This window comes from Opisthocomus hoazin, chromosome 2 (assembly GCF_030867145.1).
Source record: "Opisthocomus hoazin isolate bOpiHoa1 chromosome 2, bOpiHoa1.hap1, whole genome shotgun sequence".
In the NCBI taxonomy this organism is placed as follows: Eukaryota; Metazoa; Chordata; class Aves; order Opisthocomiformes; family Opisthocomidae; genus Opisthocomus; species Opisthocomus hoazin.
Window position 1 is genome coordinate 30,685,545 of NC_134415.1, and position 141,514 is coordinate 30,827,058.

At 45.7% G+C, this 141,514-nt stretch overlaps 5 protein-coding genes across 14 annotated transcripts; 4 read left to right on the plus strand and 1 right to left on the minus strand.

The window, feature by feature from the left end:
• Positions 1-4,338: 4,338 nt before the first annotated feature.
• Positions 4,339-64,167, plus strand: MARK1 (microtubule affinity regulating kinase 1). 7 transcript variants are annotated; one of them, XM_075413031.1, is made up of 18 exons: positions 4,339-4,478; positions 27,208-27,411; positions 28,094-28,147; positions 35,536-35,584; positions 36,721-36,786; positions 37,789-37,859; positions 38,854-38,910; positions 42,650-42,886; positions 42,975-43,094; positions 47,456-47,555; positions 48,143-48,255; positions 49,520-49,694; positions 50,841-51,034; positions 53,646-53,746; positions 55,930-56,091; positions 56,910-57,164; positions 59,926-59,970; positions 62,071-64,167. In XM_075413031.1, the coding sequence occupies exons 1-18, from the start codon at positions 4,428-4,430 to the stop codon at positions 62,423-62,425; spliced, it is 2,409 nt and encodes an 802-aa protein (XP_075269146.1). In that variant the 5' UTR covers positions 4,339-4,427; the 3' UTR covers positions 62,426-64,167. The 7 variants fall into 7 exon arrangements, with proteins under 7 accessions (XP_075269146.1, XP_075269147.1, XP_075269148.1 ...); XM_075413032.1 differs by having other exon boundaries at positions 56,913-57,164; XM_075413033.1 differs by having other exon boundaries at positions 49,520-49,673.
• Positions 64,168-67,340: 3,173 nt separating this feature from the next.
• Positions 67,341-70,195, plus strand: C2H1orf115 (chromosome 2 C1orf115 homolog). Its single transcript, XM_075413039.1, has 2 exons — positions 67,341-67,692; positions 70,076-70,195. The coding sequence occupies exons 1-2, from the start codon at positions 67,408-67,410 to the stop codon at positions 70,193-70,195; spliced, it is 405 nt and encodes a 134-aa protein (XP_075269154.1). The 5' UTR covers positions 67,341-67,407.
• Positions 70,196-71,612: 1,417 nt separating this feature from the next.
• Positions 71,613-81,891, minus strand: PFN3 (profilin 3). 4 transcript variants are annotated; one of them, XR_012763091.1, is made up of 3 exons: positions 81,734-81,891; positions 79,616-81,283; positions 71,613-73,260 (listed from the first exon to the last, which is right to left on the minus strand). XR_012763091.1 is itself a non-coding variant. In XM_075413038.1 (2 exons), exons 1-2 carry the CDS (start codon positions 81,744-81,746, stop codon positions 80,788-80,790), a joined length of 567 nt encoding a protein of 188 aa, XP_075269153.1. In that variant the 5' UTR covers positions 81,747-81,891; the 3' UTR covers positions 77,945-80,787. The 4 variants fall into 4 exon arrangements, 1 of the variants encoding a protein (XP_075269153.1); XR_012763089.1 differs by having other exon boundaries at positions 79,616-81,341; XR_012763090.1 differs by having other exon boundaries at positions 79,616-81,460.
• Positions 81,892-81,968: 77 nt separating this feature from the next.
• Positions 81,969-91,976, plus strand: LOC104327897 (mitochondrial amidoxime reducing component 2). The gene is made up of 7 exons (XM_075413040.1): positions 81,969-82,231; positions 82,392-82,565; positions 85,733-85,895; positions 87,557-87,697; positions 88,619-88,680; positions 88,766-88,837; positions 89,368-91,976. The coding sequence occupies exons 1-7, from the start codon at positions 81,969-81,971 to the stop codon at positions 89,492-89,494; spliced, it is 1,002 nt and encodes a 333-aa protein (XP_075269155.1). The 3' UTR covers positions 89,495-91,976.
• Positions 91,977-130,414: 38,438 nt separating this feature from the next.
• On the plus strand, positions 130,415-134,234 carry HLX (H2.0 like homeobox). Its single transcript, XM_075445910.1, is given in 5 exon segments — positions 130,415-131,049; positions 131,052-131,315; positions 131,873-132,052; positions 132,536-132,720; positions 133,478-134,234. Coding segments are annotated over 5 exon segments (1,275 nt in total). The 5' UTR covers positions 130,415-130,748; the 3' UTR covers positions 133,823-134,234.
• Positions 134,235-141,514: the final 7,280 nt, after the last annotated feature.

Below are 141,514 nucleotides of genomic sequence, written 5' to 3' on the forward strand. Positions count from 1 at the left end.
GAGGCATGCCTGGGGACAGAGAAAATGTCCTTACTAGCTTCTTCAGACCACTGGCAACTCACATCTTAGAGGTGGTCTTCCTTCTGTGAAACAGATTTGCTGATACTGTTTTAGAGGCCTTGGAGATGTGCAAGAAAGCTCTGTAACTACAAAATTGTACTATGATTTTATTATATTCCTCCCAGAGATCCAGGCTGATCAGTGACAAATGCTGCTTTTATTTATTGTTTTTGTATGAAGTTCTTACATAGACATTCTTCTGGCCGTTCTTCATAGTGGCATCGAAACTATAAAAATCTTCAGTTACCCAGAAAATGTGAAGACACAGGCTTAACCACATTTAGAGACAAATTTCAGTACAACTGACCTTGAGACAAATTCCGGCCTGTTAAATGTATTTAAACCTTTGTTTGCATATACATGCTAAGAGTATTCACAAGAGGTATGTGTTCCTATTAAAATGAAAAAAAAATGTTCATTTGTTTGGAGGCTTAAAGTATTTGGGGCAAATTATGTTATTTAACTTTTCACCAAGACTGTACTTCCTAATGATTCTTATTGCAAAAGCGGAATCTTGACTGTAATAATATATTTACAATGTCTACATATATTCAGAATACATATAACTTTGTCCTTTGTCCCTTGTGAAAGTAAATAATCCATGGAGCCCTGTGTCTGTAGTTTGTAATGACCTCAGAAGTCCTTAATGCTATTGCAGTCTTATTACATGCAGCTGGGGGTATATTACTCTTACATATTTGCCAGGTCTTTCATTTCATTTTCCGCAATACAGTGGATGTCCTGGTGCAGTGAAAGGCAATAAAGACCAAGATTTTGCTCTGTTTTATTCACATCTCAGTGGTCACCTGCTCCTGCGTTATTTCTGAACCTCTCACCCTTTCACTGTTGAGAATTGAATTTGAAAATTGTGGGAAAAGATTTCATTCAAGTTAGTGTCTGAAATCGCTGTTACAGTTGTGGATGGGATTTAGTTACTGTTAAGGTAGTGGAACGTCCACCCTTCCAGCGCTGAAGTTCACGCCAGTCACTAAATAAACCTCAGACCTCCCGAGGTGGGTCCGGAGGGAGCGCCAGGGCCAGGAAGCTGGCCTTGTGCCGGGCTGGAGGGACTGGGGTTTCTGTGCTCACCTGGCTGCGCTGCTCCCATCCAGCACATCCCTGCAGACAAAAAGAAAAGCGAGCCTAAGCACCAGCCAGCTGGCTTCGTGGAGGACGAGGCACATGGGCTTGGCTTCTGCAAGGCACAAAGCAACGAGTTCATTCTGCCTGTGTGCCGGTAAGCTGCAGCTGACTCACTGCTGGAGCTCCCCTTGGGAGGGACAAGTGCCTACAAAACTGACTGACACCTTAGTTTCCTCACTAAACAAAGTTGTCTAGTCATAAATAAACATGTCATTTCTGGCAAAAATGCAGAGAATGAGCGCATTTCGGAATAAGAATGGTGTAAGAGCTTAAGTCTTGCGCTCCGCGCCCTCTCTTTGCCTGAACAACCAGCTAGGAACCAAACAACCGGGTACTCGCCCAGGCTTGAGCAGGGGCCTGTGCAGGTTTCGCAGAGCTCTGGGTAGTAGATCTCAACCACTACCCAGAGCTTTCTGTTGACACGAGTCTGTCCTTTTCAATTCCGATGTGAGGAGCCAAGGCTTCCTCCAGCCCTTCAAAACATGGATCCCAAGCAAAACACTCCTGCTGGCTCCTGCTTCCCAAAACGACAGCCCTCCCCTCGCTGCCTGCTGTTTGCACCCCCCCACAGCCACAGAGCCTGCGCTGCTGCCACCATCCAAGCCCTGCTCGAGCTCTGTGACTCACGCTGGGCACCAAGCAGCGTTCAACGCCACTTGAAGCAGCAATAACTTTCTGCATATTTTAGTGCAGGTCTCAGACAGTTTGGAGCATCCTTCCTCCAGGACATTTTTGTGCTCAGCCCATTGCCCATCTTCTGTTTTGTCTCTTTGGAGAGCGGCTGGGGGATGATGGGAACATCTCTGTGGTCACCTTCTCCTCCATGCAGCTGCTCGGTCACTGTCCCTGCATTTGCTTACTCGGGGGAGATGAGAGGCCTGTGGTAACAGCCACATAAAATTAAACCAAGCTATTAAGAGAATGAGTGACCTTATTAATGTGAAAGAAGATAACAGTAACAACCATGGCCAAAACAACTGCAAAGCAGATCTTCAGATAACACGAGTTATTGCATTATTACACTTTTAATTTCTGAGGAAACAACATTTTCCTATGAATTACTGACCAAAACATATTCAAATTCTAAGGCAGGAAGTCCTTTTAAGCATTCCTTTAGTCAATGGTGCCACTAAACACATTTAGAAGGCATTTGAGTTTACGCTTCTTTCTTCCATGACCACAAGCGCATACACAAATCTGTACCACGATGGGCTTGCATCAGTGGGAGTTTTGACCAAGTAAGGGTTGCAGAGCCAGGCCCCACACAGAGCCCTAGACACAGCCTTGTTCTTAGCTGGGATAAAAGCGAACGCATTTTGATGAGCTAAGCAACCAAACTGGGTTAATATCCAGTTTGTCAACAAACTTGTTTTGGCATGCTGGCTAGACCATGGCTGTTTACACCGAGTAAACCCAATCTTGGATGATTTTGTTCCTGGAAAAATGAAGGACCCTGAAATTTCCCTTGCAGTTGGTAGTGCCAGCTATGTGAGGAGAGAGCTAGGAGCTCTCAGAGGCCTTTGCAAGGCTTGGGGAGGCGTTGGGCTTCGGACTAGCTGGGAACCTCTGTCATTCCAGACAGACAAATCATGCATGCTCAGAGCAACATGATGCTGAATGTGCAAAGAGCGAGTCCAGTCACACAATGCGGGGATGTTCTCCGCCTGTGCCTGCATCAGCTACAGGGGAAGGGCTGTTTTCCCAAACATCTGGAAAATTCCACGGTCGGCTGACGAGTGCTCTGCAGCTGGGGACATCTCTTGAATCATACCAGAACTTACACAGCCAGAACTATGTATACTCTATTTACTGTGTTTACCTGTAAATATCGGAACATATATATATTAGGTATAAATATAGGCAATAAATAACAATCCACGCCCTTTCACAAGCACCTAAGGGCTTCCTGGAGATAGACATACAACCCGTCAAGTGCCTTCCAACGTGTTTTTCGTAAGGAAGGTCTTTCAGAACAAGGACTGTGTTTACAGCATTTTTGAAGATGTTTACAGCCTCAACTACAAAAATCTGTCGAAATATTGCAATGGAAATTCAGGCACATTGTTTTTCTTCTGGTTTTGGTGCGGAGGAGGGGTATTTATGTTATTTTTATAGATTATTTTTAGAATTTGGTGAAGGGTTCGGCTGGTTTTACAGCAAAAGCCGCTGTCATGTAAACACTAGTAACTTCTCAAAGACAAAAATGCGTGTATGGTTCTAATTCTAAGTACATGAGGTCATCGGTTAAACGTTCGAGGACTGTGTGCCAGCCGGACACGAGCAGATAGATGCGTCGCAGAGTCTGGTTGATCCGATTTTGGCTTCAAGCGGGCAGCGGAGGCTGCCTGGCTCAGCCTTGGTCTGCACAGATGCTGACACGGGGTTTTATCGAGCCTCCAGCAAGCCCGTGACCCCTGGGTTCGGGGCTGTGCGGGAGGCAGGCAGGGCTGCCCCACCGCCCTGCCCAAGGCCGGCTCCCGCTAACGGCCGAGTCCCCCCGCGGCAACCCACTGCCGGGCCGCAGCGGGCCCCTGCACCCCCGTGGGCCCCGTCCCGCGTCCTTCACGCTGGGGGCTCCCCGGGCGACTGACCCCCCGAGCCCCGCGGGCTGCAGGTTGCGCCCGACCCCGGCCACGGGGCACCGGGACGGCCGCTCCCCTCGCCTCCCCTCACGAAGCAGCACACCTGTCCCCGCCACCACCCGTGACGGGGGCCGCGGCGGGAGGGGCGACGGCGCCGGCGGAGGCCACCCGCCCGCCCGGCCGTCGCTCGCGTTTGCCGCGCCCGCCCGCACCGCCCAGCGCTTCCTGCGGCGCGGGGCGGCGGGGCCAGGCGGGGGCGGGGAGGAGGGGAAGGAGGAGGAGGAGGGGAGGGCAGGGACGGGGAAGGGAGCGCGGGGCAGCGGCGGCGGGAGGAGGAGTCGGTGCCGCTGCCGGATGCTGTGAGGAGGCGTCGCGGCCCCCCTGCGCTGCCGGCCGCTCACCTGAGCGGGCAGGAGGGAGGAGGAGCCGGCGGCCGAGCTGCGCGGAGCCCGGCGGCGACGAGGCGGGCGAGGCCATGGCGCCGGGCGCCTAGCGGGGCCGGCAGCGCGGCAGGAGGCCCGCGTCCCGCCGTGTGCGCCCGGCTGCCGGCGGGGGCAGCCGGCGGCCTCCGCCGCGGCCTAGGAGAGCGGGCGGCCTTCCCCTCAGCGCGCCGGGCCCGGCGCCGCCGCCGCGGCCCACAAGATGTCCACTCGGACGCCGCTGCCCACCGTCAACGAGCGGGACGCGGAGAACGTGAGTGCCGCGCCGGGCCTTCCCCTTCCCTTCTCCCCCTGCCCGCCGCCCCCTCCCCAGCCGCCTCTCCCCGGCACCTGGCGGCGGCCCGGCCCGCCCTGCCGCCCAGGCCCGGTTGCCCGAGGGGTGGGCGGGCCGCGGCCGTCCCCTCGCTCCCCGGCGCCGGGCCGGCACCGCCGCCTGCCCGCGCCTCAGGCTCCTCCATGCGGCGGTGCCGGGGCGGGTCCGGCGCGCTGGGGCTGCACGTCGCCCCAGCCCGCCTGCGGCCCCGGGCCTCCCGCGGGGGTCGGCGAGCGGCTGCCGCCCGCACGGCGGCCCGGGCAGCCCCTTCCACGCGTGGTCGGGCCGGGTTGCCCTTATATGTACTTGGCCGGAGCCGGCGGCTGTAGGCCTTCGCAGGCAACTGGCTTCGGGCCCCCGCCGGGGAGAGGCCTCTGGCCCCCGCGGGCTGCGGGCCAGGCTGCCCTGCCTTCACGCGTCCCCCACGCCGGGCTCCCCTGCCCCGGGGTCGGGGCACCCACTCGTGGGTTTTCCAGTTGCCCGGCGCTCGGCCCCGTCTCGCCTGCTGGGGTTCAGCCGTACTTGCTCTTTGTTTGGTTTGCGCCTCGAAGATGGACCCCGGCATTGCTGTCGCTGTGCGGATTCCTCTGTTTTGCTTTGTGTTGCGTCTGAGAAGGGCTGTCGTCGTGTCCTTGGTGCCTCCCGAGCTGATTGTTTGTAGCCTCCTTTGTGCTCCCTGTGAACATCTTCGCACTCTTCCTCTGCTCCGCCCAGACTTGATGGAGTGGAAGCATCAGGTTGTTCTCTGTGGTCCTCCTGCAGAAAATGACTGGTCTCAGTTACGGTAGATGGGGTGTATGAGGAATCTTAAAATCCTGGACTGTGTCTGGTCCTGTCTGTTGATGGTGATTATTTAAATAGGCTGTAGTATGGGAGGTGTGAAATGTTCGTCTTGGGTGAGGGAACCAATATTAAAAGAGCTGTGTTTGGAAGGTGCGCTGTATATCGTTGGTTGCCTTTGGGAAAGTGGCAGAAGGCGCAGGAGGGGAAAAGGAGCCACAGGAAATTTAACGCATGCAATCGCACCCAACTTCTACTTGGGTGGAAAGTGATCAGTAAGAAACAAAAGAAGATGGCCTGGTGGGTTGAAAAGGGTTTAAGATGCTTATTTGTATTGCATCAATCTATAGAGTTTCTGGCCAACAGTTGGAGCTCGTAGTGTTTGTTACTGTACAAGTCAAGGCAGCGGTGTTGTCTGAATAGGTTACTGAATTATATGGGATGAAAAGTGGATATGAGAAGGTGGTTTGGAAGACAAAGGTAACAGAAATGAGATAATATAGTTAAAGGAGTGAAACCCTAGCTTGGTGTCTTACTATAATGAGCTTTTAGTATCAGTCGCTCAGTGGAAGCTGAATTGACATAGCAATATCAGCGTGGTTACCAGTTAAAGCAAGTAGACGCATTTCATCTGTCCTTACTCTTCATGGACCGGAGTCCTGTATTAGTGTCAGAACGAAACCACGTCCTTGAGATGAAAATGAAGGTTTAGATTTAATTAAATGACAGTGTCTAGGTTTGAGTGATACATGTTACGAGTCTCCATTTCAAATGTATATAGGAATGTAGATGAGAGATAGATGACAGGAAGGGATAAGAAATAGTTATGCGTATACCCGGTAATAAGAGTACATTAGACTTGCAAAGTACATTTGCACAAGACAAATAGACATATTCTCACACGTCATCAACTTCTATAGAATGAAAACTTCAGTTGAAGTGTTAGTAGTTCATTTTAGCAAATATTATGCTACTTTTGAATGCTGTATTTTGACACCTAGAGATAAGGAAGGATTATTTTATTATTATTATTATTTCAGAGAGTGCATTGGCTATCTAAAAAAAACAGGTTTGTCCAGGATATCGAAACACTCAAAATTGCACATTTGCTCCTAAAAATCTTGGTATAAGTCTGTAACCTAATACTAATGAATATAATCCTCCAGTCAGATAAACAATAAAAAGCCGTGCAGTACTAAGTTCCCAAATCTACACAAAGTAATTCTAGTGCTGCCATTACTATGGTGTCTGCTGGGTTTTGGAGCAGAGGTCTCGAGGAGGTTGTCACTTCTGCCCATGGGGGAGCCTGGGGAAGCCCCCTCCGCTACCCGTAGTTTCCCTTACGTAGCAGCTTTTGCTGAAGTGGCAAATGTGGGATGGAGGAAGAGGTGGTGGTCTGTTACTGACTTCCCAGACAGCAGTGTTCCTTGATTTAAAATGGACTCTGTCAGGGTGAGGTGAGACTCTTAATTTACTTGATGTGCTTCCTCCTGCTAATAAACACTAGTGGACTGGGGAAGCATTTGTGCTGATGGGTCTTGATGCACAAAGTTTAGCTGCTAAGTTCTGGGTAACTGAGGTGGTAAGAAGTTGCAACTAAAGGGAGAAGTTGTTGGAAAGAGTGAGGAGTTAAAGAGCAGCGTAAGTACAAGTGGGTTTGGCCTGGTAAGTAAACCCATCTTTGTAGTGCATATTTCCAATTTCCAAGTATGTGTTTTAGCAAAGCTCTCCCAGGTTCTGCAGCTGATGGTGTTCTTCAGGAAAGCGCTCTTTTCTTCTGTCTCATACGTGTGGCCATTTCGTCAATGTTGCTCCATTGTGTGACTCTCAAGGGACAGGCTGTATCTCTGTATCCCAGAGAGAGATGATTGATGGTTTTGAGTACAAACCTACGTACGCGTCCAGCTGTGCTCTGCACATGGTGTGAGGTTGTTGCATGAAATCATGGGGAACTACCCTACCACTGCCACCCCCTGTCTCTTGGCAGCTGCCTTCAGTGCTCTTTAAAATAGAAAATAAATAAAATTTCACTGTATGATTTTCTCAGTGAGTATGCAAGCATGTGTTCTGTCATTTAAAAAAAAATGTAATAATTGGATATAGCACTTGTCATAAGAATATGCGTTCCTTGAGGAATTACGGGAGTTGCCGGTGGGATGGGTGAAAACCATGCATGTTTCCGTAATTCTTTGTGCCTTTTATCCCACAGCACCCTTTGAACATAGTCTAGAAAGGATAAAATCGTGCAGCAGATGACTTGATAAGGTCTTATCAGAAAGCTGTAGTGAAAGGTACAGGGACTGCCGACAACGGAGAAACAACAGGTGGAGGGAAACGGTGGTTGTGAAACAGTCAGTACAAGTGTAACTGATAGGTCTGCGTTACAGAAGTTCACACCCTTGGGTATTTTTCTTTTCCTTTTTGCTATTCTTTACGCCTCCCAGTGTTATGTTTGACTTTTCTAGAATATGTCCATAAATATTTTTCATTGGAATTGTTAATTCTCTTTCACAAAAACTAAGTTTAAGGAAACAAAATAGAATATGATTGTCAAACACTTATTCCTACTGAATGGTTTATTGGGAGACAGGGAAATTAATGGGTGGAGGCAGTACAGAACAGAGATTATTTTCATGCCTATTACGGGATTTATTTTTTCAGTGAGGGGTAAGAGTAGTATTCAAAATAATAATTTTCCTGTGTTTTGATTTTTATACTTGTAACTGTGTACAGCTACCTCCTGATACATTTTTACATAAGCTGTGGTAAGTAATGTTTTCGTGGATTTAAACACTTGCAGTTGGGGTTAGTTTGGGTGAACTGAGCTTCCCATCTCTGCCGAGGCTGGAGGAGGAGAGGGGTAGGAATCGAAAGCTTTGAGCTAGAGTAGCTCTTTTGTTTTCATTGAGTTGCTATTAACTGAGGAAAGAGGGGCTTCTGTGTGTTTCCCTTCACATTGTGTTGTATCATGTCATTAAATTAAGGGATGATTTTCCTGAATTAAGGTAGAAGAAAAGAAATATGTTGCTAATGTATTCCTTTAAATATCTGGGGGGAGCTCTGTGTAAGAGAAGACTCAGAGATGCAACAGTAGGCTGTATACTACTTGCGTTAATAAAACTGAGAAGAATGAGAATGCTGTAGTTTGCTTTTTCTGACCTAAGAACCTCTTAGTCTGGCATAAGCCTTTTTTTTTTTTAAATTCTGTAGTACATGTAGATTAATCTTTTGAAGACATTACTATTATTTGTGAAGATATTACTATTTATTTGTGTTGTGGTGTCACCCACCTAGCTAAGTTTTAAGGTACTATTTAGCTTTGTACTTTTCAGACACATAAGAGTTGGTAAATTCTACTCCAGATATCTTGCATGTTTACGGCGGAGAAAGGAACAAACAAGGCAGGAGTGCTGGATGATAACACTGTCCAGAGTCGAGCAGGAATGTGGGAATTGTGGTTTGTTTTACCTAGCCAGTGCCATATGAGAATGATTAAGAAATGTCATGGCAGAGGGGAATTTTAAGGAAGTATAATACAGTGACTTATGATCATGTGATTTGCTTCATTATCATACAAATAATTATAATTTTGACATGTGCACACCCATTTGCAGGCTAGCGAGGGAAGGGTGATGTCTCGGATGCCAGCTAAAGTGGGTGGGGTTAAGGATGACTTTCTGATAGCGGACTCTCTAGGCAGCTGCATTTTAAAGGGAAAAAAGTGAAATGGCAAGAGATAAGAGGATGGAATACAGTGGTCATGTTGAGATAATAGTAATTATACCATGTTTAATTTCTTTCTGTTTTTCTCCTTCTGGATTTGCTTTTGCACAATAAGAACACATGGTTTTGATTTGGACAGAGGGGGCGTGGGAGAAAGTATCTTGACAAGAATTCTTTCTTTCAGTGCCTTGAGCAGAAGAATGGCCTAGTTTTCCAAGCCTTATGGGTTCAAGAGTACAGCCGTATCTGTCTTATCCACAAGAGATGGGCTTTAGCAAAGTGGAGAATGCCTGTGGTTTTTTTTTCCTTGTAAGATTGTTTTCCTTGATCACAAATACACCATTAGGCGGTATGTTTGTTTCAGTGATAAGAACGAGGTATATTCTCCTAATCTTATTTTGAAAGTTTGTGTTTTCTCTATGTGGATTTTTTTTATGTTGTTTTGTTTTGTTTCAGATCTTGAGTAAGATTCTGTGTTGTTAGGGAAAACACACGTTCAGCTACAGCATTATACATGGAGAGAGCAAGGTTCATTTTGTAATGAAGTTATCCATTTTGAAATTAACCTTCCCTATGAATCGTAGAGAGTCACAGGACAGGTGATACACATGTTTAGTTTCATTTTCCTTCTGTGAAGAGATATTTTTGAACAAGAGAATGAAAACATAGCTTCGTGCTTCAGTGTTCTGGTCTAAGCATTGTAGAAGAGTATGCAGTGTTAAAGCCCGGGAAGAGTTAATGCAGTTTGATTGTACTACTTGTTTCATTTCATACTTCATGGGGTTTTTGAGGTTCATAGGTAAACATGAAGTTAGATTGTTTGTGTTTGGCGTTCTGAAAACTGTACTTACATGGTCAGTGGAGTTAGACACTGAACTAGAACAAGGAGATTGTGTTCTGTGGAGCCTTGTTAGTGGTGGGGTGTCTACCACCATATTTTTGTGATCACTCAGACATACTGTTTATATTAATTTAACTTTTTTAAGTTTCTAACTCTGCACTTGAAAATGTTTTAATCATCAGTAAAGGCGGAGGTTTACCCCCACCCCCCCAAACCCACTTATATTTGAAAATTAATGTGTCTACTGTAAATGTGGTAATTTTCAACCATCACAATTGTTGTTTATTACCAGAGGGAACTCCTGCTAACTTCTAATTGATATCAATAGCTTAAACACAGAAAAAGTAGTAAATTAGTTTCTCTTCTAAGTGCAGATACAGGGTTTTCTGTAAAATTATGTTCTCAATCAGTGAGTTGTATTTGCACTTGCAGATTTTTTTTCTTGTTCTCAGAATTTAGTATAGACCTAGCTTAACATCTTGCTGATGTTTGAGAGAACTTTAAACACTGTTTTCCAGTAGTGCAGATTCATTGAGGAACTATCCTGTAAAAAGTTGAGACGATATTACTATTAATGTGGAGCTAGAAATCTACGGTGCAAATAAAGCCCTAAGATGGATTTCTTGCAAATTGGCCTACTAATAACTTAAGAGTTTGACCAAACCTTTCAAAAGTTGTGATATCAGAGAGAAAGCATTTTATCGCTTCTGTTTAGATACTGTCTTTTAGTAGCTTCAACTTTTTTTTTTTTTTCTCTAAAATATGCATTTATACTCTGTGCTGCCCTCCAGGTTAAATATGCTGCTTGTACGTTGCTGCAGACAGTGACCTGTTTCAAATTTCGCTTATTTGTGTTGTGGTCGTGACACAATCTATTTATTTTTGTTGTTGTTGGAAACGATGCTTGCTTTTTGTAGATTTCTTTTCTTTAATGTTTCTTGAATGTCAGAATCACCGAAAATTTTTTTTTTTATGACTTCACAATTTTTTCTGGGTCCTCATTCTCAAGTGTTTACTCCCCTCTAGGGTAAATTAAGAAGAAATGTTCTCCACAGTTCAATGTTTCTGAAAACAACTATGAAAGCAGGAAAGTTCCATTGAAACATTCACATCATTCAGTGTGATGAATATAGTGCAGCTGAATCTGAGTTTTAATAATAAACTCTTCCTCCACATCCACTAGCAAGCCTGTTTAATTGTTAATATTTTTCTTCTTTTTTTCAGTTTGTAAATTAACATTTTTGTGTGTTCGCTCTGCTCAGTGCTAAACTGTGAGTCTTGAATTAGGAAGGTTGTATTTAATCTAAGAACACCCCCCCCACCCCCCAATAACTTAATGAAATAGTAAAATCAAAGGATTACTGAGATCTCAAGGTCAGTTTAAGGCTTCATAGCTGTAAGTGGTGATGCAATTTAGACAGTTTTGGTGAGCATCCTAGCGAACCTAATGTTAAAAATTCCAAGAGGCTAACATGGTCCTTTTACTTAAGGCAGGTTTCCCTGTGCTTGTTTCACCTTATTTTTTTCTAAGTAGTGTCCAAACGTACTATAGCTATTGTGGTAAAATAGTTTAAGGGAAAAGCATTGGAAAGTTCTCTGTGTGCTTATCATAATCCTGCTCCTTTGTGAACTGAGATAGCAGTTGGAAAAAAAAACTTGTTGGTTGTTTTTTTGTGGTTTTTTTTTTTCCAGATTAGCATTTTATCAGGGTTTTCTTCATGTATGCTTTCACAGAAAACACCAACTTATGCTGAAAGAGATATGTTCACAGTCGTAGTAAGGTGTCTGCACAGTCAAGTTCAGCTGGGCTACGATTAACCTTTAAAGCAATGAACTGGATATGCTCATGGAGCAGTGCCACAGCTTAGGCTGTAATGATTGCTCAGTAAACTATTTACACAAAACCAAAAAGCACAAGTTTTCTGTGCATCTCTGTAGAATGGAAGATCGTTATGTTATTCTAAAATTCTCAGTCTTAACAGGGCAGCTGATTGACAGTCACTTTACATCACTAAAATCGTTGTGGAAAGCAAGGTCTCTGTTCTGCCAGAATGAATGCATTGTCTGTGTGTTTTCAAGTTCTTATATTCTGTTCGTTGTATGTGGATCCAGGAAAAAGTAATTTTCCTTCTTTTATCATGTCATTGCTATGCTTGTGGGACGCCTTAGGTGTAGGCTGCGGGTGTCACAGTGAGAAGTGGTCTGCACTCCACTTACTTGGTTAGCATTAATGTGGCTTATGATCAAGATGACTTTTGTAAAGACTCCTGCTGAGCTGTTGAAGTGCTCAGTACTCATGACTCCTGACCCTTTGTGTACAAACTGTTTCAAGTTCGCAACATTTTATAAAAATGTGAGACATGTTATAGAAACCTACGTTCATTATACAATAATACAATGTGTTTTGAAAAAAAGGATTGTTTTTCTTCACACTTGCATTCTTCAAAAGACTGATAATATATCAGGAGGAGGACTCTTGGTTACAGTGTGCTTTAGCCAGTTTCTTTGTTTTAATTTTTAAGCTATGTACAAAATCTAAAGAAGCAATTGCAAAAAAAAAAAAGCAGTAGAACATTTCTTAATTTTGAATGCCCAATAAGTATAATAAAGTGATACGTGTGTTCGTAGTCCTAATGATTTCTTAGGTAAGGACTGATCAGTAAAGTTACGCTGAGGAGAGAATGAAACACGTTCGTGACTTCCGATCAGTGTCTGCCTTGTTTGCCATGACCCTAATAGTGTGTTGGCAGCAAGTGGAATAATAATCCCGTTTTACGTTTAAACCTGTGGCCTGTAGAATACACGAAAGTAGCAAAATAAGAGATGTTAATTGAAACAGAGAATGATACCCAAACTTATACTTTAGATGATTCAACATGAGGAGCTTTGTCCAGTTGCATTGCAGAAGCATGTTTTAAACATACATAGTTGTGGTATGGATAGCCTGAACAATAAGTCAGAACTTTATTTCATCTCTGATGAAAGCACTTGTGTAGTATATCGATGTTCACATAGCTGACCGTACTGAGTTACTGGGTAGCCCATGGCAGTCTTTTGCAAGAGCAGATAATGATAATATTACTGGGGACAAAGTCTAATTGTTTTTTGTATTATGAAGTAATAGTAGTGCATGATAACTTTTAAAATCTCAAGCAGAGGCAAAATTAGGCAATGTTGTTAGGGAGAAGTGATATCTTTCATCAGACAGATGTGGCTGGAGAAAATGTATTGGATTTGGATAGATCAGGCTCTAGCAGGGCTTGCCATAAAGGCTTCTGCCCAAGGCTAACCTCGTGGTAAAACCTGTAGTGCCTCTGCTCTGCCGTGCTGCTGTAGGAGGACCCACGCCCTACTCATGATGCAGTAAAACACGCATCGCCTTGTAAGCGGAGGCAAAGCCTTAGTCACTGCGATAGAGCGCTATTTTCAGCTCTCTTGGAAGCTTTCCTCCCGGCTTCCTCCTTTCCCCACTGCTGGTTCTTATCTTTTCCATCTTAACCCAATACTTGAAAGTAAAAGAAAAAGTAAAACATCTTTTACTTGTCTTCAAGCAGCCCTCTTCTTCAGAGAGGGAAAAGGCCATTTATTTGTAATCTTGATGTGAAAGGTTATCACGTAGACCACTTTTCTTACTTGGTCCCTCAAATATTTGACCAATTTCATTTTAAACCTGGTGATAATCTATAACTTTCAATCACAGCAGCTTTATCCTAATATACTTCCCAATATCCATCTTTCTGAGACTCCATGTACCCATGTTTATGAAGTTGCTGGCCGTTTAATACCTGCAGTTTCCTATCTTAGCACATTCTTGCCCCACCACCTTGTTTTCCCGCACATTTTGCTTACTAATGTGCTTTTGTGCTTGAGCTTGCGTACTTGTTGCCAACTTCCTTATGCTTCTCACTCTTTCTGGGACCTTTTCCAGTTTTGCTCATTTAATGACATAAGCAAAACCAATACAAAGCTTTTAGTAAAGCTGTATAGTTGTAGCTCCTGTTTATCCTTCAGGTAATATCCTTTTGAATCCCAAGGAGCATTGTAGTATGGGAATAATCTGAATTGTAAAGCTAAAGGGAGTGAAGAAATGCTTTGCTGTGGATGGGTTGGGGGGACTTGTTTCTGTTTTGGGGGTTCTTCTTGAACTTAGCAAAAAGGATTGTTACAACTTTAAAAACTCATGGGTTAGACTGTTTTCCTTCCATCCCCCCTACTGTGCTTTTTTCTTCCAGGTAACAGCAGAGATAACCAAAGCTTTATAATGATTAGTTAGAAAGAACATACAATTTTATAATGTCATTTGTAGAGAGAGATTTTCTTTGTAAACTCAGCAGGTACATGAGGAATTTCATGTGTGAGAATTACAGAGTTAGGGAAACGAAGTGTAGGGCATACTGCTGTACGTGTAGTGGCAGTGTAAGTTACTTGTGCTGAAAGAGTAAATATCTGAAATTCCTTTTGAGAGTGCATGCTTAGCTTCGGTTGTATATAAGTATCTTCCTAATTCTTAGATGTTTCTGTCATTATTTAAAATAAGCAGAGGCATAGCTCAAAAATTTAGAGAATGTCGTGTGTTAAGACTCTGATTTTTTTGTGTGTAAATTACCTTAGCCTGTTAAATGCTATGTTGAGCTCTTATAGAGGATATGGTTGTTTTCCACAAATGGATTACATGTGTAATGTATTTACTCATATCTCTATTCCAGATAATATTATCGATTGAAGATAATAGAATTCTTTAAAGCATTTGGGTTTTTATTTTGCAGTTTTTTTCCAAAAGTAATTAGATTTCATTTCCCCTGCAATTATTACAGTAAGGACTGTCTACCAGTGGTTAAAAAAAAAATCAGGAAAATGTCATTACTTGGTGAAGAACTAAAATAGTATTTTCTCCTTCAGATCAGACTCCAAACTAATAACAATTGTAATCATTCAATACAATGAGATGTATACAGAAAATATTAATAATACTGTCTCTGAGTAGTCTTTACCAGGCATACCTATGTATAAGAGCTTTTCAAATTTGTTTTTCTTAATTTTACATTAAATGAATAAGGCAGCGTGCTTTTTAGGGTTTGTTCTTCTAGTGATGGACATAAGATGCACATGAACAAAGAAAATTTATGAAAGCACTTCACAGTGAAACTCTTGCTCCATCTGCTGCATAGTCCAGAGAAATCTTATCTACAGAAAGTTGGTATGAGCAATGAGGGTCGATTTAATATAGATGTTGGAATTAGTCAATGGAAGACATAATTATTAGTAGAGAATGAATGCCTACAGCAGCGTTCATAGACAGGCTAAGGGAAATCTAATCCCTCAACATATGCAAAGCAAAGTAGACTGATAAAGTAAAAACTGCATTTAAAGGTCCTTTTAAGAAAGCTGTTCTTGCTTATCCAGTAATTGCAGAAGTGTAGTGCTCATATTGAAATAAAATTTGATGTTTTCTAAATACTACAAGATAAAATGTGGATTATGATTATTGTTGCTGCTGTTGGGAGTTTTTTTGTATGTGACATTTTGTGAAACTTTTGTTTTTGGTATTGTGTACAAGCTTTTTCACCTTTACTTGTTAAATCCGTTTCCTGGGGTGTGTTAATGTTTTCTTCAAATAGAATTATTTTCAAAGTGAGTGATGTCAAGCCTTCTGGAGTAGCATAGAAGAGACAAACTGGACTCCTGTATCCATCCATTTGTTTTCATTCCCTTCATACAATAATTACTAACTTGAAGAAGCTGAATTAAATACAGCACTTGATTGTTAGACTAAAGTTATTAAGATAAAGTGAAATATTAATGATCCATGAGCCATTTTCCTAATACTGTCTTGATTTAAATGAAGATATTCCTAAGACTAGCTCAGTGGGTGACACACAGAAAAAAAGAAGAAAGCAATCTGTGAGACTGTCAAGTATATTGGCAGGTAGTACAGTTATCATATATTGAAGTTAAGTTTACCTCCAGATAATTTTTCAGAAAGGGTAGAAAGCTGTGCCTCATTTCAGGTCAGCTGTTGGGTGGTAGGAAGTTAGTAGAAAATTAATAGAATCTTTGTTAGCTGCTTGGTGAAATGAGAAAGAAATTTAACGCAATAGCTCTCATTCCCTGGGATTGGAAAGGTTCCAGTTAGTTTGGTAAATTAAGGGAAAAAACTACAGACGGAGTTCCGAGTGAGCCTGTGATAATTTAGGGATTGCAACATTGCATAAGGGCATATGTGAGCATCCCTCTACAGCGCTGTGGCTTTCCTCATCTCTTAAGAGGCAAGGAGCATCTTAGGACTGTGGGTGGGAGAAGGACACTGGGCAGCCTGGTGGTGGAAGAGAGAACATAGCATTGCTCTCTGACCCATCCTAAGATTTGGAATAATCCAGTGATGTCCATTTGAATCTCTATAGGGATGACTCTCCTTTAAGGTTTTGAGGATAGATTCCCAATTGCTGGTAGGATGATTGATAGTTCCTGACACCTGCTGACATTGTCGTCGCATTCCCAGGACTCATCTGCTTTCCTGACTTTCCCTTCCTCAAGACCGAATCATATTCATTCCTGTTTTAATATGAGACAACATCTAATGAGGTAAACCACCTCTGTTGGTGTAAGACGCGTTGCTCTAGGGTTATCCAAACTGTTTTTATGTCCAGCTCAGGACAGAACAAGAGTTGCCACTGCTAATGGTGAACTGGAGGCCACCATTGCTGCTACTGGTTATTTGCTGTACCTCACCATCTAGATGAAGTCGTGTGGAAATGCCTGACTTTGACACCTTGCAGGCTGGGATAGTGTCTAAAGACCATAGGTGGGGATCTGGGATTCCCCACCCAACTGACTGTCAAGGACTGGAGAGAGAAAGTTGTATATTTTTTTGGTACTTTTTTATTATTGTTGGATTGGCTGCATGTTTTAATGACTGTATTCCCTTTGAATACAAATTAGTTTGTGTTCAACACTTTAGTCATAGATTCTTTGGCTTATATATCTATAGATGGATAAAGCTTAAGAATACATGTACATTATTTCTTCCACATTTTCTTATCTTTTTATTTTAATGGGCTGGGTAAATCGAGCATCTATTGTTTTCAATATTTTCTTTGCATCCTGTGATGTTTTTTCTTTCATTTCCTTTGCTGACTTATGTAACATGGACTATTAATTTATGTTTACTCTGTTTCTTGTGCTTTGCTTTTAAAACATCTCAGCTATAGTCACACATGATTTCTGTTTATGGTTTGTATTCAGTGCATTGACAGGTATCTGTGGTATATGTGTGATTGTCAGTATTCATAATCTATTGTTTTATTGTATGTGCCTGTTTAAAGCATATAAAGAAATATTATTTTTTTTCTAGCTGTATGACATACTTTGCAAAATCTTTGAGGAATATTGCTGCAGTTTGCCTTTTTTTCCTTTTTTCAATTTAGCTTCCTAGTTGCCTATATTTCTAAAGTGGTAAATTGTGGTAGTTTGTGATCATAAATAATTGAAGCCCAATAATTGAAGGTTAAAATGGGTGGTTGTAGGTGTTTAGAGACAAGGGGCTCTGAGGAGACTGTAGAGTGAGTTCTGTGTAGAGCACACTCTTTGATCGTAAGATGTGAGCTGGTCTGAGGGGCATACAGTGTTTGGACAGCTTAAAGTTAAGCATAAATCTGTGCAAGATTTGGAATATCTTTGCTGAGTTGAAATGTGTTGTAGCATTAACCACATAAAGGTAAATAGATACTGCAGCCCAACTGAGGACATTTGATCTGTTAATTAACACTTGCATGAAAAACAGGGCAGAGAGCACTCAGCAGAAGACTGTATTCATTTTGCCTTTTTTTTTTTTTTTTTTTTTCCTTTGAGTTCACAATATCCCACTATACCTGCTGGCTTGGATACATTGTCATAATCTTGCTCTATATGTAAAACATGGTTTACACTTTCGGAAGATGAACGAAATTCAGTGGTGTCCTTATAACTTTATCTGCAGCTCCTACCATCAGATCAGACTCTGCCTGACTGCTCTTGGTAGACAAAACCGTTGTAACTGAATGCTGATTGAGTGCAGGGTCATTGGTAGAAGTGTCCTACGCTGTCTAAGGTGCTTCCTTCTCTTAGGAAGGTGGCTGGTTTTCCTGTGCCAAAATATGCATTACTTCTCAGAAAGTCATCATTTGTATAAATGCTTATGAAAAAAAAAAGTCTGCAGAATGCTGGGTCTGATTAAATCCTGGCTTAACTATTAAAACTGCATCTCCCTGGCAGATGGGGTCCTGTAAGCACTCTTCACTTCAGTCTGCTGAGGCAAGACTGCTTAATGGCATCAGAAGGCCTTGCTGCAGCGAGATGGACCAGAAAGTATTACCAAGCCTTGAAGCTGAAGAAACTAAGCTAGTATGGCCCAGTGCAGGAGGCCATGAAAGTGCTGTCTGGGTCAGGAAGAATTCCCTGCCCCTCCCCTGAAGGCTGCAGCTCTTGTGGAAGAGTGTGAGATGGACCTACAGCAGATTAACAGGGCCCATGCAATTTTTTCCTCCTCTGATTCTCAGAATTAACTGGTTGCCCAACTACTTACAGATAGATTTGTGTTGTATGTACTGAATCATATGAAAGGAAACATTGAGATGAGTCTCTGTACCCTTTAGATTAGACTTCCAGGACCCCTAAAAGGTATATGTCAAAAGATTGTTGGAAAAATCCTTCTGAATATTGGGTAACTTCATTTGAAACATAGCTTGACATGATCCTCAAGTGTCGCGGAGTCCCATACTGGCCTACAGTTTCTTTCATAGGACATGTGTGCATCAATTAGTATGTGTTGCTATCAGGTTGAATATTCTAATTGGTCATCTCATCATCACTTTTCAGAAGCAGGCTTTACTTCACAGAGTTAATAAGACCTTGAGGTAAAATAGTCTTCAAAATAAGATTGTGATCTGTCTTGATGGCTTCATTATTGAATCCATTGGAGAAGTCCAGGAATGGGAATGTAAAGACTTTAGAAATGCTGTCCAGCTTTCTAAAGGAGTAGCTTAATTTTCTCTTTTATGTAGCAGAAATATTAAGGGTGTTTTGCCCGTGCATGTCACTCCTGAAGGGTAGCTTCTTAAGCTCTCATTGTGTGCTCTTCTGTCTCACACACCTAGTGCAGGTAAACAACACAATAAGCAAGTCTCCTTATTTGTTTGTGGGTTTTCTTTTGGTTTGGTTTTTTTTTTTTTTTTTTTCTCCCCAGTTTTTCTGTTTTTTTTACCTTGTGGAATGGGAATAAGTATCTCCTAGCTAAAGTTTCACTCCTGGTGTCGATTTGCCTCTGGAAGACAAGTGATGTGATCAGTTTTCTTTTCCATGTTGTTCCTGTCCTGACAGTGTGTTTCCACGAGAGCTTGACAGGGACCTGATGTGGCCCTGTCTTCCCGCTGCTGGCTGTTCCTGTTCTTCCTTGGGCCTGTGCTGATGCTTGGGAAACTCTGCAGGGGTGCACATGCTCAGGGAGCTGGAAGTCACCCTGGCAGAAGAGCTGCTGGGTTTTGTCTGGCTTGGCTCCCTCTGTCAGCTCTCCATCCTGCTGCGCCAGTGGTAATGCCTTTGTAAGTGGGTACAGGCGTGTGAGCAGTGTTGGGGTGGCTTCAGCAGCCATGATGCCGCATGTGGACTGTTCCAGAGTGGTTTTGGGTGTGCAGTGGGCAACGAAAGATTCCCATATCATAAACTTTAAGAGAAAGAATGAGTTGGGTTTCACAGCCTGGTCCCAATTAGCTGCATATATGTTTTCCTTCTCTAGAAAAAACCTCATCTGGCCCGGAAGACTGGTGGTTTGATCCTGAGTATCAGAGACATTTAGCTCTATAATCTGGTTGCTCTTCTGTGAGTAAACCTTGCCTATTGCTGCTGTTCTTGTCTGGAGGCAAGCCTCAGGTTTCCAGATTGTAGTCTGCAGACTGTAGAAACAGCCCTTTGCCCTCAATTTTGAAGTTTGATATTAAAGCATTTTCCACTTCTTGTGCTCCTGAAAACACTTGAGAAGCTCCATGTGCTTGACATGATCCTGAACTGTAAGGTGTTTCATGTCTCTCTTCTCCAGGCTTTCATGAGGCCGGTTGAAAAATGACCTGGCTACATCATTTATAAGTGCAATAAAAACTCCTGCCAGTTTCCTTTGCCAGAAGTTTCACTTTCTGGGTGTGTTCCTGTTCTTGTTTGGTTGATTCAATTAATTATCAACATTAGCATTTCATTTTCTTTTTGTTTTACTGAGGGTTTTTGAGCAAACTGTGAGTGCCGTGGCATTCAGCAGTGGTGCTCTGTGGCTGCCTGTGTTTCCAGTTGCTGGCGGGATGTCCTGGGTGAGCTGGGAACGCTCACCGGGAGCTCTGTGCTAGCAGGTTGCAAGATCTCATGAAGTAAGTCAAAAAAGACTGGCGAGATTAAACTGATCACATCCTAAGGAAAGACCAACGGCTGGCAAGAAATGTTGAAAGAACTCTCGCTGTGTGAAGGGCAGTGTTTTAAATGTGTCCAGGGGGGCTGCAGCAGGAATAGCCTTTCTCCTTCCTTCCCCTTCCTGTAAGTGCTTTTCTTCAAAAACACAAGTTTATGTTAGGTTTCATGGGTGAGGGACGTTAACCATTTTATTTTGAAAAGATAGGATGTGTTTTACTCTTTTCCTTGGTAGGGCCGACTGTAGCTTCTAGTACTATACCAAATGACAAATAAAAATAAGTAAACATAAGAGGATTTTAGGAAGAATTCTTTTTTCCCCTCCCTTGATTCCACCTGTGGTTTACTGAAGCAGCTTTTAGCTGGCTTGTCTCAGTTTTCAGTGGGGCTACAGGGAGGGATCAGTTTTGTCGTAGCAATTAATGGAGATGATATGGGCTGACTGTCCTGAATTAGCCCTGGAAAATCTTGTTTGTGTGTTTGGGATGAGTCAGGAAGGAAAATGCCAGGTTGAAATAACTGTGCCAACTGTTCCATTTCTGAGTGAAATGGAACAAAGGCAGGAAGGTCCTGTTCTTCTGCACCTGCACGCCTGGCCGGGCTAGGGGCTTCGGGCCCAGGGAGAGGAGGAAGCGTGTTAGCTGAGTTCGGTTTATGAGACATGATTTAATGCTATGAAGGTATTTGTTTTTCTGAAATGTTTTAACTGACTTCTCAGGGGAGGACCAGTGCTTTTTTTTTTTTTTTTTTTTTTTTTTAATCCTTTAAATGAAAAATACCTCTGATTCCATGACATAATGAACCCTCCCCTTCCATATGACATTACTGCTATGTTTAAAAAAAAAAAGGTAGGAGCAAGTTTACTATAACATGGATTTATGACAGGTTGGTGTCACCATAAGAAAATTAAAAGTATTCTGAAGAGCCTTGTGTGTGAACTTTTGAAACTCATGTTAGCTGTGTATGGCGCTGCACTGGAAGATCACAGGCTCTGTTTTGTATTGAGTCCAGGGCTGTAAATATGGCATCGTGTGTAGTTTGTGATTAGAAGAACAATTCTGTCTTGAAGTTGGAAAACTTATTTCTGATATGTCTCACAAAGCTATGTTGAGCACTTAAACAAACAGAAAGCCCCAAACAAAATAAAAAACCCCACCAAAACTTCTAGGAGGCTTAGACACTGTAGAAACAAGCACAGGATAAGATTTACTCAGTGCTCAGCAGAAGTTTACATATCGCCAGCATATATGTATGCTTTTAGAAAGGAATCTTCACTGTGTATTGACGTTAAGGGATTGTACTTCATCTTGCAATAGAAATGTTTTACTATTAGCTTTGAGGTTGTTTTTTTGAAATACAGAATATTACAATTGGGGAGAAAAGGAAAGAGATACAAAAAAGAATAAGGGGAAGTTACTTGGTTTAGTGTCTTGCTTGATACTATATATTGAGCTCCATGCTTATAGTTTGGATTTTTTAAAAAAAGTTTGATATAAAATGCTTTTCAGAGTTACAGCATCAGTTAATGAAATGTTCCGATATGCTTGACTGAGGCCAGCTTTATTCAAAATCATTGTTTCTTATTGCTGATAGCTTCAAGCACTTTTGAAAGTTCGTGCCTGGAATTCCTACATTTTATGTAAATCTGATATAAACAGAAAAATGCACATGTATGTGTTTGATTATTTTCTTTGTGTGCTTCTGGAAAGCCTGTGTGAGCAGGCTCAGGCTATGGGTACAAGTTACAAGACAAACTTTCCACTAGTTTGTGTGATTCTTTTCTGTCTCTGCCATGCATTGGTCTCTGTATCAAATTTCAAATCTGTGTATACATTTTCCATTTCCCTCACTGTGTTTTTTCTTTGGTTGTTTTTGGGTTTGTTTTTTTTTTTTATGGCTGAGTCCTACATACTATCCTGTTTTAGTGTAGTAGGTTGGTCACCTCAAATATTTCTTTTTTTATAACAAAGTTTCTATCATGCATTCATAATCTAGTATGCATTTAATTGCTGGTAAGAAATTATTAAAAGAATTGTATGTGCATCCACACATTCAGTCTTTTTAATTGCCCTCTCCAAAGCATTTTCTTACATGTGTGAGAGGTATGAAAAATCAGAGTAGATAGTGCTCTGTTAGTGTTTTGATTGAGATCAGAGGTTCTTTAGTAATTGTAGTGTAATGTGACGGGTGAATGTGGCAACAGTAAGTGATTTTGTGCCGATGGGAGATTTACTTGGAAGAAGAGTGAATCCTCTTCTGGCACTAGCTGATGGATCGTATACTGTCATCTCATGCAGTTCAGAGTTGTACCACGCGTCATGCCTCTAAACCTGGACCTCTGGGTGCTCTTGATCTATGATGCAGAACGAGCTGATCTGAACATCTTTGTTGGTTTCTACACTGAGGTTTACCACGGTCTTTCAAAAAATTGGACACTTCTGCTTTTGATTGTTACTTCAGCAAAAGAAAAGTACTTGCTTGAGGTGGTTTGCTAGAAGCTCCTAGGAATAGTTACAGACAACAAGCAGTTAAAACATAAAAACAGCTGGACATCCAGGACATTACTTCTCATCTTTCTCCCCTTTCCTTCCCCTGTGTTGTGAATCGGAGCTGTTGCAGATCAGAGCCATTTAGAAAATGGTCTTCTAAACCCTTCAGATGCCCTCTGTCTGGGCCAGCTGTTTTGATTACCTGGCAAAATATGACAGCTATTACAAATGCTCATGTGTATGGCACATGCTTGAAAATGTTTGGAGTTACGAATATAAAAATTGGTTGCGAGAAACTGAAGTTCAGAACAGGAGATAATATTAAAAGCAGAAATGTGATGATGTGCCTTTTCTAGCACCGCATGTGCATACTTTCGTTCCATGGGCTGACTGTACCAAGGAATTTGCCTTGCAGTAATTCAAGGAGGGGAAAATTCAGGACAAAGATGTTTGCTTAATCAAATGAGTATTTGTAGTTACCCTGTTACTCAGAAGGGCTCTACGGACCTTCAGTGTTGTTTGATTGAGAAAGGCTGTGTGGTTTGGTGGCCAGAATGGTTTTGGGGACTTTTTAAGACTAAGCTGTAAGAACAGTTAATATATGTGATGATGTAAGTTTAATTACAGTGTATAATCCGTGAGAATACTACTCCAGTGGCTAGCTAAGTGGCTAAAGGATGCTGAATAAGTAAAGTAGCGGAGCAGACACTTTGTATCTGCTTGGTGGGGTTAGTTCTTCTGCACTTCCGCAAAGATAATATGTCTGGACATTGTGTCATCTTGCTTTTGCAAAGCTGCCTTGGGTAAACAAGGAAAACGATAGCTTTGAGTCTTGGGGAAGCAATGGGTCAGGTTAGCTCTCTTGGGATTTTAGTGCCATTGACTTTCTGTAATAATTTTAATGGAACGTGTCAGAAGCAAACCTAGTTAGGAGTAATATGTGTTAATTGACCTCTCTTCAGTCACAATCTAAAATTGAATGCTAGAATTAGTTTTTTGAGATTGCTGAAAAGGTGGTGGGTTTTATTTTGTATGGATTTTTCCTTGTTTTCTTTTTTCGGGGGAGGTTTTGTTAAGACTTGACTAATATGCAAAACACCTGAGTGGCTGCTCTAATAGACTGTTTCAGCTCTAAACTTTTGTTAACTGCTGCACCTTTTTATTTAAAATTGCCTTTTATTTTAAGACACATCTAATTTTATGTGTTGATTTCTAAACATTTTATTTAACACTGACATAAACTGAACATATGGGGAGTCATGTTTATGATGTACTAATAAGGCAGTGTTTCCCACTACATTATATATATAAAGACATATTGCTGAGATATCTAGCGAAATATCAGAATCCCAAATTAAAATCCTGTATAGGAAATACAGGTTGTTAGCTGGAATTGTTTTTAGATGGCAGTGAACTTCAAGGTCAGTGTTGGTTTTTACAGCTGCCTTGTTTACAACACCCTGAAAAAATTCTCAGAATTTAGAGCTTGTTCTTCTGAAATGCCATTTTTAAATAGCCACATAGTAGCTGATCCATAATGAATGAACGCATTGTAATGGACCAGAAAGATCTTAAAACTACATAGCCTGTCTTTCTAGACAGTGTAGATATTGCATGCTTCTGTGGAATTCAGCCTTAGGATTGTTTGGAAATAATCTCTGAGATGCAGGGATGTAATGTAACTTGATTTTTTTTTTTTTAACATCTTAACCCTGCTATGTTTCAGTTTTGTTGAATGCTGATTTCTAGAAGCTGATGAGTTTCTAGTTTAAATTCCTCTGTGCTTTCCAACAATAGCAAGCTGTTTATCTGCAAAACAGAGGGCTATTGCAAGACTTAAAAAGAATAATTTGAATTTCATTCAGTGCTGTTTGAATTCAGAAATTATATATATATATATATGTGGCTCACAAACTAAGAAACTTGACCTTCTTCATGCATGTTTTCTGTCATCCTTGGGCATAGCTGGGGAAAATGCTTACCTCTGAAGATAATCTGTCTAAGAGGGAATAATTAAGAAACTATCTGGAGGGACTTAGTTCTTCTGTAACAAAAATGCCAAATTCCAGAATCATCATGATGATGAACCTTGTTACCTCCCCCCCACTTCAGATTGGTTCTGCATTAAATTGTCATTATGATTAAATAACTGTTTTCTCTCTTACATCTGCATTAAAATGATCTGTGCTGTGAAGCCATCTTTTGCTTTGCCTGTGGCGTTGGTTTTGCTTGCCTATCTGACTGCTTATCTAAAAGATCTCGTCAAGTATCTACTGGAAGTAGGTTAATACTATGAATTGTATTAAATTGGCAATTGATGTGAGGGTTGCTAATGCCTCTGTTAGGCATTAGATTTCAAGTAGTGAAGATCTAACTGTGTGCATAAATAGGCTCAAAGACTTTTAAAACTTGCTTGTATAGCATAGCGCTGTAGCTCTGGATGGGGTTCCAGATACAGCTATAATATTTATTATGAGCACCATACAAATACTGATCTCATGGGGTATTTTCTTAGGCGAGGCTTCTGTTTGGGCTCGGGTTTGTCAGATGTAGAACTAGTGTCTGATGCTGAAGGAATGTTTCAAGGCCTCTTTGCCTGGAGCTGTCCTGATCCTCTCTTCAAGTCCACAGAAAGTATTTTAATTATGTGCTTCTAAAGGATGAATACTATCGCTAGCATGTTATTTCATGGTTGAATAAGTTTGTCTGATACGCAGAATGTAAACATGCCTGGCTTGCTTGGTTCTGCAGTAATTTGGAAAATGGTTTAGCAGTAGGGGTAAAGTAGTGTTTTGCAGAGAGACTCAGGTAATGAAATGACAAACAGAAAATTATATTTAGGACCCTTCTCCTGGCCATAGTGAATAATTAATGCTGGAGGTGATGTAAGCAGAGTTGTGCTACATTTGGGAAGAACATTCTGGTTGTGGCATACTCGTCGTTTTTTCCGGTTGCATTGCAGCTAGTTTTCCCAATTCTACCAGTGCTTACGTCCTGAAATAACTCCACTCGTCTCAGTGAGACTGTCTGTAAACCTGGGTCTTTACAGGAGGGAATTGACTTCAGCCTAAAACAGATGCACACTGAAGTTGGAAGCACTGTTTTAAATTGCATTTTGTATAAGAAAGTAATTACTTGCATAAGGAGTGACAGGTGAGATCAGCATAGACCAAGGTTAGGTTGGGTATTGGGAGAAATAGTGAAACCTGTGGCCTTCTGACTCTGCTTTCAGCTTGAGGTCAAAGATCTAGAAACCTTTGGTCTGTAAAGAAACAGGCTATGTTAGTGCTTTGTACAAAGATACTGAGATAGCCACTTTTAGATTGAAGCAGTGAAGGATGGGAAAATATTAAGGTATCTTGAGTTTTGTTAGTTTCTGCTAAGCATAAAGCACTGAGTGAGCTGGGAGTAAGCATGCCTTTGTTACAAAATCTAAAAGCTAGTCTGAGAAGACACTGTTTCTACCTACAGTATTTGCCTGTCTTAAAATCTGTAACTTAAAAGACCAGAGGCTACATTTTACCTGTTAAACATTTGTACCCATCTGCCACTAATGTTGGAAAGCATTTGAAATACTGAAACTCTTAACGCTCCTATGACATCTTCTGTTATTTTGGTTTCTCCTTGGAACATTTCCAAGCCCCATCTATATCTTGCCTGTTATATACTTGGATGTTGAAGAGTGCAGAAGCACTGCAGATTTCAGTGACTAACATTTAATGTGGGATGATGTGTTGGCATGCATTAAAAATACCCTTTTAGTTCTTCAGACTTCTTGAGATTTGAAATATATTTATGAGATATTGTAGAGTTTTCTTTTTAAGAATAGATTATTATTTTTAAACAAAGATGTAGATTGATTGTTACTTGAATGAGAACTTCTGTGACTTACAAAGAAGATGCAAACAGGTTTGGGGAACAAAGCTTACTTGAAAATATATTTTTCTCATAACGTTATCTGAGATGAAGAAAGTTAAGAAAAAAATAGAGTGAAACCTTGTTTCCAAATATGCCAAAATACAAACATTTTTTGTACTGTGTATTTAAGAGACTAAATTTGATTATGATTAGACAAGTTTATTTGCAACATAGTGATGCAGTGTGTAGTTTGACATAGTTTCATATTAAAAAAAAGGTCTGTAATGGTTTGTTGATTACTGCCTAAGTGTCTCTAGTTTTGCTTTTGGAGCTGGACAAATCTTTCTACAGATTTTTTTTTTTCTTGAGACATGCATCAAACTCTGCCCAAAGACAGCATGTTCTACTTAAGTTACCATCCAAAGTTATCAGTTATACTTGTAAAAGTTAATAAATGACTCCCCTCTACAGCTTTTTATGCTTTTAGTCTATTCTGCTGCAACTGTCTTAAACCCAAATAGCTAAATTCCCACCTGTTTTATCTGCCTTCCAGCATACCTCTGTGGATGGATATACTGAACCGCACGTCCAGCCTATCAAGTCAAGCAGCAGACAAAACATCCCCCGATGCAGAAACTCCATTACGTCTACCAATGAAGAGCATCCTCACATTGGAAATTATCGCTTACTGAAAACAATAGGAAAAGGAAATTTTGCCAAAGTGAAACTGGCAAGGCATGTGCTTACTGGAAGAGAGGTAAGCCTTTAAGAAAGAAAAAAAAGGCTGACTGTGTTTTATATTCTCTTTGGCTATCTTTCTAATAAGTATTTTTGCTATTCTTTTACCTGTCTCTTCTAAATAGAAAAAGCCCACATTTTTTTGTCATCATAAAGAAAGATGCAAAGGCTGTTTCAGGATATAAGAAAAGTTAACTGAGGTGCCCAAGTTTTCTCCCTCTAACCACTCACCCCCTTTTTTAAAATGTGATGTCTTCATGAAGAGATCAAAAAGTTTGTTGCACGTCAAGCGGTATTTTGGGGCTGAGAGGGGGTCGATTCATCCCCAAGCATTTCCAAAACCAATGAGAAGTCTATTGATGTATAGATGGCATTGATATTGATAATCCATTCGTTGATCGATCGATCCTTGGTATTGAAACCTGTTGATAGATACATCTTGGGTTTGGAGGGCCTGATTTTGCAGTGGACAGGATAATGTTCTGTCCAAACACGGACAGAATTATAAAACTGATTCCTTGGTGGTACCATCTGGTTCTAAGCTCCTGCTGGTAGATTCTAATAGGCGAGAAATTTTGCTTGATGAAATGCATAAAAGCAGACATATATGCACATCTATGCTTTCGCTCAGAGGTGTGATATATTTTTGTTCAAACATTTTTCTGAGTTTAATAATCCATGGTTGGTTGTTTTTTCCCAAGGTTGCTGTGAAAATAATAGATAAAACCCAGCTAAATCCTACTAGTCTGCAAAAGGTAAGAATACACCAATAACATCTGAAATTCTATAAACGGTTGTACTGTAATCTCTGATTTACTTGGCAAAAATACTTGGTTCCTTTTTCTTGATAAACAAACATCTTTGTGTGTGTATGATCTTGGGAGACAGTGGTATCCTACTGTAATTAGGTACACAAGTAGTGTATATTCTAAACAGTAGTAATCTATATACTAAATCAAGATGTAATGCTGTAAAGGATAGTATTTTTCTTGGATTTTTCTTCAATGTAGTAATTGTTTTTTGTGGACTGAGTGCTATTATGGCTTTGATGTTGTTTTTTACCTTTGTTTTTGTATTCTTTCAACTTTAAAATATTTGTTAAGGGACCTTTGGCAATTACTTTTTTGTGTATAGAATTGACAGAATGACTGAACATAATTAGAACATTCTTATTTGTTTGTGCCTGTAGATAGAAATTCAGAAGACCCTCATAACCATTGTGATAAGTGTTTTAACAAAACCCTGGGTGCTTTTGTTTGGTTTGGGTTTTTTTACTATTGAACTGTGCGTATGTTTGATTTTGACTGAAGCACAGAAATGTTGTATTGTCCTACTGGACGTTGCCCTGTATAAAAATTTGAGACATTTTTTGTTTACAAATACTAGACCGCCACTATCTGCAGCAGTAGAATGAGAGAAAGAGGCTAGGGTCTATTGCTGTTCTTCTATCTCTGGCTGCCATTACATTTGTTTTATTGTGTAACTTTGGTTATGGGGAGTTATAAACAACTTTGCTCTAACTTACTTTTTCTTTCATATCTTTTAATTCTTTGTTTTATTTGCTTTAATTTCTCTTCTGTAGTATTTTTGTTTCAGTGTGGGTTCTTTGGAATTTTTTTTTTAAATTCAACCTGTTGTGCAGAGTCCATGCAAATGCTGTGCTATCCTTAAGTCCTATATGCTGTATTAAGCAAATCTCTTTGCTAATATTTGAGCTAGTGAAGAGGGACCCACAGAGGCAGTGTGTGATGGAGCATATTGGGGAAATCCTGTGCTGCTCACGTAGCTTGCTTCCTACTTAGCTTGGTATTTACACTTGGAGAGCTAAGTGAGTTTGTCTCATTGTTAAGCAATGAGAGGGTAAAAAGCATTAAAATTTTCTGGAAAACTAAGCATGAAGAACTTATGAGATAACTGCTTTAATGATAAATAAGTAGTATTTCACATAAAATTATTCAATAGTTGTTTAAAAAATCATTCCAAATGTAAAAGAAATTTTTCTAACCTACACAAGATGCTGTCACACTGCACAAGTTAGTACACAAAATATTCATATACTAGGACATTGCTGCTGTTACTTGTTTTCTGAGTGGGAAGCTGATAACAAGAGAAACATTTTTAGCTACAGTTAGAAGCAGTTTATAGCAGACATAAAGACTGAAGTTAGTGATTTAACCACAATTCCATTCTTCTTCAGTAACTTCTAGAAATATTTATCCCATGCATCTTCTGTTTGTACTGGGAAGTGTGATAATTTGTTGGTATAAAGTTTTTCTTCTGACATCTTGATTGTAATTTGGGGGTTTGGGGGGGAATGTTTCTTTTGAAGCTCTAAAAGTTTTCAGCTTCTTACAATTTTCTGACAATTTTGAGTGAAACTAAATATTGATTCCCTGAAAGCTTTTAGGTAAGCTTAAGCAGTTTTTGCACAGTCACTCTAGCACCTGTAGTTTTTTAAAGCAAATAGGGGTGGGAGAGTAGTTCATCAGCATGCTTAGAATTATTTGTTAGTATTTTGATAAGCCATTTCTGTATTGTAAATTTGAAATTTTAAAAAAAATTTGTTCCATGAAATCTCCATGTTTGTCATCTTTATTTTTCTTTCTGCACTGAACTCCTATAAAGTTTGTGATACTTTACATACTATATAGTGTAACTGTAACATGAATTTTTATAATTTTATCATCAGGATTGTACTGTAGCACTACTAAGTAGTCAATTTTTCTTCAAGAGGTAATGTTGGGAAAGGGAAACGGTGATGGTAGTACTGTTTTAATAGGAACAGACACTTTTCTAATGAATTTTTGTAGACAAATACTGTAGTAAGCTTCTGCAACAAAAATAACCACTCCTGAGTTTGAATCCATCTAAATTAGCATAGCCAAGAGGACAGTCTCTAGAACTTCAAAGCTGGGAGACTATGTAGTTTAGCAAAACCTTTAGAGCTTCAGTCATTTTTGACACACATTAGTAATCAAAGAAGACAAATATGTAGTGATCTTTGGTCTTGTGAATGACCCTGTGACTTTCCTTTTTCACTCTGTATAGAGGATGTCAAGTGCAAGTAGCTTATGCTTTAGTATTTGCTACTGACCTAATTGAGTAAATTGAGTTGAGGCATCATAGCTTCTCATGCACTGTTCTGTTTTGTAAACAGAAATACTTGAGCACGTACTTCAGTTGCTGGAAGTGTTGTACAAGCTGGATCTGTAATTAGTAATCGGTATGAAAGCAGAGAAAGTGTTAAATTTGTTCTTTGCTACTCTCCAATGTTACTTATGCCATATAGTACGAACAGGATACTTTGCAGGCATAGTTATTTTAACTTTTAACATAGTTATTTTAAGTTAAAATAAGTAAGCTGAGCTTGTGAATTTTTAATTTTGCATCCTTATGCAGGCAATGCAATAGTTCTTAAGTTGTAATAGACTTTTTGCTTCAGGACCTCTAGCTCTTTAAATAGATAAACAGTATTGAATTAAGGGCACTGCCTTTTATTTTGTTTTTGTTTTGTTCAGAATGTGGTTCTTATCTTACTCAGTGAGCACGTGTTTAGAAGACAGAGTTGGCTTTTCTGTGAACTTGCTGTCTTGATAGTAACATATTGTACTGACTGAATTTTTTCCACTGTCATGATTGTAATTGGTTCCCAAATGTATGTATTTGGGTTTCATCATAAATAGAATTTATATCAAAATAGCTGTTCTATTTTCTGCATGTCTGCTACATTGGAAGTGTCTGCTTGTACTGACTTCACTAGGGATGTTTTTGAAATAGCATTCTGTTCTTTTGCAAACTGCTAGTGGAGCAGAAGGTGCTTTTTTTTTCTTAATAGGTTTTATTAGCAAGTACAATTTCAGATTTTCCCTTTCTAGGGATCAACGGGCTGCTTCTTATTCTTTAAGCAAATCCAAAGCCTCAAACTTAGGTTCTTTCTGTTAAGAAATGCAGAACAGAAGTGAAGAAGTAGTAGTAGAAGACTTGGAAAGATTTCAATATTGTACCTATTGAAAGCTGCACTTTTTTGCAACATCGCTTCTCAGTAATGATTCAGAAACTGGAGAAGCATTCAAGCACATCTTTCAAAGCAAGAAAAAACCCTGATTAACTGAAGAGTTTTAGTTTGATTGTACTGACTTAAAATAGTAAATCTTAAATGTAGGTGTTAACCTGACAGCAAGTAGAAGTGTTAGCAATGGTGTGACAGAAGATCTTTGCACTTTCTGCAGTCTGTACCCTGAAAAATGAAACTGGAAAAGCAGGAATCAAATTTTCAAGTCTTATGTCTTTTCCATAGGTACGAGTTCTATGAATTGAGTATGGTACTGGCCATCCTCTACTGCAAGGGAAGCTATTGAGGCTACAACCCATTTGCAACAAGGAGATACTTGTTCAAGAGCTTTTTTGAATGTTAGCACTTTCTTAAGAATGAAGAGCGGTCCTATAAATGTGTGATGGGGTGGGGGGAGAGAAGTCAGGGAGCACTTACACCTTCTGAGAGAGAGTACAAGAAAACAGAGGTGTGCGTGAGTTCTGGAAGCACTATTTTTATCAGTAAAGTAGATCGTTATATAATCCTGCAGGCTCGTCTTGATGTGAAAGGAGAACTAATCTCACAGTTCTGTCCAGGTTTCTGTAAAATTAATGAACTTGGCTTTGTAGGAAATAACTATGGTCTTGTTGCTGTAATACCTCTATATGCAAAGAAAGAGATGTATCCTGGGTGTTATTGAGGGCTCTAGTGGCTATTGTTTAAAAATACGCTATTTGTAAATACATAGTTATTGATGTAACTAGTGCCAATAACAAGCATGCTTCTGCAAGAGGAAAGTGGAGGGGGAAGATTTATCTCAAAGTAGTGCTCTACAAAATGCAGAGTTGCAGTGTGAAATATGTACTCTAATACTTGAATACTGTTAACATTTTTATTCATGTTATCCATCGTTCAGAGATTTTCTAGGTTGTTTCTCTCTTGTGAGAGAAACATGGAGGAGTGAACATTGGCATTTTCTTAATTTGTATAAACGTGCATTTATACGGGACCTAAGGTTCACTGCCCTTTCTCCCCACTCCACAGCTGAGAGACCCTTATGCATCACCTTGGCCCATATGGGCCAGGAACTACACGAGGTGTAATGTGGCTGTGTTTGTGGTATCCACGCAGTGCTGTTTTGTTATTTCAGTTCTTTCAGCCTTTCAAACAATTTCTTTCCTCTGGGGTTGGGAGATATCTGCCACTCCAGCAGCTTTAGAAAAGCTGCTTGACTTAGTTACGTAGTAGTATTATGAAATACGTAAGTTACATCTGCCTAATTTGCAAGATGCCTGTACCTGAGTTACTTCAGAAAAAAGGTCTGAAAATGTTGGTTTCCAAGTAAACAATTGCTGGAAAATGATCAGAAGCCAATAACAACTGTAAAACATGAACTCTGAGGAATATGGGTCTTTCCATAAGAAGGCAGTCTTGTACGCTGTAGTTTCAGTAGTGGGCTGGCAGTTGAGAGAGGAGTTTTGTAGGGAGTACAACCACTTAGGGTTCTTTAACCTTTTCTCAGAGCAAGGCATTTAGTCAGTAGGTACCTGCAAGTAGATTCCAAGATTTCAACTATTCTGTCAGTTCTTACTGTGCTGATTTCTCTCTTTCCCTGCTCTCATACATTTGTAGGGAGGCTGACACCATCCTGTCTGTCAAATAAAATACACAGTTTCCATTCAACTTGTGCTTGACGTGATTTGTGCAGATGAGCATCACCTAAGATAACTTCGGCTGCTTCAGCCTTGTCCAGTTCTTGCTCTAATAATGCAAACGCTTTTCCACCAACATTAGAAGTGCCTTAGAGTCAAAATTCCCAAGCAAACAAGACCACCACCTCAGAGCCACTAACCAGCAAGAAATACCCAGATTCACTTTGTGATTTTGAGTTCAGTTAGAATTTGCCTTAGAATAGCTGCTTTCTTTCAAAAGGTTGAGACTACCCACTTCCTCTTGAAATAATCACGGTGACTATCAGGACTGTGTACCTGCTTTTGTGTGAGAACATATGCTTCAATTTTCTGAAAAAGGTCTATTCAACAGGATATATAATACAACATGTTGTAAAAAAATTTCAGCAGCATTTGTATGGAATAAACCTAAGCCAGTACTTTGATTCAAAAATGGAGCAAGTAAATATTTCTTTCATATACCAAAGTATCTGCATCAGGCTAGAGGTCAGTAATGTTCTGTGTTGAGGAAGATAGAGTTTTATGTCCGTTTCCTAATAGGCTTTTTCCTTTATGGAGGAAAAAATTACATACTATGTGGAACAGAATTTCATGCCACTGTGAAATCAATTTGAATCTTAAACCAATTAGTAAACGTCTAAATCCTGTGAGAATATTGAATAGAATCATGGACTTTCTTTTTTTCAGTTACTGTGTGCTTCACATTACATGTAAGATTCTGTTTCTTAATGATCTTTTTTCTATATTTGAAATTATTTTATTTATAGAAGACTAATGTTTTGATCCTGCTTATGAAGGCATACGTTCATTGCTGTAACTTTTATGCCAGCATTAACACTGTTAAGTTATGAAATATCTTTCCAGTCTTTTGGCAGGAATTGCAGTTTTTCCACATACCTGCTTAGCAGCTTTTCTGAAGTGGTACAATTATTGCTTTAGATTTGCTAGCTTCTGACTGATTGATATCGATATAGCTGAGAAACATTTTCTTGTGCAACAAATTCCAATCCTTATGAAAACAAAAAATGCACAAAAAACAGCCTGGTATGGTATTTTCATCATCAGAATAACTGGCTTTATGAGGAAACAAGAATATTTGCTAAAGTTAATTCTAGTGCATAGTATTACATATCCATGTGTTACATTTTGAACACAAGAAAACTGCAATCATACTGTTCATGTTTTCTCAGAGAAATGTTTTTATAGTCTTTACTTCCTTCTGAAATTGTTTTAATAGCAATTATAAGGCAAGTGGATAGTAACTAGCTTGAAATACTTAAATAATGTAAATATAGAACTGCAATAGTAGTACTTTATCAAAAGCTGAATTTCAAAAAGATGTGTAGTCTTAACTTGTAGAGCAAATGCGGAATTTTAGAAATGTTTTGACTAAGTTGGACAAATGGAGTAAAAAACCATCAGTGGTCTAGGCAAAAGAATTTTAATTTCTCTTAACTTGTAGCCTCAGCCATCATAAAATAGAAACTAAAGTGCTGCTCTTTGAGGAGGTGTTCGATCTCTGGCTTGCGTTATTGTGCCCTTTTGCAGAGGTAACATCTGAACAAATGGGACTAACTTTGAAAATGGAGGGACAGATGTCTGCTGAGACATCAGACAAGCAAAACAGCAACAACGTACTGCTGTGTTGAGCCAGGTTCCTCAATAAGGAGGACTGTAGTGCTAAGATGTTTCCAAAATGTCTAAGTGCTACGCTGAAGCCAGTGAGCTTTTCTTCCTTCATTTCATCATCTTGATTCAGCCCAACACAGGGCTAAAGAGCACGCAGCACAGTAAATAGATTTGATGATGGAGATATGTTGTTCACTTGAAGTAAAACAGTGCAAGCTTATAGAGTAACAGAATTATGTAGTCATTTTGGATTCCTTTCGTTTGTAAAATTTGGTAGTTGTGAGACAAGTGAACTCACCTGCTTCACCTCTGTGAAGCGTCAGGACTCGGGGACATCAGGGTTCCCGGTATCTAATCCCATTTTAAGATTTGTGTGTTTGGCTTTTCTGTGGTACCACACCTTGTATTTGCACCCGCAGTTACATTTGTGTATTCAGGGTAGTTGTCCATCGCCAAAGAAATTGGAGCAGAGAGATAAAAACTTGTGTGAATAATCTGTTGCTTTGAGTCAATGCGAAACTTTAGAAAGGGCTATAAAACTTATCTGTGTCTGTTTGTATGAAGCTTAATAATTAGTCCGTTTTTGAGATGTAGTTAGTAGTGCTTATTGTTATAAAATGTATAAGATGTAGATTATGTTTTCTGGAGCTCATTGCACTATATCTGTATTTTATGCTAATACTATTTTGTGTGGCTTATGCTGCTCCTTTTTGCCATCTACAATTGCATATCTTGTGTAACTCTTCCCTAATAAATACACTCTAAGAAAATTGTCTTGCTTCCTTGACAGTTGTTTCGAGAAGTACGAATAATGAAGATACTGAATCATCCCAATATTGGTAGGAGCCCTGCATTTCTGCTAACCTTTTTTTATTACACTGTTTACATTTTACTCTCTTTGGCTTTATTTGAATGTACTTTACTGCTATGCTTTTGTTCATTAAACTTTTTTGAGATAATAGGGCAGTGAGCATTCGGTAAATGCTTCATTGTCTCACCTCCCTTATTGACTCTGCTTGAAACACAAATTTTGCTCTGAGGAGATAAATTGCTCAATCCAGGAAAGCATTAACACAAAGTAGGAGATGCTGAGTGCTCCTGTCTGTTGAGGGCCCCAACTCCCCTCTGTCCATTGAAATGACTTTGAGGCCAAAAGCATGAGTTTCTGAGGTGAAAGTAGCAAAACTCCATTTGTTCAGTCTAGGAAAGATTCCCGCTGACTGATATTTCCAGGAAATTAGAATTACAAAGTATGTAATTTTCCCTTTCTGCTTTAGTTCTTTCACCTACCCCACAGCTTCAGGGCCCTACTTTGTGATGACAATTCTTCTGGCTGGGGAGGGCTGGACAATCTTGTTCCAGAGACAGTTAATGGTCCTGAATCGGCCAGAGGGCTTGTTGCATACAAGGTATGGACGAGGCGTACAAGTTATTACATGCTAGGCACTCCCTTCTCATCCCTTGAATTGTTTGTTGCTTTTCCAGCATTCTTAGCTTCTGCTGTCTTTTGTTTTCTTGGGGGTGGCGGTGGGGGTGTTTGTTTTAAATGAGTGGTTACCATTACAATCTGAGGAAGGTCTTTCGGACTTGACGTTTCTGGTATCCACTCGATTTTTAGTTGGTCAGAATCTCAGATTTCTAACTGGGAGCGGTTTCCTAGCAAAACAGGGAAGGTTTGTATGATCTTAAAGATGTCTGTGTCAAATTAAACACTAATTTCAGCATGAACTCGTTTGTACAGTGTGCATAAACTTCTGAGAAAACTGTGAATTAATATGCTTTATTATCAACTTTGATTTAGAAATTAATTTTTGCCTTTTTCCCCTCTCAAAAGAGTGCTAACCTGAAGGATATAAAGTTTTTGTATGGTTTAGTGTTATCACTGGCCATAAACTATACTCACTTCATGAGTATAATTTTTTTGTGCTGTGCTTTTGCTCCCTGCTGCAATCTTTCTCATTCATTTTTCTTGCAGTAAAATTATTTGAAGTTATTGAAACTGAAAAGACATTGTATTTGGTAATGGAATATGCCAGTGGGGGTAAGTGGATTCTTAATTCTGCTTGAAGGATAAACTGAAATATGGAAAGCCATGCCAGTTGCGTGTCTAGGAAAGATTTAAGTATTTTATGGTTAATGGGTTATTCCAATTTGACCCTTAAAACAGTCCTAACAGACTACCCAGGGCAGACTTTCTTGATTCCATCACATTCTATGAAGTAACCTGTTAGGTTTGTGCTTAAGGGTAGTTGCAGTTCTGAGGTTTCTGCTGGAATATCAGGAAATAATCTGGGGCTGGTTATGGCAAAAACGTGACTCGGTGTTTATCTGCTATATTTAGGCAAGCACTGGTGCCTCATTTTATCTTGAAAACGTGCTCCAAAGCACTTGGAGAGGCAGGTCCGGGGGATGGGAATAAGGAACACGGGAAAGGAGGACCAGCAGGATCAAGAGTGAGAGGGATAGTGGGTGCCTGCTTGAGAAGCTGCTTAGCATCTGAATAGGAAATGTTTGAATGTGGGAAAGGAATCCAGCACGGGGCTAGGGACAGCTAGGAAAAGCTGCTCCTCAAACAGTGCAAAGATGAGGATCTGAAAGGTGTTTGAACAGCTTTGTTAGAGAATAAGAAGGAAAAACCAGAAGTAATACAGATACTGTTAAGTGAAGCCGCTAGAGATATGCGAAACATCTGGTACGTAAGAAGTTGCCTGTTTCCCAGCGTGCCTCATATGCAACACAAATGTTTTTCATTACTAAAGTCAATTTTTTTTTGTTTCACAGTATTTTTAAAGCAAATTTATTTTTTAAATTGAAGAAGCCTTAGTATGAAGGGTTCAATTTTTATGTTTCTTGACTATTACATGTCTGAAAAATGAAATCCAATGCATACGGTAAAAACGAATTTTTCCTGGCTGATTCTATTTTCTTTCCCTCCCAGAAGAGGGGAGGGGAGGGGGTGTTTTCAAGCATGATTTGCTTGTGTATGACAGTCAAAAATAAAACCTGGACAATAGGGTTGATGTTTTGTCCTTGTCATGGTCAGGAGAAGTGTTTGACTACCTAGTTGCACATGGAAGAATGAAAGAGAAAGAGGCTCGTGCAAAATTCAGGCAGGTATGAAATTACCATTCACTCTTTCTTGTGTTTCTATTTATGGTGTTTTCAGATAGACATGAGTGTAAGCATACTTCTTTTACTTTAAAAAAAATATTCATTGTTGTGATAATGTTTGTTAAAGCTGGAGTGGAAAAAAATCCCTGAAGAGAAAAATATCTGCTTCCTACGTACTATCTAAAAATAGTAAGACTGTTTTACATTCTTTTTTAGTGGGTGTCCCTAAGAGCCATGTTTTTTATTGTGACTCACTTGAAGTTTTAATCCTTTTCTGATTATTTTAGAGTTGAACAAGTATTCTATATAGAGATGTTGACATGATGACATGTATTGCTATGTCATGTCACGGTTTTGTATGAAGGGTATTCTGTAACGGGTTTTTATAGTCTTAATACAAACTTTCTCATCTTAATCTTTTTCTTACCCTTTTTTTAGTGATTTTTTTGTAAAAAGCTTTGATTATATAAATAAAAGTTGGTATTTTTCAGAATTAAGGTATATAATTAACATGTAAAGAAACTGCTTTTAGCTTCCTGTTTGCGACTCATTTTTTGTTTTACATATATGAAAGATGTATATGAAAATGTTGAATGAACTATTCTGTTAGGGATGAATTGCAGAAATATGCTGCCAATATTTCAGAAGGTAAAATCTGCAGTGGTACATCCAGCTGTTGGGGTGGTGGTGGTGGGGTAATTTCCTTTTATAGTTATTGCTATTGGGTGATCTTCATTTAAAATAGATGTTTCTCTGATTACCTTGGAGAGTATTCATTTAACTTTTTAAATAAGAAAATGGACTGCTTTTAGGGACACTGAGTTTTTGTATTTAAGCTTTAATGAAACTTACATGAATATTTTCTAAAATGAAAGCTTTATTTATTAATTTCTTATGTTCTACTGAATCATATCAGGAGCTAAAATGACTGAATTATGTATGAAAACTTACACTGAGATTGAAATAAAATATTTCACTCATCATCTTGGTATTTCAGATTGTATCTGCTGTGCAGTACTGTCACCAGAAATGCATAGTTCATCGTGATCTTAAGGTAGGCTGTTACTTATTTTTTGTTTTGCTGGTAGACAGTGTGGACTTAATTTTATTCTATATATTTATCCTTGCCACTGTCTCTGAATGCCTCAAACATGTGAATGAGGGAACTGTCACTTGTATTTTATTCTCAGTTTTCTGAAGCACCAAAATAATGTAGCCTCCCTGTTGGAACAGGGGAGAGACAAGAACAGAACATGTTACTTTCATTCCAGTTTTGGATTTAATAAAAAGACAGGCACTCCAAAGAACTATACCTGCTGGCATGCAGATATCTACCGCTGAAGCTGCAGAAGTTCAATGATACCAGTTAGCACTACTTAATTAAAATATTTTCAGTTCAAATATATTGCAAAATATATAAAATGGTCTATTCTTACTGTTTCATAAGAAATATGTTAGGTTTTTAATCCATTTGAGCTTCTGGTTTATAAGCTAGTGTTGAATTCAGGTGGAAAAATAAATTGAAGCTAAACAGAAATTAATCAGAATTCCTTTTTTTGATGCTTTCTAGTAATCTATCTGTATAAACATACCAGACCATGTTATAGAGTTCAGCAATTGCAGATACAACCTAAGCCTTCAGTCTGAAGTTGTCTTCGTGCCGAGTTTAGGTATCATGGGACTTGGACACAAGATCTTCACCCACTTAAAAGTTGGCTTGTGCTATTGCTTTGGTATCATTGTATGTTTATGAAGAAAACACTGATGCAAGTTCTTTTTTACTCATGTATCTAAATACTTGTGAAAAGCTGAGGTTGAAAAATTCCTAAGGGTCGGGGTTTTTTTTCACTGGTATGTTTTGTCTTAACTTTCTTTTAATACACTGCAGCATGCTCTCAATCTTGCTTACAAATCTGTTCACTAATACTCTAGCTCTTGCGTGTGCATATGGTGCTGGATAATGCATCTTTTTCTGCTGAGTCCTCCCTGCCCTAGGACCATTGTCATCTGATGATGGAGGTGCCTTGCCAGCACTCTGAAGTCAGAATGCAAGGAAGGAAAGGGCTGGATCTCATAGAAATCTTGGTTTGTAAGAAAGTCCCCATCTTGCGTGGCAGTTTGGAGCCTGTGAATGTTTCCCTGGAGCTTACTGCAGCCGCTGTTGTTGAGCTTTCCCGAAGGCTGCACCCAGGGACCTATTGGCTTGGTTGGACAAGCCACTTTCACTGGTTGTCTCGGCCCTGTACTTGGCTGGGAGTAGGGAGCCAGCCATCTCCTTGTGCTTATCTGACACAGGCTTGCTCAGCCCAGTGATATTATTGAGTCTTACCGCATTAACCGCTGCAGTTATTTAACATCCTCCATCTTGGTGTTTCTCCCAGATCCCATCACAGCTTCCACCCCTCGTTCATTTCTTAGTTCCATTGCACGCATACAGCTCGCTGCATTGCTCGCAGGACTATCCAAAACTGCTTCGCAGCATTTGTGCAGGTTCCCTTTTACCATCTGTCACAGGTACTCTGCTGCTGACCTCCTCCTTGCACGACAGGTAGGCGGGGTCCGAAATCATGTCTTTGTTTGCTTTTCTCTCTCCATCTTCTCTTGGATGGACTTATGCTGGACTCATTTGGAAAGTTCAGCGTTAGATGTGATTGAGAGCCAGTCAAACTAGCGTATGGCTTTGAGGTGGTGGTCTCACTTCATCTCTCTTTTCCAAATGTTATGTGTCATCTCTGTCTCACTTAAACTCTTCTCATGGAGCTGCAGAGAAGGAAGAAAAAACTTTAAAGTTGTGTCTGCGTTCACATCTGCTTCTGTTGACTTTCCCCATGGTATCAGCATGCTGACCATTTGACATTTTTAGCATCACAAGGCAGAGGTCTGGCACCACTTTGGAGATTTTTCATAAGCGTCTTTGGCTTTAATAACAGAAAGGGTAAACTCCAGCAAATGTGAGTTTCTTCAGACTAAACTGGGAAGACATGTATGAAAACGTGCAAGTTAGTCCAGGCTATTCTGGCAGAAGTGGAGGGAGTGCAAGGCCTGTGGGTAACTAAACTGTCTCCTTTTAATTTTCTGTGGTTATAAACAGCTTGCATAGAAAGGGCTGTAACCAATTCCAACTTTGCTCATCCAGTGATGCACAAAACTTGTCTGACCTTTTCAGTGACTGTTAATACTTTTTGCTTTGAACATGTAACCAACGAGAGCATAGTCTTTCTGTCTGGCATATTAGAAAGGGGTTTTTTTTGTGTTTTTGTTTGAAGTAAGGAACGTAAAAGCATGGGGTACTTGGGTAGCAGAGTACTGTTGAACTAGGAGGACTATTGTAATTGCAGAGCAGCTGCACTTACAGCAATGTTTTCACCACGAGGAAAATGAAGTCTTTGTGCAGTAATGTAGAAAGCTGTCAAATGTGGAAGATATCTCTGTGAGTCTGTCTGCAGGCACATCAGCTGGAACCAGCTGAGATTACAGGTCATAAATTGGGAAAATAAGAGATTTTCCAGGATAGTTAGTTTGTAAAAATGGGCTTTTTTTTACTCCTGATAAAGGCTAAATTCTGGTGTGCGGCTATTGGCTTGATATACTGGTAGTTAATTGTCTCCTGTTCTGTTCATTGAGTGCAAGTGAAATTACTAAAAATAAAAACAACAAACCAACCCAAACAAAATCATGTTTACCCTTATAATCAAAGCAACTAACAAATTGATTGCTGCTTATCTGATCCTGAACTGAGACTTCTTTTATTTTCTGGGACCAATTCTGAGCATAGCATCCAATGAGAGATGTCTGTGTTTGCTGTAAAACTGATGTTTAGTAATTAGGTGAATGCTTTGCTCTGGCTAATGTTTGTCCTCCTGCTGAAGAAGGATTCCTGCACTGCTCAGTGCTGCTCCTGTGTTGCTGATACGCAGATCAGGAGCCGGGACCCAGTTAGATGAGTAAACATGGCACAGTTCTGCTGCACTCCTTGCACAGTGTCCTTGCATTTTGAGAAAGGCATTTTATGTTTTTCCAATAATTTATTAGTATTTCTCTAACTTTGCTGTTTTAATCTTCCAACGTACCTGTGGTACTAAATATAAGATACTATTCATTGACTCTTCAGATTCCTGAATGCTTGCATCTATGTTTGTGTGATACATTGCATTTACATGATGATTGCTGCACAGGCATTAATATTCTTAGATGTATAATACATGCATTTTTCATACAGAGTGTAATACTTGAGTTTTAAACACCTTGGTGTTATTGTTGCTAAAGCAAATGCTAATAATAAAGGGGAGATAATTTTATGGTGCAGAATGCTAAGATACAGCACATAGCTTGAAGTGTTTCATCCTGTAAGCAGAAAAGAGCTTTTAAAGTCTTAAATCCCTTCTAACTTCTACCCCACCAAAATGGCAGGTAGTGTCTGGGATTAGATTTGTGCTCCTTGGCATCGGAAGTTGGCTGAAACTGCTGTTCTCAGATGTCTAGATACTTCAGTCTAAAGCTGAACTAAGTTATTTCTTCCAGAAAAGAAGATCTTCATAGTTGATTCAGTAGCTGACTTTCAAGCCTATTTAACTGCTGTTAACAGTTATATTCTCCTGAGTCAACACAGTTGATTTTTAATCTTTGTGATGTATTCGGGGGGTTAGTTTCTTTGGTTCTGAAAGAAAGATACAGATGGTGAACCATTTTAGAAAAAGAAATATTTTTGCATTTATTGATAAATGATATGCTGTAATATATTGGCCTTATTCTGATACATAAATTGTCCTTTTCCTCTTTTATTTTTCTCTTAGGCAGAAAACCTTCTACTTGATGCAGACATGAACATTAAAATTGCAGACTTTGGTTTTAGTAACGAATTTACAGTCGGTAATAAACTGGACACCTTTTGTGGAAGCCCACCTTACGCCGCTCCTGAACTCTTCCAAGGAAAGAAATACGATGGTCCTGAAGTGGATGTGTGGAGCCTTGGGGTGATTTTGTACACGCTAGTAAGCGGATCATTGCCATTCGATGGTCAGAATCTAAAGGTACAGTCACAATGTGAAAGCTTGGCTTTTACTCTCTTCAAATCTTCTACGTCATTAGTAGGCTCAACTTTAAAACTTTATTTTAAAGGAACTGAGGGAGCGAGTGCTGAGGGGGAAGTACCGCATTCCATTCTATATGTCCACAGACTGTGAAAATCTACTTAAGAAGCTACTAGTACTGAATCCAATAAAGCGAGGCAGCTTGGAAGTAAGTAATTTCATCTTCGGGGAAAAAGGGTTTTCAGATTAAGAAAGTAAAATACAATAATTGCTTAAGACTGCTTTATTTTTCACGATAGGTACTTTCTTCCTGTTTGAAGGGTCCTGAAGTCCTGTTTTTAAAAAAAAAAAAGAGGAAATGTCTCAGAAACAGTGCAGCTTGAAAACAGAAAGTGTTAATGTATGAAAGTCTAACCGTAATTGCAGCTGACTAAAGACTATCATTTAAAAGCATTTCAAAGTGCAAACTGCTCCCAGTTGTTTCATTCAGGTAATGGAGCTAGTTCAAAATGTGTGGAAAGCAGGACAAGATTGTAAATATCTTCTGCTTGGAGTTTTTCAGAAAAACAAAAACAGCAGCAGGCAGTACCACAAGCATTTTTGACTTAACTTACCATTTCCAGCATGACTACTTAAAAAGGATAGATACAAAAAGAGTAACTGTGATAGAAAACTACGTGTGTTCTTTGTTTTAGTGCTATGATACAGATAAACACTAAGAACTCTTTGAATGATAAGCTAATAATTGCTAGTTATTTCTGTTCAGTCCTTTCTTTTCCCCTTTCTCGTAACTTTGTTTCTGAATAGCTGGAAAATTAGCATATATAATAACTGCTGTGTCCCTCAGCTAAAATCCGTTTTGAGGATTTCAAATGAGTTGTGATTTTTTAATTATTTTTTATTTTTTTTTCTTGTTAGTAAATTTGGTTTTCTCTTCATGGGATGCAGAGAGTATCTGTGCATAATTTGTAAGGTGTCTAAAAGGTTCAGTGTTTCTAAGGGGTGGTTTTGTTCAATTTCGCTGTATTGGCATGCACTTGCTGGGTAACTCTGGAGCTGATACTTAACATATTTTGTGTGGATTTCACTCTAAATGTTTCACTGTTCTATTTCGTGAATCCTGTAGTAAAGGGAGACTTTTTAAAACAACATCTACTGCTATAGAGGTGAAAGTAGAGCAGAAGATAAATAGAATGGTTTTAAAATAGTCTTTGCATGAGTTAATCACCAGTGACCTTTGTTTCATCTTTCTGTGCGTACTTGTGCAGCAGTGGATGGTGTTCCAGAGAATAAATCCCATTTAAGCAGCTTTTTATTTGTAGTGGCATGACTTATGATTCCTGGCGTGGATGCTCCCTATGCAAGGAAGCATGCATTTACTGAGCTCTGTCTGCATGCAACATGCTTCAAACTGATGCTGGTTTGTGACTTGTTTATTTTAGTTCTAACTTGAATAAAATCTGTGCTGAAGAGAATAGTGAATGGTGGCTTCTACTTTACCGATATTCATTAATTATGTTGTATCCCTGACTATCTAGAGGACATAGTGATGAGAGCATAGTCACTCAAAGATGGTGAAAGATCACTTTTTTCCCTGTGCTGTGTTTAAATTTTAAGAAAATAAATTTCCCTTTTCTTGAACTTTCCTCTGGATTTTCAGGAGTTTCTCTTCAGATCTTATTTCACTTTCATTCTAGATACTGTAGTGTTATCCAGTCCTTCTAAAATTCCTTCCTGTCCCTGGAGAGAGGTGTTGGATAGCAGCCTTGCTGGAACAGCATAGTTGTTGGATTGTATGGGAGAGAGCAAGTAAATGTTATGTGTGACGGGGGGTCATGAGCCAGTACCAAAATACTGATGATAACTGCCATTGAACAGTATGCTAATGTGAGGGAGAGAGACATCACAAACTTTTTTAAAATGAATGTTCCTGAAATCCAGTTTGTTGAATTAGAAAGCTGTGGTATGTGATTTGGACAGAAATGACTATTTCTTCTATCTGAGCACTTCTAAAAATACATATTTAGAATGAAAGTATATATTTATTAGAAGTTTCAGTGTCCTCTTAGATAGGGAGGATTTTGTTTGTGCTTTGTCTTTTAATTATTTGCTCAGTCCCAGCCATACACCCGCTCAGTTCCCATGCATGTTTTTCCCAGACCATCTGACAGGATGGTCAGTGACATTAGCATCAAAGCTGAGACTGACACAGGATCAGCACCATATCGGTTAGACTTAGCCCTTTTCCTCTGGTAAAGACCAGGTATATTTTTTATTAAAATAGTTAGTCTAGACTTTTTTGGGTTTGAAGCAGAGAGAAAGCATTTTAGAAGCAAGAGAACGTTGTTGTACAATAGTATATCTTTGCGGGAAGAAATGGGAAAAATGCATTATCAGAAAATAGGTGGATCTCTCTTAACTATCAGGATTTCAGCAAATTCCTCCTCCCTGCCCAGTCTTCAATTCTTTGTAAAGCAACACTATGTGAAATGTGAAATCTGCATAAATGCAGATTTATGTTTACAAAAAGTAAGAAAACAAGTAATTTTGAGACAGGACAGGTCTTGAGCCAGGCCAGATTTTTGTTAGATAGTTTTCCTGAAAATTGATGGAAGGCTCATCAATAGTATCTAGTTGGTTGAAATTCAGTTTGGGTTTATCTTTAAGAAATACAGTTTGGGTCAGATCTTTAATTACCCTGACCAAAGCTGCTGCTCTTTAATCAGCTGACTGGAAGCCCAGCTGAACTTACACAGATCTAGTGTTGATCCTGGAATTGGATCGTTTGTGTCACTTCAAAATGCTTGACTGTAAGATCCTGTTTTAAGTTGTACGATAACTCAGTAGGCCTATGAGATCATGTATTTAAAAGACAGAAGTTAGCAAGAGTTTAGATAGTTAACAGATGGAAACCTAGAGCAGACTACATTGAACTATAGATACACTTACTGAAGAGACATGAAAAACTGTGAAGTTGGAACTGCTGAGTTTGCCTATTAATTCAAGAAAGGGAGGTAGAATTTGAGCGGTGTGATTCCTATCATCCAAACACCTCATCATGGTTAAACCTTACATTTAATTAAATCTAAACAGTATCTTTAAATATTTGTAATTGCATATACTGCATAGTACTCTTTGGGGAGTCTGTCCTGTTTTTGCACGACTACAAATGCATAACCAAAGTCTATTGTCAAATAGACTCATGCTCTGTGTGCCAGAAATGCAATGTAGCAGTATGTGTTTGCAATCCCTTCTCCTTTATTCCCCTCAAAAGCAAAAAAAACATTTCTGTGGCAGAACTTTGAACAAATCTTTAAGTCTTATTGTCAGCAAAACGTTAACGGGCCCAAGTACAAAGTTCTGTATTGTTCTTGTAAGGATACAGCTATTTGGGTCTGTAATTTGGCAGCAGCACTACACAGAAAGAATTTGGTTATATTAATGGAAAATCAAGTCTTTTACTCTTTGTGAGAAATAACTTAATTTGGTGTTTGTGAGGCATATTTGGAGCCTGTGGGTTTCTTGACTTGCTGGCACTTGTTTCACTCTGTGTCAATCTAGTAAGCAATATTAGCATCTGTCCCTAAAGAGGCGTGTGTGCCTGTTGCTGTAGGAGTGAAAATGTTTTTAGCTGTTTTAAGAGATGAATATGTCCTTAAGGAGAAATTGTGGTGGTTAGGGATTCCAGCTGATCAGTCTTGCAGGCATATAAAAGATCCAGGCCACAGCAGAAGGGAATTTTCCAAAGAATGCAGGAGAAATTTAGAAGTAAATATCTGCATGGCATAGAGAGAATTAAGAGGCATTTCTCCCTCCTGCCAAACTGTGAACAGATTTAGGTCAAGTGCAGTGAGAAGATCCATAGGAAGAAATGACCAGTTGGCACCACGGTGTTGAAACAAATGACTGTGGGAAGCATCAGCACGCAGCTGAAATATTCCTTAGTTTCTAAACATTTCCTTTGTTATTATTTGAAGGAGTGACTTACTGTGATAAAGTTGGTATGTTGGTATTCTAGTAACATGTAGGGATCTTAACCAAGATTAGGGCATGAGTGTCAGGCACTCAGCAAGATGAGATTACAGAATCACAGAATGGTAGGGGTTGGAAGGGACCTCTGTGGGTCATCTAGTCCAACCCCCCTGCCAAAGCAGGGTCAGCTACAGCAGGCTGCAGAGGACCTTGTCCAGGCGGGTCTTGAATATCTCCGGAGAAGGAGACTCCACAACCTCTCTGGGCAGATTAAGAGACAGTGGAAGTGAATGGTACAAAATGAAAGATTTTTTTTGTGTGTTGGAAGTGCAGGTTTTTTCTTCCAGTGGTTTTTCTGGTGTTTGGGTGAGGAGTTGTATTGTAAAGGGTAAATAGTAGGGGAGAACTAACTACTGGAAACAAAAGGATATGAAACATGAAAGAACAAACTGTAAGATGTGAGGGGAAAAGGTGGGAGGAAAAGAGCAGCATTCAGATGATTATGAATTTTAAGTTGGTTTTTTCCAGACCAGCTGGCACAGATTTAATTGGGTATGGTAAAGAGCATATTGACCTAAAGCTGATTTCTTTTCTTAGCAAATTATGAAGGATCGGTGGATGAATGTTGGCCATGAAGAAGAAGAACTAAAGCCATATACTGAGCCTGAACCAGATTTTAATGACACCAAGAGAATAGGTAAGACTTCTGTAAAGATGTCGCATCTGATGTTCGTAGGCAATTTTATCTGGTAAGTCAAGCTAAGCTCTTTTATTGAATTTGAGATACAATCTCATTGTAAAAATAAAATGTTTTATTTAAATGAGGAATTTCATTACAGTGCCCTCCTTATAGCTACTGTTGTGACTTCACTGAGTTGACATGAATCTACAAGCACAGCAAAAGACAAATACGATTACAGGATTCAAAGGCAGAACGAAACAGCTTTTGTTATGAGGGCAAGAATTTTTATCTGCTGTCGTCAGAGAAAGATACTATGTTGGCCTTGTAGTAGTTCATAGTTTGCTGGTGTTTTATTTGTTTGTTAAATAACATTTAATGTTGAACTATGTTGAATAACATAGTTGAGAGTTTTCAAGAAGGAAATAACAATGAAAGAGAGGAGTCGTAGCCTTTTTGATTTTGCACACTGCAGAGGACGCTGGTTGAGTTGAATCCTAGTTACCTGTTAAATTATAAGAGTTTTTTCTATTTTCATTGTTCTTAAGTTGTCAGTAAACCCAAGCACTCAATCTGCTAACGTGTCTAGCTCTTTTTACTTTTAGACATTATGGTCACAATGGGCTTTTCAAGAGAAGAAATCCATGAATCTTTAGTAAACCAAAAATACGATGAAGTCATGGCTACTTACCTGCTTCTAGGTAGAAAACCACCTGAAGTAAGTGCTACCTGATTTACATCTTGTATTTCGGCATTTATATCTGGCTGGGTTGAATATGGTAGTTGTCGATGTTTTCATGAACTACTTTGTAACATCTTTTTTAAAAAAAAATTGTAATAACTTAGTAATGGCTTCTCCTTTTCATATGTTCTTGGATATCTTGCTAGTTCCCATATGAATAAATAGAATTAACATAGTACCTTCTGCATTTGCTTGTAAATATATTGAATTGCATTTTTAAAAAGCTAGCTGTTAATCTGAAGTGGCATAACTTTTAAGTGCTGAGTTGTCCTCCTGTCATGTGTGTTTACAGTTAAAATCTGAAATAGTTAATTTGACTAGAGCAATTATTCTTCTATTAAGATATGACATCCTTTGTTTCTCAGAAATGTACTCATCCTTTTTCACTCGTCTACTATATTATATTTTATTATTTAATAAATAATTGCATTGTAGTCATTAATATATTTGTGGTAGAAAAATCTTTTGACTGTTTTGGAACTAGAGGGATCTGTAGATCTTTTGGGACCACAGGGAGTTTTCAGAAATCAAGCTCAGATCAAGACTTTCTTTCTGAAGCAATTCTTTTCCTGGTGCTTCATTGGCCTTCCTTCATGTCCAAGATAGTGTAGATCTGATATGTGTATCCTTGAGTGCATTTTCCCACAGCATCTCTGAACCAGAATTCCCCTGTGATGGCAGAGCATGGAGGGAACCTGACTTTGATTTTGAGTCAAACTGCTTGGAAGAGGATATTTGTCTTTTCCACTGCTGTTATTTATGTTACAACTTATGCTGCTTAGATACCAGCAAATCTGTGGCTGACTTACAGACCTTACAAAGATGTGTTGAAGGCCATAAAAAAAAAACTTGAATAAGTAGTATTTGCTTTTTTAGCCCTTCTGACTCAATCCAATCCATTTTGAAATTGTTGTGACACTATAAATGCTCTTTAAGCCTTAAAAAAAAAAAAAAAAAAAAAAAGGCAGGGGGAGCCATTCTTCAGCTTGGGTTTTAAAATAGCACCATTTTTTAATTTCATTTTGAGCATTCATTGCCGCCTTAGCTTTAGCTGTGTGTTTTTTAAACCACACTAAACACAGCTGAAGTGAGAAAATTAACCTTGAAGAAAACAAAACTCTGGATACAATTTTAAATTTTAAAAAAATGCCCTTGATTGGAACTCTTCGCTTTATTATGTGGTAAGAGTATCAGTAATGTTGCATTTTGTTTATGCTTTGAAAAACTGTTTTTCTTGTAGTTCGAAGGAGGCGAGTCCTTGTCCAGCAGCAACTTGGGTCAAAGGTCTCGTCCTAGCAGCGACCTCAACAACAGTTCTGTGCAGTCTCCTGCTCACCTGAAGGTCCAGCGGAGTATATCAACTAATCAGAAACAGCGGCGGTTCAGTGATCATGGTGGGGATGACATTCCAACAAGTAAAGTAACATACACAATTTAAGTCTGAATGTGCAGTGTTTTGTGAACCTGGCAGGTCCACCGCTCTGTGCATTTGTTGTGTATCTCATCGTGCTCCACTGTGATGCTTTTATTTGTATGAACGCTTCTATGGTAAATACAGCTCAATGTAATTTATAGATTTAATTTTTTGCACTTGTTACTTGGTTGATTCACTAAATAAGAGCTTGAGGATGTTTCCTGTTTAGGAAGTAATGGCAAAATATTGGTCTGGATAAACTCAAAGGCTGCAAACCATTGTCAGTACATTTGGAGATGGGGCCAAATTGTTTCACAGAGACAACAATTTTGGCAAGTATTCAGGAAACATTTTCAGGTGAAAGTGGTTACACCAAAACAGAGTGCGTATCTGAAACATTAAATGAAAGGTGATTTCCGCCCCCCTCCCCCTCCCCCCCCCCGTAAAGAGAACTATCAAATTACTAAAAATATTTCTAAAACGTTTGGCCCTTTTCTCTGCCTAATTTACGCTGTTCTTTCTAATTTTTTCCCTAATGCTGTTCTCCCTCTGTGTTAGTGTTGTGTTGTTTTTTCCAAAAAAGTAACCAATATTGTGAAGATAAGCAGCTGGTGTGACTTTCTTTCAAGAGAATGTAAAATTCTACTGATGGAGGATTTGCCCCAAAGCACTTTAAAGAATGATGAGGGAGAAAGAACTTTAATTTTTCCAAGTATAAACATGCTTTTAAACAGAGTAGTTTTAGGGTTTTCGAGGGAAAAATATCTTTCACAGAGTCTAGAGGAAAAGATACGTAGCAAAAAGTACTAAAATAAAAAAAATGAAAAGTATCTTCTAATTCCCTTTTTCGTAATATTGCATAAGTTGCATGGGTTTAAAATGAGAATTAAAATGCTCTGCGAGGTTTTACATATTGATACAAAATGGGAACTAATTCTGAACTGCAAATTGGTAATGAAGAGAGAGTGGGTAAAAAGAATGTAGACTTTCAAAGCTCAATTTAATAGGTTGGTGTATGTGCTGAGTTTGCAGTCATATTTGTTTAAATGCATTTCTTGGACTCAGAGAATTATATTTAGACTATTTTGGCCAAGAAAAATGCAGTGATTATTTTTAGGTATTTATTACTACTGGTTTTATTTGGCAGTTGGTCCTTCAATTCCTCCTGCTGTGTCATACACGAAAAGGGCTCAGGCAAATAGCGTGGAAAGTGAACAGAAAGAAGACTGGGACAAAGATGTCTCACGCAAACTTAGCAGCACTACTGTGGGATCCAAAGGAGAGATGGCTGTGAGTCCACTTGTGGGTCCAGAAAGAAAGAAATCAACTACAGTTCCTAGTGTAAGTGCATGCACTTTTCGCTTGTTATATTTATTTTTCCCTATTTAAACAAAATCTGCAGCATAAGGTTACTATAGACATAATGGTTACTGAATAAGCCACTAAATCTATTTCTGGTAACTTTTACTGGCAGACAGAAATATGCTACAGTGGATGTCTTTTTAAATAAACCTTTCCCTTCCCCCCACAACTTCACTTTTTCTGAGACTAACATAACAGTAAGCACGAGAATGTCTGCACTTGGGCAAACTGAAGATCTGTCAAGACAAATAGTGGATATTTAGGGAAAGAATGCAAGAACAGAGCCAATATGGAGTGTTCTTTTTCTGGTTTCTAATGCTTGTGTACATACAAGGAAGTCAAGGGACTTCCTGAATTGGAGATTTCATGTGAATAAGCCTACATAGTGTCCTTCATAAACTTTTTCTCTCTAAGTGTATCTGTTTAGCTTTCTGAAACCACTTAATTTTGGACTTCAGAGAGGGGTGAGGTGATGGAGAACAACCCACTTATTCCCTGCTGTGTGTGCCTGTTGACGTTATCAGTTACAGCCTGGTCCTTGTATTAAGAAATGATCAATTTGCTAGTTCTTCTGTTATGATATCATTCGTAGCTTTTTAAACTGCTATCATATTACTGCCTCAGACGTCTTTATTCCAGATAGGAGAGTCTGTGTCTCCTAATGTGAAAGCATACACTTTGCCTTGTGGAAGTTCATATGCAGTAGTATCAGTGTTTAACTCACACAATGAAAAAATATTGCGTAGTGTTTAAACAGCTACCTAGGAGCAAGAGTTCATGTGGAAAAAAGAAAGAAAGAAAAAAACCCACATGAATCATAATTTGAGATTCAAGTATACTTTTTGCTATTTAGGAGACACACTGTATTAAATACAAAAATTCTGGCCATCTTTTAGTGTATTAGACAGGCAACAGGAATTCTCATTGTCCTTTGGGATTCTGTGTGCTGGCTCCCATCTTGGGTATTCTGGGAAGATGATATGCATTTCTGCTAGAATTCTCTTTAAACAAAATAAATGCTAAAGTTGATTGAACTCTTAATGTTCTGAAGGCTGTGTCTGCAATGCATCCACAGATACTTTAAATGTGGTGGGTTTTTTAATTTCAAATAGTTTCCCCCACCCCCAAAGTCTTTGAAATTATGTGGATTGCATGCAGGAACTTTGAGTCTTTTAAGATTAGATTTCGTATCTAAGCTTTCTCAAACTATATTGCCCCAAAGCTGATTACAGTCCTGTATGGTACAAGCTGATATGTCAAAAGCATTTCTCTGCTTTGTGAGAACTAATTAAATGGAGCATTTTGCTATGAAGAATGAGAAATTGATTTACTTGCTAATGGCAGCTTCAGTATTTGTGTATTTTTAGCTCTGTTACTATTTTCGGGGAGTTTGAAAGGCTTTGTGATGGGCACATTAAGGAGCAGTGGTGTCTGATATTGCAACAGTAGTTAAGGTTGAGCAGATTACACAGAAAAAAGTGAATTTGTTTTTTTAAACTCAAACATTTAAAATGAACATAGCTAATTTAATGTGGATAATTTTTAAAATACTTCTGTGTAACTTTGAGGGTAACATGGTGTTAGGGCAGGCAGGATTTCTTGAAAAACATTTTTATCACCTTCAGTCATATTAGTCTTTCTTATGAGAGTTTAATTTCAAAAACAGTTACTGCAGTTGTTAATCTTCCTTACGAATTGGCTTTGAAACAGTTTATTCAGTAGTCTCTGCGGGGTGATACTAATGCTGAAAAGCTGTCGATAAGGGAGACCTAAACACACAGTAAATCTTGCAGAGTTCATGATGTCCTACAGTACCGAGTTTAGCGTATGTGAAATATTTTGCCAGCATGCATCAGTATGTAATGTTAGCACCTTGCAAACCTCTCCCACCCCAAATTCAATAAGTTGTCCTGTATTAAAAACTAGGATTGTATGTCATGTACTGAAAGCTAATCTGTGCGTAGCAGGAGGAGGAGAATGTGGGTATTTTATGAAGTGTGTGCAAACTGAAATTAGTAACAGAAACTAAGTCCCATCGTTATTTGTTGCTGCAAGACCTGTTTGCCATGTTATCTGCATCACAATGTCTGGGTTGACTGACACAGATCGATAACCTTCTCATTTTTCTTCTGAAAAGTCTTTTGGCAGGGGACAGCAAACTGTAAGGCTGGAGCTCTAGTTGGCAATTTAATCTGCACAGGGAAAGCCGTTCACGCAGCCAGATAGATGTGTTCTCCGGGGTTCTGGTTAGTTCCTTTGATGCCAGAGACAAATAATTCTGTAACACAGTGTGTGGGAATTGGCTAATAATGCTTAGTAAAGGAAGTGTCAGCAAAATGAAATTTCTTTGCGCTTTCTTTTAGCATACACTCAATGGTACACTAATGAGATGGTGAATGAGCTATTGGAAAAAATAGCGGATGCTATAAATGATTTGTGTCAACAGATTAACCTAGTACATTTGAAGGCGTTAAGAATGTACATAAACAGCTGAAACTTATGTTTTTATTTGCTTCCAATGCTTATGTTTTTGCACAACATAATATACAGTACAATAAAGTATTTAATTTTAGTCTTGATTTTCTTCTAGAATAACGTATTTTCTGGTACTGGAATGACAAGGAGGAACACTTACGTTTGTGAACGTTCTTCAGATCGGTATTCTGCAATACAGAATGGGAAGGACAACAGGTATTCTTCAGCTTTTCTTGCTTATTAATTTGGGTACAAGAACTGAGGCATAGAAGAAACAGGTTATGCGATTAATCAATACCATTATGAAGTATGGGTTGAAATACAGAAAGTTCGACTGTATGTTTCCATCTTGTCTTCCACCGCAGTTTCTATGTTTGTGATGAAATTTATAACTAAATGTGTGCATCTGCCTCTTTTTATGAAATCACATTTATTACCAAGGGTTATCTTCCAACACAGAGTAAAGTAACTGTGCTCACAGCTAAGTAGGCAGTCCTGCTGGGGAGAACTTCAGATGGATCGCCCTAACAGTGTAGCCTGATCCTTTTTCATTTCTCCTAGTAATCACTCGGAGTTGAAATTGTTAAGACCTGTCAGTCCTTTTTGATATAATTTTTTGGCCTAAATAATATTTTAGTGGTGATGGTAACCAAATTATATCTGTATGTGGGATGATAATTACACTCAGTTTAGTGTGTTTTGTTGAATACTATTGTATTTAACACTGCCACAATTACTTTTTTAAAACCTGTTCTTTGTTCATCCTTGGTGTTAGTTAACCCCTCTACCTGACTGAAAAATGTTTGCTTTAATAGAGAGTAAGAAAAGCTGGATTTTTTTTTTCTTTCATTTGAAGCAATAGATCCTACTCTGTTTTTTTGTTGTTTTTTTTTTGGGGGGGGGAGGCGGGGTTTAAGCTATTTAAACAAAACAGTTAGGGTAAAATGAACAAAAAAAATCCCTAGTGTGAAATAGCATAATCTAGTAAACTCATTTGGTTTTGTCTTCTGTCTTAGGGCTCGAAATTTTTAATGATGCATTTAATTTTGGAAATAGGAAGAGTATAGGGCTGTTGATCTATATTAAACTGATGAGCTATGGACCATGTAAAGTATAGCTATTTAAATTGCTTTAAGGAGGTATGTTAAAAAGCAGAAAACTACTTTTCAGTGTTAAAATAATTTCAAATTACTATATGGATGTTTTCAGAAGTGTCTTTCCAATTTTTTGTGTATGGTTTAAAATATTTGAACATATCTCTTTTCGATTTAGGGTTGAAATATGTACTAAAGTAACATTTCTGATCTCGTAAAGATTGATAAAGTTTTTCTTTCAATAGGTTTAATACAAAAAACACTATAATGAGAAGGGATTTTATTTCAAAGTTTTTCATTTTACAGTTTATATTTAATTTTTTTCTCTAGTATTAAAAAGACAGACGACTCTTAATCCCTTTTGCTTTCATCAGTACAACGAATATGCTCAGCTCTTTGAGCATATTCTGAAAAATGAAGGAGAAAAATTTTCTTTTGAGTTGCCTTTCCTACAATACATTGTGTTGCAGCTGGATTTGGATTTGGTGTAGCTGAACGTCTTGTGTCATTGGATTATTCGTCCAAAATCTTTACCTCTTTGCTACAGATATTTTTTAGCTTTGGGTCTGTTATTGCTAATATGTATTATTAATGCAATTTCATTTATGCTTGTAGAGGCAAAGCTGTAATTTGGCTTAAGTCATTTGTCTTTGGTTTTAAAAATTAATAACACAATAGTTTTGGCACTACTTTCACCCCTTCCTTGCCACTTAGGCTAAGCAGAAATAAAAGTACTGGTAGAAGGAGCTGTGTTTTGAAAGGGTTGGGACAGCCTAGCAGTGGCTGGGACAGTCCAGAGAAGTACCACCAAAAACCAGTTCCTTTCAGGTGATAATGTGACAGCAGTTCCAAATGTTTCAAGTTTTAGGTGTTTAACTGACAATAAGGGTATTCATTTCCCAAATAGAGAGTCTATTTAATCAGTCTATTTAAGTCTTTTGCAAATTTCTTTGTCGCTATTTTTTACTATTACTCTTTGTAGTCTTTTACTATTTCAATGTACTGTGTGTAGTCTTTCTTCATTGCATTGAATAATGTGTGTGTAAGCTTTAATCTGCGGAGGTGTGAAAAGGCCTAATTTGATGTATATGGTGATTTGATTTATGGATTAACATAATTTTATCAGAATTCTGTATTCTTTAGCTGACTAAGGCAGCCTGGGCACTCGGTCTTCTGGTTATTTAAACAGTACTTGCTATATTCTAAAAGAAAAAATAGTTGTTATTTTCCCTGTTTTCTGTGGGGTTTTACACTAACTTCACTTTTCGTTTGTCCATCCCTCCTGCCTTGCTGGCGTGGTAAAAGCCTGACAGAAATGTCTGCAAGTAGCACATCTTCTGCAGGCTCTGCAGTGGTGTCTGCTGTATCAACGCGGCCTCGGCATCAGAAGTCCATGTCTGCCTCTGGTCATCCTATAAAAGTTACACTGCCAACCATCAAAGATGGCACCGAAGGTTACCGACCAAGGTAATAAATTGATTATTAGGTCTTTAATGCTGTGCACTTTAAAAATGTTGTTGTTCAGTTCATGGTATACTTCAGTATGTTTGTAATCTATTAACAACTCTCAAGTTGCATTCTGTTTCAAAACAGTTTCTTATTCAAATAGTGTGGGTATTACAGATAATTGAAGCTTGAGTTTGATCATCATACATGTTTGCATGCAGTTAAAGAAGTTCCTTGACTGCCTCCCTCTGGAAGTTTCTGGAAAACTTTAGTTAAAAAATTAACTAATTTAGACAGGACTGTACAGAGCACAGACCACCATAAATTCAAATGAAATACTGAAACGATAACCTCTTGGTTTTGTAGATTGCTAAGCTTCATTTCTGTCTAAAAGCACCATAGTATAGTTGCTCTTATTATTAACTGCCCACATAGCTGTATAAATTTATTTGTGCCAGATGATTACTGCTTAAGAAATACCTGTTAAGTTTTTGGAGTGCTTGCGTGAATAAAGGTTTTGATGAACATATTTTGTCCGGAAGAGGTCTGGGAACGCTTTCAGATCTTACTACAGACTTTTCTACCTTTTTCCTTTGTTGTACCATCTGTGTGTGCTTTTTAAAAAAATGCTCTTAATACTTGGGATAATTTGATTCTATAATGAAAATATCTCTTGATTATTGCTAAGTATGAATCACAAAAGCAAATCAGTAGCAGATTCAGGTTTTAAAAAAAAGAATCAAAAGCAGGGTATTTTTTTCCTATCTTTGAGAAATGGTTGTCATGTAGGAGGGTTTCTAGTATAGTCTTTCTCTTTATTTATGCTTCTGTTTTCCCAGCAGTGCAACTCAAAGAGTGCCTGCTGCTTCCCCGTCTGCTCATAGTATTAGCACTACCACTCCAGACCGAACCCGCTTTCCTCGGGGGAGTTCAAGTCGAAGCACTTTCCATGGTGAGCAGCTAAGGGAGCGGCGTAATGCCACTTACAATGGACCGCCCGCCTCACCATCACATGAAACCGGTGCTTTTGCACATGCTAGAAGAGGGACATCAACTGGTATAATAAGCAAGATAACTTCCAAGTTTGTTCGCAGGTTAGTACCTCGATTTCTAAGAGAAAAAAAAAAGCCCAGCCTATAACTTAGGGCCTTAATTGTGAAGTCAATTTCCAGTTTAAGACTGAAGTAATGTAAATTTAGTTAGAATGCTGCCTGTTTTGTGTGTTCCTTTCAGAACCTGCCTTGTTTTACTTCTCTGTGTGTATTGTAACTATTAGGTTTGACCAGCTATCCTGCTTCTTTATGTTAAAGGAGCAAGAGAACGGGTTTTTATTCGTGCTTTACAGCTAAAAAACAGAGATACCACAATTAAGTTAAAATCAGATGAACTTAAATACTGAAAGTAGTGACTTAAAAATGAATCTTTATTTAATGTTAACAATGTTTTACTTTTTTAACTGGGTGCAGTTTCTTGCAAGAGCTATATTTACAACAGGTTTTTTTTTTTCTGTGCTCAGAGGGAATAGGTACCAACGAATTATTTCAGGGAATTCTAAAATCTGTGAATAAATGAGAAGCTTAGAGGTGAGCAGAAGTCTGAATGTCTGGAAATACTAATATTTTAGTGTCGTGCAGCCTTTGGTGTCACGTTACCAGCTCTTCAAATGTAAGCTCAGGATTCTGAAAGAAGAAAATCCACACATCCTGGACCTGCGTTCATTCCTGTGATGATGCTAACAGTAATCGTACTGGGAGGAGAAGTGCTGGGAAAGATTTCCAAATCCACTGTTTAACAAGTGACTCTTGACTTAGCAGTCACAACAGCTTTCCCAAAATGGGACTTAATTTTTAGTTTGCATCTTTCTAACAGTGATTTACCTATAATTCTTAAGCCTCCTTATGGATGTGTCCATACTGCATTATTGTCAGTTTTACAACAGAATTATATCTTGAAAATCTCTATTTTCTTTGCAGAATTATGCTATTATGTACTGAATTCACAAATCACATTTTTGTTTTAAAAAACATATAAATTCAAAGCTAGATTAAACTAGTAGTTGCAAATTCATAAGTAAAATATCATGAATTGCGTAAGGTGTTATTACAAGGGAGAAGAAGAGAGAGGCTAGAAATGCAGTGGTGTTCCTCATAAAATTCATTTAACCTGGTGGGCTGATAGTGCGTCAGCATGTGTCTAAGTAATACCTCCTGTAATGACCTAAAAAAAAGTGTGAATGATTTTCTTTTTTCAGAAGCCTGAAGATAACAGGACTATGATCCTCCAATATTGGTATCTCCGGCACTTAGGTAGTTGGGGGGAGAGAGTCAGTCCTCTGGTTTTAAAAAAAGAAAAAAAAAAAAGTTACAGCAAAGTTATTCAACTGTGGTGTCAGTGTAGATTTCCAAATGGGAAGAATGGTGTTTTCTGTTAAGTAACTAACGAATTTCAAGAGCACAGGCTGGTTTTTTGCATTACAGCTCATTGTTATTTGCAAGGAATGGAATCTTGAATTTTTTTGAAGAGTCAGATAAAAGAATTAATATTTGCATTATGTTAAACTACAATATTAAAATAATATTGTAAACTATATATTTAGAGTTAACATACTGTAAATTTATGTCTTTTAAAATCATCTTTAGAACATTTTTATACATTTTCCTATGATGTTTTATACTGTTAAAAATACATTTTCCTGTAGTGAAGGCTTTCTAGGGTTTTTGTTGGGGGGAGGGGTGGTTAGTGGTGGTTTGGGTTTGGATTTTTTTGTTGGGTTTTGGGTTTTTTCAAACTTTGGGCTGTTTAAGACTTTCAGTGGATGGGATTACATGGGTGGAGGTTCGAGGAGGGTTGCTCTTCTTTTAGTTGGATCACATAATTGCATGCCTTTTAACTTCTGTACCGTTCAGGAAATAATGGTTTAAAGCATACTTTGATTAGAAGGTGTCATGAATGACTTCTTTTTTACTGTCTTTTGGCAAAGGTAAATGCCTTTTCTGGTAAGTATGTAAAATAAATGCATAATGACAATGCTTAATGATGAGGGTATTGGAGTATTTTATATCAACGGTTTATGTCAAATGATACCTCTCTGATGTTAGTTACTAAAGTATTTGTGTTTTGAAGGTATTAAATTAATTAGCTAATTGAAATTGGGCGCTAACATATTTGTACAGCAGCACTAAGAACTTTGGATATTTTTCAAGTTGCTTCAGACTAAAAAGGCGTAATACAAAACAGTTCGTTGGTAAAGTGCAGCTCCAATTCAACAAGATAGAGATATGTTTAACCTCCGGCTCCCCAGTAGTCTTACCAAAGTCAGTGTAGCGGCTGATTTGCTTCAAGTTCAGCAGATGTTGAAGTAATCTTTCTGAACCGGGCTCCAAACGTTTGGTCTCACAAACTCTAAGGCACATTTTATCTTTAATCACTTGAGTGTGCTTAAGCATGGGCATGGCTCCAAGTGCTTTCGGGACTGAGGTCTGAAGGCCTGGCCCAGAAGGCAGCAGAGTGGAGCCCCCCTGGACCGTCTTGATCGACTGCTCCTCTGTGCTTGCTGGAATTACGTGCGGCCGTTGCTCTGTCTGCAGTAGGTTGAGAACAACCTGTTAATTTTACTATCAGTTTAAGAAAAACATCAAACAATTACACGTCAGAGCTGAAAGAATTTAAGGTGTCATAAAGGGAAAATAAAATTACAGCTGTGAAAAAATACTATTTAACAGTATTAGGCTTGACATTATTATACTGATTTAAGGTTTTTGTTCAGTAGCTATTTAACATTGTTCTAGATGTAGGTTTTCTTAACTTTTATTTTTCACCTTTATCATTGAATCTCAACCTTAACTTTGTTTTGAGGGATCCAAGTGAAGGCGAAGCCAGTGGCAGAACTGACACCTCAAGGTGAGGAGCCACTATTAATACTTCGCTCCTAGGTCTTTCGCATCAAGGTTTAAGTGATTTCTTAAAGATTTTTAATCAGGATGTAAAATAGAATAGTGCTTAAGTAATCTGCATTTCAAAAATGTTTTTTATTTTGGGGGGGAGGGGGTTTTGGTGAGGTCCTTCATCCCTCTTTTTTGCTTTCTTGCGAAGTATTTAATAAAAAAATTAATTTAATCATATTCCTTTAAATAGTGAAGCCCGCTGTAGGAGTTAACCAATCATTTATGTGCATAAAATCATGTTGTGGCTTATAATTATTTAATGGTGTTTACTTTTGTTTTCAGTGGAAAATGTAGCATACTTGGTGTTTGTCTCTGTGTATATATGTATATATTAAATTTTTACTATAGTTACATACGGTGTTCATTACTAAAGCTGCTGTTTGCCAAAAGTAAACACCTTACAGTCCCTGAGAAATGAATGTCATTTTGCACTGGGAAATAAAATGAGTGACATTCAGACAAAAAGGGTGGTGACTGCTAAACATTGCATTTGTATGGCAACTGCTGTACACAAACGTACAGATGCTTTGTTAGTAATCAAGCATTCCTTCATATGCTCATTTTCCAGTATATCTGCTCTTTTGCCATGTTTCAGCATTCAGTTCTGCATTTTTGGTGTGCTTAGCACAGTGCATAACTTTTTATTTTTATGCTCTCTAATGAACAGGCATTGTAGTTTGCGTTCTAAACTGGTCACTTACAGAAAGTATTGACTTAGAGTCTGAAACAGAAAGCTTTTATTTAAAAAAAAAGCAGCACATTCTTAACAGGATACATTGTATAATACACAATGCATTTTATCTACATTAGCCCTTTTCAATTCGAAGTCTATTAGCTGTCAAATTCTTGATGTGGAAGGGGAAAATAGATTAATCAAATGTTCAAATGAAATGAAGTGTGAAGTTGCTTTCAGCTCTTGCTTTCATTCTCCAGCTTCCTCTACTTTTTGTCACCCTACAGTGTCTGTTTTGGGCTAAAAGTCGTTTGAGATCTTATCCCTGCCCTGCTCTATCTGTTAATATCGATGTGGTTCTCTGGGGATCACACTGAAAGTTAAATTAAAAATGCTTGTTTTGACTCCTCTCTGAATAGCAACAGTTTATAGACAGTCAAAATGGGAACAGCACCTTTCCCCAGTGACAGATGGGGAGTCATCAGGCATCTTAAGTACCTGGGACAAGAACAGAAATAGTTGGCTCTGGAATTACTTTAAAATCATGAGTGCTGTTTCTCAAAATGCTTTCCACAATGGAATAAATAATCTGTTCAGTAAGGAAGCATTGGAGTAAGAACATTTGTTGGAAATTACTCCCTTTAAATTTTGTCCAGGTCATTGTATCAGCTAAAATACTTCGTGTCTACATGTCACTCTTTCTTCTGTGGAAAAGCTGCTGGCTGTGTGTTCAACTGGTTGGCAAACAAATTGTTGATGACCAAACTGCAGTGCAAAGTTCTGCTTCATCAGTTAAAGCACATTATTATTATAAGGTCTTTTTACACAGAGAGAGGTCAAAAATACATAATAAATGCAGAAGGCGGGGAAAGATGGAGAAGAGGGAAGAGAATTAACTGAGGACTTGTGAATCGCAGGGTGGGGTTTCTTCCTCTGCTGCTTTTACAGTATGATTTATGCTTGAGGATTGTGTCCCTCAACTTCAGTTTTGTTGGTGTATGGCATGCTCCAGATCATGAAATCAGCAGAACTTCAGTCATGCTTTCACATAGATTCCACTTTCTTTGGAGCAGTATGGAGTAACGTGTGTCTGCTGCAGTTCCCATTGCACATGTTGTCATCAGAACGTTCCAGAGCAGGGGTTTCCAGACTTGCTTTGCTTGTGTGCCACTGCTGGGAGGTGCAGCAGTGCTGCGCCGAAGGGCACGCGGGTGTAGGAGACGGCGCACGACTGTTCCAGCAGTATCCATCTAACTTAGCGTGCGCGTGACTAGCAGTGTGTCAGGCGCAGTTTAGAAACCCCTGTTCCAGAACTGTATTTCTCTTCTGTCTCTTGGCCGTGCTGCTTTTGTTTTTGACTGTTCTGCGTATCACTTCTTCCAGGAGTGTTTCTGGGGAGCCAAAAGACAGAGAGAAGGAGGATGGCAAAGATTCGAAGCCACGGTCCTTGCGGTTCACGTGGAGTATGAAGACCACTAGTTCTATGGACCCGAACGATATGATGAGAGAGATTCGGAAAGTGTTAGACGCTAATAACTGTGATTATGAACAAAAAGAGAGGTTTTTGCTCTTCTGTGTTCACGGTGATGCACGACAAGATAGCCTTGTTCAGTGGGAGATGGAAGTCTGCAAACTGCCACGATTGTCGCTCAATGGAGTTCGTTTCAAGAGAATATCTGGGACTTCTATTGCGTTTAAGAACATTGCATCCAAGATAGCCAACGAGCTTAAGCTGTAAAGAGAACCTGAATTTTTTGGGATCAGGGAAGATTCGTATATGATCTACACTTTGAATGTACTGGTTACGCCTAATGTGATTGGCCTGTGAAACTCCCCGTGTAGAAATTGCCCTTATTGCAATAAGGTTATACATAGTTATTCAGAATTGTAAAGTTAAATCCAGTATGACCTATATTAAATAACTGTAGCTAAAGAAGTTATGGTCACATGTACAGGTAAGTATATAGAGCATTCTGTTCATTTTATGTTCATAGAGTTGTATAATAAAAAGATGACTGCTTAAATTCAGATCTTGTATAGTTGTCTAGATTTCTGCACAGAAATGTATGTTTGATGCTTTGAGTTGGAAAAGTCCTTCCCTATCATTTACATTTTTGGTGGTTTTTATAAGTCTTACCTCTATCATGCATTTTTTTAAAAAACTCGCGTCCTGAGTCAAATGCACAAAAATAGCTTTCACAACTGTAGCGTGACCATTTTAATTATTTAAAGCTTGTTCATGGTTTGAACCAGAAGTCGATGAATAATCGGCTTTTGTTCTACACAAGACTGTTCCTGCTTATCTTTGGCTCTTATCCTTGTTATTGGACAGTGTTTAGTTGGAAAACAAAAAAATACGAACATGTTTACAATGTTGGCACTTACAGTTTAAAACTTTGTTCTGCCTTGGGCCAGCTGAGAGCTGTGGGGGAACAGAAACCGGGCGTAGGTGATGTTCTGTCCGCCGGTTGCAGCGCTGGCTCCCACGGCCCATTAACAAATGTAGCACCAAAATGGAGAACCGTAATTATTTCATTTGAATATCATGGTAGAAAATATCACTTGTTTGCTGCCTTCAGAATACTACAAATTCCATTTTAAGGAAATATATTAATATTAGGACTGTTTAATAGCACAAGATAATCTGAAGTGTTGACGAATTGTGTAAGTTAATAATACCACCTCAGGAATTAGCTCGGCTTTTGGAACATGTGCCCCCAAAGAGTACATGCAACTCCGTGTAATATTTTACAGCTAAACATACATTGTTTATAATGATAAATTGTTGATTTATGCTTTCGTGGTTGTACAGTTTGTTCCCATGTAACCTGTTTGTGTTTAATATTTTACCAGATTTCTTGTATTTATTCCACATCATCATGCCTGTAATGTGCAGCTTTGTAATTAGGCACTTGCCTACAGAAAAGAAAAAAAAAAAAACACCCACATTTTTTTCCTTCATCATTAATGATTATAAACTATGTAAAACCACTAGTACTGGTACATTTTAATACTTGTTATTTTGTACTGAATTAACCATAGAGGTTGGTTGTGCAATGTTATTTAATGTCGTAATTACTGTAATATCAACATATGGGCCCCATCTGCACACTCTTGTGAAGAATAGAAAGTTCATTAAGAAATTGTCACTTTAAAAAAATAAAAATTAAAAAAAAGCTGTGGTAAACTCTGTAACCCTAAGTTAGAAGGCTGTAAGTGTAGTAAATGTGCCATTCTCTAATGGCTTCTTGACGGAGATGGACTTTACATACTGTACTGTGATGTAGCTTTCCTCTGTAACAGTTATGTTCGGAAATGGACGTGTATTGTTGCCTTAGAAAAAGGGTGGTGTTTGGAAAGAAAGAACTGTAGCCCCTTTTCTTTTTTTATCTGATGTTCATTGAAACAAAATCTGATGCAAGTCATCTTGATTCACTGGTGCACTCTATTAAAACTTACTTGAACAGTTCTCATACTAAAGTACTTGTTGTTTGCCCTTTATAAAAGCGCAGTAACGACTGCAGGGAGCAAAATAGTCTAAAGGCGTACAGACTTCATCTTCCCCGTTGCGCGAAGCTGAGGATTAGCACGGCATCTGCTCTGTGGTCCTGCGCTGTACAGGACCTATCCGTGGCTTAGCTCTTCTGAGAAACGGGTGTCCGGGAGCTTTTCCAGAAATTCACCGAAAATCAGCCTCGGGAGGGGTTTGTGTGTTTGCTCAATTTACTCGTAAATCCGCGTGAATGTTCACTTGTCCTTGAAAATGCAGCACTGGGACGTAACCCTGATGTTAATTCAAGGTCAGGTATGAACTCGGTCGTGAAACAAAACCCTTTGCCTTTCCGGAAGGCTCAGTGGAAAAAATGTAGGTCATGCTGTGAGACGGTGGATTCAGTGCTGAGGATCGCTTCCCGCTGTACAGGCCGTGTTTTGACAGGGCTGACTTTGCCCTAGATTGTTGCTGGTTGTCAGCGCTTCCCGTAACCAGAGATGCATTCATGTTCCTCCTGAAATGCTCTCTGTGGTTTGTGGACAGAGGTTACAAATTGCAGTTCCACTCCCCCAAAGCACCCGTCTCGTGTTTCTGCAAGGGGACAGTTTGCGGGTGGCGTTACTCCCAGCAGCGTGCGGCTGCCCAGCTTCCCCAACCCTGCTCGCCCCCCTCCGCAGCCTTGGTGGAGCTGAGCTGTGACCCACCTTACGGAGTCTGCAGCAAATACACCCAGCGCTTCAGCGAGGGCACGAGCCGAGGGCGAAAGGTGCAGCTGCACCCCAACGCCTCCTTGGGCCTTCCAAATCTCCCACTGCTGGCAGGAATAAGGTGGGAGCATCCAAGAAAGAGACGCTTTCAGGCCGGCTGGTGTTAACGGGAGGCAGAGCGTGCTTGGTATGGAAACCAGTGAGACGCCACACACTGAATCCTCAGTGCCTGTATTTTGGGTCCCTCAACAGCTGCCTTGTTACGTACATGTCATGTGGAAGTTGCTCCTTGGGTAAGGGTGGGATAAGCACGTTTGGATCCAAAATGCAGCTTGACTTTCACATGGGAGGGGATCGGCGTGGCAGTTTATCAGCAGGGCTTTAACTTGAGAAATCCGAAAGACGGTTAAGCGCCACGTCATGTCCCCAGCGCCAGGAAGGGACAGGGGTGTCTCAGATCTGCAGAGGGTTTACGTATTCGATGGTAATTTCTTGGCAGCGCTTCTAGGGGCTGTTTGGGGTGGGTGGGGGGTGAGCAGTTAGACGACCACATGGTTCTGCTGTTTTGGGGTGGGGAGGTTTTATTGCGTTTTTCTTGATATGAGGCATACAGGTACTTCCCAATTAAGTAGATCCCTTTTCATGCAGTCCATTTTAAAACCTGAAAACGTTTTTAGGTCAATGAAAGGATGACAAGTGTTCACTGTGGCTTCTGTGGATGAAAAATAATGCTTGAGAACCGAGCGGCGTTGTTAATGTCATATAGTTACGATGATGCTAATATTCCATGGGCTGTTAGACATGAGACTTCGATACCTGGTGTCATACACCTGAGAGGAGGCACCGTGGACCTCTTCATCTCGGCACACGCTGTGGTTCCCCTGCCACCACGCAAATGGAGACAGCAAATCTCCATGGAGAGACGTACTCTCTGAGGTTCTGACAGCTAAACTCTGGAAAATGCAACAAGCTCGGGAGATACAAACCCAGTCTGTGGGGAAAGGCCTGCCCCTTTCGAGGAGACAGATTATCTTTCATTATCTTTGCACTTCTCATTTAGGGGCAAAGTATACATTCAATAATGGACCTGTAAATAGAAAACCTAGACATAAACACTTTTCAAAGCCCCAGAAAAATATTCAATGCATGGTTTTTCTTTAAAATTTTTCAAGGTAGCTTGAGATTAACGACTAAAGATCCTATTCAACAACTGCCTACACATTACTGATATCTTATTTCTTGGTGCTGCTACTTAATCAGCATCAAGCAATTACTTCACCCCTCAAAACTTACCTAACAAAGTAGCACATTGAAGCCTACAGCAATGCATCAGAGCATGCAAAATTTAACTCCTCTACCCTGCTGCTTCAGGCTCCCTACCATGTGGTTATTGTTGGAGCAGGTCCTTGGGACAGGACATGTGGCTCTGCTCCGCGGTGTTGAGGACATACCTGCGCCTCCGGGACGTGGCCGAGCTCAGCACCCGGCTCCAAGAGGCAGGGATGGAAGTGGGTCGCTCAGCAATGGTCCCTACGGCCGCGGCCCGGAGGACAGGGGAGCTCCGAGGGCTACGCGCCATCTCTGGTTGGCGTCCGTTTGAGACTGGTACTGGGAGCGTGACATCCTGCCCCGGGTTTAAGTCTCCACCTCAACCTCCTGGAGATTTAAACTAAAAACCTGACGATGGTAACAGGAATTGTGATGCCTTTAATATAAAACAGGGGAAGGGAGAGAGCACTTTTCCCACAGCGAGAGGCCTGAGCCTTGGCTCACACCTTCTGCTCATCCTAGCTGCCCGTGACACAGCTGTCTGCGGCTGGAGCTGCGGCGACGGTGAAACGCTGCCGTCTTCGGGGCAGGGAACTGGGCTGGGTGCGGGGTTCACTCGCTGAACGCCAAGGGCGCATCTCGGTGAGGCAGAGCTTCACGGCTTTGTCCCCCGGTAAGAAAAACCCACCGTAAAGGATTAGTCTGTCCCCTCATTCCGTCTGCTTGTCCGAAGTATCTGTGCGTGTACCAGTTGACGATGAACACACCAGCCGGTTTAATGAATCGTATCAATCCTCCCCGCGCAGTTTTGCTGTCCTTGACCCGCCCCAGCCACCCGCAGCCCACTCATCCGCAGCGGCTCTCACCCCACCACCCCGCACTCCGCACCCGGGCAAAAACCACCCAGAGACTTCGCCTTTCGGTGAAGGCTCCGGTGCGTCCCCCTTGGCGGGGGGCAGCTGAGGAGAGCCCAGCGCCGGCGGCGCCGCTCACCCGAGGCTGCCGGCAGGAACAGCGGCAGTAGACAAATCACTGGGCCGCTCGGCTGCTTTTCTCCGGGCGGGAGCAGACCGCCACCTCCTCCCCCCCTGCAACCTCCCTCAGGGCGGGACGCGGTTTGCCGCGGCGGGGCCGGGGGTGCCGCGCCCGCCCCGGGCCGGTTTCCGCGGTCAGGGCCCGCCGCCGTCCCGCCCCGGGGAGGGGGCAGCGGCCCCTCCGGCCACACCTGCGGGCGGACGGCCCGGCGGCACCATGACGGTGGGAGCGCGGCTGGGCGCCAAGGCCAGGGGCAGGTACTCCCGCCGCGGGCCCGGCGACGACCGGGTCTCCATCCTGCGCGGCGAGGAGGAGGAGGCGGCGGAGGAGGCGGCAGAGGCCGGGGGCAGCGCGGGGGCCCCGTGGGCGCCGGAGGAGGAGGAAGGCGGCGGCTCCAGGAAGGTGCGCTTCGCCCTGCTGCCCGGCTCCTACGAGCCCCTGCGCCCGCCGCGGGCCGCCGGCAAGCGGCCCTCCGGGAAGCGGCTGAAGAAGTACGGGAAGGTGAGGGCAGCGCGCTGCGGCCCGGGAGGGGCAGCGAGGGCGGCGGGGCCGTCGCGACGGCTCTTCGGCGAGTCCCTCGGCAGCACAACCCCCCCTCCCGCCCCGTGTGAGGCGGTTTTATCCCCGGGGCGGGGGTCTGCCCGCCGGCTCGGTCCGGGGAGCAGCCGGTCCCGCTGGGAGGGGAGGGCCCGAGCCGGGGTGAGCGGGGCGAGGACCTGCCCTGTCGGGGTGAAAGCGGCGCGGAGCCCCCGGTGTGACGGGTTCTGTGCCGCCGCGCTCCGCCTCCCCCTCGGCCTCACCGTGCTGACACCCTTCCCTAAAACTTCCCGTCCGTCGGCCTGCTTGTCCCCTCCCTTCCTGAAGCGGGCGAAATGAAGGGCAGCAGCACCCCCCAGTCACCCCCGTTTGCCAGTTCACCTGCTGGGTGTCCCCTGAGCCTCACTGGCGAGAGGGAAAGAAAAAAACGCGACACGTCCTTCCTCGTGTCACAGCCATCCTGGATCAGAATTGCCCTTTTGCTTCCCCGGCAGGGAAGTCCCCAGTCCTGCGGGCTGGTTCGGGGTGGTTTTTTTCTCCGCCGGAGGGCGGGTGCCTGGGATTACAAAACCTTTGGCTACCCAAGTACCATTGGGGAGGATTCAGTTATTTTTCTCCTGTTCACGTCGCTTAAATACAGCTCAGATATGTCTTGGAGGGAAAACCAGGCTCTGCGTTAGCAGCAGAATCCTGTCTGGTGCCTGGAACCTTCTCCTACCGGAGAGATTGCAGATTTCAGTACCAAACCCAACTTTCTACTGCATTCTTTAAAAAATGATGATTTTCTTACAAATATGCTATGTCCGAGGTGCAGGAAATGCCGGTTGGCTTGGCAAACTCACTCACTTGTGAAATGCACCGAGTCCGCAGGTGACAGCGCGGGCACAAGCTGCCGCACAGCCACTGCCGGTTCATAAAGAGATGAATATTTCATTCTTTCGTGATGGATCTGATGCTTCGGGTTTCCGACACTGAGATTCCCAAACACGTGTAGTGTGAAGCAGACTCGGGTCTGCCTGGCTGGATTTACGCAGGGCAGCCCTGTGAGCACGGTTACGTCGCAGCGGTTCACGGATTTGCCGCTGTGCTGTTGCTGGGTGTGCTGTGGGTGTCAGGGCGCTGCTTGAACCAACAGGGTGCTTGAAGCAACTGCGCAGGGCAGTGCTTGAACACTTGCACGTTCCCTTCGGTGTCAGTCAGGCAACATCCCCACGGGGAAGGTTTGCTAGTTCAGCTTTGGCAGTAAAGACCAACTGGTGAAAGCGTTAGGGAGGTCCAGGAAGGTGAGATGTGTACGGTGTGGGATGGAAGTCGCCAGTGCAACACAGGGGGACCTGGACAGATAGGGAAGGCAAGGGAAGGCAAGGGAAGGCAAGGCAAGGCCCTGCGTCAGCGTCTTCAGGCTCTCTGCCCGCGCTCGAGCGGCCTTTTCATTTTGCCATCCTAACTCCTTTCAAGTAAATTTCCACTGGAGTAAACAGAGCAAAATTCAGCTATGTAGTGGCATCGTGACAGCTGAAGGTTTTCATGTGCCGGCACCACTGTAATCCAGCTTTAATAAATCCTAGGAATATAATAGGTATTGACTGGATTGCACCGATTTAAAAGTATATCCTCTGCTTCGGTGTTTTCCATGTGACAAGAGGTGGTTTTGATCTGGTCCCAAGCAACCATAAAGTGTTACTAGCAGTTAATTCTGATATTCCTCCCAAACTGACCACATTGTATTAATTTCCCAGTCGTGATCAGCCATATGAGCAAAAACTAGGAAGAGTGAAACTAAAATTAGATTAGAGTTTTTAGTTTAAATTATCAGTAACAAGTTCTCTTTAATGCAGGTCACAGATGAGTTCTTAAATGTGTACAGACATGAAAGTGGGTCAAAACAGACTTATTTTGACAAAAATTGTTTTGACAAAAAGCAATTAAATTCCCATAAAAGTATTCTCAGTGATTTATTACCGCCTTGTTCAGCTCCAGTTTTAACTTATGTTAAAGCTTATGTGCTCTTAAGAGTTACTAACATGCTTAGAACATGTGTGTGCAGGAAACGCGTACCTCTACGAACTAGGTGTGAATTTAAACTGATTTTATTCTTGACTACAAGCCCACGTAAAAGCCAAGCTTCCTGTGGAGGCTGCATCCGTTCGGTTTAACTATACTCTCTGGGTGTGTATTTCTGTGTAAAAATAGATGGTGGAATGTCGTTCCATGCTCAACCCCTCTTTAGCTGTGGGAGAAGTTCATTTTCTGGGTCGGTGGCATTGGCCGTCGGAAGGATTTTATGTGAAGGTATTTTCTGTCACCTCACCATTTTTTCGTCCCCTTCTCCCGTCTCTCTCCGCAGAACGTCGGCAAAGCCCTGCAGAAGGGATGCCACTACTTGATGGTGGGCCTGCAGGGGCTGGCGACGGCCTACTCGGCTCCCTTTGGGGTGGCAGCTCAGGTGGCATCCTTCGTCCGCTAGCGCGGCTCCACGCGCCCCGCTGAGGAGGACGCCAGGACGTTCGTTGCTGCTTTCTTAGGACTGAATCCGAGACCCGCGTCTGAGACACCTCTTGGAGCACCGGTCCCGGCCCCGACCCCCTCAGCCAGCCCCTTCCCCTGGGCTGAGCGCTTTTCACAGAATCACGGAGTTCTCCGCAAAAATTTCCAGCGTTTCGTCAGATCAGATCAAGTCGAAGAAACGCAAGGGCGGGGAAATAATCTTCGACTGATTGAGCTGAACTTTGTTCTCAGACGTGAGCTGGTTTTCTAAAGCTCTGGGCTATGTGTGGAAGGGAGCCAAGGACGGATGGAAAAGCAAGTAGATGAGGGTGAGAGAAGTGAAGGCAAGGAGAGGATGCAGGGGCAGCTGGGGAGGTGGAGATCGGAGGAGTTGTCAGAGCAGTGGAGGAAACGGATAACGAGGGATCAGGAAAAGGTAGTCTTTGGTTTTCTGATGTCCTGGTGGTGGGGTTTTGGGTTTGTTTTTATAACCCTGAGAGGGTTAAGATTATGAGTATACTTAAAAATATACTCAGATACAAATGGACGGTGGTCTGAGACATGGTGAGCTTTGCTGCAACACTGGAAATCACGGGCCTTTAAATCTTCAGACTGATGTAAAAATCCAGAAGGAAAATAAGGTGTGTTGGTCTTCGACTGGGGCATTAAAGGTTCACTGTGATTAATATTTTTAAACTTTCCCTCTGCTGCTGTGAAACCTGCATATACTTCTCTTACTGAGAACGGAGTTTATATCTGGCATACCTGATTCTGGAACCTGGGGGTGTAGGAACACCCAGTTCCGTGGTGTTCACCGGCAAAGAAAATGGATTACCAGCTGCATCTGAAAAAAAACTACATACAGCGTTTGGTATGAGAATGTACAACCGTTTTGTATAGGAATGGGGCCAAACAACCTGCCAGCTCCATCTTCATTTCCGTAGCTGGAAGTTGTCGCTGGAGAATGTCAACATCAGATGGCTCGGCTCAGTGGTGCGGATGGAGCAGCTTCCGTGTCACACCTCCAGGGATATAAATCTTGTATTGATGACACAGGAACAAGGGAGTTGATGGGCCTTCAAAATTCTGTGCGTTTTTGATTTTTTTTTTTTCTTCTTATCACTCTTTTATGGTAGCAGTAAAGGATTTCCCTGCTGGCGCTTTCTCGGTATTATAGATGTTTCTAGTTTTGATAGTGTTTTTGTAATCAAGGAGTTGACTGACTTTCTGGATAAAAATGCTGTTCGTTTGCTTTCTTTGCCTTTTTTGAATGAAGGGGTTTGCACATCTTAGCAAACCAGACTGTATTTCTTTTAAATGTAGTAAATGAAACAAAGGTAGTGGTTTGGGGTGGTTTTTTAATGCTCTTTTCTAACTGGACTGTAAATAAAAGTTATGTGATCCATGTCTTGTGATTGCCTACGCATGTAAGCGCGCGCACAAAGGAGGCATTTCTCGGCGGTGGCCGGGGCAGCGAGGGGAAGCGGCAGTGTAAACTTCCCAGTGTTGTTCTGCCCGTGGCCTCGGCGCTCTTCTAGGAGGACGCGGCTGTAGCCCCGACTCCATGGAAACGCTCAGGAAAGGCAAGGTGTGGAGATGAGGCTGCAGAGGATCCAAGGCTGCACAAGTTGGGGTAGGAGTAGCCACGAAGGGATTCTGCTTATTGGTTTCATGCCTGTAGTTGTTTCTCTTGAGCTTCCTTGTGGGGACAGACCTGTCCCTCTGATCTGCCCCACCGGCATGCCAGAGGGTATTGATAACTGCTGTGTCTTCTGCAGTAGGAACAGGGCTGTCAAAACACACACATGCCACACCAGCTCGCGTATTTTGGGATTAACTTCAAATTTGGTTACACCACTCTATGTTTTACAGGGCTTTTACAGCAAGAATCTTTAGAGGTTTTTTTTTTTTAATGACTAAAGCAATGCAGGTGGGATTTGTGTCTCCTTTTTCTGTGTGAAATGAGTGTTGATCTGTTTGCCCCTGTGTCCTCTGAATAGCAAGGCTGCTCCCTCATTACAACACCCAGGGTCCAGCCCATTCAGTGCAGGGACTTTCCACAAAGGTAAACATGAACTTTAGCTTGTGGAACTACTCAGCACAATGGTTGCCGTTGTCTGCTGACCTATGGTCTCTGCTCATCTGGTGCAACTTCAAGGGAATAATCTGATTGCCATCCATAGAGAACCAGAATGACATGTGAATGCTGTTTCTGCGTGAGCCTGAGAAAAGAAAGGCTTGATGCATACTGGCTTCTGCTGAACAATGTTTCTAAAGTAGACCAAAAACAAAGAAGGAAATAAAGAGAAAGTAAGCAAGTAGCCTATGCTGTTGCTATAAAACAGCTGGAGATTCATGCCAGCCTGTTTTCCTTCCTCGGAATGAACTGATGGTTCTCACTACCAATTAGCGCTGCTTATCAGTACTCCTTGAGCAGTAATTCACTCGCAGCTGGTGGGGTGAACTTGTGAGGCCGAGCCTTGGCCTGAGGGTCTGCTGCTCTCTTCACCAGCTCAGCTGAGACAGCAGCGTCTACAAAATCCAGATCTCGGGGGTGAAGTTCATTTCTTGGTGGGGTGCGTGGCAGAGGGCTGTGGTCCCTGTCTGTGCCGAGTCTGGCTTAGCGAGGAGGCAGGACAGGGCAGATCCTGCAGCGCTGCTGCCCAGTGTTGTCTGGCTGACAGAAGAGATGAGGAAATACTCCCTGGCTGACTCGGCACCGGGTGGCAGGTCATCCTGCTCAGCCGACAAGAAACAGCAACGTCCATCCGAAGCAGAGCCGCTGTGCTGGAAGCCTGCAAGTGGCTCGGAGGAGAGCGAGACGTCGGTGACGGTGAGGCGGCTGGGCTCTGTGAGGTGGCCCTGACGGCGTGTCGAGCCAGGAGAGCAGTCCGGGATGGGCGCTTGGCTTCTGCATGGGCTTCATGTGCTCCTGGCGAGGCTGCACTTGGAGGAGCCACCCCAGCAGGGAGATCTTTCAACCCACGGGCCCAGGCAGGCTCTTCTATCAAAATGGGCTTGTCTGCAGCTTGTCTCCGTGTTCCTCTTAGGAATAAAACAGATACCTGACCATCTTGTTGACAAAGGTAGGATGTGGTGGATATTACGGTATAGCGGGTACACAGGTAAGATTTGATTTCGCATTTGAATTGGATGAAATGTGTTCCTCCCTTCAGGCACTTGCCGGACACCTCTACCCCTCGCTTCACCTCGCAGGGTTTTGTATTTTTTCAGTGGTGTGCTGCTGTGCTATTCTGGTTCCCTTCAGATTTCTACCTGCCCTTCACCATGTTTTGTAACAAACGGCAGGGTGAGTAAGTTCAGGAAGCTGAACACATGCAAGAGTGGCAAGAAGCAGTCAACTCATCTAAGCTTCTCTCAAGAATGAACTCCACTTACCTGACAGCCTGGCAAGTCACTGTTAAAATTAAATCCCTGGCTATTCCTAGTGCCTGCTCAATGAGTCATGGAGCAGAATAAAACTTACTTCTGCTGTTTTTGCCAGAGCATTGAATTACTGCCCTGGCTTACCGTAGGTTCTAAGGAAATGGCGGAGGACTCGCAGCTGTTGTCCTTTGTCCAGCAAGGAAGCACTCTTGCACAGCTTGCTTTTGAAGTGCTGTAACCGAGGAGAGCCGTACCACGCCACACCACGTCACTTCGGTGCTTCCAGGGCTTTGCCAGTCCCAGCCCAAGTTTCCCTTCAGGAATGAATGACCCTTCTGTCCTCTGCTTGTCTGTAAGACTGGCAAGGGGACAGGTTTTGTGTTGGGGTGCTATAATACGAGTTTTCTCTTTTTCTGTATGCCAAGTACCTTGTTAGCTAGGCACTGGCCTCTTCTGAGACAAAACCAGTCCTAAAATCTGTACCAAGCTGCTGCAGTTACCTGTACACAGTCTGCTTTGGAAATCCTTTTTCTTCAAGGAGCTGCAGAGATCCTAAAGAGCTTGTAGATTAATGGAGATAATGAAATTAAAAGAAAGAAATGGAAGCAAATTCTCCCCTGCCTTCTCCTTGTAGGAAAGAGCTATCGGACTGCTAGGCCTGTTTCAGGGTGAAGTCTAGCCTGAGCTCAGTGAGGGTGGTGCTCCTGCCTGAATCCTGTGTCACCCACAAGGAGAGAGTCGGGGCTCTGGGCTTGTTTAGCTGGAGGAGGGAAGAAGACCTAAGAGGGACCCAACAGGAACTTTTCAATACCTAAGAAGAGGTTGCCAACAAGATGGAGTCAGGCTCTTTACTGAGGTCCACAGCCAGACAGCAAGGGGCAATGGTCACGCATTGAGCAGTTTCCAGCCAGATGCAAGGGGGGAAAAAAAAAATCACTAATGTGATAATCAAGCATGAGAAGAGGTTGCCTCAGGAAGCTGGGGAGTCTCTGTTCCCGGAGGCTTTCAAGGCATGGCAGCACAAAGTGCAGAGCATCCCGGCCTGACTTAAGTGCTGACCCTGCTATGAGCAGGAAGCTGGAGGAGAGACCTCCTGGGGTCCTTCCAGACTGGGTAACCCTGTGAGGCTATGAGTGGGATCCTGCCACGGTAAGCAGAAAGTTTAAATTTGCCTACTGTATGGAGATGTAAAAGACGGATATCCTCACCCCTTGCTAAAAGCACAGATGCTAAGAGTAAAGCTTTGGTTCTGATAACAAGGAGCGACTTGAGAAGATGGCACTGCAAACTGCCTGAAAAACAGTTTGGCCGACAGCAAAGTTTTCCACTGCATTGCATGATGGCGGCTGAAAGGCAATTGTCCTTTAGTGCCATCTCCTGGGAAAAAATCAGATTACCAGCCTAGTCAGCCTGCCTTTGTTCTGTCTCATCTCCTGCAGGGATTTCCTGCCCTCCTCTGGGCTGGCCCCCTGGCTTGTCCAGACCAACCTTCAGGATGCTGGGTCCCAACAGTGCAACGTGTGGCTCTGCATACCAGTGTTTTCTACCCAGCTGAATCCTGAGCCTCCTGTTTGCAAGTGTTTCAAATGTAAAGCCATAAGAACATTGTTCTTGTTTTTTTTTTCCTTCGACATCTGAAAATGCATTACAGTGCCCTGAGGCTCTTGCTGTGCCTTGAAAACATTCATTAAGGATGCTTTGCTGGCGGAAAGTTGATGAGCCACGGCCACTTCTTGTTTCTGAACCTCATCCCCCACTGGAGAAATAACAGCTGCTTAGGAGAGGACGCGTAACTTCAAGTGCAGAGGGAGCGGAGGACGTCAGACTGGAATGACCCCCTGGGAGCTGGCCCGGACCCCAGCCCCAGCACGGTCTCTGTGCTTGCCTCCTGATGCTGGCTGTATTCCCCTGTTCCTGCTGCCCGGAAAGCAAACCTTGCGCCATCCTTTCCTGGGACGCTAAGCTAGCATCAGATTGCTTTTTCAGCTGTGCCTGAGTTAGGGTGGGACTTTCCTGTCCTTGGTGAATCCTGTCCTCTCCTCGTGATGGCTGCTAAACCACGGCTGGAGAAGTGTGTTAGTCCTTGCGCTGCTTCCCAGTAAAGCCTCTCCTTACCTGCTCTCCCAGATGACCTGCAGCCCTGCCCCGACTATTCAAATTCCTGAAGCTGCCCGACTGATGTTCTATTCACCCGGAGAATCGCATTTGTGGAAAACGGGGAGAACTAGCCTGGATTAGTTATTACTGGGCCGAACACTCACCTGGAACAACCATTTCTGCATTGTCCTGGTGGATTTAGAGAGGCTGAAGTTTCACATTTGACTGGAGGAAAAAGATGATTTTCAATTCATCTTCCTATGTGACTGGACAGTGAACGAAGTAGCCTACCAGCCAGCCCAGCTTTTACGTATTTATGATTACCCATGTAGGAAAAGCCTCACAAAAAAGATCCCTTTATCTCATTGCTCTGGCTCCATTAAAAGTCATCTATCTTTAATGACTCTATTTTTAATTCTGTCATCGCCAATTATTTGCCTAGATTGCTCCCTACACGCATCTCACTGAGCTCATTTCTCGTGCGACTCACTGAACTCTGATTTCCTTGAAGACTGTAAGAGGAAACAGCAATGCTTTCATCTTCTCCCCCCCCCATATGAAGGAATCTTTTGAATTTATTGTTTCTTGTAAGTTTGGAAGAAGGATATAATTGGGGGGGGTGTAATATAATTTTTACCATATCTTGTTGAAATCAGCATAGGATGACTGCATACTCGGTTGTGTCATCCCCTCATTCCTGCCTTTTGCTGAACTACCAGAGAGTTACTGGGAAAATAACTGGCATATCCCTGGTGTGGGCATTTAACCCTATTCCTTCACTGAGACAAGCCCAGCCTACATTTAGCTTAGTCCTAACACCCTGTCACCTAGGCCAGTGTTCTCTTGTCTTTGTTACTGGGATTTTTTTTGCAAAGTCCACCCAAAACACCCCCTTGGTGCAGTATTTTATGCCTTTCCAAACTACAGCACTGTGCACACAACTGAAGGCCTACAAGATCCCCAGTCATTTGTCTTTTTTCTAGTAGAAACAAGTAGAATTCTTCAAATCTTTCCTCATCATTCACCTTTCTTAGACCTCTGATTGAGCCATTGCTGTAAGAGAGAGTCTAAATTTGCCTCTAGAATAGTTATCTCCAACTGCCCACTGCATCTGAAGGCAGATACGTCATTACTTTTTCCACAAAAATCTGTTCCACCTGAAAATTCGTCACATGGATGCCTCTGAGCTGACACCACGCTTTTTTCAAGATACGCCAGCATCGTCCACGCCTGCGACCGAGAGAGCTGAGCCCCAGTTTGCCATGGGATTGACACTGCAAATCCTCTATCTGATCAGACACATTTTACACAAATTCCACCTGAGGCAAGGACCTGGTGTGGAGAATTTCAGCACAACTGTCCTGAAGTCTGATGAAATTACAAGCGATTGAAAACACGGCCATTTCCTTTGAAGTACAGGTTTCCCATGCCCGCTCTGGCTACGTCAAATACCGTTCTGACCCACGAGAGGCTGTGTTTGGATGGTAACAAAAGCAGCACTCACATTTTGCCTGCATGGCTCTATTCCCATTGCTTTACAGCAGGAGGAGCTGGTGGCTCCCAGGTAAGCACAGGTGTGCCTGGGATGGAAGACTAAGCAAACCTGCTGGCCAAGCTATTTGCTGGAGGCTTTTTGAGAGGCATCTAGTGCGTGGGTGAAGAGGGTTTTTCTGAAAGGCTGCAGTCTTAGACCTGAAATGTTAAGCCACAACCGTGCTCTCTGCAGCTATTTCTAATTTGAAGTTCCTTGTATCACAGCAGGAGGGGAGAGATTACGCAGATGCTGCTGGCTTCTGTTATTCCTCTTTAAGCTCCATCATGCCGTTGTCTCCAAGAAGTCAGGGCTGAATCTAACAGCTGCTTCTCGGGGCTGGTCTCAACAAAATCTCCTTAGGCCCCAGGCTGGTAGATTTAGGGAGCAAAAGTTTAAGGTCCTTCTTGGATTTAGAAATCCAATTTTTCTCTAAATTAATATGCAATTGTTAGCAAAGGTGAGTTATTTCTGAATTTGGTTAACAAGCCTTCTGTCACGGTTTAGCCCAGCTGGACGTCAGGTGCCCACCAAAGCCTCTCCATCACTCCCCTCCTCAGCTGGGCAGGGGAGAGGAAACATGATGAAAGCCTTGTGGGTCAAGGTAAAGATAGGGAGTGATCACTCGCCAATTACTGTCATGGGCAAAACAGACTCATCTTGGGGAAATTAGTTTAATTTATTATCAATCAAAATCTTAAAATACCTTCCCCCCCCCCGTCTTCCCGGGCTTGACTTCACTCCCAAATTCTCTACCTCCTCCCCTCAAGCAGCGCAAGAGGACAGTGACTAGGGGTTGCGGTCAGTTCATCACGTTGTCTCTGCCACTCCTTCCTCCTCACACTCTTCTTCTGCTCCAGTGTGGAGTCCCTCCCATGGGAGACAGTCCTCCACGAACTGCCACAGCGTGGGTCCTTCCCACGGGGTGCAGTCCTTCAGGAACAGGCTGCTCCAGCGTGGGTCCACCATGGGTGCATAGGTCCTGCCAGGGGCCTGCTTCAGCTCAGGCTCCCCATGGGGTCACAGCCTCCTTCAGGCAGCCACCTGCTCTGGCGTGGAGTCCCCTCAATGGGCTGCAGGTGGATATCTGCTCCACCACGGACTGCAGGGGGACAGCCTGCCTCACCATGGTCTTTTCCACGGACTGCAGGGGAATCTCTGCTCTGGCACCTGGAGTACCTCCTCCTGCTTCACTGGCCTTGGTGTCTGCAGAGTTGTGTCTCTCACATGGTCTCACTCCTCTAACCCGCTGCAGTTTTTCTCCCCTTCTCAAATATGTTGTCCCAGAGGAGCTACCACCATCGCTGATGGGCTTGGCCTTGGCCAGCGGTGGGTCTATCCTGGAGCCGGCTGGGACTGGCTCTGTCGGACATGGGGGAAGCTTCTGGCAGCTTCTCACAGAAGCCACCCCCATAGCCTCCTGGCTACCAAAACCTTGCGACGCAAACCCAGTACACCTTCAAACTGAAAGAATCTGGTTTCATACACCATTGTGCTGCCCCTAACGTATAACTAGGGAGAAGCGGTAGCAATTCACAACACCATTATGCTCCATAGGACCACACTTCTCCAAATTCTCATGCTAGTAAAGTTATCTGTACACTCCAGAGCTATTTTCTCTGGCACCCATAAGCAGGGAGCAAGCACTAAATCACCCAAAATATTTTCCTTTTATTCCAAATCCTGTCATTTTTATGACTTGTAGGCTAAAGTTCAAAGGGCAAAAGCTTTCTGCATTTTGTGATTTGCACAGTGGAGAATACTACCAGTCCTCAAGAAATCACAGGAGATGGTTACTCATTTTTGCCTTAAGCTTGTGAAAATAAGCATCAATGTTTGTCAGGAATGCCCATGATTTTTAAAAAACCTTGTGGCCAGGATATTTTTTTTTTCATTTATTGCATTTGATGCATTGCTTTTATTCTTTGATTCTAAAACCAGTTTGTGTTTTTGTGTTTTTACTCCTCAGTACTTACATTAATTTGTTTTGATTCATGCTTGTAAGCACCGCTTATCACACAGTGCTCGCTAATTAGACAGTCATTGCAGTTTTGCTGAACGCTTGCTAATACATCAGATGCCTGGTTCCCCTTATAGTGCTTTTCTGCTCCTGTGGGTGCAGTTGCAGATTAAAGATCTCTGTGTGAATTCAATTAAATTACAAAATATTGACTCCATGCTAAATTAGAAGATTAACAATTATCAAAGAGCGCGCAGGTGCTCTCAGTCTGCTCAGCGGGGCTGGCTCTCCTCTCGTGTCTGTGGTAGAGTCATAAAAATAATCACAAGTAATTACTTTTGACTCAGTGGGCTGATGATTTGAAGAGGGGGGGGAGAATGCCAGGGCTTCGAACCAGACCCAGAAGTTCAGCGCGCGTGGCTTACCTGGCCCAGCAGGGAAGGATGCCAGGGGTATGGAGGACGGGGTGTCTCACTGTGGGCGAGCGGTCCAGCCCGCCTCTGCTGCTGCGGGACGGCGTCTGTTGGATTCGAGCTTGCTGCCAGGCAGCTGCCACAGCTGTGAGGAGCGGTGGAGCAAGGAAGCCCGCGTGTGAGCCCATCGGCCCTGCCGGAGATACCCCTCGAGTCTTCCCTGCGACGGTCCCATCTCAAGAGCACCAGTTCCGCCCCATTTCAGACTGGCCGTTGAGGGTTATGTCCTGAGTTTGGCTGGGACAGGGTTAATTTCCTGTTAACCAGGAGGGGACATAGCCTGACCCGAACTGGCCAAACAAATGGGTATTCGATACCATGAGCAACGCTCGGCACCGCTCCGTGTCCTCCCAGGTGTCCTGGGGGTCTTACAGGGACCTGTGATCTTGAGGCCAGACAGCATAACCAAGCAGGATGGAAAGCAAGCAACCTTCAGAAGATCCCCGTGCCACAGATGCAAGACAAGTAACTTTTCTCATAAAACTCCCCATTTTCTCAGCAAAGTAGCGTAAGAGGGGGTTTCAAATGATGTGGAAGGTGAGTAGGTGGCAGATTGTGTCTGCATGTGCCTTGCACGCAGTCCAACAGCAGCACAAGACTCTGCTGATCAACAGTTAATCTCCAGAACAAACTGGGCTTGTTCCAGGGGCAAATTCGAAATAAACAGTAAGTCCTGCTTATCCTTATGTTGTGGCCTGCTTGTAGCAAGGGAAAGGCTTCAAAGCCCATGAATGGCATTAGAGTATGATTTAAACAGCAAAGTGGGGAACCAGAGGGCAAAGCGATTGCCCTCCCTCCTGCCCTTTCCCAAAGCTGATGTTATGAGAGACCTTCACTCCAAAATCAGTCAGCAGAATGGGAGCAATCACACAAGATGGCCAGGAGACCACTCAAGTAATACCGAGCACCCTGATGAGAAATTGAGCTGTTCCTCCCTTCTGCACCACGGCTGGTCAGGTAGACTGTCATTGTCCCAGCACCGCTGCCTGCCCAGCATACCCCGCCTGAAAGAAGCAGGCAAAGACAGGTGCAACAAAATCAGGTTTACTTCCCTTCTCAGCTACAGCAACTACCATGCCCCTGTGCTCAGGCAGAAGATCTCTGTCTCTCTGGCACTATTTGCTTCATGCTTTCATGCCCGCAATCATATCGTGGACCTTTTGGTTGAGGGCTCCTCCATGGACTCCCTTCTTGCCCGTGAGGAAGATCAGGGCTCTGGGGGTCTTGCCAATACAGATGGATCTGCTGTTGCTGCCTTTGCTTCTGACATCCATCATGTTGTCTTTATCCACCAGCAGGTTGTTGCGAATCACACTGCCCTTTTTGCCAGCTATGGTCATTCCCATTAGGAGGAACGTTTTCCAATCCTGGCCCACGATCAAGCCCACTTCTTGAGGCGAGATGGCGGCAAGGAGCCCTCCTGGCTTGGCCGCCCACACGCACCTGTTCTCAGCGAGGCCCGCGACAGCCACGTTGTCAGAGTTCCTGTCCGCCAGGATGCTGCTGACGCGCTGCTTCCAGTGATCCATCGTGGCCGCGTTGCCTGAGCCCCTCGGAAACGCCCAGCGCTGAGCGTCCCTGCCGCCCGCCTGCTGGGGCTTCGGTCTCGGCACACCGGGCCTACAAATTCCAGTTTGTAAATCCAGCCTTCGCGTCCCTGCGAGCCTGAACGGGGCAGCTGGGGAAAATCGACAGCCAAGGCTCTCGCTTTGCCCATGAGAAGAGACCTCTGACAGCTTCAGCCCGTTCTGTGATGCCTCGCAGCCCAGTGTCCCCCACAGCAACGTTCCTGCCACCCTGCCAACGAGCGGGAAGCTCTCGCTGGGGTCTCCCGCGCTTGGCACCGGGCAGCGGGCGCGGGCAGATGCCCCAAGGCGGCCGGGCGGCACGGGACCCCCCACCCCAGCCCAGCCGCCGCCATTTGCCGCCCCCCACGCCAGCTCTTCGCCTCCAGCCACCCGTTCCCCCCTTCTCCTCCGAGAATTCCACCCACTCGTGTGCTTCTCCGCAGCTCACGCTTTCCCTGCAACGTCGCTTTCAGTAAACGCCCGGGCGCTGAAGGAAACGCACCTGCTGCCCGCATTTTGTCGCGCCAGACGCTGGCAGCCTGCGCTCAACCTTTTGCTGTCCGCGCTGGGACCGCGCTCTGCCCTCCACCAAAGGCCTCGGCCCCGCTGAGCACCCGGCCTGGGGCAGCGGGACCCGCCGGGCGCCGGAGCCGCAGGGGGGCGGCCGCCGGCCCTCGGCCCGCCCCCGCCGCGGCCCCTTCAGGCGCAGCCGCAGCCGCCGGCGGGGCGCGGTCGCCATGAGCGGGGCCCGGGCCGTGGCCGGCACGGCGCGGCCGGGCTGGCTGTGGGGGGCGGCGGCGGCGCTGGCGCTGTGCGCCGCGCTGGGGGCCTGGCGGTGGGCCGGCGGGCGGCGGCGGGCGGCGGGGGGGCGCCGGCGGCCGCAGCGGGTGGGGACGGTGCTGAGCCTCTTCGTGTACCCGGTGAAGTCGTGCCGGGGGGTGGCGGTGCGGCGGGCGCAGGTGACGCCGATGGGGCTGCGGAGCGGGGAGCTGCGGGACAGGTACGGCGGGGGCGGGCGGGAGCGGGGCGAGGCGCCGGGCCGCGGCGCCGCGCTCCCCGTTAAGATGTCTGCCTCGGGAGAGGCCCCGGCTGTGCCGGTGCCGGGGGCCAGCCGGGGCCCGGCGCCGGGCTCTGAGGGTGTCGGTGCCGCCGGGCCGCAGGTTCTGGCTGGTGACCAAGGAGGACGGGCACATGGTGACGGCGCGCCAGGAGCCGCGGCTGGTCGTCATCTCCGTCGGCTGCGAAGACGGGCACCTCACCTTGGACGCCCCAGAAATGGAGACGCTGAGCCTGCCCATAAAGCTCCCCAGGAAGAATCCCGTGCGGAACTGCAGGTACGAAAGGGGGGCTTCTTCCACGCCCTTCTGCCTAAACCCCGTCTCCTTCGCGCTTTGCTTCGCAGGACGACGTGGCCGTTGCGTTCCCTGGTGCAGGAGTTGGAGGGCGCGATGCTCTGCCCTGTGTTACGCAGCAGGCTGGGGCTGGTTGTCGTTGTGAAAGATCTGGTTCTGATCTGCTAAACTCTGGTGAAAACAAATGTCAGGAAAAGATGACGCAGTATTCAGACACCATGCGTTGCGCATCTGCCAGATGAACTGTGATCTTCGGTCCTCATAGAACGTGTTTACTCATTTGTGTTCACTTCGAGTGGTTTTAATTTTTGCTTGGGTGAGCGGTTGCGTCTCAGAGCATCAGTCATGCCTGTTGGTATTTCTTGGTCACCACTAGTATATGTGTCAGCATTTTTGGATGCACACTGGCCGTTCAGAATCAGTGAGATGTTGGGGCTGAGATTCCCTCGCCCCTGTCTGTAGGCGTGTAACTGAGGTGCCTACATTAATAACTTGGTTGCCTGAGGCTTGCTCAGTGGTTGCTGGGGAAAGGTGGGCATCCCCAGAAGGCAAGTAATTCCTTGTAGGCAGCTATCTCAGAGGGCTTCCAGGTCAGTGGATTACGAAGGTAGGCATTTAGCCACGTGCCTGGAGTTACCTCGGATGAATGCAGGCCTAGTTGTTTTAGCCATATATTGAAATCTATGCTGGAAAATTGCCAATGAGGAGCAGAAAACCTTTTCCCTATTAAAATATCTAATATGTGAGACTGTTTACCAACTGGAAATGGTGTTAGCCCATACAAAGATACTGATAAATGTTTTTCCTTTGGATAGCGGAGAAGGTTAACGTAATATCTGCTGTAATTAAAACTAAAAGAGTGCTGGGAAGGAACTGCATTCACTCCTTCTGGCACAAATCTGTTGCTGAGGAAACCCTCAATCAGCATAGCTCAGTATCTCTGTTTATACAAGGCAGGTGCAAGTTACAAATTATAGCATTTCTCATGGAGAAATGGGACCGTCTTTTAAAAATCTGTAACGTGTAGATGTTAGCCAATGACACATACACTATGAAAGTATGCATTTTTCAATATGCTTCTTTCTAAAATTTGTTCTGCCATTAGAAAAATACCTAAATAGACTCAGTAATGAAAAATTATCTTGGATTTTCCAGTTTTAGGTCCCAGTGATTTGGATTTCTCTTGGTGTTTCCTTCCTTTGCCTTAATAAACTGTTGCAGTCTCTGGCTTTCAAACTGCTAGAATTTGGGAATGCAAGTAAGCCAATGTTAGATGTATGTAAATGGACTTTAAAAATTACCAGGTTGCCTGGTGTAGGTGGTGTCATAGGATGTGCAGTTAGCAATACCCATAGTTAAACATTGCCTCATACTTTTTGGGAGGAATCCTGAGGTCTTGTATGACTCTGCTGTGCCTAAAGAATTTGCTGTTTGTCAGCTGAAGGCTGATTCTTTCTGATCCATCCAGCCGTTTGCAAGTATGAGGTTTGGGAATAGTACTGTAGTCAGGCCAATGAAGATCTGGCATTTGCTCTTAGATTCTTCCCTTCCTGCTGGTGAGTGGGAGTAGCTGTCTCGCCGCGTGGTACGCTCTGCCGGCAAGGCCTTCTGCACAGACTTGCATTTCTTCTGCCGCTGGGCGAGCCTGACGCCTTCAGACTGGTGCTGGCTGGTGCCCCGTAGTTCGGAGCTAAGGTGAATCCATGGTGTGGCTGGCTGCAGAAGGCTGTGCAGACATTAGTTTTTAAGTCCAGTTGCAGATTTTACATGGATATTTAAAAATCCTGTGTTTGGGGGAGTGAAATGTAGGACTGAAGCCATTGTGTAGGCACAGTTTCTATTTGTGCAAATGTTAGAGGGTTTCTGTAGCCCTCTGGTTAAGCAGCCTCACATTCTCCCTTTGTACACTTTGTCAGTATGTGTTGCAATATTTACATTGCATGATCTGTTCCCATGGATCCCCATGCCAGGGAGTGCTTGGGTTAGATCTGCTTTATGAGTGGAAAATTGTAGTGTTGGAAGCTCTGAGACCCTCACCTCTGTTGTCCTGCCAGCCAGAAGGCACTCGGGGACTGAGAGAATGGAGGGAACAGAAAAGCAGTTGCGTGCTGTATGGGTCAATGGCGTTTAATCCCGACCTGTGTCACAGAGCTGATACAGGGATCCCAGCAAACAGAGCTGGGATGTTGCTGACAGCACCTTAATCATTCTTCTCTCCACCAGATGGGTGAAGGATGGCTCCTAGGAGCTGGGCTCAGGCCAGATGAACTGCCTGGGCACCTCTGCGCTTTAAGCTGTCCAGGATATGATTGCAGAGGTAGAGGAAACAGCAGTGTGTTTGCATCAGAATTGCTACTTTGAAGAGAGTAGTAAAACTGTTCGTGACTGGTGTTGAAGTTTATTGAAAGGTTGAGTTGAGGTTTACTTTTTCTTGCCAGGAAAGTGTCCCTTGCGTAAACGTGTTTGTATTCTGCTGCCAGTGGCTTTTTATGCCCCGTGGACTTTGCTTCCGTTATAAATCTTTAACATGTCGTAGCATATAGAATAGCTCTGTAGCCTGAGAGTTTCGCTGAGCTCTGGCTATGTTTTTACAGCACTAAAATCTGAAGGAAAGCTTTCTCAACAATCAGACATTTACAGTTAACAACATTTGTAAATGTCAATTACAGTAACTAACCACATCCTTTCAAATTGTCCTTCATTTTCTGAAATTAATTACCTTTCAGTTGATTTTGGGACAGAAATTTTTTGATGTTGCAGTCACATGCAAATGCAAGAGTAGACCCTTTTTTGTTTGTTTATTTTTGCTTGAAAGTACGAAAAACAGGTAGGTTTGTTACTGTCATTGATGTGATAGTTAGCTCTGGGCACCTAAAGGCTATTTCATGGCTCATTCTTTCACCAGCTGGTATGGTCCCTCCATGGCCATGTCACTTAACTTCCAAAACAAGGCAACCACGAGGAGATTGTGTGCTAGGAATGATCCTTGCACCACATTCAGAAACTAACTTCCACCTTGTCGTAGTTCAGGTGGTTTGTTTACTGTATCTTGCTGCTACTTTAAAACAAGTTGTTTGCCTTTGAATAATGAGCATGCTTGAGGCTTTGGCTCTCCAGCTAACTTGTTTTTGTGTCTTGTGCCTCTTCAGGGTGTTTGGACTGGATATCCAAGGCAGGGACTGCGGAGATGAAGCGGCTCGGTGGATCACCACTTTCCTGAAGTCAGAGCCGTGTCGACTGGTGCACTTTGAGTCCTCCATGGTGCCAAGAAAGTCAAAGGACATAATAAACCTTTTCCGAACCACAGATGAGGTAAATGAATGTTCTTTTTCACATAAGTACTTTCTTTTAACCATTTCCCACCCATCCACCGAAATCCGCCCATTCCGTCATTGGTGATTGAGCGCAGCTTAGCGGGGTGTGTAGTCAAGTACTTAAAACACATGAATAATCTGCTTTTCTATGATGACATAACTTGCTTAAATTTTACTTTAAATCTCTTCTAAGCTATTGACCATTCACAGCTAAAGAGTCTGATACTGATATTTGAAGAGGAACTGTTACATTGCAGAATAGCATTCCTTTTGTGCCTCAGTGAAGAGAAAAACATTACATTTTTAAAGATGTTTTGATGGTGTAATCTGTGTTGCATAGAAAATCTCTATTCCCTATCCCTTGTTAGGACTGGGAGTGTACTAATAAGAGTTGTGTTACCTTGGATTTTGTTTAAAGGAAAGGTGCTCATCCCAGGTGTCTATAGTTGTGGTCCTAGGAATTAAAATATAAAGAAGGTTACTGAGGTTTCATCTCTTTCTGTAGGAACAGGCTTGAAGTTGTGATATCGGAGAAAGTTAATGCAGGTAGGGAAAGGAGATGCTGTGCTCAGACGTCCTTGTACCATTGGAGCCACTGATACATTATTTTTGTCTGAACAGCTCTCTCATGTGGAGATGGTTTGAACTGTGCCTGATGAGTAAAAGCTTTGTAAGCAAATGTAGGTTGTTAGTACCTTGCCTTACTGATGTGATGTTATTGTTTATAGGGCCACCAGTGTTTTGCTTGTTGTTGCACAAAGAGAAGCAGGTATATTCAGTTATGGACTTTTATAGATAGGCATTTATTATGTAAGGGCACCGAGACCAATACAGAAAACTAGGTTTCAGGAAAAGAGGTGACACTGAGGAATTCTAGCATGAAAAGAGGGCGGAATTGTTTGTATAGTTATTTCAGCACCCATTTTCTTGTGGTTATAAAGGTGTGTACAAGGCGGGGGAAAGGATAATCTAAGAGAAAGACAGAAGTAGGGCTATACACTAAAATTCTTGCCAAAATTTCTCTTTTCTTTTTTTTCTTTCTTTTCCCCTATGGAATTAGCATACATAGGAGTTTTCTTTTAATACTGTTCATTGGCCTTGTTTGCTAAAATGGCAGCCCTCCCACTTCCAAGCAAACTTAGACTGACGAATGGACGGTTGCAATTTAGTGAGACTCCCTCTGGTGTTGTGATAAGATAGATTCATTATATAGAAAAATCCGGTTAGTTGATTATAGTCAACCAGGTAAGTTCAGAAGGTCGATAAATTTCTTAAGTACCATTCCTAACGTAGTATATCAGTAAAACATGTCCAGTTTAGTTCCGTCTGTAACACCCAGAATAAATGTCTGGGACACGCATACAGTGTTATTTTGTAAGAAGTTGTGGTAGCTTATATAATTTTGGTTTATTTCTATAAATAGAAGTTTAATTTTACAATTTGAGTGAATGAAACTTGCTGCGGTTACTGAAATAGTAAAGGGCATGTTATTTTACTTGTTAACCTACTTCCAGGAAAATTAAAACCTGAATGCAGCCACCTAACAGTCAGCCTAGTATGTGGCCACTGGTTCCAGCGTATCTGTCCTTTCACCATTCGGTAACTTTCCTCCCTTGCTCTTACAGCAGCCTTAGGATTTGTTTGTGTTTGTTTCTGTAGGTTGCCTATCCTGACTGTAGCCCGGTCTTGGTCCTCTCAGAAGCTTCACTGGAAGATTTAAATAGCAGGCTTGAGAAGAAAGTTAAGATGGAGAACTTCAGGCCAAATATTTTTGTGGCAGATTGCGGTGCTTTTGAGGAGGTAAAATAACTGTCTTAAATGTAATTTTGAAGGCTTGGTTATGTTTCTTTGTAACTCAGTTTCCTTCTGTGATGGTGCCTGAAAGGATGAGGAAAGCTGCTATTCTGTGGGTATTTTACAACTGGATTCCAGAGAGATACAGCTTCTGCTCACATCAGTGCATGTGAAACATTGAGGAGGAGGCAGGTCTGTGAATGCTTATTTAACTTAGCAAGGGATAAAATACGTGTATTTAAACGACAGGCTTCCTACTGAAAGCTCATCTTGTAAGTGTAAAGTAGGGAAAGCTATGCATGCTGTAATTGATCAATTAATGATACAAATGAACAGTTTTTAAATTGACAATGTGATGTCACAAGAGTAAAACTGATCCTTGCAATACTGCAGTCTGTCACTGCATCTCTGACAATGTTCTGGTAGTTCAAAAAAACACTGTCTAGCAAGGTATCTGGTGATGAAGTGAACTGGTTATGGTAGCTCTGACGTGTGTTTATGTCATGTTGCCGTTTTTCCAAAGAATTTGCTCTGGATAGATGTAGACGAGAAGCGAAAACTTACTTGCACTAAAAATTGCCTTACTGCAAAAAAATGGTGGTTTACCAGAGGTCACAGATCAGATTATCACATGTACGGTAAGAATGAGCTCGCTTTAGCTTCAGACAAGTGCGCACTGCAGAGTGGGGTTTGTTACTTGTGCATCTTTCTTTCCAGATGTAATGACTAGTGGATTCTGAATTGCATGAATGCAGTAACCGTAGGGTTTTCGTTATAGTACAGCTGTCCTTATTTTGAAGGTACAAGAAAAGGTGATCGTCTGGAATAGTGCTGCTTCTTCTAGGAATGACTGTGCTGCTCCTGGAAGAATGGTTACATGGTTAAATGGATGTGTCTAATCTGTGCATAATGTTTCCATTCCCTCAGGACACCTGGGAGGACATTCTTATTGGCGATGTGGAGATGAAAGGGACAGTGTGTTGTGCCAGGTAAGCATTTGAGACCGTTATTTTATGTAGATGTATAGAGATTTATGATGAGCTGTTACTGATTTGGCACTGTTTGTCATTGCAGGTGTATTTTAACAACTGTTGACCCAGACACTGGGGTCCTGGACAGGAAGGAGCCCCTGGACACATTGAAAAGGTTGTAAAAATACCAGTGCTTCCTAGGCTGCGGGAGTGGGTTTAGGCTAGATCCCAACAGATGTTAGACTGGTGTTTTAAAAATGGTTTGAAGTATGTGTGGGACGTAATAACACTGTGTAAAGGTCTATGTATATTGGCTTCCATTCTACTTTCTGCAATTGTATATAGTAAGAAAATTCAGGAAGTTCTCTCTTCTTTCCTGCAAACTTTACCTTCCCTGTCTCTTTCATGTCTGCTAGGGTGAATGCCTGGGTTAACAGATACTTAAGGTATTTAAAGGTCTAACTTTGCAACTTTGGCATTTCTTTTTATAAAATCTTTTGTGTGTGTGTTCTACACAGACATGTGAATAGAATCAGGCTTTTTTTCCTCCACTTGAACTGCTTGTTTCTCTGAATTATAATAGTTTTTAGTCTAGTATGGTGACCAAAGCGGGGCATCACTATTCGTGTGTTCTCTGTTATCACTGATATTTTGATGTTTGGAATTTGTTGATGATGATTCTAAAAAAGTGCTCTCTCTCTGCAGTTACCGCTTATGTGATCCATCTGAGCGACACATATACAAATCCAGCCCTCTCTTTGGAAGATACTTTGCTGTTGACAAAACTGGAACGATTCAAGTTGGAGACCCTGTGTACAGGATGGTCCAGTAATGAGAGAGACTTTGATCAGAAAATGCCTGTTCACTATGATATGCAAATTATTTTCCAACTAATACAGTCACCAGCATAACTTCTTCTTATTCCTTGCAATATTTTTTGTGCTATGTTCCTTTGTAAGGTGCAGAGGGGGGTCTTTGAGGCTGCCAAGTGCCAGTCATTTCTGATCATGTCATTTACTATCATGGCTGTAGCCACGTCTTTAGATTTTTTGTAGGCTGTGATAGAAGAAGCTGTAATCCAAGACAGACTTCACAGCACTACTGTGAGTATCACACCTCCTAAAATTTTAAGTCAAGCTCGCTATCGGAATCCAACATTAAGTACAAGGGCTTTGCACTGTATATTATTTCAGTTCAGTGCCTATAAAGAACCACAAAAACAGTCATGCCAAGCGTAAATATGCTGGTCACAGAGCTGCCTTTACCAGTGAACATGGAGTGCAGATGGCAAGGCTTTGTCTGAGATTCCACCTTGCTTTGGTCCTAATCATCTTACCCCATGTGTCTGGAGGTACGTTTTTGCGATGTTTCTTCACCTGCAGTCATTTTCTGAAGGTTGCTACTGTCTTTTGAGATTGGAGCAGTATCAGAAGGAGGAGGATTGTGAGCTGTCTAAATGCTACTTTAGACTAGAGGTGGGAACACTGGCTAATGATGTGTAAGACTGTGGGTTTGTTTAGTTTATGATCTGTGCTTGACAGAGTTTGAACCATCAGTTTTTTTCTTCTGTGAAGCATATTATGACACCGAGTCTGTGCAGCAGTGGTGCATTTGAAGTGATGTATTTGCTACCATATCAGTAGAACTTTGAATGTGACTAAAAGGGCTAGGTGTTTGCTGGATGGGAGGCTTTGTGCACATTGGAGTGGAAGAAAAGCTGTTGGGAGTGAGCTTACTCTGAGCCTGCCCCATTCAAGTTGATGTCCAGGCCAATATTGTAGGGCTCTGTGTTCATGTGTAGTTCCTCTCTGGCTCAGTGAATCTCTTACTATAGAAAGTTAGGCTGCTAAGCAGATGCTTGGAAAGCTGTGGTTTTAGACTGAGTATGTTAACATCCTTACTGGTTACGCATTTAGATCTCTGGTTGCTCCCCACCCCTGACCTTATTCTAACTAGTGTCAGCCATTTGTAGGAAGCTGATAATTATATTTTCTGCTATATTTTATACTGCATAAAACAGATAGGGGAGGAAACTAGTTGGATTATGGCAGTAGTATCTTTTCTTTAAATGTTGTATGATTATTAAAAAAAAAAAAGTAGACTCCAAGACAAAAGCCAGCCAGCCATCTGTCAAATGCTTATCTGCCTGTTGCTTTGTTATGGATTACTAGATCTAGAAAGAGTGTTAAACTAGCCAAAAAAGAGGAATCTCATGAAGTATTAAGAAGGACAAATATGACCCAATTTGGTGTTTAAATTCTTTATTTTCTGTTGTGAATATGAAACTGAAATTTTGCTGCATGTTCACAACTCAGACCTGTAAAATGAAGTCGTGTGCCTTTGAGCAAATTCAGACAGATGTACGTGGCAAGCCTGAAGCAGGCATATGGGGAAGGTAGTTTATTATTTGTGAACTCTGAGTTGCTTCGAATATCCTTGCGTTAGCAGAGTGCTCTATAAGTATTAAGTTTTCCTGTGACAGACAAGTGCCCAGTTCAGACTGCACGTTTCGTATTTGTGCAGTCACACTTCATGCAGCAACTAGTGGGAGGAAGTGAGAGAAAAGTATCTTTTGAAAGGGAGAATAATCCTGATTATTCTTTTAAAAGGCATATGTTGAAGAGCCTTAATATTAGAAGCTGAAACCTTGTGGAATTCCTAATAGTATCATTAAGTGCAGACAGCCTGCTAGGCTGCCAAAGCAATTAGTTAAGTGTGTGTCTCTTCATTAAGTCAAAGAAGCGGAAGGAAATAGAGATGAATTTTAGCCTCTAGACAAATGTATTTTTTCACTGTCGTTTTAGCACCACATTAGGATTTATGTAATACAAATTGTGTGGTATAGATGATGTTGCTTCTCATTAGGCTATCATCGATTGGGCTAATTTGGAAATGGGGCTGTGTTTCCAATGAGAAACTGCATCTGCATTCATATTAAGAAAATACCATAGATCTAAAACCCTGATTTATCCCTGCAAAAGGCCCTTAGAAGAATTTGGCTCTAATTCTAAAACAGGTATGCGTCTGAGTACAACACATTTCACAAATGATGCTTAAATCAATTATGTGATGAAAGAGGGCCGTTCTGGGAAGTGGAGGGAGTGACTTACAAATGTTACAATGTAATTTTCTTCATACAAATGTTGAACTGCTGTAACTGTAGGAATTGTATTTGATTTTGCTAAAGCCATTCAGGAAATTGACTAAACACATGTAAATTATAACATTTTAAAGTACACAATTTTAAAAAGTTTTAATTGTTTCTCTAACTGTAGAGGAAGAAAACAAAAGTATAAACTTCTGTGGAATCCAAACTCTTGTAAGGTGAATTTGTGAATCTTCTTTTTTCTTTGTTTTCTGTTTTGGCATTTATCATCTGCTGCTGTTTCCAGGACCTCATACGTAATAATTTTTTTTAATCTTACCGCTAAGTTTACGAAGATACACAGTGAAGCAGAGGAAGCCATATGCGTAAGAGAGCAGAACCATCTAATGCAAGTGGTCTTCAGATCAAGTTTTACAACTCTTATGATCTAGATGATGAAAAATGTGTTTACAGAGCATCTTTTTTCCTGCATATGAAAACAGGAAAAAATGGATTTGAAAGTAGGAAAGTGTAGGACACTCAAGGAAACACAGAGTCATGTTTCCTACTTCAGGTCTCTAAGTATAAAGCCAAAACTTGTTTTACAACACTTACTGCAGCAACGTAATTCTTGCAGAAGACCGTGTGAGAGAAGGACAGTCCTTGCAGGCATAAATTTCCTGGTTGCTTAAAATTTGAGGTGGGTACATCTCCTCCAGCAAAGATTCACCACCACCACCCACCCGCACCCCCCAAGAGAAAGATCCCTGTTTCTGCATCCTGGAGAGAAAAAAAGCCTTCCAAAGGCATGTAAACACTATGTAAGCACTTCTCCATAAGAAAAGAGATTCCTGGCCCTTGACACTGGAAATGGCCACGGTTTCAAAAAGGGCTGCCACAGGGTGTTAATTTCTGGTCTATTGTAGCATGTTAAATTGCCTTATTTTCATTTTGAGATCCATAAGAAATGCCCTGTACTGGGCAGCTGCAGGGCTGAGGACTACACCTGCAAAGTCTTTGTTTCTTTCAGGCAGAAGGTTCTTAAAAAATAATGCGGGCATCAAAACCACTTGCGTATCAGTCTTTTCTTCAGCTGGGAGAGGCAGCATTCATGCCTCATAAAGGTTCCTGTTTTCACATATTCTACATAGCCATTGTGTTAATGTCAACAGTATCTGCTTAGAATATCACTGTTACTAGTAATTATTTTTCATCTTACCCACAGGCACTGGTGAAGTCTTTAAGGGTTTCGGACACTGGGCCTCTTCTGAAAGAAATCTGCTTACTCAGCGTGACAATATGGAGATTCTGGAGCTAGAACCTTTACTTGTATTGACTTTCCTGGTGTGGGACAAGGGTTTTCACCTATAGATGTACTCCTGATTTTTTTTACTTTTATTTGTTGGTGTTCCTTTTCAAGTATCTTGAAACAGTGCCATGCCTGCCTGCTGGCCAGGCTGCTTTCTGGGCAGCGTATGGAGAATATGCCCACTGCGGAGAGGGGAGTGCGGGATGCTGCTGTGTGACTGCACTGTGTTGCATGGGAGCATGCGGTACTGGTCAGTGCTGGTGAAGCAGGGGTTAATACCTCTTGGCTCCTCAGCTGGTAAATGACACTTTGGGATTGTTACAACCAGGACCTGGGCAGTCAAGCCTAGTGATAAAGCTTGGACTGAACTTGTGGTGATGGGTCATACCATCTGCCACAGCTGAGACTGGCATGAAACCATGAAGTAAAGAGCTGAGGAGGTGCCCATCTACAGCAAGGGAAAGGATGGTTGGAAGGGGAAAGGAGGTGAGCAAGGCTCAGCTGTGTAGAGGGTGTGTGTCTGGGCTGGAGCTGCAGGAGGTGAGTCTGTGAATCAAAGCAGGGGTTGCGTGTTCTCAAGCTATTCCTGTGCAGACAGATTGAGAATAAGCCTTGGTTGTAGGGTAGCGTCAACTTCCAATATTCGTCACAGCTACTTGTAGCCTGGCCTGAGGAATGCCACACTCCCCAGTGGGCAACAGGTCATCACGTTGAGTTCAGGAGATGAAAACGCAAGTCACTGTAGCCTGAGCTAAACAGCAGATGGAGACTGTCTTCTACCCGTGCAGACCACAGAGAGAGAGAGAAGGCTGTGGTATGTCATTGTGAAGAGTTTGGCTGGGAGCCTCTCTTGTTTTTCTGACCCCATGTAAGTCTAAAGCATCTCCCCTTTGCTCTTGGACCCTCATGCACTCGGCACCTAGCTGACAGAAATTTGGCTTTCCTCCAGGATCAGCATTGCAGAGCAGAATTGTATATTCTCTAGTGCACAGAATTGCTCTGACAGCTTATCACTGCTTGTTTGCCAGCTGACTGTTCTCAGTTTCTTTAGGGGCTAGATAATAAGCACAGTGAAACAATTATCATACTTCATTGATGCACTAACCCTCACAGCCTCTTTACTGTTGAACTCCAAGAACCAGCTGCATTCACTGTTAATTGAGGTTTGTATTCCAGAGATTACGAAGGATGCTGATTCTCCAGTCATAACAGGCACGATTACATGCACTGACTCAAGGACAGTTATTTTCAACAGACCTACCTGTATCAGCTTGGCATCAGTAAAAGGTCATGGCTAAATCTCTTCATTTGCTCAAGATTTCACTCAGCTGGGTCACAGAGTGCAGTCTAACTGCAGAAAACAAAGAAATGGATGTGACATTCAGACTTGGAAAATACCTGCTTCATCTGTTTTCACACACCATGGGCCACAGGGCACTTCCTGTTATGCTTTGAAAACTTTAGACTTTTAGTAAAAGATCAATAGCCACAGTGATAGTTGGACTACAAGAAGATCATGGGAGAGATCAAGAGTACCAACGATGTCCTACATCCTTTCGAAGGTAGACTGACCTCCTCAAAATAAGAATCTTCCACTGTGTTTACAGTTGTGCATTTTGGTGGTCAATATTAACTCTCCATTCCTTGGGTTTATGGAAGGTAGAGCAGAATATCAACCACTTTACAATTAGCTCAAGAGACAGGTGTCATCTCTCCTTTAATGCTTTATTTCTGTTTAGTAGACCTAAAGCTCTCCGACAGTGGTTTACTGCATCCCAGGCCTTTAGCAGAACTAACTCTCTTCCAGCTCCTGTTCATGTGTTCAGAAATGTGAGTCACAAACATCCTAAGTGGGAGTGTGAGAGTTGCTATGTAATTGATCCTGGAAGGTCGCCAGGAAGCCAAATAGATCCATCAATCTAAACTTAGTTGTAAAAAGCCTGGAAAAATACCTGAACCTTTCAGACTTTGGTGAGAAGTATCTGCTCAACCCTGGAAGTGATTGTAGGCTGAGTTTACTTGAAATGCAAGGGCCTTTGCATCCTTCAACATCCACTTGAATCCTTCAACAACCAATTAAAAAAAGTGAAGGCTCTTGAGCGCTCTGTCTCATGGAGCAGAAGGTGTATGGTGAACCTCAGTTCTACACAACTCCACATGTAACTGCTCTCTAACTGGGCAAACTACCACGTTGTGTGACAAAAACGCCTATGTAGGCAGTCAGCTGGGATCTCCTGGCATGACTTCTCATCTGTTAAGTAGGGTGTCAGCACTGGCTGTGCCTTCTGGGAGGACCTGTCCGGGAGCAGCTGGGCTCCAGGAAGCCACTGTGACTTAGCCCTTTGGAGGATGCTGAGAGCAGATAAAACTTGAGCAGCTTGCTCGTACTTCTGTGGCACTGCTGAGAACCTGGTTTAGTTTCTCTTCTGGACTCAGCTTTGTAGAGTCTTACCTTTGGAAGCAGTGACGGCAGTGCTGGAGTCAGCATTGTACATCCATGAAGGGGTAAGCAGCCTATGTACTTGTTTTAAGGTTGCCAACAAGAGCAAAGTCCATCTGATTTCTTTAATCTGAACATGCAGCTGGACCTGGGGGAAGATGGGCAGTGCAGCAGACAAGGGAAAGCTCCTAGAGTAAATAAAAATATGTGTGCATGGTTAGATACTCTCCTTGCATGGCGAGCAGAAGAGGTTAGCTCCTGCACCCAGAGAGGGTAGAGGCAGCAGTGTGTCTGAAGCACTGTGCTTCCAAAGTGTGCCTGCAACTCCGGTGCTGCTGGAAACACTCGGGAGCCTCTGTGTCCGTGTCCCTGGCTGAGAGCTTCTAAGACCCAAACACCACGGAAGCTGCGAGCAGGGTGAGTGCGAGGCAGGTCCTGCCTGAGGCTTCTTTGGATGCTCAAATATGGAAGGTTTCCTCTGTAGTGGCAGGAGGCTGAGCTCCAGCTGTACTCTGAACTAAAAAGGGGCAGCCTGGTACGCCCCTCTTCACATGATATCTCATTTCCACACAAAGCCTTAGTTACTAAGCTTCACTACGTGGTTCGCTGCCATTAAAGCTATTTTTTTAATTTGTTATGCAGGAGGGCAACAGAAAGTTACCACTTCTTTATTTGCACAGGCATGTTAAAATATGTTTTCATGTAATTTAAAAAAAAACTAAAACACCCACCCCCCAAAAAAAGACCCAAACCCTAAAACCAAAAAACCCTGGGAATTTTTGTTTATTTGTTATGAATAAGATTCGCAGCACCTCAGCTCCAATCAGTAGAAGAGCCGTATTGCTGATCAACAAGTGCAGTCTTTTACTTAATACGTGTAATCATTACGGAGCCATCTACCAGCATCTCTTTACTAAAAATGTGTTTTCCTAAAAAGCCCTGTCAAGTTTAGCATCCTTACGTGATGACGCCTTGGAACACCAATGATTGTCTGGCATTCCTCTGAGCTTTCTGCAGCCCGAAAATAGCTGTTCCTACCCCACTGAACTTTCTATGTACATAAATACATTTGATGCCAGCTACATCTGAAGAAGATAGACTATATTTAAAGCTATTAGTTGCCATCACAGATAGTCCCTGCCCTCCCCGGTCCCACTGGGATTATTTGCCCTTTTTAAATGGAGTAGGTTTGGATAAAGTATGGGTCTCTGGCATGCCTGTTCTGAAGGGGCCTCCCACAGATGATATTTAATATATCCTCCATTAATCTGAGCAGGAGAGGTCAGCATATTTTATCTGTCCATCTAGAGAGAGTTATCACAATGGATGTGGACTTGGATTAGAAGACATGAAGATGTGTAAATTTAAAAGAGAGGGAAGGTTTGAGAAAACCTTAAACCTTTGTTTAAGGTTTATTTGTGGATGTTGAGTCAATGTGGAGTCTGTATATTCACCCAAAAATTACAAAGTCCTGAAATTCTCCACAAAAATTACACCATACAAATGTGTTTTCAAAAAATCAGTTCAATTCCTCCTGTCCTTTCTCACATCTGTTATATGGGGTAGTGCAATATGGACATTGCATTTCTTTCACTCTTAAACTTGTACTGTAGTCAGCTGTTCATAGAGTGTGTGTGTCTATGTACGTACATATGTATGTGTGCATATTTATCCTTGAACACAGAAGAAGTCAACCTTTGTTTCAAAATGGCGTGGTTTGCGTTTATACTCAAATACTTTGTTTTGTCAGGCTCCCTTGCCCCAAACAAATGTCTGAAGGCATCTTAAGTTGGCAAGATACCAGCTCTGACCACTTTATTTCAATTTCAGATTGCTTACTTTTTCCCATGAGAAAATCCTTTTGAATGACATTTAACTTGTGTGAGGGAATGGAAGCACCATTGCTGCAAAATGTGAAGGTTCCCTGGCTCGCTGTTGTGTCATGCTCACCACAAATTACTACAGATGCAGGCATGGATCTTTTTTGTTTTCTCCCCTAGCAGGTTTCCACTGAAAAATGGAGGCATCACTTTTGGTGTGTCCTTTGGACTAAAAGTCTCCTGGCATCAGTGAAATAAAGCAAGATGGTGTGTAGTGTCCCAGCCCTGGATGAAGTTGTGATAATTAGCTTTTGAACCTTTAAAACTTGTCTTTATTTTCTTTATTTATTTTTCTCGGCTTAGTTTTCCTTCTTTTTTTCTCCACCTTCAGTGACTGGAAAATGACCTTATGTAAGGTACCATAAAGGGAGCTTTTTCTAAATGTCCAGCTTCAGTGCTCCCTGCTGCACGTTAAGTCCCTCTCTGTCATACAGATGGTGCATCCCTTAGTTGTATTTGAGTACTTGGCTATCTTTTCTGCAGGTTGAGCATCTGTCCTAGACCTACAGGGGCTCTTAGTCCAGTTGCTCGCGTTGCCTTTCGGGGTGTAGTGCAGCCGGATGGCAATGTGGGCAATGGGATCCGCTGGGACTCTCGGCGTAGTGTGTAGTCAGGTCAGGGAAAGGAGAGGGAGGAGAACCATCAGAATTCATTAGAATGGGAAGTAGTTTGGGACTTTTGTTTGCTAAGGTCCAGGAGACAATGTGTTTGTGCTGCATAAGGGCAAGTTGTGTGAGAACATGGGACCCTCATCGCTGCTCCAGGGCTTCCACGTTTTACCCCAGCATGCTCAGCAGGTTCCTAGAGAAACCAGTGCGTGGTCATAAATGCAGCCCCATCCTGAGAGCCCTAACCTCCCGCACGTGGTGGGGTGCGCCTGGCTGCATGGCAGGTGTAGGCGCTTCGCAGGGTGTCTGTACGGCAGGGGTGAGCTGGGGTCTCCCCAGCCGTACCAGCAGCGCCTGCGAGGGAACTCTGCAGGGATGTGGGGAACTGAATTGGCAGCCTCCCCCTGTGCCACAGAGCCGGATGGCAGCTCCGGTGTGTGCACATCTCTGCAGCCTTACAAAATAAGTCTCTGCATGCTGGGTGCGTTGGGTGGCATCCCCTGAGGTATCCAGCGGAACTGAAAACCAGCCTTAGTGACTGACTGCAGCATGTGGTCTGCTTTAGCTTTTGCCATGGCTGGGAGGTAGTCTCTGCTGAAGGCTGTCTTCTGGCCTTCTCTGGAGAATGATGTTGCTTATCTTGGTTTTGCAACTTCAGTAAATCTTTTGCTAACTGTCTAGTCCAAGTGGTCTCTTAGGTGCGCTGTGCTGGGACGTGTGGGCTTTTCCAGTGCAATATGCTTTCCGACATGTTGCTTGTGCCTGTGCTGTCGCAGAAGCTTTTGATTAATGTATCACCTGGCTTTTCTGTAGATGCATGCCAAATATCTACCTCTTGAAGATGATATACTGAGAAAGAAAGATGCAAAATCAATTTGGGATATAGGATGTCCCAGGTTTATTGGATTAGAGTGAGTATATTTATGTCTAATCCCATTGCTGTCAGGAGTTCTGCTTCTCTGCTTTGAATCTTTACCCGGTATTGAAATTAAAGTTTTGGCAATCAGCAGTGCCAAGAAATAAATAACTGACTGAGATTCTTTCTTCAAACCTGTTCCAAGTGAAGTTTTGTGTATAATTAGTTTTGTTTTAGTTGTATCTGTGACTGGAACCAGTCCCTGCCAGTGGCATGGCTGAACAGCAGCCTGTGCTTTAAGGAGCTTTCCATCAACTGCATGTGACAAGCCCAAGCCAGGTAGGAGCACAAGGGTAGCAGTAAACACATGAAGGTTTCAGCTTCTTGAAAATGCTGTGCATGCTGTCAGTCTCCGAGACGGAATGACTATGTCAGGTGAAATCTTGCAAGCTGCTTCTCTGCTTTAAGATGCCCTCTCAAATTCTGCAACAGGGACTAAACAAGTGGGAAAACTATCACCTAGGAAGGAAACCTCTGGGAGCCGCTTTCAAGGCAGGCAGAAGTGACATCGCAGAAGTGATGCTTCATTCAACAAAGCAATTCTTTCAGGGAGTCTTTTCTGAAGTCAGGACAGGATTTATCTGTCATAACCTACGATTGCTGAATTGACATGTGAATAGTTGAAATAACCAAGAAGCTGTCTGTGAACATGTGGGTGTGTAGTGACTGGGCGGCGCACCCCGAGTGAGGGTGCTGTGATAATGGTGTTCCTGGGGTGTGCAGTGCTGGCAAGGGGGGGAGAAGGGGCTCCTCTTTTCCAGAACACAGCTTCTTGGGAATGGTTTTCCTTCTCGTATGCCCTCCTTTTGGCCAGGAGTGCAGTATTGTTAACATCATTCTTTTAACGTCCTTTTGATGGATCAGAACAAATGGAAAAAAGCGCTCTTCATGTGTTACAAAAAAAAAAAAACAACCCAGGTGCACTTCCACTACATTTCAGAAGAGCACTAGGGAAATCCCTCCTCTGAGCACCAGGATGCTGTGGCTCGGCCCCAGGCACCAGCCCGCTTCGCAGGCGGCATCACTGCCCTGCAGTGCCGTGCCAGCTGCGTGCAGTGGAGGTGGCTCCGGCGGGTGGTGGAAGGCATGGAGAGTCTTTGGTCTCTCTTCGTTTTTATCTCAGTGGTAACAAGCTCATGAAAATGTCGTCGAGTGTTTCTGCAGCCAGCTGGTGGAGCAGGAAACCACTTCTGAATTAGAGCCAGGAGCCACTTGTAAAATACTCCAGCGGCCACCCTGCGAAGGGCTAGCAGCACCTCGGTCGTGTTAATTCGGCACCTGGCAGGCTTCGGGCTTCGTGCTTCGTGCAGACCCCACGGGGAATGGGTAATCGTCTTCTCTTTCTCAGAGAGGAGCAGGGTGAAACACGAGAGGCAAAATGCTCTGATAATGACAGTCGGCTCCTGCCAGCATTTCACAGCCAGAAAGCGGTGGCTCCTGGTGGGCTGCCAGGCAGTTTCGGAGAGACAGGCAGCAGGATCCTGTGTGAGCCGTGCAGGGCATGCACCATCAACCTGCAGCTTCCAGGAGCCTCCAGCGGGCAGGCTGTGTGGAACCTGGGTCTGGAACCCCGTGGTGGCACAGGCCAAGGAAACTCCAAGGCAGCAGTGGGTGAAGGCTGGCACCCAGGGCTTTGCTAGGTTGAATCCAGAAAGGAGGTAACACGTGAATGCTGCTGAGGACTGTTTCTGCTTGGTGCTTGGCTGTGCTGTGAGGAGCTTTAGCTGGTGCTAGAGGGACTATTTTTGTCTTGTAGACACCTTGTAGAGACACCTTTAGCTCCTGTTCCCTTGAGGTATGGGTAGCAGTTGTCTCCTTTTCTGAAGTGAAGGCTGATGATAATGGTGTGTTATCATCATGGGTAGCCAGGGCTGACCCACACCTTCTCTGCAGTGGAGGCAAAATTGCGTTTCATTCCTGTGAGGAGAAGGGCAAAAGGCTCGTCCAGGATTTAATGCTGCCTGCTGGAACAGGAACAGCTTCTCTGCAAGGCGTCCTATCTTCCTAACTTCACTGCAGGCCAAGCAGTCTGCCTTCATGAACAGATAGGATTTAAGCAGACCTGTGCGTACGGCAGCCCTCAGTTTGTGGGTAGCTGAGCAGCAAAGCTCATCCAGGTTAGGCATCGGGAAAACCTTTGAGTGGCAAAGGGGGGGAGAAGTTGGACTGGATTGTGCAGGCATCAGGAGAGGCTTTGCTGCTGGAGATCTTTAAGGACAAGTTAGACAAACCTTGCCCAGAAAAAACATAGCACCTGATCCTGCCTCAGAGCAGGGATTAAATCACAGTGCTTTCCACTCCCTTGTTGTGTTCTTCTGCATTGCTACTTTAGTCTGTAAATTCTTTCTGTATCCACAAGTGCAGCACCTGCGGTAGTGATGTCCTCTCCCAGGGGTGCTGGCAGCATAGACGTGTTATAACCTCCCTCTTTCCTTATTATAAAAACGTGTTAACGTGTGCTGATGCACTCTCTCAAATAGAAGCGGTCTTTGGGACAGGTATAGCACAGCGGGCAGGGCCTGGAAAGGTGTTTTAAAACATTGTAGCCTATGGGTTCCCCCACTTACATTATAGATCTGGCATTTGAAGTTGTTAAAAACAAATGCTAATTCCTGCCTATGCTGGAATAAATAACTTTGGATAGAAAACTGTACAAAGAATAGACAGACTAAAAGTGATTTAGATTGTTATTGAATTCTCCTTCCACCTTCTGGGAAAAACAAAACAAACAAAAAAAAAGCAGCCTAGGGCATATGTGATCTGTGGACTCAATGAAAAGCTGAATTAGCCTCACATATCCAGAGCACAACAAACCTGCGTGGCTTCACTTCAGTTTTAATTTATACTTGTCAAAACTCACAGCGCAATATGGTACACTTTCATGCTCAGTTTCCACTGGAAATGGCTTTTAGAGTGACTCATTCCTTATTTGTGTTCTTTTTGTGGTTCCTGATGTGTTCCACATTTCAGTAGCCCTTCATTTGAATAGACACGGTCTTAGTCACTGGCATTTTTAGTTATCTTCTTTGAACTGTTCAGGGTTTGTAAGCCCTAAGAAGCCATACATCGAGCATCTCCAAGAGTGAGACCTGAAACTGAAGAGTGATTTCACCTGAATAAGGTGAGTAGGATTTGACTTGAGATCTCAGTGTGCTACAGATGATCTTCGCCTTTCTCCTTTCCTCAGGATGTTTTTGTTGAACAATACTATGGGGATTTGTGCTGCTGTGTCTTCAGAGCTCTGTTTTGCCGTGTCAGCTGTTTAGCCTGATCAACTTTCCACGCAGCAGCATCCTGGTTCTTGTTACCATGTTATTGATATACAAAAACACAGCACTGGAAACGTAGTACTTTTTCTGTGAGCCCCATTTCCAGTTGAAGTGTACATCTAAGAAGTCCTGATGTGGTCTGCTACTGTGTACCTGCTCACTAGCATGTCTGTGTGGATAAATGAGAACTGTGTCTACAAGGGACTTCAATGCAAATAAACGGAACTCGGCCCATTTTCCACTGTCTTACAAAACTCATAAACCCCTCCACGATAAAAGAATTCAGCACGAGCTCTCTAGCCTGTCTTAGGACTGCACATGAACTTTAAGCTCCTGTAAATATAACGAAGTGTAGGTTTCCAGGAAAGGGAATCATTAGTTTGAGGAACTGATGTCCTTTGCTGCATCCCAGAGGACAGATCCAGCTGACGATCCTTCACTCTTGCCTGAAGAGGCTTTGCATTTGGCAGCACTGGGTCCTAAATCTGTGCTGGCTCTACGGTTGTCAGCAAACTATTCTCCTACCCCTATCCTTTCCCAGATGTTCGAGAAGTAAAGCTGCATTTTACTCTTATTGTCAGCTGTTTGACAGTGCTGCTGCTTTTTAAAGAAATACAAAAAGTTAAGATCTTAAATATCTGATAAAGTATAAATACACTTTAAACCCACATTTGAATAGAGTTGCTGTTGCTCACCTGTCAGGGCTCTGTTGCTGTTACTGGAGCTCGGCTTACCCTTGGGTGAATGTTTCGGGGGCCTTTGCTTCGCTGTTTAGGTGGTTTGGTATTACTGAAAATGCGAGTCTTTAGGCTGGGATCTCAGGAGAGATCTCCCTCTCCCATGCACTGCTTGCGGTGTGTCCACAAGCACACCACTGATTGTTTTACTGTGAAATTGCCTGCCCCGTGTACCATGGAAGGTTTTGCCATTGTTTTCAACAGCAAGAGTATCAGGCCTTTACCAGTTTAAGATTTTATGTGCTTTCCTTATTTTGCAGCATTTTAATTCACTTGTTGAACCCTAAGAAAAATATGTAATAAAACTGGTAAAAGAGGCCACCAGTACTGGGCAACCTGCAGCCTTACAAATTCTCCCAAATTTGCTCCCTGCAAATCCAGAAAGTGGCCAGCTCTTATGGTACCAGTTTGAGGGTTTCTGACGATGAGCTGGGAGAGAAAGCAGAACTTTACGTATCCACAAACAGGTACTGCAGGCACATTATACAGCAATATATTTGCCTTCTTTTGTCACTGGGGGGAAGAAAAGTCTTAGAACTGTACTTTAGAAACAGTGTTTCTGCTTTTCTGGTGGTGAGTTTAATTTTTACTGGTACTTGAGACACAACTTAATAACTTCTCTGAATCATCTCAGCAAACTGGTTTCACTTCCAGTGAGGGTATTTCTTAAAGCATTGGCTGCCTGGGAATGCGTTTCAGTATGGAGCGGCTTTCCAGAAAACTTCCCACCTACCTGCAGGGTCCAGCAGAGCAATCTGGTGCTAGCTGGGCCAAACCACCCTCAAGGGACGCCTCTGCCTTTCACCCAACTACCATGAAATCAAAGACAATCTGGTACCTGGAGTTGGGTGGGAGGAATCCAGGCTCTCACTTACAAACTGAGCAAAGGAATACATTTTCTCTTTCAGCTGTCTGACAATACTTTTTTTTTTTTCTGCATCCACGTGTCTGAAATAACTACTCTTCTGAATTGGGTTTTGCATCACATAAACCTCTGGAAAAATATTATCCCTGTACATATGTCATGACCTGCCAAACTGTATTTATTCTTTCCTGTCATCTCACCAGGTGGTATATTGATGTTCAGTCTTTAAGTTTTCTTTACAGCATGAGCTTACGCCTTCCAGTGGAATAACAGTCCTCAAATTAATATGAAGTATATTTTAGATGCTGTGTTTTATCTGACCAGCAGAGTAATGAGGCAGAAGGAATATGACAGGGAAGGCACTTCTGGTTTACTGTACTTTTTCTAGCAAACCAATGGGAGTAGAACACAGCTGGGTTAGATGAGAAGGGTGGGATGGATTTGCTTTCTGTTCTATGCCATTATAGCTTAGACAATGTCCTGAAAAAGTACTGGCAAGCAGAAGGAATGCTGTCAAATGGCTGTGGCGAGTCATTTCGTCATGAGCATCTCTATCTGTGTTGCAGTAGTAATTATTCATTTGCTTTCCTCAACACCTGTCTGCTGTCCCTGTGCTAATCTGTCCTTCTGGTTTTACTTTGTCTTTCCCGTCTTTGCTCACCAGTTCCTTGCCCTTGCTGTCTTTCCTAGTAACACCCAGGAGCTGCTGTAGCCGGTAATGGATAATTCTTGCTCAGGCTCCCATTGACTTCAAGAAGACCTCGCTTCCACATGCTTTTCCTAAAGGCGCAGATACTCTGCTAAGTGCTAAGGTGACGGAGAGCAAGCGCCGCGGCGTTGGGCTCTGCTCCCCCTTAGCAGACCCTTGGGCAGGGCCTGGTGAGCTGGAGCTGGCTGCACCTCTGCAAGCGCCGAGGGGAGACGCACCCTTCTGTCGCTGCCTGCCTGTAAGGCCATAAAGCAACGGACGTGGCTCTGTCTGCGGGGCAGCGATTGCCTACTGCTGTGTCGCTGATGTGCCGCGAAGAGTCAGCCCTTTCTCCAACTGGGCTGCTTGAAAATAGCGTGGCCAGACTGCCAGAGACGTTTAATCATCTGGAGCAAAAGCATGTATGGGAAGGCGAAATAAATAAAAAAATTATTTCCTTTACCCCCAGTCAGCATTTTTAGGAAAAGAAAGTAAAGGCAGCAGTTTTACCTTCATACTAATGTAGCTACACTAATATAGCGTTACTGGGTTCCGTTAACTTATTAGAATTATATTAGATATAATATTGTCCAGTCATTATTACCATTGAAAATTAATATATGGTATTTTAGTTTTAATTTAATTTATGGGATTTAGTTTTCCACCAAACTGCATAAAATGATGTACTGTCTGTGGCAGATGGGACTGTAACTCAGCTATTCAAAAGGTGGAGACTCTTTGAGGATATGTAACCTGGGGAAGTTTCAACATTATGTGAGTGATAGCTCTCACTTTTTACTCATGACAGCTTCATTCTTTGATCTGAATGAGCAGCTCAGACCTTGTGTAAACAAGCAGTATTTCCAATAAATGTGTACATTTACAATGCATTTCATGTATAAGAACTCAAATCAACTGAAATGCTAAAAAGTTTGTTTAAATCAGATTAAAAAAAAAAATAACAACCACAAACCCCAAACAACCCCCAATTCTCAGGTGGCAGTCACATGCTTAAAAGAAGAGGTGATTGCTTTTAGAGGTATGTCTGTCGAAAGCAACATTGACTAGATTCCTTCTACAGACTTTTGTATTAGATATAGTTAAGTATCTTGGGAATTAGCTCATGGTAATAGAGATAAATATATTGGAAGGGTGCTGATGCACATTTTGTCCATCTATTTGCTGGCTTAGCTGCATGAGGGGAATCATGATTTCCCTGTTCTCCTGAATTTCCTCTTTGCAGTGGCTAATGCAGAAGAGCCTGTACTCTCATTTGCTTTTTGTTTTGTTAATGGTTATCCTCTAGTTCACTTTTGTTTTGTTAATGGTTATCTCTTCATTTGTCTGTTAATGAAAGTAGACAGGTGGGATTTTACCTATGGGCAGCCTATAGCCTATAGGACTGGCATAATCGTTTAGAGGAGAGTGGTGGAGGGAAATGGATGAGACTTTTGTTTAGACAGGGATTCTGTTCCTAGCTCTGCCAAAAGTGATCCTGTGCAGCCTTTCTGAGCCTCCTGTGTTTTATCTCTGACACGAGTGGATTGATACTTGCTTTCCTCATAAAGGAGGAAGATGGAGCTGTGCTTAGTAATAAACTATCTGAAGTGTCACTATTATTAGGCATAATCAGGCGAAGAAGTAAAAGTAGGACTCCTGGGTCCTCTCCAAGCCTTCCCCTGGCTAGCAAGGCCCGCCAGCAATCCCAGCTGCTCTTCCAGTAGGTGCTAGGGTTTGCTGGGTTTGTTCAGTTGTTTTTATAAATAGTGGAGGAGGCACAGTGGGTGCAAGAAACATGCTCAGAGTGGGCAGGAAAGCCTCTTTAGAAGTGCTACAAAAGCATAGAAAAAGTGAGATTCTTCTTTTTTCAGTGAGTGGATTTCACAGTAGTACCATACCACCTCTCAAATCCTGTTGGACTGTCTTCTTCTCGGAATCTGAATTCTTACTATGAATCCTAGAAATATAACAAGCTTTTTAAAGTTATGCTGTTAAAACAGTGTAGTTTTCACTGTTTCTAGAAATAGGTGCAAGTCAATGTAAAGGGTGAAATGTTCCCTAAAGTAGGCGTATATTTTTTGCATTCAGTCTGAAAAAGAAAACAAAATTAAACTGAGACTGATTGATCAGCATAAATATCAAAGGGTTAAGGCAGGGTTTATGATTTGTTAGCAGTTTTGAAAAATCAAAATTTCCAACTGCATAATGACTTCTTTTCAGTATCACAGATGGCATCTTGAGAATCTAGCCTGAACACAACAGGAATGTCAGCATGAAGGATTTTACTATTTCAGGTTTTTCTCAGTTTTGTGTCATCAAGAAATATTAATGGAGTTCAGATGTAATTCAGTGAAGTCCCGTGTATAAACATTTTTCTGCTGTCTGCATTTATCCCAGGCTTTAGTGTTCCTCATCAGCTTTATCATGTAGAGGAAACTGGTTTTTTTTTTAAAAAAAAAAAAAAAAAAAAAGCTCTGCTCAGATCAGCTCTTTTTATGTGCTTGCTTTGCACTTGATTACACTGTATTTATGTCCAGATTTTCTCAGTTCCTTTTGTATGGCACTTTTCCCTGGTTTGGATGGTTCATTCAAACCAAAAAAGGCAAAAAGAGCAAAGATAAAATAGAGTCGAAGGTGTCATATTTAAACCTCTTTAAATCTGACTCATTTGTGGTTGAAAAAGATTTCAGTGTAACCACTTTGTTAGGGTCTAGGGTAAACAATCACTGTGAAATGAGAAAAATGTAATTTAATCAGAGTAGACTAATTACTTGTATTAGTGCATCCAAAATATGTATAGGTATCCTCAATAAGCCATGTACAGGAAAGTTTACTTGGGATTTCATGTACTGAATCTTGAGCAAGAGCTAGATTTCGGGTGCTCAAACATGCTATTCCCTGCCCCAATTTCCTGTTTTATCATCACCCCAGCCCGGGGTCTTTGATATTTTGGCACCTGCTGGGTCTCAGGTTGAACCCAGTTAGTTAGTCCATATGTTGTTGTTTATTTCAATAACAATACCACATTACTTACAGAGAAATTAAGCAATCTTTTCAGCCTCCGAGCACAGCCTCATGGGACAGCCAAGGACAGCTGTGAAGTTCTTCTTTTTAAGAAGTTCTGGTTAATGTCAGCTGAGAAAGCTCTCAGTAAACAAATGAATAATTGATTGCTCAGCTTTCACATAGCTACTGCATTTCTGGGCTCACATGACTCATTTGTGAACCATTCCTGTCGTCCTAATGCCATAACATTGGAGAAATGATGATTGTTTCTTGGAGGATTCTTTCTGTGGACATAGTTGCCAAGACCAAAGCTGTAATGGTTTGTTATTATGACCTTTATTATTCCATTAGGCTCAATAGATTTTTTTAAAAAAATCATGTGTGCATACTTTAGGAAAGTTTTTACCATTTACATTGACCTGACATCATAGTTTATACTACAAAATGTATTAATGACAAAGTAGTGTTTTCATGTCAGGAGGACAAATTTTAACAACTATAATCTGCCCTTAGTCATCATAAATACAAATGTATTGGTAAAACAGACCTTGTTAATGCAGCCAAGACAAATGCTAGACCATATTTCAAATCAATTGAAGCACTAGTCTATACACTCCACGATTTTTTTGTGTAGCTTCAAATACATTATTGTCAAACTGCTGTTAACATGCCTTTTCCAGTGGGTATTGTAGAACAGTAACGACCCATCAGATGCAAACAGTCTAGGTCATTTTTCTCGATTACTTGAAGATGTGTAAATGTCTTTGAGGACATGGAAGGGCATGGGGAGCATTCAATTAATATGTTTTGATAGTTTTTTAATACTTGAAAAATCAACAATAAAAAACCTTGTGAGCATGACAGTACTTGCAAATTGCCTTCTACAGCAAACAGTTTAATTTGCAATAAATTCTGCACATTATAGTTAACTGAAGTGCACCCTATTCAGCACCCCCCCCCCCAGCTCCCTGCAGTGATGATGATACAAAGTAGGCTTGCTCTTTTCAATTGCTCTAGCACTTCAAAGGCAACACGCTGTCCGCAAGCGCTCCTTTCTGGTTCTGCTTCCATAAATTCATTAACTATACACAAAAGGCAAGGTTTGCTTTTTTCCCAGCTCCGGTTCGTGTTTCCTAGCTAGCACTGGAAGAGCTCTTGCCATGTGGATAGACCTGCTCCGAGAGCTCCTGAGGAAACGCGTAAGACTCTCTTGGTCTCTGTTTTCCTGATGCCTTTCTGGTGGGGAACTGCCTGTCGCTGTACCTGTCCCTGACACCAGCGTGCTGCCAGCACAGCGGAGCATCTCCTCGTGGAGGCTTCGCTGCAAGGAATTCATGCAGAGAACGCGAACAATCAACTCTGAAAACTCTTTCACAGGTTTGCAAGGAAGCAGGACTGAGGTGAGTCCAGGCATCTGTGCGCGGGGCTGGGGCAAAGGGCAGGTTCTCCACTCTGCTTGCAGCAGGTGTTGGGCTCGCCAAGGCGACCTTTACAGGAGAAACGCACCCAAAGGTCTCGCTCCTGTTGATGGTCACACTGAAGACATGTTTCTGTGGCTTGGAACAACGCTGCGGCGAGGCAGGTTTGAGGACGCTTGCTCTGTCCCGTGGGTAAGCTGAGGAACGGGTAATTACTTCTGCAGAAAGTGACGGGGAAATCTTCATGTCATGGGGCAGGAAGAGACTTGGCTCAGGGTCCCTCTGTGAAGAGGGAGCGTCCAGCGCACGTTGCTAAGGGACAACGGCCTGTTGGGAGACGCCTTCCTGGCTTGGGGTCGAAATCCTGGTGGAAAACGGCATCCTGGAGGCAAAGTCATCGCGCTTGTGCTGGGCGCTGTTTAACCGCTGCGTTAATTAAGTGCAACTGCTTAATTAATTCCTCTTGGTGTGGGGTTTGGGGTTTTTTTGGTAAGGGCCGGCGTCGCTTGGCGCTGCACGTCCCCCGCCGGCCGGTAGGGGGCGCTCGGCGGCAGCGGACGGCGCGCGGGGCCCCGCCCCCCCTCCCGTCACACACCCCGTCCCCTCACACCCCCCGTCCCCTCACAGACCACCCCGCCGCCATCGCTCCCTGCCGTCGCCGCAGGCACAGCGCGGTCGGCGCGTTGTGCCGGGGCTCCGGCGTTCCCCGGGAGCTGGGCAGACGGCCGGTGGCGGGCGGAGCTGCCCCTTGGCGCCGGAGACAGAGGGGCTGCCTCCGGCCAGCCGGGTGCCCCGGGGCCGGGCGCGGTCTGACCCCGGAGGGGAGGCGCGGCCGCCATGCCAGCGGCCCTGTCTCCGCTTCGGGGGACACCCGACGGGGCGCTGGGGGCTCTGTCCTCCGCGTTTACGAGCGCCTGAGCGGGCTGGTTGCACCGCGCCTGCTCGCTGCGGGCTTTGCTCCGTGCCTGGGCCTTCGGGAAGCGTGGACAGCGTCGAGCTGGGCGAGGGGCTGAGGCTGGGCCCTCTCGTTGCAGGGAGGGAAGGGTGAGCTCCCCAGGACCAGCTCTGCTCCTGCTGCTCCAGCCAGGGATGGGCGAGGAGCACCCCGGCCTGCGTCCACAGGAGCCGCTCGCTGGCTGTGGGGCGAGCAGGCGGGAGGTTGGGGGTGCCATCTTGCCCTAGGCCTGGTGCCGAGAGCTGATGGGGTCGGTGCTCCCAGGTCAGCGCCACAACTGGGTGGGCCTGGGCTGCTCCTTAGGGAATATCGACCCCCCCATGGTATGAGGTCGTCTTCTTGCTCGGGTATTTGAAAACCCGTGGGCGATCGGAGGGTGCAGCTGCTGGAGTTGCTGGGAAGGGTCACTGGTGAAATGGCTGCCCACAGAAGCTGCCTTGCAGAATTTCGAGCTTTTATTGTTCCGCTTGTTTAAAGGAAGGCAGAAGAGCAAAGGCAACCAGGCATTTGTGGCGGGGCAGAATGTGGTGATCCCAGTATAAATAAGTGTGTTGTCCTATTTCTGAGCCTGCACCAAGAAGAAGCAAGCAGCCTTGTTTACCTCAGGGCTATTTAAAAAAAGGTCCATGCTGGCCCTTGGCTTACAGCAGAAAGTGTAGCTGTTACTTCAAGCATTTCATTTGTTGGCCATGAGGTGGATGGTGGGCTGGGTGACCAGAGACGAGCGTTGGCTGCTAAGATGGAGCAGGTACCATTCCTGCATCCCCTTGGACTGTAAAAGCCCAGCAGGGACCAGTGGGATTGCCTTACTTGCACCAATCTCCAGTCGGATCCCAGTGCTCCTCCATGTGCTGGGCCATCTCCCCAGCTTCTGTGGAGTGCCCAGACCTTCCCAGTAGGAGATGCGTGATCACTGGGCAGTGTATCAACAGAGAAATCAGCCATGCTTTAAAAATGCAGCTGAAAACATAGATGATGTGGGACGGAGCTGCATCTGGGGAGGGGTCGGGGGCTCTTCTGCTTCACACCTTGCAGTGGCTGCAGCGTGCAGCACATCCCCAGAGCCGCGCAGGGCGGGAGCCGCCTGCTGCAGCAGCCTTGCAAACACCCTGGCCAGCCGGCTGCTTCCCAGCTGGTGTTGGAAATCTCATTAGAGAAGCACTCCCAGCTGAGGGACTTTTACTCACTAGAGTGATATTTTTGTCATGTTTCCTACTGGGTTGGTGAGAGAGCGGCTTGTAGCATCTGGACGTGCTTGGGCAGCAGAAGGACCTTCCCCTCTCTGGCAGCGGCGGCTGGGTGGGAGCTGCGATGCTGAAGTGCCGCAGGGTTTGCCTACCGCAGCCACAAGTGCAAACAAATTCCTGGCTGCGGTGCCGGCAGTGCTGGGGATGCTGCTGGTGGTTGTGGCGCAACCTCGGCCAGTGCCCCCGTCCCTCTGCCCACCGGCGCCTGCCCTCCCCGTGCCGGCACATCTGGGCTGCCTGGACCACGCCTGTGCCTCTCATGCTGGTGCCTTGGTCCTCACAGCTCAACGCCCCAACGGTTTTGTTTGCAACAGCTGTAGAGAGCAGCAAGGCCACACCGTGAAGTATAACAATTTTTTTATTAGAACAATTTCCTGGGGAGCTTTTTTTCTTTTTGCCTTTGATTTTTTTTCCTCTTTTGCCTTCTGTAACGTTGCTTTAGGTTTTAAGAGGGGGAAGAAAATAATAAATAGTCTAGAGAAAATAGATTGGCGGGACTGTGTCATATAACACTGGAACAAAGGAGCATTCAATTAAATTAGAAGGTGGCAAATTCAAAACAGATCAAAGGATCGTGTGCCCAGGCTGAGGAGCTCCCTGCTGCAGGAGGTAGCAAAGGTCAGCAATGCGTCGGGTTTTGAAAAGGGCTGACATTTGGATGGGCAGTGTGAATGACGAGACTTACCGAAGTCGAGAGAGGGTGTATTAATTGGGTAGAAATACTGAGCTTTCAAGCAGGAGGTGACCTCTGATCATTGCAGGCTAGGATCTGAAGTGGGACAGGTTACGCAGCACTTGGTGGGACTCCAGGAGCAGACCTGAACTTCCCTGGGACAAACCAGTGATGCGGAGAGGGTTATGCAGGGAGCCTGCGGCAGCACTGAAATGCGAGCACTGGTCCCCCGAGTGCCAGCCACAGGGCCACCCTTCCTCCCACAGCCAGGCTCTGGCTTTCAGAGATGCTCTTCATGTGAGCAAGGTGAGCAGGGCTTGGGCACACACACTCTGGACTTGCCTTTGGTGAGAAATCATAATTGCGAGTGTCAAGAAACTTGGGTTTTATTCCTCCGCTTCAGTGTTGTTATAAAAATAAATCTCTTTGGAGATATTCATAAAAGTTAATGGAAGTCTTGAATAGAGCTTTTTTTTCCTCCTACCAACCTAATAAAATGTATTGCTTTTTCTCCCAAGTATTTTTATATTTGCAGGCGGTGGCTGCTGCTGGAGGAGAACCGTTCTAGTGCTGTAAAATGACTCCAGATGGAGACCCTCTCACTGGCCACTGACTTTGGGCCCAAGCAAAGCTGAAACGTAATGCTTGTCCTGATGGTCACCATCCTCGGCCAGGAAATGTGGGAATGTGTTTGGCTGAGGGAACAGCAGCACTCTCCCCTTACGACGTCTGATTTATTGTATGTCTGTTAAAACAATAGTTTAGGAATAATTTTTAGATTTGCTTTAAGAAAAGGAAGAAAATGAAGACAAACAAAACGAGACTGGTGCTCTGAGCTTGACAGGCATAGCACAGAAATCGGTCCCCACAGACGTGGTTCTAAAAGTCACACTGAGCGTCTGGATGCAGCGCTCCTGGCAGATCATTTTTCCATCTGCTTGGGAAAGTCACCGCCGCTCTCCCCCAACAGCTGATGCAGGGATGCAGCCAAAGCTTCCTCCTAGCAGGCTGAGCCAGCAAGGGCTGTGGGTGCCCGCCCTCATCGGGACCAAATGCCGTCAAAAAAAATTAAAAATAGAAAACTTGAGTGGTGCCCACTGTGCAGGGAAGGAAAAGAAACCTTCTCCCGGGGTGCAGAGGTACACCACTGATGCGGCGGCAGCGAGGCGAGGGGCTGAGCTGGCCCTCGGCTTGCTCGGGACATCCCCGCAGAGCAGCTGGTGTCCACACGCACTGCTGCAGCACCGGGAGGGCATCCAGGCTGGAAAGACGATACCGCTGCCAGGATACGCGGCAGCAGTAACGGAATAAGGATTTTCTGTGCCTTAGCGCTGAAATGCTTCAGGGTTTACCTATCACGGTCTCAGATCCAAACAAAGAAAATCCTGGCTCTGGTGAGGCAGCGAACAGGCGCTGCCTCTTGTTCCGTCTGCTCTGGAGAAGGCGAAGGAAGTTATCTATTAGCTGATCCAGTCTGCGGCGTATAGTACAAAGGATCTTTGCGTCATCCCCCATTTTTACTCTTGCAGAAAACCCACCCTTTCTCATCTAGCAGATAATTTGTGCGCGTAGCATGTTTTCTTTGGAAATGACTTGTGCTGCACTGAATTTTGATTCTCTCTTTTTCTGCTGTCTGCCAGGTTTTCTGCGCTTTTTTAAGTGACCCACACTTAAGTGGCTTGTCCTGGCTGCTGTGCTGTTGTTCTGCACGCATGTGGTATTGCCGCTGTTGCTGCCGGGCTGTTTGTCTTTTGATTACGTGCGGCTTGAAGATCAGGCCTCGATGAGCCGGCACCGTTAGGCTCACGTGAGTTTTCCTCTCCCGCAGCAGCGCAGCCTGGCAGGTGACTCGGGCATTGTTGTGCCGTGTGGGGCTCCGTACGCACGTAGGAAGTTCACAGGGGAGATTTTCTAAGCTTTCCTTTCCTGGCGAGCGATTTGTAAACACGGTCTCAAAGCCAAGCATTTGATTTTTCTGTTGTCCTCGTGGCAGCACGCTGAGGATCAGCTGTGCACCACCATTGTTTCGCCCTGCAGAAAAATCGGAGGTTTCAAGGAGGTGAGTTGTAATCCATTGTTGGATACCAGTTCTGTCGGGTTTCCTTCTCTGCCGAAAACAGCCAGCAGGAAAGTAATTACAGGAGCAGATGTGACTTGTGACGTAAATGTTACTTCTGGCCTTTTATTAAAATTTTATTTCTTTTTTAGTCCAACAGAGTCATTCCAAAGCGTCTACTGGTACCTGAGACACATGGGCCTGTGGTGGCCGTTTCAAGCTTTTCCTTGACTCAGGTCAGGTCCGGGGACAGTTTGCAATACCTTACCAGTCACTTTTTCAAATGAAATTAGCAAGTAAGACAAATTTTTGGAGCAGCTTCAAGACGTGCATCCTGCGTAACTGCCTGCGTGAACCCCACCACTTTATCCACTGACTTACCGATGTCTCTGTCCTGAGCAAGACACTGAAATGCTGCTTGTAATTCTTTTGGAGTAATAAACCAGTACGTATTTAGCGTCTCACGTTTCTCTTGAAGATAAGTTAATGCCGTAGTCTAAAGTCTGGAAATAGAGCTGGATTAAACTGTTTAGGTCTTTTAAATCACCTCATTTTCAGGATGCCATGTAATTTCTGCTGAATCAGATGCAGCTGTAACAGAGTAAGTGTGTTTGTAACCTTTCTAGCTGCTCACTTCTCCGGGTGCTTTGTGAGGATAAGCCCAGTGAACTCTCACGTTTGATGTCCCTCTGCCCGTGTCGAGGGCGGCTGCCTGGCCGACTGCTGGCCCCTTGGCACAGCCCCTTGCCCGAGCAGCCTCGTGTCAGTGGGTGACCCCCAGGCAGCTGCAGCCCCAGAGCTTGTGTCACCCTGCACCAAGCGCTGGACCTGTCCCTGAGCTTTCTTGGTGCCAGCCTCAGGGGCTCAGAGCACGGTAACGATGACTGCTGGAGCTCCAGGAGCCAGGCTCTGAGGGTGCTCATCTCTTTATGCGCGAGGCTTTCATTCTTCCCAGCCTTACCTGCCAAGGTCTGCCCAAAGCTCACGTGTCAGCTGGAAAATGGACACATGGGCTATTACCGACTGGTGCCGCATCAGCTGGTGGCAGAGCCAGGACTAAAGGGTACCTGTCTGGTGGCGGGGCTCATATCGGTGCACGTCCCCGGGGCAGGGAGCACGCCTGCGGATCGCCCTGCTGCTGCCGAGGGCCAGGCACCGTGGGGCCCTCTCACTGCCTGCAGCCCCTGAGCACTGCAGCAGCGCAGAGGTGGTACGAATGGTAGTGCGCATTGTACCCTTGCAAGGCAGGGCTCTGAAGCTTGATTTATTTCATAGAGTGATTTGGGTTGGAAGGGACATCTAAAGGTCATCTAATCCAACTGCTGTGCAGTGAGGAGGGACATCTTCCGCTAGATCAGGTTGCTGAGAGCCCCCTCCTACCTCCTGACCTTGAATGTTTCCAGGGATGGAGCGCCTACCACCGCTCTGGGCAACCTGCTCCAGTGTTTCACCACCCACATGGTAAAAAACTTCTCCCTTAAATCAAGTCTGAATCTATCCTCTTTTAGTTTAAAACCATTACCCCTTGTCCTATTGCTACAGGCCGTGCTGAAAAGGCTGTCCCCATCTTTCTTATAAGCCCCCTTAAAGTACTGGAAGGCTGCAATAAGGTCTCCCTGGAGCCTTCTCTTCTCCAGGCTCAACAACCCCAACTCTTCAGCCTTTCCTCATAGGAGAGGAGCTCTATTCCTCTGACCATTTTTGTTGCCCTCCTCTGGACCTGCTCCAACAGGTCCATGTCTCTCCTGTGCTGAGAGCTCCGGAGCTGGACGCAGGACTCCAGGTGAGGTCTCACCAGAGCGGAGTAGCGGGGCAGCCTGATGCAGCCCAGGATACGCTTGGCTTTCTGGGCTGCAAGCGCACACTGCTGGGTCATGACCATTTTATGTCCTTCACTGGCAAAGGGTTTGCCTTCACAGCCTGGAGGGGTGGCAGAGGACAGGGGATGGGTGGCCTGTCTGGGGCAGGAGGAGGGTGGCAGCCGCAGCTGGCCAGAGCAGCCGCCAGCATGCTGCATCTCCGAGCGGCACCTGTTTGTACGAGGGCTGACCTCGTCCCATGTTAAGTTATTCATACACTCTTACTTCTGGCTAGAAGAACGTTCTTCCAGAATGTGCCCTGCCTCATTAACAGTCCCCACCCAGGGACCTCCCTTTCAACTTCACCAGGCTTCCCAGCACCTCGCTGCAGGGACCGGTCGGGGACACAATAGCTCCAGCATGTTTATTTCATTTCACTTTTCCTCTTCGCTTGGCCAGCGGCCAGCAGAGATGTTCTTTGCAAAGATAATAGTTTTAACTTAATCATTCACCTCTTATGTGTCTAAAAGGAGTTAAGGAGACTGGAAGTTTCCAAGAAAAATAAATGAACAGAAGTCATTCGAGAGGGCCTCTTTAAGGTGGTTTTATTGAATTTTTTTTTTTTTTAAGAAAAAAAAAGGAAGCAGCAGCAAGCTGTTCCTGCACATCACCCATGCCCTATTTATTTTTTAAACGTGTGTTTAAATTTGGAGGGACCGTCATGAATAGAAGGATTATGAAGTGCTTCTCATTGCGGAGGGATTTGCAGCGTGGTTGGAGAGATGGGTCCAAAGCGAAATTCTAGTCCTCTTCGTTTTGGGGTTTGTAGACCTGGACCCTGGGGGGCTCCTTCCTAGGCCTGGGTGACAAGAAAAACTCAGCCCTTTCTTTATTTATTAAAGGGCTGTGATTCTGTCTGGTTCCTTTTTGAGTTGTTCATTTTGTCACACTCTAAGGGCCTGTTGTTTCAGAAAGCTTGAGGACTCTGTCCCTTAATGATGGATCCCATTGCGTTGTCTGTAGTTAAGCAGCGCTATTACCGATTTCTTTTAGAAATGAGGCCTCCATTTAAACCACAGAAAAAAAACATCTTCCTTACACCTGGCCTGGCTGAGGGACAGTGATTAAAACTCATGTCTTTCTCACTCACATGTCCTGACCATTATGCTGTTGAGAAAATGCCTGTCCTTGGGAACTGTTGATAAAAAACAAGTTTCTCTTTCAATAGTATTTAACATGGATGCTTTCCAGTTTTACTGAAAACCTGAAAAATGGGACGGTTTTGGTGAAGACGCAAGAGAAATCCCTGCTCACTTGTAGCTGGGGGTGGATTAAGACATCAGCATTAAGCCTGGACTTAAAGAATGAGCTCCTAAATCATATGACTTCAGGGGAATCCAGACTTTCATTTAACCATCCAACCAACATTGCCATCGAGCCTAAATTGTAGGAACATGCCCCGGGAAGGAACAAACGCCGGCTGGAAAGGCTGGAAGGACCCATCGCCTGCTCCAGGCAGGGAGCCTGACTGGTGGGAGCTGCTTTTCTCCCCGCTCCCGTTCCCTGGCTCTGCAGAGTGGTGTGTTGGGAGGCTTCTCCTGAGCATCTCAAAGGCAAGAGCGACTGCTCCTGCCATTGCTGTCATTTCTGCTGGAGGTGGGAGAGGCAGAGCCTGCCACTGCAGAGCCATGGCAAGAGAGCAGCACACCATCCACAGTGAGGATCTACTGTAATCCCGTCACACCAGTAATGCAGACAGATCCCTCCTCCTCTGCTCTGTCTCTCTGTGTCTTCTCCATCAGAGAAGCTCCTTTCTGAAAAAGAGTGAAATGCCTGTCTCCATTCCTCTGCTTTCATTGCCCCAGCTCCATCCTCCAAGCAATGCGTCCGTGCGGTGATCTGGGCTCTCTGGTGCGGGGCTGCCCTGTGCCCGCACGTGCCTGTGTGTGTCTGCGTGCATGCGTGCCTGCCTGGCACCCTCTCCCGGCAGGTATGGAGGAGCTCTGGCTGATCCCACCTTTGGAAAGCAGGCTTTCTTGTGGGTACGGATCAGAGGACTCACTTAAATCTCCATAAAATAGTGGAAAAAGGAATAAAGTTGTAGCTGTCATCACCTATTCAGAAAAATTCCTGAAGTGCAGACACCCATTTTCCAGCCTTTGATGACTAGGGGAAAAATTATCTTGCCAGGTGGAGTGTGATTTCTAATTCTTCTCTTCAGCAAGTGAAGGGCTGAATTTAGCAAGTTTGGAGCAAGATGGAAGTGAACCTTCCATCCTTCTCCTCCCCCTCTGCTTCCCTCTTCCCGTGGGCAGGCAGCACCCTCCCTGTTAGAAAACACATCTTCACAGACGTGTTAATTTTCGTAAGGCCGTGATGAGGCTCTGGGCTGGGAGCTGGTTTCCCCTCCCCCTCACCAGTGCTCCAGTAACCACACGTTATCCAAGCTGAGCGAACTTTCTGCATGACTCAGATATTTTCTTTTTAAGAACTAGAATCCAATGGACATTTTCCTTGCTGATACCACTGGGACTAGAAGGTCTTTTTTTTCCCACCAACCTTAAAAACATGCTGATATACTGCAGTTTCTTTTTCCTTTTCCATATTTTGTTGTTATTATTATTATAACAGCACCAAGTCCCACAGCACCAAAGGATGGGATCGCTCCTGCCTTTCTCCCTTCCTCAACAGCTAAGGAAAAAAAAAAAGGGTAATTATCCTTAAAAGAAAACATTGAAGGAACACTTGGACCGTCCCTGATGGCTGGGCTGAACTGGGGGTGCTGGCAGCGCAGAATGGGGCCGTGATACAGGTCCCCATCGCCTGCAGCTGAACCACCCCCGCCCTGGGGTGTAAATGTGAGAAGGGGGAACAGCCAAGGGTTAGTGTCCGTCATCACTGCAGTCTTGAGGGTGGGTCATGCTGGGCACAACCTGCACTATTCTCAGACCTAGAGCATCCGACTGAGGCCGGGCGCACATCGACCGATGCCAGGTGAAGAGTGGAAATTGCCACAGTGAAGGCAAAGGCGGTGACCTGCAGTCCCCCTGTAAGCCGGGACCTTGGTCCCAAACGCAAGCAGAAGTGCTGCGGGGACGGTTAGGTTGAACGGGCAAGCAGTGAGCTCCCACGTGGAGGTGGCTGAAGCCGAGGAGAGGGGTTTTGCGAGGCACCAGCCTCAGCTGCAATGTAAGGTGGCACGTGCGCCCTGCGTGACCTCCTGTTCTGGAAACGTAGCCCTGCCGCGGGTGTCCGGGCGGGTGCGTGCCCGTGCCTGCTCGGCAGCAGGGATGGCCCAGCCCCGAGCTTCCCCTGGCACCACAAGCGACATGTGGAGCCAGCGTGCGTTTTCTCGTGTGAATCCCGATGAGTTCAAACGAACAGGTTTGGGGCCACGGTTCCCATCTGACGTTGACGGCTTGACGTGATTATTCAACCCTGAATTCCTTCGATTGACAGCCACGCTATTTCCAGTCTCTTAGTCAGCATATACTACTCCGCTTCCCAGTCTGATGAGACCTGGATTTTCCCACACTCCCCCTTAAATGGAAACACATTGTTCATCTTCATTTTATTTATTTATCTGGTACAAAAAACACAAGATACTGCTATAACTTTGAAGTGCTGGCTCTACAATGGTTGGTTCCTTTTCGGAGCAACGGGTTTTCCTAAAAGCCACTCTCAGCAAGATCCTTATCAAACTTTTCTTAGCAGGAGACAATGAACATTTCACAGCATGAAGAAGGAAAAAATAAAAAGGTCGGTGAGAAGACAAATGCTTTATGTGAAGAGATAGCCAGAGTGCAGATGAGCTCCCCCAGGCTTGTAAACACAGATGATTTTGTCTAACCTACAGTTTTGGAACGTTTCATTCATTGAGTCAGCTCCAGAGTTTATTGAGGGGTGAAAGCAGGGACCTGAGCGTTGTCTGGACGCTTCCGTCTGGGACCCATAAACTTCACCCTGATGTGTCCAAACACCAAGGGCCTCAATGCCTGCAGATGCCAGGGATGGCAATTAGAATGGGATCTGGGGGGACAAATGTGCCTCTGCAAGCGGCCAGGGGTGACTTTCCAGGACAGGTCACACTGGAACCACTTTATTTCCTACTGGACTGCGAAACCAGTAGGTGACCTGCGTGGTGGCACAGCACTTACCCGCAGCCTGGGGTGATGGGGAGAGAAAGAGACCTAGGAAACCTCCCAGCAGAGCCCCACTGCCAAACCTCATGGTGAAGGGGCACCGTCTTCTCCCCCAGCCTGCCCAAAACCTCTCCCATGTCAGGCGGGTGCCAAAGGAGGCACTAAGCAGGGACAGCCTGGGGTCAGCTTCAGACCTGACCTCTCCTAAAAATGCCAGTGCCACTGGATAGCTGATCTGAGAGATGAGCGAGCACGGAATTGGGTCATCCCCACCCAGGACCTGCTGAATCTGAACCGCACCCGCCAGCCCAGCTCCAGGAGAGCCTCCACGGGGCAGGCGCCGGGGGTGGCCAATGCTCCAGGTCTACGCAGGGCCTTGGGTGTGGGTTCTGCTGGGGCGATCCCTGCTTTGCTCTGGCTGAGTTGGAGCTGCTCCGTGCAGGCGGGTGGCAGCTTTGTGTCAGCCGACGTCGGCTGTGGGTTTTTTTCTTTTAGCCTAATTGTATTTTTGATTATTTGGAAGATGGTTTCAAGCCAAGACTATGCAATCTGTTAATGTTTGTTAGTTAAAACAGAAGTAAACACTAGGTTATATAAACAAAGGAGCGCTCTGGTTTATTGCCCAGGAATAATGCCGGCATTGTTGCGTTGATCCTCGTCTGAAGGCTTTGAAGATTTCTTGCTCTATTTATTTTTCTAGAGATGGGTAACTTTGTTCCATTTGCTTAGCTTCTTAGGGGCTTGAAGAGACAAGAGGTAAAGTGCGGTAAAGGTGGGTCTGGCTCCAAAGGGGCCTGGAGGGAAAATGTGTTTTTGGATTCTGATCTCATCCAAAAAATGTCCTGCGTTTCAATACCCTGAGATAGCTTACACATTGGAATTGCCAAAGAACCAGAAACTTTCGCTCCAAAGTCAACTCTGCTTTCATTAATAATCATTTTAAGACGGCATTCAGAGAACAAAACGATACTATATGGAGCAGAAAGAGACCTGTGGGGAATTCGGTGCTGAGCGAGAGTTCAGCCCGCCATCCCCACTCTCACGCTGGATGTCAAGGATTAGTGTCCTGAGATGCAGAGGAGGTGTCTGGGCAAGGTGATGGCGAGGGACACAACAAAGGGGAGGAAGGAGAGCTGCCCTCCAAATGACAGCAGCGATAGCAGAGCCCTGCCACTGGCAGGGGAAGGCAGGTGGTGGGATGGGCAGGGCTGGGTGCCCAGGGCCGTGGAGGGGCTGAGCCTGGTTCAGAAGAACCCCGGCACCCACAAAGGCAAAGCCCAGGGAGCCCGTATGCTCCTGATTTCTTCGGGTGGTAGAGATGTATGCTTGACCCCATTTTACAGATGGGAAAACCGAGCCGCAGAACATGAAGATGCACAATTTATTGGCAAACATGGGACTCGAGTTCTTCCTTTGGACCTGACCTGGTATCATCCCTCGCCTTGTTTTCCTGTCATAAAGTCACCGCCTGTGCCTGTAATTGCTTCTACAAGTCCTGTAGATCATTACAAATAGTATTAGATTTATCGCTTCTGTACGTAATGCGCCAATCCTGGCAGCACATTCTGAAAGCACAACAGCAACAAGAAGCATATGTTCTGAGAGTCAAGTCAGTGGGATTTTTTTTTTCTGCCAAGGACAATAATTTTTTTTCCTTTTTTTTTTTTCCTTTTTCAAAATAAACATCACACTGGAATGTGCTGCAGCAAATGGCTTGGGCTCTATTATATTTCATGCAGCTTTCTAAACAATTTTCAACCCTGCTGGCCCGGTGTCAAACAGAAGGCAACCAACAATAGCAAAATCCCATTAAAGCTGAGAAGGTTCCTTCCTGAGGTGAACGCGGCCAGAAATAGTAATCTTGGCTCTCTTTTCAATTTGGCATTGGGGACTAATAATGCCTGTTCTCCTAATGGAAATTATCTAATTTCATCCAAGTGCAGCTCCAGAGAGAGCTGGGCTGACGCACAAACAGTCAATATAACAACATTCTTCTTGAAGAGCTGAACAATGGGGCTTTGGTGGGACCGTGATTAACAACGTCAAACTAAGAACAAACAGAAGGTGTAAAAATAGGCATCTGAGGAGTTGACACAACGGACTATTTTTCATCTGTAAGGCCAGAGGAGAATAGCTTGTTAAATTGTATGCTCGGAGCACTTCATCAGATGTTGTGTGGAAGGACAAAAAAAAAAAAAAAAAAAATCCCATTTCCCATCTGGGTCTGAATGTACTAAGGAACTGCACATGCCTTGTTAATATAAATCACGCTAGGAGTATAATTCCCATTAGCATTAAGGAACCATTTTTCAAAGAAATACTCTTGCACCAGGAACACCTAACGGGAAATAATGATGTTTGCTTCATTTGAAGAGAATAGTAAAACACAGTATGGAGACAGAGAAGGTGGAGAACCATTTCTTCTCTCCAACGCTACGGGTTTTCATGGCTGTCATGAGGTTTCCCCTTCCCAGCCCATCATGGCCGTATCCAGCCACAGTGCAGAGGCACCTGGAGGTAGTAGGGAATGGGGATGGGGGCAAAGAGCTGCTCCAGAAAACTGGAGCATTGCTACAGCCCGGGGGCAAAGCGCGGCTGCCCAGGCTGGGCGAGGGAAGGGGTCCAGCCTCCCTCCACCCGCCCCTGCTTCCTCCCCAGCACAGCCTCACATTTGGAGAGCACTGAGATGACTCCAGGCCACCTCCACCCCGTTACCGGCACAGTCTGGAGCTCCTTGTCATCGACCTAAAAATAGCACTCCCCAAAACCAAATTACAACCATTATTTATCACCTCTTGAGAAAAAGCGTCACCCCCTACATTCCCCTTTAACGCTGAAGGCACGGCTGGACTCACGTACCTGGTACATTAAAAAGCAGAAGCATTAGAGGTGGGTGAAACCGCCGCGCAGCTCATTAGCTCCAGTGCCTCGCCTGCTTTCCCCAGGGCTCTGGCTTTGGTATTTGCCCTGTAAGGAGCCGCGTGTGCCCGAGGCGAACACTCACCCCCGTGCTCCTGCGGGCACATGCGCGGCCCCAAGCCTCAGCATCACCTGGATTTGACACTGAGGGGTTTATTCTCCTTCCCCGAGTTAAGCGCCGCAGCTCCCCTCTCGCTCTTAGTTAAATGAAGTTCTAGACTTGAAATGTTAGACAAAATTTCCACCTCTGGTTAGGCAGGTATGTTTTTTTTTAATTTTTATGAAATCTTGAGTAGCCATTTTCTCTCTGTTATTTTTAGAGTGTGAGAGGGGAGCTCTGTGTTTGTATAAAATCCCTAGATGTGTGCTCAGGTGATGGGATTTTGTGGGGCACACGACACAGTTAACTCGCCTCGGCATTGTGGCCAATGGCATTCGGGAATGACCCCGCTCCCCCTCGCTCACTCCACAAGTCACCCCTGCTCAGGGTCTGCCAAAATTGTGTCGTTTGCTTGTTCTCCTTCCTCCTAACAAGAAGAAAACTTGTGAAACCTATGGAAATTGCTCGTAATGAGAGAAAGGTGCACCAGAAGTAACACAACACCGCGTTGCCCTCAGCTTTCACACCCAGTTAGTCCCCAGCTCTCCCAGAAACCAGTGCCTTTCTCCATGTGAAAGTCCCGGTCCCCCCTCCACAGCCCAGCCCCAGGCTCGGCCCCCTCCCTACATCAGCTGGCCCCTTTTTCACTCTCCTTTTTGCCCCCGGTCCTTTCAGACCAGGTAGGATCCCTCTCACAGGCCTCAAAACACCCCAGGCCTGAGGCAGACTCCTGCCAAGGGACATTTCTTACCTCCAGGCTTTCTCCAGGCAGCAGCATCCCATAGAAATGGAAGCGCCATGGCTCGATGGTGAGCCCATGCCACCCGGGTCTGCCGGAGACCTGGGCGGTGTCCAGCATCTGACGGGTGCCCAAAGCATCCATGGAGGTCCTAGAGAGGAAATTTGGGAAAGCATCAGAGCGCAGAAGGGAAAAGCCTTGTGGCCGAGCGCATCCCCAGCGGTTCCAGTGACGATGCACCAAGACTCAACTTGACCCGGGAGGGCTGTCGGTATTGAGGATTTTATTGTTAGCTTGCACTAGAGGGTGCTGCTCCGTTAATGTTTGGGAAGGGCTGCAGCGATGAGACCGTCTGCTGTGTCTTCATTCCGTGCAGAGTTAGGCTGAGACTTGAAACGTGTTGAGATTCCTATTACCGTTCAGCGTGAATGAAACGGATTGCTTAGCTGGGAAAAAAGAGAATTCTTGGCTTGGAAAAGTTTATACGTCTGAGGGGGCAAGGGTAAACATTTGGGTTAGACACGGTGACAAATGAAAGGAAAAACTGGTCAGCCTTGCCTTTTTTCTCTCCATTTCATGATTCCGGGATGAATGGATGCCTCAAGGAGCAGAGAAATCAGAAGGAAAAAAAATAAGGACAGTGAACACAGGCACGGGAGCGAATGAACCTTTGGAATTCACTGCTGCAGGAGGACAGAGAATCAAAATCTCATGATAAGGTTTTCTAGAAGAAAGAAAAGCAAAACACGTTTTATGACCGCTACAGCCTTTTGGCAAAGATAAGGGTAACCAGATCCCAGGCACCAAGATATAAAATGATGTGTTAGAGGTATCAGTAGGAAATGGCTTCCCCTGCGTGCCGCGTTGCTCCGTTGACTGCGCCGCCTCTGTTTTTGTTTCCATCTGCCGAGGGCACAGGGGAATAGCTATTGCTGTGGGCAGCATCCCAGATCCGCAGCTGGGAAGGGGATACCTTACACCGCCGTGCTGCTCAGCTCCGAGAGCATCTCCCCACCCTCCCGGGTGTTTCGCAGGGAGGGGACCTGGGTCTTCCAAGAGCTGGTGGAGCCTGGCACTGGGAAGTCGTGAGCTGCCCGTGGAGCTGAGAAGTGAAGGCTGGATTTTGTTTCGGGCAGATTCAGTTCCAGTGGGGGAAGCAGGTCCGGATGGTGCGACGTACATGCTGTATAATCTGGCATGCTTGTCTATCGAATTGTAAAACCTCTCTGACTGGCACTTCCATTTGGTGTTTACCAGAAAGCATCTCCCTTGGGCAAAATGGATTAAAATGGGAGTATTTTTTTCAGTGGCCGAGATGGCACTGTTCTGCTGGGACTTTATATATGCTAACAGCCAGGAAAGAAATGGTTCTAAAGCTGGACTGATGTGTACCTACTGCGTTTAAGTCCACTTAAAGCATGAAAGGAGGGTTGGAAAAAAAACAGTAACTGTTCTTAAATCCAGATGAATTTTACAGAGTAATTTTGTTCTAGAAACTTGACTTCCTTCAGGGGTTGGTTTTGCCTTTTATATGGCTGTGTTCTGATAGCTTTATTTCCAGCTTCCCCACATTTTTGACCACTGTTGCCAAGAAGGAGGAAACTATTTCTTACTAAAACTTTTATTAGGCAGTTATTAGTATTTCCTTCTTCGGCATCGAACGGCTTTTCTGTGCAGTGACATTAACGTACTGCTGCTGGAGGGGCGGTGGGCCGAACGCATCAGCTTGGTTTTGTAGAAATAGATGGGGTTGCTCTGATGAAGTCACAGAGGTGACGACCTGCTGTAGGAATGAAAAATCCCCCACTCTATTTCCATCTGTACTTGCACCTAAATATGTTCCTCGCACTGGGACGTCCTCAGCCTGTCCTCATCAGCAGCCATTCACCTCGATTAAGGAGCTGCCCCTTTGGTTCTCAGCCAAAAACGGCTGTAATTATGCTCTCCTGTCGCGTTTAGGAAACACCCGTGGATGATCCTCAAGCGCCGAGAGTTGAACCACCTTCATTTTATGCAATGATGCTCGTTTTCTGTCGCTGCGCAACTGTGCAAACCGAATCTGGCGTCTGCGTGCAAATGCTGCTCTCATTGGCGGTTGCACGTTAGAGCGGGAGGTCAGCACTTCTGTGTGTCACGTCACCGTTAATCAGCTGCCGGGGGGTTAATTGCAGAGACCAGCTCTCTGCAGACCTCTCTGTCGGTGTGGCCTGGAGAATCGCAGCTTGCCTGCGGTAACGCCCTCTGCAAGCAGATTACGGTCCGACCACGGCGTGAAGGTGGGGTACCCTATGAAACCAGTGATGGCAATGGGAATGAAAGGAAACTCGGGCTCTTTCCACAGGAGAAGGACCCATTTTAGACTGCAGGAAGTAGCTCCAAGAGGCAGCACTTAAACTAAGGGGTGACCTGGTGAGAGGTTAGAGCAGACCAGAAGAGGGTCGTGGCGGTCGTGTCAACACCCTTCCCCACGTGTGTGTTGCCTCCAGCTCCCTCACCTTCACTATCCAAGTCTGGGGAACTGTGACAGCAAAAAAATTTTTCTTGCTGGCAGGGTTGATTTTCTGCAGTTTGACACCCCCGGGATGGGAACAGGCAGGCAGGGGTGGAGCAGGTGTGGGAGACTGGCACTTCAGCTTAGAGCAGCTGAAACCATTACAGCCTTGCAGGCTCGCAGTGCCTGGCTCCCAGCACGGCACCAGATGCCTAAAAATGGGCTTCAGGAAAGGCAGGAGAGTGGGCAGGACCTGTCTGCTCTAACCCATAGGAAACCCCGAGGAAGGGACCGTCCTGACACTGCTGTTCCTCAGAAGGCAGCCTCCTTTCCCGGGGCTGCAGAGAGCCACTTCTTCCCGACTGCTATTTATTACCGTGACCCTTCCTCAAGATTTATTTATCTGCAGCTTTTCATAAAAGAAAAGAAAAAAAAGGAAGGAAAGGTCACCCCTTTATGTGTAAACATGGCTGTGGAAAGATGCAGTGCCCTCCCACAGCCCAGGTCTCTGAGCCAGACACTCAGGGGCAGAGGGGAATCGGTGTTTTTGGGTCCCCCCCCTCTGTCTGAAGGGACTTGAGGGACTACACAGCATTTGGGAGAATGCAGAAATTCTCCCCGCTTAAAACCCATCGGCTTCACGTGATCCCATGTGTTCCATCAGGCAAGCAGCTGAAAGAGAAAGCAAGACACAGGAGCACGAACGTGCGAGGGCTAGAGCCAGTCTGTGGCTGCGTGGCTGGCATGTTGTCCCCGGAGCCGGGAGCCCTGGGGTTTGACGTGCGGATCTGTTCAGTGGGGCCCGCTCCGCTGCAGCAGACGGACAGTTCTTGGGACCGCTCGCGGGTGGGAAACCCCGAGGAGTTTTCAAACAGCTGTAGCTGGCGTTTCAGAGGGGTTTGGCACCAGAGTAATTCTAGCGTGCCCTGTGGGCTCTGTTCCCATCCAGGTTTCCTGCTCGTGCACCCCGAGACCTCTCCACCACGCAAAGCTGCAGGTGATGGGGACCAGATGATTCCTCCAAACGCACGCCGACCCGAACTCGGGCGCCGGCGTGTCCCACCGCACCAAAACCCGGGCCCTGCCTGCTGCCGGGCGCCTTCCACTCCTGCTCCGCCAAAGGACAGAACGTCGGTCGTGCCTCGCCGACGCCGGCATCCAGCTGAGCGAGCCGTGGGGCAGCTGAGGGGAAACGCCGCGGTGTGACCAGGGGCTCCCTCCCGCTGCCCCTCCCCGGGCGGGGGCCGGAGTGTTATTTAAATTTATTTTTTCTTATTTTATTTATTTATTTATTTATTTATTTATTCATTTTGACGCTTGGCTCCCCAGAGTCCCTCGCCGCCTGCTCGCAGGGACCCGGGAGTAGGGGGATTCGGAGGGGAGGGCCGCGGCCCGGAGGTGCCTCGCGTGGGGCTCGGCGCCCGGCCGCGGCCCGCCCGGCAGGTGGCGGCAGAGAACGGGCCTGGGGCCGGGACCGGGCCTGGAGAGGGCGGGCGGGCCTGCCTGGGGCCGGGCCTGGGACCGGGCCTGGGGCGGCCGGGAGTGCCTGGGACCGGGCCTGGGGCTGCCAGGAGTGCCTGGGGCCGGGCCTGGGGCCGGGCCCGGCGGTGCTCGGAGCTGCGCGGCGCGGGGCGGCCCGGCGGGGCACGGCAGCGGCCGCGGTAACGCCGCCCGAGCGGGCCGTCTCCCCATCTCCCCGCGAGGAGGGTTAAATAATTAATTTTGAAAGCGCTTGTGGAGAGCGAGTAGGACTCCAAAACATTTCCCTTTCCATATGACACCTATATATATGTGTCTATATACAGGTGTATATACAGAAGGAGGTACAACACCGTCTCCTGGGCAGCGCACCCCGCGGGGGACCCTCCTCTGCCGGCCTCGGGGCGGGGAAGTCCTTCGAGCCTCCATTCCTAAAAAAAAAAAAAAACAAAAAAACAAACAAACAAAAAAAGAAATAAAAAAAGAAAAGAGAAGCGAGCATCGCGGTTCGTCCGCCGCCGGCCCGGGTGCCTCGGAGCGCCGGGCTAGAGGGGAAAGTGGCGGCTGCGTGCCGGTGTTCTCATTGCTGCGAGGGAACTGGGTTTCTTCGCGTTTATTTCTGCGGCCGCAATACACACGGGCGGATTTGCGTCACCAAAGCAACTTGCTGGTCGAGATAAAGTTGCACAAATATTGAAAAGGGAAGTGCTCGCGCTCATTATGAAGTTTTTCTCCGGAAGAAATAAGGATTTCTGCTGTATCCTAAAATACTAAAGCCGCTTCTATTTTGGGACGAATCTCGCAGGCACATCCGCTCATTTAGCCCGAGCTGGAACCTCTCAAAAAAACAGGAGATGACCAGGGCTGCAGCGAGCCCCGGGTTTCCTGCGGCCCGCTCCCTCCCGGAGCGGCGAGCGGCCCGGCCCCTCCCCGGCCGGCGGGCGGGCAGCGGGGGGCCCGCCGAGGCCCCCGGGGAGAGGGGACAGCCCTGTCCCCCGGCCGAGGGGCGAGGGGCGGGCAGGGGCTCCCGGCGATGGCAGGCCGGGCGGCACCTGCCCCGGCGGCGCGGCCTCCCGCCGGCCCGGGGGGTCAAGTGCTCCCTTTCGGGTTATTTTAGCCCCCAGCTGCCCCCCCATACCCCTCCCGGGGACCCCGCAAACGGGCGCTTCCCGCCGGTGCTGCTCATCGCCGGGGGCGGCGAGGCCAGCCGAGCTTTGAAATAAGCTCGTAAAAAAACAAACCAAAAACAATAAAAAAAAAAAAAAAAAAAAAAAAAAGAAAAAACTGTGATGGTTTCTTTTTTTTTTCTTTTTTTTTTTCTTTTGTTTTTTTCTTTCTTTTTCCTTTTCCCCCTGCCCGTGGCACGACAACCGGTGCCCATGGCGGCGGGGCTGCCCCGCGTTGCCCCCCCCCCCGCGGGCTGCCGGCGCGGCTCTGCCCGCCCGTGGAGACGCAAAGGGACACCGGAGCCGATCGATCCGGTCCGGGGGCGAGGGGCCGGCGCTCGGCTCGGCTGCGCGGGGTGTAAGGCGCGAGGAGAAGGGGGGCTTTCCGCTCTCCAAGCGGGAGAAGTCCAAACCTCATCCACCCTTTCTTCCGCCGGCTTCGGTTCTCGGACGCCAGCCCGCCTTTTCTTTTTCGGTTTCGTCTCAAAAAAAAAACCAAACAACCCCGAAGAGAAGCGGTGCGTGGCTGTTCGCGGGGAGCCAGCATCGCCTTCACCCGTGCGCGGGCTGTGGCTGCGGAGCGCGTTCGCTCTCGCTCGCAGGTGGCTTCGATATCCGCGCAGAAGCTGCGTCTTCATACCTGGCGAAGGAACAGCAGTTTGCCTGGCTGGCGGTTCCCCGAAAACATTCAGAATTTGGGAAGCTATCTGAACAACAACAACAAAATAATAAATTATGAAACAAAACCAAAGCAAACCTGCAATCTTCCGACCCAGAGCCTGCTCGAAACGTTAGCGACTATGTTTAAGCGTATGGAAACTAAAATTGCAGAAATGCGCTTTTTTCGGAGTCAGGTCGGGGCAAACGTCGGTGTTAGAGGGGAGAAAAAGAGCGCCAGAGACGCTTGGATAAATTTGGTCCCTAAATTGCGAACGTAGCTTATGATTGTGATTTATTATGATGATTATTATATCATTATGATGATTTATTCTTACCATAAAAAAAAAAAAGAGGGTAATTCTGTTGTAAAAGCTTTGCGAAATTACAAACTAGCCTTCGAGGTGAAAATGGTGTGGATGCAGACGCAGCCACCCGGCTGGAGAACTCAGTAAAGGGCTATAAAATAACATTGTCGACAGGATGCGATTAATTAATTAATCGTTGCAAATGCAGGATCCAGCGTGTCCTGGGCCCAGAACAGCTCGAAGCTCGCGCAACGTTTGCGCACACGAGCCTCTGCTCCTTCGCTTCCAGACAACCCCAGGCTCGTTTATCCGGGAAGGAAGGAAACGCGTTTCCTTCCCAATCGTTTCCGAGAGGACGGACGCGACTCTCCCACGGCCGAGAATTTCCCTGCGCGTTTCTTCCAAAACGGCTGGAAATCGCGGCGGAAAGCGCGCAGCGCCCTTGCGCTAGTTTGGGTCGGGGGAGGAGGGGTGTTTCAAAGTCGAGGGAGGAATTTTGGGGTAGGGGGGGTATGGGGGGGTGGGTACTTCGCGGGGCAAAACGAGAAGGGTCGCGGGTGGGGGCCACCGCGCCGGCAGCGGGCGGCGCGGTGGCCCCCACCCGCGACCGGGCCCTGCGTGGGCGTGTCGGCAGGCGGTCCTGCCCGGCCCCGCGGATCGCGGATTGGGCGTGGGGAGGAGGGAGCGAGGGCTGCTCCCGAGCCGGGAGTGTCTCCGCCAGAGAAAGTTTCGGGGAGGGGTTGGCTATATATATATTTCTTTTTTTTTTTTTTTCATCCCCCAGCACGGCGAGGAGGAAAAGGGGGGTTTGGTTTGGGTTTGTTTTGTTTTGCGCCGCTCCGCTGCTCGCCCGCTCGCTCTCTCCGTGAGTTTTGGGGATTTTATTTTTTTTTTTTCCTCCTTTTATTTTTTTTTCTTAATTTTCTTTTCTTTTTTTTTGTCCTCTTTTTCTTTTTTTCCCCTCCTTTTTTTTTTTTTTTTTTTACATTTTTTATTTTTTTCCCCGTGGTCGGTTTTAACCCGAGCGCTCCGCCGGCCACCTCTCGCCCCCGGGCCATCCCTCCCCATGCTCCCGGGGCGGCGGGCGACCGGGAGCTGAACGGCGGAGGCGGCTCGTCCCCTCTCCCGAGCAGGATGTACACGGCCGGGCTGGCTCCTTTCTACGCCTCCAACTTCAGCTTGTGGTCAGCGGCGTATTGCTCCGCTTCGGGACCGGCCACCGGCGGCTGCTTCCCGCTGGACGCCAAGAAGCCGTCCTTCTGCATCGCCGACATCCTCCACGGCGGCGCCGAGGCGGCGGGAGGACCCACCGACAACCTCCCCGCCGGTCCCGGCACCGGGATGCCGCCGGCTTTGGGAACCGTCCATCACGGGGGTCCCTTCCACCCCGCCGCCTCGCCGCTCCGGCCCACTCCCGTCGTGGCCCCGGACGCCCCCCCCCCCCCCCCGCCGCCGCCGCCTTCCCGCTCTCCGCCGCCTTCCACTCCCACCCCCACCGCCCCACGCAGCACCGGTCGCCCGTGGCGGCGGCGGCGGCGGCGGGGGGGGGCGGCGGGGGGGTCCCGGCCCCCGCCCGTCTGCCGGGTGGCCACACGCACGGCTCGGCGCCGGCTCCCGCCAGCAAGGACCTGAAATTCGGCATCGACCGCATTTTGTCGGCGGAGTTCGACCCCAAAGTCAAGGAAGGCAACACGCTGAGAGGTAGAGAAACCGGCTTGCCCGACCCCCCCGCTGGCGCGCCCCGCGGTCCTTTCTGTATTCCGGCATTATTTTTGGCGAGCGTACCCGCGATTCGAAAACTTTGCGATCTGGCCGAGAGAGAAGAGTTACCGAGAACAAGCGTTAGAAACCCGGGTTTCTCACAGCGCTCACTAAAATAAGCCCCCGTCCATCCGTCCCTCCGTCCCCCGCCCCCGCCCCGGCCCGCGCCGCTGGGAAAAATAGCGTAAAAACAGCGAGCGGAGCGGTCTCCGCTTCCCGAAGCGGGCCCGGGATTTTTTTTTTGCACCGAAGGGCGCAGCCCGTTTTAAAAGCTTTTCTCCGCACCCCCCCCCCCCCCCCTCGCGGCCTGTAAACCCCCCGGCCGAGGGAGCGAAGGCAGCGGAGGGTGCCCGACTGCCGGGGCACGGCCCCCCCCTCCCCCGGGGAGAGCCCCCCCGGGGCGGCCCTGTGTGTCCCCCCCCCCCCCCAGCCCCCCAGCCCCTCCGGCCGGGACCCAGCGCGGTGTAACAGAGCTCTCCTTGTTCCTGTGCTCGCAGATCTGACCTCCTTATTAACTGCCAGCCGCCAAACCGGGGTTCATCTCCCCGGCTTGCAGCCTGCCGCCGGCCAGTTCTTCGCGTCTCTAGACCCCATTAACGAGGCTTCTGCCATTCTGGGTCCCTTAAACACAAACCCAAGGAGCTCAGTGCAGCACCAGTTTCAAGACACTTTTCCAGGTACATCTCGTCCCTCGTCGACATCCCCCCCTCCCCGGGGGCTCGGGGCGCTCCGTCCCGGGCCGGCTCCTCCCAGGGGGGGCTCGCCAGCCCCCTTTGAAAGGCCAGGGCGCGTTTTCTAGCGAGGCTCGGGTTTTGGGCGAAAGCCGGGCTGCGTGCGGGGGGAGGAAGAGCCGGCTAGGACCCGACCCGGAGGACCGTCCCATCTGGTACCAAAATAATACCTGGGCCGGGAAAGAAGGGGCGGGGAGGGGGGAGAAGAAGAATTCGGGTTCCGAACCTCTCCGTCCTTGCCCGAGGAGGCACACGGTGACGGGACTCCGGCAGGCAGGGCCGCGCCGGCCCGGGCCTTCCCCGCACACCGCGGTCCAGCTGCTATTGCGATCGATTTAGAGCTCCCTTTCAGGCACCGATGTTAATAACGCCGTCTCCATTTCTCCCCCCCTCCCCGTTTTTCTCCCCCCCCCCTCCCCGCCCCACCAGGCCCGTACGCAGTTTTAACCAAGGACACGCTGCCCCAGACGTACAAGAGGAAACGCTCCTGGTCCAGGGCTGTTTTTTCCAACCTGCAGAGGAAAGGTTTAGAAAAACGGTTCGAAATCCAGAAATATGTCACCAAACCGGACAGAAAGCAACTGGCGGCGATGCTGGGGCTGACAGATGCTCAGGTAAGAGCGGCTTCGGTTTTATTTCAAATCTTACTTCCAGTTTAGAGGGATGCCGGAGCCGGGGGGAAGGCGGTTGCAAAGAGTTTTTCCCTTCCTCAGTCTTGGTTGGGGCCGGCCGAGGAGCGGCCCCTCGCCCCCCAGCACCCCCTGCGCGCAGGTTGCGCGGCCCGGCGCGGAGCTTCCGCCGCCTCTTCGGCCGCCGTGGCGGGGCCGAGCGGGGCCGGGGCAGATCCCCAGCGTGCGCTTCGCTGAGGCGCGACTCCCCGTAGGAGGCAGTTTAGGTCAGAGGAAGTAGAAGAGAACACGCTATTTTTAATGTCCCTTTTTTATTTTATTTTTTTCTTTTCTAAATCTCTCCCCGCGTTGTGAAATCCTGAGTTTTGGGGAAGTGAGAACTCTCCTTCAAACGGAATCATTAAACGCCACTCTGTAATGATTCTGCTGTGGAGGGCCCGCGGCGCACAGAATTGTATAACGCTGCGGTTTCTTGAGAAAGGTTTGGTTTCCTGGAAGAAGAAGTAGAAAGAGAGAGGGAGAAAAAAACCCAAAACACCAAATAACAAGGTGGGGGGGGGGGGGGGCGAGCGCTTTGTGTTTAAACACGCGAAGTAGAATAAGAAAGGAAAAAAACCCCAAACTTGAAAGCCACCTTAGCGGCGTCGGCGCCCGTGCCCGGTTGCAGGCTTTGCGCGGAGGCTGCGCGGCGCGGTGCGCGGTGCGGGGCCGTGGCTCCCGCCTGAGGGCGGCTCGGCCGCAGGTGAAGGTCTGGTTCCAGAACCGGCGGATGAAATGGCGGCACTCCAAGGAGGCTCAGGCCCAGAAGGACAAGGAGCCGCCGCCCGAGCCCGAGCCGGAGCCGGAGCCGGGCGCCCACCGACCCGGCGCACCGCCCGCCGCCGAGCCCGAGCGCAGCCCCAGCCGCTCCGAGGGCGACAGCGACGGCAGCGACGCCGACTCTCTCGACGTGGCCCCCGGCCGGGCGGAACGGACTGAGGGCGCCGAGCGGAGCCTGCCCGCCGCCGGGACGGGCAAGTCCTCCGGCAGCACCGGCCTCCCCTCGCCGCCACCCGCCGCCAGCCCCGAGCCGCGGAGCGGGCTATAGGCGGGGCGGCCCGGCGGCACCCGGGGCCGGCGGGATAACGGAGCTCCCCGGCCCGGGGCGAGGGGCCGAGGCGGCGGGCGGAGCGGGGACCCCCGGCCTCGGGACGGCCGCCTCTCCCTCCGCGCTGCTCGCGGGACAGCGGGGTTTACCTGGGTTTGCCCTTTTTTATTTTTTTATTGTTTTATTCTCCGTCTCCCGCCCCTTGTCCTCTCCGGGAAAACCCGAGCGAGGGACTCCGGGAACGTGCTCCGAAATCCCTCTGCCCCCCCCGCCCCGGTCCCCCAAACAATTTACAATGTGAAGTATTTTTGCCAACGTCCTCATCAGTTGCAACGTGTTGCTTCGAATAATCCGGCCAAGAAATACTGCACTGACAAAGTATATAAATATATATATATATATCTATCTCCTGTAAATAAAACGTTTTGCTATGGTTTGTAGCCACGTCAGTCTGTCGCGCAGGGGAGAGGGCTGGGGCGGCCGCCCCGGCTGCCTTCGCCCCGCTCCAAGGCGGCCGCTGTCTCTCCCCGCCCGCCAAGCCCCCCGAGGCAGCCTGCGCCTTATTTTATGCTTTTTTTTATTTCACTTTTTGCTTTCCCCCTTCCTCTTTCTGACGGGGGCGGAACCGTGCCCCCGGCGGGACGGCGGCCGGACCCCTTCGCGGAGGGGTGTACGGACAACCCCGCGAGGTGGCTTCGGGTCTGCGAGGCGAGGCGGGAGGGGGCTGCCCGACCCCCCCCCCCCCCCCCTCCCAGGGGCCGGCGGGGCCGGTGCGGGGTGCGGGGGGAGGGGAGTCGAGCTGGCTTTGCTTCGGTGTCGCCCCGGTTCGCCGTGCACCTTTCCACGAGCCCCCCGCGGCGGGGTGGGGAGGTAGCGCTCTGTGACGTCACAGCGTGGCTGCGCGGCCCGCGCTGTGACGTCACGCAGGCGCTACGCGCGGCGCAGAGGGCTTCGCCCGGGGGGGGGGCAGGAGGAGGGGACCGGGGGTTCCTGCGCCCACCGAGAAATCCCCGGTGTCCTCCGGCGGTGAGGGCCGGGCTCTCGCCCCTCGCCGCCCTGAGGGCCGAGGCGGGAAATCCTTCGGGGCCGGGGGGGGACCCGCTCCTCGGGGCCAGCCCTGCTAGCGGGGCTGCTCCGGCGGGAGCAAACACCCGAGGGGGGAGAGGGGAATGCCGGCAGCACCCCCCGCCGCAAGCCCCCGGGGGAAAGGACCTGGGGCAGGCGGCAGAGCCACGAGGCCGGCTGGCTGGGCGGTGAGAGGACGGATGGGGCAGTGAATCCGGCGGGACCGGGCGGGCAGAGGCCCCGCGGAGTCACGGCGGGCGGGGGGATGTCCGCGGGGCACGCGCAGCACCCGCGCAGGGCAGCGCGGTCCCCAGACGGCGGGGGACACACACACACACGATCTGTGGGGGCCTTGTAGGGGAGTTCTGCCTTTCAGACGCTGTCAGGGAGGAATCAGGGGGGTGTCACGGCTTTTCGGGGTGCGGAGCGGGCCCTGCGGTTCTTTTCCAGCCCCCGAAGGCGCCCGTCCCTGGGGGGGGGGAGGGGCAGGGGTTGCTGCCCGCGGGCTGTGACTCCCCCCAAGAGCGGGGAAGCCGCCGGACCGACGTCCAGCGAAACACGGCCTGGCCGTTCCTGCTCCGATAAACCACAGCGCTGCGGCTCAGGGACACGCGGGAATTTGTTTGCCTCTTTTTTTTTTTCTTTAAATTAAAGACGAACCCGTGCGGGAGAGAGGGCTGCGAGGGGGCTCTCGGCAGATGACAAAGGAAAAGCGCCTTGGGAAAGGGTTGCTCTTCCCTTGGGTTGGAGGAATCCGCGCCTCCTCCGAGCGCAGGGCTGGCTGCGCGGGGGCAGGAGGTGTGTGTCACCGTCCGTCCCCATCCCCCCGGTGTGTGTGTCCCCTCGTCCCACCCCTCCGGCCTCCCCAAATGACGGGACGGCAACCCTCGCCTGGACCCCGGGTCGAGGAGAGAGCAGGGGCAGCGCCTTTGCGGCACCTTTTTAAGATAAGGCGGCAAAAGGGGACAAAAAGGTGTCACACCCGTGGGACTCGGGCTACGGAGAAAGATGCTCAGATCCGAGTGAGAGAGCTGGCATAAAATTCCTTCGCCCTGTGCCTGATTTTCCCTCCCTGCTGCCCTCGGCTGCGGGATTTGGTGCTCCGCGCACCCCTGGCCAAGCGCCGGAGCCGGGAGGGTATTTTTTTCCTCTCCTCCAGCGATAGGGAAAAAAAAAATCACCTCTCTCTCCGCCAGTGCTCCCGTCCTGCACGTCCTCGGGCAGGGAGAGCAAACCTGCGAACACAAGTGTGGGGAAAGATGCCTGAACGGAGGGGTTTGTGCCCGCCTCGGCGGGGAAGGGATTCTGCCCGGTCCTGCCAGCCTGCAGTTGCAGCTGAATTTCCGCGGAAAAAAAAAAAAAGTCGTGACAATGTCGTGACAGTGGGCAGCTCGATCGCCCGTCGTCGGCGAAACCGACCTGTCCGTGCGGCCGGCGGAACACCCCCCCAGAACGCGCCCGACACAAGCCCGGGGGCAGGGCCCGTTGCTGTCTGCTCTGTCGTCGCCTGCCGACACGACAGGCTCTTGGCGCTGGGTGCTCCCGAAGGAGAAACGCCCGAGCCCGCCGGCCCCGTCCCTCGACGGTCTTGAAGCCGGGGGCCGCAGCTTTTCGGGAGGTCTCTTTACCCCCCCCCCCCCCCCCCCCCCCCCCCTAAATCCGTCGTGACTCTCTTCAGACCCGTGCCAGCCGACCCCAGATCTCCGGGTCTGCACCGGGTCGGTGCGTGCGCGGCTCCCCCCGCCCGGCCGGGGCCGGGGTCCCCTCGGAGGGGCCGGGGGGCGTTTCCCCGGCGCTGCCCCCGGCCGGGCCAGGCTTCCCGGAGCACACCCGCTCCGCTTTCGCCTCCCGGGTGCCGGGCAGAGATTTTTCGGGCTGACTTCAGTATGGGACGCCGAGAAACGGGAGCGATGCACGAAGCCGCGCGGAGGTCTCCCTGCCTCCTCCTTGCGCGGCGTGTGCGGGAAATCGGATTAATAACGGAGCGGGAGGCCTCCCCGTGCCGCTCCGACATCCCAGCCCCGTCAGCGAGCATCCGCACCCGCGGAGACGCGCAGCCCAGCTGCTCGGAGACAGCTCCTGCCGAGCCCCGTCCCGGGGAGCAGCTTACCGACGGCCCCCATCTTCCCCCGGGCGCCGCATGAAGAAATCCAACGAGATCCTTTTCTTCTCGCCGGATTTCTTACCCAAAACCTCCCGTCTCCGACGAGACTCGAGTCAGCTTCGGAAAGAATAGCCGCGTTAGTAAGGGGGGAAAAAATATAACCCCCCCCCAATAATAAAACAGAACAGACGCGATATTTTCAGCAAGCGATTTACGGTGCGAAAAGGGCCGGGCGAGGAGCCCGCGCTGGGGTCCGCCGCAGCCCCCCCGGCAGAGCCCCGCGGCAGCGAAACCTGAGTTCGCCTTCCCTCGTTATAGCCGAGCGAGACCGGCCCCGCTCCTTAGGAAAATATTTTTATTCTATTTTAACGTCGGGCTTAAGCTGATGTCTTAAAAAATAATTGTTTTCAGACCCCGGTTTGCTCGACATCGCCGTTTCACACTCGCAGGCACACAGAGCTTTCCCTGCAGTTCGTGCCTCGGGACTGCCTGGCGTCGGCAAGACAAACTGCAATCTCCGAAATGTCAACTTTTGCCACAATCTCGACTAAAAAAACCACCCCCTTCTTATTGCTGTTGAGCGCTCATCAGAAATAATGGCTGTTTACACAAAACCTTTATTCACTTTCTTAAATAAACACCAGTGGATTCAAATAAAGCAAACCCTCAGCTATAATTCAAGCACAAACGTTTGCTGTGTGTATTCTCGGCTGCGGACCTGGAGAGACTCCGCGGAGAGAAATATGAAGTCTCCTTTCATAGTGCGCGTCCGTGAGCTAAATATTCTCGCTCACCTCGGCCGAGCTTACCCCGGCCCAGGTTCCCTTTTTTCCTCTGTTTTCCCCCTCGCTGAAGCGGAAATATTTCTTCCCTTCTCCCCCGACCCCTTTCGCAGAGGTGAGGTCTGGAAGTTTTTATTTTAAAAATCCGTTTTACGGCAGCCCCCTTCCCTCCTCCTCCACCGCCCCGGCCCGGGGGCTGCCGGGCTCGGCGGAACAGCCACCCCGCCGCCCCGGGACCTGCCGCAGCCGCGATGCCCCCGGCTCGGCGGGCTGGGGGTGCTCGGCAGGAGGGAGCGAGTCGGGGTCCCCGGCGAGGCCATGCCGAGCTCTCGTTTGCTCCAAGGAGCCGGACAGTACGGGGGTCGCCCGGTACCCGCGGGGGAGCGGCGGCCGCGGCCCCCCCGGGGAAGAGAGACGATCCCTGCGCGGCGTGGGGTGCACTGCGCCCCCCTCCCCTGCTCCCGGCCAGCCCGGCCCTAATGAGCCCCATTAAGGGTATTATTGATGTGGAGGTTTGCTGTGAGGTCCCGGCTGGAGGGAAGCGGAGCTCTGCCGCAGATACGGGCGCTCTGATCTGCACCACCTGGCTGAAACCAGAGAGCCGCCACTTCATTAATGGGTTTAGCCTTTGCTAATTGGTGTCTTTAGGAGCCTTGCCAAATTCTGCTCCGGGATCTTTGGAGGCAGCTTTTGTTTTTCCTCCTGCCGGTGACATTCGTTGACGGCAATTAGACCCGGTACCGCTGCCGCGCCGGCGGGCAGCTCGGCAGCCCCCAAGGGGCCGGCACATCCCGCCACCGCCATCATCATCGTCAAAAAAGGAAACGCCGCAGCTAAGCCCCGAGGTGTGGGGAGCCACCACCCCCCCCCCCCCCGGTGAGGGCTGCGGCAGGTGACACGAGTGGAGGGGGGGGAAGGACGCGCTGTGCCCCACGGCCGCGCCGCGGAAGGCTAGCGCGGGGGTCGGGGCTGCCCCTGCCCGCCGGGGCAGCGGGGAAAGCGGCCGGTCCCCGCCGCCCCCTCCCGCCGGGCCGGTGCCAGGGGCCTGCGGGCGGAGCCAGGCCGGGCCCGGGGAGCCCGGAGCCGCCGCGGCTCCCCCCGTCCCGCAGCACCGGCGCCGCGGCCGACCCCCTTTCGCCGCCCGCCCCCGGGGTCAGCTTCGTCCCCGGCCCCGCGGGCCTGACCGGGCTTTCCGGGACTCGAACGGCCGTAGTTAATGAAATCCGCTCACCGCAAATCACAGAGCTGCGCCGTACGCTATAATCAAATTTCTGCTTGCCTTAAAAAAACTCAGGCCACCCTCCTCCGCCCCCGTTCTCCAGGCAAACCCCAAATCAAAGGTTTCCAGCCATCACACCCCTCCAGCTATGCCTGGTCCCAGGCCATCTCTGCCGGCCTTCCTTGCCATCGCCTGTCTTCGTCGTCGTTCCCCCCCCCGCCCTCACCGCGATGACCAGTGCCTTCCCTCGGCGGCAAAAAGAGCAGCCTGCCCGGGACCGCCCCCCCCCGTCCTCCTGCCCGGGCCCGGTGGGGCCACGCCGGCCGCCTGCGTGCGGGGATGGGGGGGATGGCGCGGTCGGAGGGGCTGAGGGTGCTGGGACGGGCGGTGGTGACGGGGGAGCTGGAGGGAATGAGGGGGATGGAGGGGATGGGGATGCTGGAGGGAACCGGGGGTTCCCGCGCCCAGCAGCCCAAAAGAGGTGTCGGGGGCCAGAGGCACCCTCCACAAATCACACCGGCCCCGTTTCCCGCGTAACGTGTCGCGCGGTGCCCCGGGCGGGGAGGGGTGCGGAGATTGTCGGGGGGGGCAGGAGGGGAAGGCTGGGGCCGGGGCTCTCCTTTGCTCCCTTGCTCCGCTTCTTCCCTTGGCTCAGGCCATCTATCCCTTAATCCTTCCGCGGGCGGGCTGCCTGCCCGGCCCTGCCCGATTTCAGCCGGGCTGCGGAGGGGGCTGACCCGTGCGGGACCAGGACGGACACCCCCCAGCTCAGCCGGGACCCCCGAGACTCCAGCCTGTGCCTGACCCCAGCCCCGCAGAGCGAGAAGGACGAGGATGAGGTGCGGCACGGAGTCGGCCTGTCTCCCCGAAAACGTCCCGGTACACTTGGCTTCACTACCCTGTGTTTCCGAGGGCAGGTGATGGTGTGCAAGGTTTGGCCCGACTGGCCCCCTCCTCAGCCCCGGAGAGCCCCTTTCCGCCCCCACCCACGTGTGTCCGTGACCATTAGCAGTCAGCGTGTGAGGAAGGGTCTCCGCTCGCCCCTCGAGCGGGCCCGTGGGGTCGTGTCCGTCCCAGGGCGGGACGGGCAGGGGGCCGCCCTGACGGCCTCCCCCCGGGCTGCGGGGTGCCCCCCAACCCGCCGGGCCCCGCTCCCCCATCCCGCCCCGGGCGCGGGAGGCGGCTCCGCGGCACCGGCCGGATCGGGCCCCTCGCTCCGGCTACGGTAGACGTGTTTACTGGTGCGCTCAACCCTCCCCATAAATCCCCCCATCTATAATCATTATCTACGCGGAAACTTTTGCCCCCTGCAGCCCCCGGCGCCCCCCCCTCCCCCAGTTAGCGGTGATGATTTTAAAAGCATGCGATGATCTAAGCCCTAATACTAATATTATGCATCATTTGGACAGGATAACCATGCCACCTTGTCAAACGCCGCCTCTTTACACAACCCATTTGCTGCATCGCGGAGTCATAACGGGGGTGATGGATGGGCCGGGGACCCCCGGAGCTCCCCCCCCGTTCGCGGGGAGGAATGCGGGCAGGCGGAGACCCCGCGCCCGCGGCCCTCCCGCACCCCGCCGGCGACAATTTATGGTCTGTGTATATTCGCTGGCTCCAGATATCGGCAACGTAATGGATGGTTATATTTTACGAACCCGGGGCTGGGATCTCGGGAGTCCCTTCCTTGTATGGTGCACTCCTGTCTCGCCCCTAATCCGCCCGGCAGGCAATAAACATCCCCGCTAAATGCGCCGGGAGATAACAGCCAACTTTTATTGATTACGAGAAAACGCTCGAAGCTAAATACAGGGCTTTTATGAGGATCCCTGCGAAGGGCCTTTTCTCCGCGACCGTTAAGCGCGAATCCGACGTTTTACCGCGTGTAAGCGGTGAACGCGTCTGGCGATGAGCTTTGGGGGGGGGGGGGGGGGGGGGAGGGGGGTGTGAAGGGCAGCGAAAAGCGGAACGCACCGGCGGCGTTTGCCCAGAGGAGCCGGGCTCCGAGGTACTGCCGGGCTCCAGACCTTGGAGGGTCCCCGGCGACCCCCCGGGCTCCCTCCCGGCCCCCTCTCCTCTCACCGGGTGACGTCTCCTCTCCCAAACCTGAGACCGGGGAGCAGCGATGGGGCCGCTGGGCGGGGCGGAGGGCGGAAAGTCACCTCACAGCAGCCATGAAGGGGGGACCTTGGGGGAGTCATCCCCCAGGAGTACCTGGGGGAAGGGGCTCCGGGGAGTCCACCCGCTTTTTAAAGCCGACGATGGTGGGAGGTTGCTCCCCCCCCCACCCCCGAGGCGGATTTATTTGCGATGTATATTTTTTTTATTCTGTCTCCGTCTTCTTTCTAGCCTCAGAGGTGTCAGGGGCGTTAAGGTTTCCGCCTGGAAGAGGGGTGATATGGGGGGAAGGTCCGGCCCCGAGCAGCCGGGCTCTGCCCCGGGGCAAGGCGGGGACCCGCCCAGGGGGGAGGGTGTCCAGTCTGTCTCCCCGGCCCCCGCCGAGGGCACGGAGCGCTTGGGGG

Coding starts and splice junctions, on each gene's coding strand:
- MARK1 (XM_075413031.1), top strand. CDS start 4,428: ATGTCCACTCGGACGCCGCTGCCCACCGTCAACGAGCGGGACGCGGAG. Junction 42,887..42,974: donor TCGATGGTCAGAATCTAAAG/GTACAGTCACAA, acceptor TTTATTTTAAAG/GAACTGAGGGAGCGAGTGCT. Junction 51,035..53,645: donor AATCAACTACAGTTCCTAGT/GTAAGTGCATGC, acceptor ATTTTCTTCTAG/AATAACGTATTTTCTGGTAC.
- C2H1orf115 (XM_075413039.1), top strand. CDS start 67,408: ATGACGGTGGGAGCGCGGCTGGGCGCCAAGGCCAGGGGCAGGTACTCC. Junction 67,693..70,075: donor GGCTGAAGAAGTACGGGAAG/GTGAGGGCAGCG, acceptor CTCTCTCCGCAG/AACGTCGGCAAAGCCCTGCA.
- LOC104327897 (XM_075413040.1), top strand. CDS start 81,969: ATGAGCGGGGCCCGGGCCGTGGCCGGCACGGCGCGGCCGGGCTGGCTG. Junction 82,232..82,391: donor AGCGGGGAGCTGCGGGACAG/GTACGGCGGGGG, acceptor GCCGGGCCGCAG/GTTCTGGCTGGTGACCAAGG. Junction 85,896..87,556: donor TTTTCCGAACCACAGATGAG/GTAAATGAATGT, acceptor TTGTTTCTGTAG/GTTGCCTATCCTGACTGTAG.